This window comes from Achroia grisella, unplaced genomic scaffold (assembly GCF_030625045.1).
Source record: "Achroia grisella isolate CSIRO2021 unplaced genomic scaffold, CSIRO_AGI_Agris_v1 utg2156, whole genome shotgun sequence".
Classification (NCBI taxonomy): Eukaryota; Metazoa; Arthropoda; class Insecta; order Lepidoptera; family Pyralidae; genus Achroia; species Achroia grisella.
In genome coordinates, this window is record NW_026712714.1 from 1,966,609 (window position 1) to 2,082,301 (window position 115,693).

Sequence of the window (115,693 nt, forward strand, 5' to 3'; positions counted from 1 at the left end):
AATGTAATGTGTATATCTGTTTTTATTTTTGTTCTTATTATTACAGTGCCTTGTGTTTATGTACCTTTAACGTGAATAAAATTTTTATCTATCTATCTATCTATGTATCTATCTTTATCATATTTGCACCTCCAACAATTATTCTCTACACCACCTATGGTTGCCTGGTAGAAAATGCCGCATGGTGTTAAGTCCGCCAAATGTACTGTACTATACATTGTATTGTGTGTATTAAAATTAAATAAATAAAAAAATATAAGAGGTCATTCCCCCGGCCATTCCCCAAGTAATTTAATATATATAAATAAATAGATAGTCTACCTGTTAATTTATATCTTTTAAATTACACAACGGATTTTAATGCGGTTTTCAGCAATAGACAGATTTGTACCTACACTTGTAATATTTCTGCCAACACTCGAGACCCTTCCATTAGACCTCTCCAGGTAACATAGGCTTAAGTTGAGAATAAATAAACCAAACAAATAAACACTTCCAAATCATTTCACATACTCTGCTGAAGCGAGCGTAACCGCAAACGCAGAAGCTAAAAGTTACAAAAATATGCTCAATCAAAAAAAGGGTTAAGTTGAGTTTAAAGTCATTTCACGTCCCGACTCCGTGTCGGATGTACGCGTTACTAATAAGCATGTAACACACTACCAAATCACAGATAATATAATATTACATACCAAATAAACTTACTAATCTAAATATATATAACTCAAAAGTGACTGACGTAGTGATCTATCAACGCACAGCCCAAACCACTGGACGGATCGGGCTGAAATTTGGCATGCAGGTAGATGTTATGACGTAGGCATCCGCTAAGAAAGGATTTTGATTAATTTTACCCCCAAGGGGATAAAATAGAGGATGAAAGTTTGTATGAAACTTTGTCAATTTTAAACCGATCGGGCTGAGACTTTGCATGCATAAAGCTACTATGACGTAAGCATGCCCTAAGAAAGGACTTATAAATTCTACCCCTAAGGGGATAAAATTACGGGAGCGAAGCCGCGGGCAAAAGCTAGTGTACAATTATTACACGGGTATTACTAATTTTTATTTTGGGTGTATATTTACTCACTACCTACATATGATTTTTTTTATTATAATTGCACCTACTTCCTTTTATTATTTATTTCATGTTATTATTTACTTAAATGCGCCGCCCACTAATCTCTGTTTGCCCTATGGTCGACTGGGAGAAAATGCCTTATGGTGTTAAGTCCGCCATATGCACTTGTATTTTTTTGTATTTGTGCATTAAGTTTTTATAAATAAATAAAAATGACAATAAACAATATATTATGTAGTTATAACTTATCACATCATATGTACGTGCATATCGCTACAGTGGTGGGTGATAACCACGCGCTACAGTTTGATTCAAGGCGAAGGTTTATATATACAGAACAAGCCGAGGAAATCAAAGATTTGTGATAAATTCATGCGAAGTCGGGACGGTTCGTAGTATAAAATCTATGCATGTAAATAAAATTTCAGTGTCTGTTTGTAATATAGAAATAACCGTTTTTTACTACATGCATACGAATATAAATACGGTACGTACACTAAAATATTTTTTTTTACAATTTTGTCTGTCTGTTCGTCTGTTTGTTCCGGCTAATCTCTGAAATGGCTGGACCTATTTTGACGGGCATTTTTTTGACAGGTAGCTGATGTAATAAGGAGTAACTTAGGCTACTTTTATTTTAGAAAAATAAAGATAAAGTCGCGAGTACAGCTAGTATAAAATAAAATAGCAAATTCAATGATTAGAAGTTAGGGAGTAGTTGTTTATGTAATATAAACACACTCAGAGGGCAATGGAGAGGGCTATGTTAGGAGTTAATCTGCGTGATCGAATCAGAAATGAGGATATCTGCAGAAGAACCAGAATGACCGACATAGCCCGAAGAATTGCGACTCTGAAGTGGCAATGGGCAGGGCACATATCTCGTAGGACAGATGGCCGTTGGGCAGTAAAGTCCTCGACTGGCGACCGCGGACCGGAAGACGCAGCGTGGGAATGCTTCCAGCAAGGTGGACCGACGATCTGGTCAAGATCGCTGGAAGGCATTGGATGCGAGCAGCGCAGGACCGATCGTCGTGGATATCTTTGGGGGAGGCCTATGTCCAGCAGTGAACGTCTTCCGGGCTGCGATGATGATGATGATGATGATGATATAAACACACTATAAACATGTTTACAGCAATGTCCTCAGACCCGAGATGGCGCTCTAAATGTTCATCTCATTCCTCACTCCCACATGGATGCTGGGTGGGTGAAGACCTTCGATGAATACTACTATGGCAGTTAGTAATGTGTTTACGCTCACTTATGTTAGCTTCAATACATAAAGAACACTCAGTTGACTAATTTATTACTTACATTTCAAATTTAAAACCATTGCGAGGCATGTGATGTTGGTGGCGTCACGATTATTCCGCCACCAATAGGAATAGAGATAAAGAGGCCGGGAACAAGGAGAGAGCGGGCTGCTCTCTCCTTGTTCGAGGTGACTGAGACGACCAGACGTGAATGTACAGCGACGCAATTTATGTGGAGTGTAATTTGAAAAAGGAATAAAATAAAAGTACTGCTGCATCGACATATCATTTCTGAAACTTCCCGATACTTACGATTCTTGAGAATATAATGTCTACGCCCTCGATGGTCTAGTGGTTTAACACCGCTTTACTTCTAAGGCCGCGGGTTCGATTCGATTCGATTATATATTACTTAAAATATAATTTATAATCCAGTGATTTGTATAATATTATTTCGAGATATATCATTTAAGAACGTAACGATCGAAGTCGATATTTTATGTAGTATCAAAAAATATACTATTAATAACCTCTGGACAATTCACACAGCGCCATCTAGTCCCAAGCTAATCAACGTTTTCTTATGGGTCCTAGACAACTGATATAAATACCTACTTAAATATGTTTTTTTTGTACTGTATACATAATTTACATAGAAATCCTAGACCAATATAAACAATCATACTCATGAATACAAATGTTAGTTTGTAAATACTATGCGAGGAATCGAACCCGCGACCCTCGGATGATAAGCGATTTGCTAAGCCGCTAGACCACTAATTTCTGTAATATATATGTAATAATAGTACGTAATTGAAATTATTATTAACTATACCGATTTTTCACAGCTAAAACATCGATCAGTTCAGCAAATGTCCAGCTGATTTACCACTCTGTACTGTCTGAATTATTGCACGACAAACGACGGAAGTAAGCACCTTAATATTAAAATATAAAATAATATTAAAATAAAATATTGACAATTAATTAAATATAGATATAATGTTTAGACTTTATAATGCTTGGATTACAGAATTTATACGCTGGAAACAGCAGAACATGATGAAACATATATAATATATAATTACTACAATTGCACGTGCCAAATTCTGACAAATAAATATATTATTATTATTATAAAAAAATAATAAACTTTACAAATGCATATTTCACAAAAACAAGAGACTTAACGTCCAACGAGTATTAATACGAAACTGATAGTATTAGCATGCTTATTAATAAATATTAAGCATGCTAATACATCAAATGACATATATAATATAATCAGGATTTATTCAAAATTCAAAAATCATTTATTCATAATAGGAAATTTTAGCAGCTTATTAATGTCAAATATATATTGCTGCTATAGCTTACTATGACACTTGCAATATTTAAAATGCAATCCATCTGCAAAGGTAAACAAGCTGTGATGGATTTGACGATTTCTAGGTTCCGGGACAGCGGGTGTCCCGGATACATAGGATAGGTGAATTTATATATCTATAAATAACACTTTCCGATTTATATCTACTAATTATACATATTCTATTATATAAAGAAATAAAATATTTAGTAAATCAAGAAAGAAAATATAATGTCACTTTTACAATAATATTAGGAACGAACTATCAAAATTTATAATCTATAACTATTTAAATATAAAAAGTTAAACGAAAGAGGTTTCACAACACAAGCTATAAGGCCTGCTTAACAATACTAACAATCGCCTATGAACAAGACAGAAGACGACGGCCAATACAAAATGAATTTGTGATGAGTAAATTGTATAAAGTAAGATTCCAACCCAGCCTATCCATCCATCCATCATCCATCCATCCATCCCGACATCTCCAAGGTCATACCAACATCACTATCTCATATACTGACTGAACCTTGGGAGACGCATCTTTTTTAACTCCCTACAAATTATTTTTTTACGTTCTCCCTTATACACTCTCTCCGTTTTGGGGCAGTGGACACCGCAGCAACTGTATCAACAATGATAAGTAAGATTCAGATGAATCTCTTATTCATCTCCTCTCCATTCTGGGGTAGTAGACACCACAGCTACAGGAACTCCGCTGTCAGCACTGTAAGATTCAGATGAATCTTAAAGGAGAAGGGTTTTTTTATTTAATTAGTAATATGGATTAATAAATTAACACCATTGTTAGTAATGGACCATGTCAGATTAACTTAAATGTGGTTCCCTCTGGAAACCATATTAAATTTCTATTGAATTGGCCACGATGGACTAACTAACCTGACCTTATCTTCACCTTATCATCCTCCACTGGTGCTCCGCCAGCGTATACCGTTAGCGGAGGCCGGTGCGCCATTCCATTATCATCTATTATAAAATAAATATTAATAAGTTTCTTTTTCCAAGGTTCACCTTCTCAGAGACGTCGTATTTCTGGCGATGGTGGAAGGAACAACGGCCAATCACAAGAGCCACCTTCAGGACCCTGGTACAGGAAGGTAGGATTGAGTTTGCTGGAGGTGGATGGGTTCATAATGATGAAGCAACTGTAGATTATCTTCAAATTATTGACCAATACACTTGGGGATTAAGGTAAGGATCACAAAAAGTATAATACGTGTAATATATAGATACCTGTTTAAAATATAACAATAATAATAACTCAGGACAATTCAAATCGAGCGGTATTAAATATTATTTATTATTGATTTATCTAAATTGATACATATAAATAAAATTGGAGCGTCTGTTTGTAATATTGAAATAACCGTGTTTTCCTACATGCATATGAATATAAATACGGTACATACACCAAAATAACATTTTTAAACACTATTTATATGTCTGTCTGTCTGTCTGTTCCAGCTAATCTCTGAAATGGCTGAACCGATATTGATGGGACTTTTATTGGCAGGCAGCTGATGTAATAAGGAGTAACTTAGGCTACATTTATTTTAGAAAAATAAAGTTAAATTACATGCGGACGAAGTCGCGGGAATAGCTAGTATATAATATGTCATATATTTATAATAAATTCAAATAGAATTCAAATCCAAAATCAAAATCATTTATTTATGTAGAATATTTTAGCCGCTTATGAACGTCAAATTTTTACATTATAATTTTAATTTTTTCTCTACCTAAAAAAAATATTAATACTATATTCGTTTTATACGTATAATTAGTAAAAATCACGGGATTTTACCACGTTTTATATTTATTTGCTGAGTTCCCGATATTTCGGCAGTGTTTCAACCACCATGATCACGGGTAAACTCAGCAAATAAATATAAAACGTGGTAACATCCCGTGATTTTTACTCATTATACGTATAAATAATGACCGCGTCAAGTTTAAAACAGTATATTCGTTTTATTTTAATAAACGTATATAGAATATACATACGCTATTTGAATTGTAAATATGATTATTTCTAGGAAACTAAACGATACCTTAGGAATTTGTGGCAAACCAAAAGCAGCTTGGCAAATTGACGCATATGGACACACAAGAGAGCAGGCCTCGCTGTCAGCTCAGATGGGCTACGACGGATTATTTATAGGTAATTATTTCTTCCAGAAACCCATAATATAAAAGGATGATTCTCTCTCTCTCTGCCTAGCTTCTTGCCATTTCTTTTAGGGACGGCCCTACTAAATCTTTTTTTTTTATACAACTATGGTGGCAAACAGGGATACGGCCCATCTCATGAAACACCTGATGGTAAACTCGGTTACAGTAGCCGGGATCCCGGAATGGATCCCGTCTAAATTTAAAAAATGTTGAATTCAGATGACTGTAAAAGCTAATAACTGCTTGTTTGTGATAGTGAGGTTAACTAAAACAACATATTACTCGAAAGAAAATAAAAACCTTTATTCTTTAATCTTCTAAATAATAATCAGTTTGTGCGTAGGTAAATTAGGTAATCAAAACATATTTAGAGAGGATGAAAATTCTCTCTCTCTGCCTAAATCTTAATAACTTATCTACTTAAAAAGTCTTATCATTTCTTTTTGGTTCATCTCTACTAGTCATTATATTCTCTCTTAAATATGATGAAAATTATCTATTAACACAGAAAACTTGACTTACTGAAGTGATTATGTCCAACTTGAGTAAAAGATTTTTTGAATTTGATTTTGTATTCAAAATAATCAGATTTTTTTTAAATAGGACGTGTGGACCACCGAGAAAGAGAAGAATTTATATTATACTTCAAAATAATCAGGTATTTTTTAAATAGGACGAGTGGACCACAGAGAAAGAGAAGCAATGATAGACGAGGACAGACTAGAGTTTATGTGGAGAGGAAGTGACGTGCTTGGTAAATTTATTTCATACATACACCAGATTTGACATGTCCAATAATTTCTTCAGTACATTGAACAAACTCTATTTATTTCAGGTAAAATGTCTGACATCATGACACACACATTATACAACTTGTACAACGCACCAGAAGGCTTTTGTTTCGACTTCTTATGCAATGATGAACCAATCGTTGATGATCCCGACAGCAAAGTTTACAACGCCGATAAACGGGTAACTGTACTATACTCTCATCATCATCACCTTGCCTTCATCAAATTATTTATTATTTTATATATTTCAGGCAACTAGGCCTATATTATAAATAGCTTATAGACTAACATAAATATGAATTAATATTATAAAACTAACATATAGAAATTGTCTGTGTGGTCACGGCACTATCGACGGCAATCTGCCACGGCAGCGCCGATACACCACACCTTATAATACTTTTTTTTAAATACTACAAGTACAGTAGTATCTCAAGCACTGCTTAGTTTGGAACTAGATGGCGTTGTGTGAATTGTCAGGGTTATTATTATAGATACTAACGTTATCTTCCCGTTAATTGATATTTGAGCGACTATATTAACAAACTCTTCCATAATTATCAGTGGTGAAGCTGCGTGTGATGATGATGAAGCCACTACATTCCAGACCTACAGAGTTCACAAAATTCAACCATAAAAGAAAAAAGGGCCTCGATTATTTTATTTTGTTATCCTTTATTGTGTACATAGGTACATGTTATGCTCTTTGTATTTCTTTTGACAAAATTGCAATAGCATATACTGGCGGTCTGTCTATTCTCCCTAATTTGCAATTTAAAAATAAATCTGTACTTTTGCAAATATGTACATTTATAAAAGAACTAGCTTTGCCCTCGGTTTCACCCGTGTTACATTTCAATATATAAACTTTAATATAAAATATAGCCTATGTGTTACACTGCATAAGCTATATTATTGTAACGTTTCATCAAAATCCGTTCAGTAGTTTTTGCGTGAAAGAGTAACAAACTTCCATATTTACAAACTGTCGCGTATAAAAATAAGAGCTGAGTTTCTTTTCAGTTTTTCTTAGCTAGAATGCTCTCCGAACTGTGATGGTAGACTGTAGGTCTAAATAAAGATATTTTCATTTTTATTTTTATCTATAATATATAATAATAAAATATTTTTTTCATGTATACTTACTTGTATGTACCATATATTATACTTTTCTGGCAGGTGAATGATTTCATAAGCCATATAGAGAGGCAGGCGAAATACTACGAGCACGATAACATTGTGGTGACCATGGGAGGTGACTTCACATACCAGAGTGCCGCCAACTGGTTCATGAACATGGATAAACTCATCAAGTTCGTATTATTTTTAGTCATACTCGTGAACGGGTGCTGCTTGTGAGGACTAGTCTACTACTAGTTTGATATGGGTGATGAGACACTGCTTAGTTAGGAGGTTTAGATATTTGCTGACTTTTTTTTTTCGGACTACTCTCATGCTGTTGGCCGCAGCTGGCCTTTACAGCTTCACAGGACGTTAGGGGGCTAGTGCAGATGGCACTCCAAACCGGCGGAAGGACTTATGGAGCGGCTGAAGGCCAACTCCTGCCTGACGGATACGACTTTAGTCTGAGGGCACCACTAGGGGTTCGAACCTCGGCTCAGGCCGTCGTAATTCCGATCCCCGTTTGAATTGGACGGAGGATCGATCGGAGGGGGGGGCGGGTCGATAGGACGGGTATTAGCTGACTTTACAGGTACGCTCTCTCACGCGTAAAAGATTATGCAAGTAAATGTAGAGAAAGAGAACGAGAGAGATCGCGCGCTCCACCAGTGAGTACATTCCTGCGTCCTTAAATCGTGTGAGCTTTAATGCATTTTTATAAAATAAGACTTATGTTTAAAACTGTACATTTTCAGCCATGTCAACACGCATCCCGCCAATTTATCTGACATTAACATATTTTATTCGACGCCATCTTGTTATTTGAAAGCAATTTACCTCTATGGACGACGGGACAAAGCTCTATACACCGAAAGGGTAAGATTTTACCTTATTTATTTTAAGCTACATGGTATAGAGGCGTGACTTCTTTGTTACATCACTAAAGATACATACAATTCATTACAAACTAGCTAAACTAGCTGAACACAGACGTTGTCCTATCTTAAAAAAAACGCACTACTTTCTTGATTTTCGCTAACCTTCTCAATTTTTTCCTTCATAAGAACCTATATATGAGAATAATAAAAAAAAATGAATGAAATCGATCCAGTCGTTCACGCGCTATGTTATGACCAATGGAAATAGCGAATTATTTATATATAGATTTACATTCAGTAAAATAGGAATCATCAAAATCGATATGGAAATTTAATGAGTGGTTAACCACTGGACGTTCTATATCTGTAAGCATAGTTGTGTCTACATTGTAAGAGATTAGCGCGAAACTAAACAGAATATTTTGGAATTTAGTTAAAAATGGGATAAAACATCTTTTATTCAAATAAAGTTAATTTAGAACTATTGAGACCAGTTATAAAAACAGACGAATAAGATATTTCTATAAGCATAGTTGTGTCTACATTGTAAGAGATTAGCGCGAAACTCAACAGAATAATTGTGAAATTTAGTTAAGAATAGAATAGAAAATTCTTTATTCAAATAAACTTAATTTTAGCGCTTTTAAATAGTCATAATTATCCTTTCTGTAATTTACTGCTCATTCGGAAAGATTTCTCATCACAAGAAGAATGAGGAAGAAACATTGCGTGTTAAGAAATGTATATATTTTAGGAGGACCTGTTGCCATACGGCAGCGACCCGACCACCTACTGGACAGGGTTTTACACTTCCAGGCCCAGTCTGAAGTACATAGCGAGAAGATCACACACGTTCCTTCAGGTAATAATGGTGATGGTTCCTTCTTTTTATACAAACAGGTTGAAGGAACAGGGAATTTGCTTCAACAGCTTTACGGGAAGAAAATGAATGCGAGAGCAGAGGGAACTCCAACATTTAGAATGGACTTAGAGAGGATTATATTCTAATTAAATCCCCTAGTTCTGCTTTGCGTAATACTAGAAGCCTATGTTTGATCCCTGCTCACTTCTCCGCATATTATTCCATCGGATTCATCATATGTTTCTTCTGTGTACACAATAAAGAGTTTATTATTATGATTGATGTAACTACAGTGTGCGGGCACCTATAGAAATTCGAAGGGTAGGAATAGAACGGCCGTTATTTATATTTTATACTAGCGTACACGCAATTTCGTCCGCGTGGAATTTAACGTTATTTTTCTAAAATAAAAGTAACCTAAGTTACTCCTTATTACTCTGCTCTCCCTATGACTCTCTCTCTGGAACAAGGAACCTAAGTTACTACATTGCTGATGTAATAAGGAGTAATTTAGGTTACCTGCCAATAAAAGTACAGCAAGGAACCTAAGTTACTACATTGCTTATGTAATAAGGAGTAATTTAGGTTACCTGCCAATAAAAGTCCCGTCAAAATCGGTCCAACCATTTCAGAGATTAGCCGGAACAAACAGACAGACAGACAGACAAAAATTGTAAAAAAATATGTTTTGGTGTATGTACCGTATTTATATTCATATGCATGTAGTAAAAACGGTTATTTCAATGTTAAAAACAGACGCTACAATTGTATTATTTATATGTATATATTGATTTGTAATAATTTTTTTATGTAATTGGAATATACTACAGAACGACTTTCTGCACATTCTGTCTTATATATTTTAGTCAAGCAGTTTGATTTAGAAGCAAGCGGCTTGCTGCAAGTTTAATTAAGAGAATGAAAGATTAGTTTCTTGTATTAGGCCTCTGTCTCTTCCATCAGGTAATGAAGCAGCTATCAGTGATTGCACACATGGGAGACTCGTATGAGCTCCACCTCCTGAGACATGCTGTCAGCCTGGTACTCCATCACGACGGTATAACAGGTGATAAATACTTGTATTCATCTTTTTAACCCAATATTTTTAATATAGCACATCTTACCGTATGCTCGGAGTTTCTTTCCCTTTTTTTTTCTTGGGGAAAATCTTCATGGAGACACGCTCGCCCCGGGGGAGGTAGCTTCTTACCGACTGAAAACCCCAAGGTGTTCCTTCTCTTGACCTTTTGTCGGGGCTACGCGAATGATACTACAATTATTATTTTGTGTCCGTGGCGCTGTTTTTTTTTATAATAGTAATCTCAGGACAATTGATACAGCGCCATCTAGACACAAGCTAAAGCGTGTCTTATGGGTGCTAGACAACTATACATATTTTTTTTTTTGTAAATACATATTATACATAGAAAACATCCAGACCGATATATGTAATGTATGTATTTTGGATTTATAAAAAATATGGCAATGCAATTACAATTATAGAGGAAAGATCCGAGGCATGATGCCTCAAGAATGGAATATGGGAGTTACTACGGGATGTAATATTATATTATCTGTGCTATGAGTGTCTAATATTATTTTGTTGACAGATGACAGTTACCACATACCATCACGTTGGTCATCAGCTCTTGCCAGACTATTGATATTAAAAAAAAACCCATTACAGGCACAAGCCAGCAGCACGTTGCTAATGACTTCATGAGGATATTAAGCGAAGCCATCGACACATGTACCAAAAAGATATCGAATTTAATAAGGTAAATAGCAATATAAGTTATAAATACTAACATAACTTACTTAACAAAAACAAAATCATTGATAAAACTATTTTACATTGTCTATGGTTTACTTATTATGAACACGATCTTGACTCATCCGTTTCGTTCGCGGGCTGCTCGTATAATGCCTACTTTGTCCAAGTCACTGTTCATAGGTCGCCATCTTGTTCAATTCCGACTGCAAGACTTTGTAATGACCGTTACACACCTTTCTGTACTGTGGAATTGTATACTAGAGACAAATAATTTACATATTTCACGATCACTTAATAATCAACAATTTTTTTCTCTTATTTTTAATTTTAATATATCAGTATGTACAGTAGGGATTCAATAAAAAAATAGTAAATAGTATCTAAAACCTCATTAAAATTTTAAAGCATTTTAACACCAACGTGGGGCAACAGTAGACGCTCCAAACACAGTCAACAATTTGTCGTTTGCCACCAACTGAATATTAGCCAATGCCGGGTAAGTATGTACATCTATACATATAAATAAAATTGGATACAAACTCCAATTTTATTAGTAAGTATTGGTAAGTTGCTATATAAATTTCCTTTGATCAGAAATGAACTCACTATCTTTTATTTAAGTCTAAGTAATAACCCCCTAGGACGAGTCGCTATAAAAAAAAAATTACGTTCATAAGCAGCTAAAATGTCCTACCTTCATAAATGATTTTTGAATTCGAATTTGTTTTTGAACTATTTTAAACAGGTATTCGTAACTGAAGTATATAATTTATTATAGATTTTTATGCAACATGTATGTTTTTTTATACTACTACGGTGGCAAACAAGCATACGGCCCAACTGATGGTAATGGTTACCATAGCCTATGGACGCCTGAAACACCAGGGGTATCACGTGCTCGTAGTCTACTCTTAAGAAACCTTAATATACCCTTCTTGAAAAACTACATGCTATAGTCTCGAGAGAAAACCTCGGCAGGTAGTACATTCCACAATCTAAGTGTACGCGGGAGGAAGCTCCACTGTAGCTATGATGTAAACGTGTCTTCATTTTATACAGTTACTCGATTAAGTGTTGTTTGCAGTTCATAGAGACGCAAGAATCATATCTCCTGCTTGTATACAATCCTCTCAGTACTAAGACCTACCACCATATCAAGTTACCGGCCATCGCTCTCCACTACTCCATAAGGGATTTCAATGGTTCGTAATTATTAATATTTATATTTAAATATTATTGTGAATTGGCTCTAACCAGCGGCTTAGTCTAGATGTTAAAATCCGTTTACTTTTAAACTTACACGATACAAAAAATTGTATTCAAGAGTATGATCTACAAGCAGTATTGTTCTCATTCTTCTTATTATGAGACAGCTTTCCGAATGAGCGGTATATTAAAAGAAAGCTGACTATGACTATTCAATAGTGATTAAATTAAGTTTATTTGAATAAAGGTTCTATTCTATTCTATTGGTCTGGATGTTTTCTATATATATTATACATGTATTTACATAAAATATACATACTATATGTGTATTTATATCATCATCAGTCTAATACCACAACACAAGTAATGATTAGCTTGAGATTAAATAGAGCTGTGTTAATTGTCGTCGTCATCGTCGTCATCATCAACAACAACATCATCATCTTCAAATTGTCGATGATGATGATGTTGTTGATGCTGTGCTATTGTTGGTGCTGGTGACTTTATACAAAATCTATCTCGATATCTATTTAGATGAAGAAGTGGAATACCAGCTGGTTCCGTTGCCGAGTTCAGTAATCAACCTGCCGGGCCGTTCCTCCACCACTATACAGGAGCTGTGCTTCGAGGCAGAGAATATACCACCGCTGGGTTACTCGGCATACTATATAACACCAATTCGGGACCCGCTGGTAAATATTCCAAAAAATAGACCATATTAATACTGATTTTTATGAGTTGTATGAGTACTAGCTGACCCGGCAAACGTTGTTTTGCCATATAAATTAAAATAGCTATTAAAAAATAGGGGTTGGTGAAAGAAGGGTGAAAATTTAGGGTTGTATGTATTTTTAAATGCAACATTATAAAAAATAAAAAAATACAATAATTAACACAATAAAAACAATTTTACGAAAAAGTGAAAAAAAATTTTTGGGCTGAGACACTCTTAACTAAATATTCATTAGCAATACAATTTAAGGAACGTCTCTGAGTGCGGCCATAAACTTAAAGTCTGTCTGTTTATATATACCAATTTATTTTTAACATTGCCTTATCCTTTACAACATTTTTGTGGTTTTTTAATGAATATATTAATTAACCTGAATCAGGCATCACTTTTAAAAAAACATTTATTCATTCAATTCTTTATTCTACAATATTTGTTTCATATTTCACTTTGATACTTTTTATTTTTGTATAACTATATATTATATTCATTTCAGGAAGAAAATGCTTTTATGAATAAGAAAACACAAGTGAATCCTGATGCTGAACAAGACGTGATGCCACTTATTTCAAATGAGGTAAAGCGGCTCAATTAGACTTTATACAAGAACACTTTGAATAAAGTCTAATTGGTTTGGGTGCCTCTGTTTCACTTATTTCAGGCGCGAAACTGGAAAATAATTTTGAAGATTTACATAGGGTACGGAAGCCTGAGAACTTAATCCTTCGGAATGGATTGTTATCCGGATGTAGACTTAAGAAGCCCCTTTGCCAACGTACGTCGACACTCACCTTCACTGCTGGTGTTTGTCTCCCTGTCCAGCCAATTCTGGTAGGAGCCTGCTAGTGCAGCTTTAGATACACGTTCTGGTATATATCTTCCTGTAGTTCTAGACTAGGATAGAAGATTGTAGAGAGATTTCGCTAGTATATTTCTCACTCCTTCATCATCATATCATCATCATCAGCCTGTGTCTATCCACTGTTGGACATAGGCCTTTCCCAAAGACTTCCTCCATGTGCGCTCTTCCGCCTTCCGTATCCATTCACTCCCGGTCATCTTCGTTAACCTAACCACCTTTTTTAATGTGTGAAAATATAATGGTAAACTTACTTACGCTAACGGTGTACGCTAGCGGGGCACCAGTCGAGGATCATAGGATGATTATAAACAAGCCAAATCAGGTAACTGTAGTCTCTTCTCTTTTCTAGTTATCTTTTTTACCTAATTCCAGTACCTCAAAGTGACAGTGAACAAGGAGAGTGGTCTGCTGGAGTCCGTCCAACACATCGACGGCGCTACCATCCAGGTGTCGCAGAACTTCTTTTACTACAGCCAAAAGTCGCAAGGACTGCAGTCTGGGTCTTATAGCTTCAGGCCTAACACGGAAAGACCTTTGCCGGTATGTTTATTAAATACTAGCAGTGCCCGCAGTTTTATCCGCGTTGAATTTCAATATAAAATATAGCCTATGTGTTATTCTGATGCATAAGTTGTTTAAGCATTACTGTAAATGTTCAGTAAAATCCGTTCAGTAGTTTTTGCGTGAAAGAGTAACAAACATTCATACTTCCAAACTTTCACGTTTATAATATATTAAGATTATGATTAAAACAGTTTTAATACGTGAGATGATAATGGAATGGTGCAACCGCCTGTGCTAACGGATTACACTGGCGGGGCATCAGTGAAGTATGATAAGACGAGCATGAGGTCAGGTCATTCAGCATGAATTGAGCAGTATGGTTTCTAGGGGCAACTAAGTGGAGGTCAACCTGATATGATACGTTGCTAGCTATGGGGTTATTTATCCACATTACTAACAATCACTTCTCTCCCATACATCAATATTACGATGACTCGATTCAGTGCAGGTTAGCCCGACAATTGAGAGATCATCTGCACTTAGAAAACAGAATAGAACAGAACAGAATGGAACGAAACGGAAAGGAACAGAACAGAACAGAACAGAATAGAACATAATATAACAGAATAGAATAGAATAGAAAAACATTTATTCAAATATTGAAGCACTTTTGAATAGTGATCACATTTTTTTCAATCTACTTCTGTATTATAGGTAACAGATCGCGTGGTCTACCACGTGGTGAGGGGATCTCTGGTGAAGGAAATACGGCAGAAGTTCAGCGACTGGATCACGCAGACCATACGGCTGTACCGGGGCGAGGAGTTTGTGGAGATGGAGTGGATTGTTGGACCGGTTCCGATTGGGTAAATATGATAAGTAGACTGTAAAAAGACCTCTGTGTGTATTTGTACTATCCCTTAGTTCTGGTGTAAATAAAAGGAATTTTTGTACTATTGCAAAAGAATTTGTATTTTCCCTCCAATGAGTCAGTTAACGCTGTGTGATTTGTCCTGGGTTATTATTATTATTATTACTACACTAACATTAGAATTTTGTTTACTTTATTCAGCACCGACTTGGGGAAAGAGGTTGTCAGTGTGTTCACTACAAACATCACCAATAATGGTGAATTCTTTACCGACTCGAACGGCAGGCAGATGATGAAGAGGAGTTGTTGGAATGAGACGTCCAGTAAGTGGAAATGAAACTTTAAAAAAATACGAATTACAAAAACCTTCACAATTAACCTTCTCTTTAGTATATATCAGTATCAATGCCAGATACTTCCATTTGGCCGCATTCAGAACCGAGCAATCAGAATTATTAGTAATCAACGTCTTTGTGACAGACTCGATCTATTGGCTCTGCGGCGAGATATTGTTCATCTTCTCATCTTATGCATCTTTGTGCGTTTTGTACGACATACATTGCGGAGAGGAATTGTTCGGATTAATACTAGCCGCTTAATTTCACTACCAAGAAATTAATAATCCTTGCAGGTTTATCATCTTGATTATCTGGCAGAAGGGCGGTCGTCCATCATGCGTTTATCACAGAAGAATCTCTTTCTAGTAACGGTATTTCCGTTCTGATAGGATATTAAAATCTTCAAGAAAAGACCTTATTCCTTTATAAAAGACCAGTAAGGCACTTGCAATTGCCCTGGTGTTGTGGGTGCTTATTGGCGGCTGTAATGACTTAGTGTCAGGTGAGCCATTAGCGGAGATTAGCTCGAACATACAAATCTACCTCTTTATAGTATTTATTAGCACAGATATGTATTAGTAAGTAATAATAAACAATTCACACGGCAGTACCTAGGCTAAACTAAGCAGAGCTTGTGCTACACTATATCTTTACATACCCATAAAACACCTAAATCCATAAAACAGTAAAACTCATAAACACAAATATTTGTTTTGTGGGGTCGAACTCACGACCACCGGAAGGTGAGGTGAGGTAGTGTGTTAAACCTCAACAACTAAACTGACATTAATTGAAAGCATTTGCAGGTCAACAACAAAAGAAACCGCTCTCTGCGTGCTACTTCCCAGTGACCTCCAGGATTTGTATCCACTCTCTGAACTCGAGCATTGAGATATGTGTATTGAGTGACAGAGCCCAAGGCGGCACCTCTTACACTGAAGGGGAATTAGAATTAATGGTAAGTCAACCTTCTTAATTTATTTTGAAATGTATACAAAATGGCCGACAAGCTGACGCTATATCTAATGGTAAGTGGTATATACTTGAACAGCATCACGTGGGGGAAAGTGGTTTCTCAGTAATGTGGACTGTTGACGTCATTGCTATCAATGTATTGTACATTAACCTAGGTTAACCTTCACGTGGAACCCATTATGATAATTTCATGTTAAAGTCACGTTTGTGTCTTCCGTTGCATATAACGTCAGCGCGGGCAGGTGTACCATTTTATTGAGAAGAGGAAGAGCGGTTGTTGTTAATAATGAGGATAGTAGTTCCATAGCTAGCAATATACCATGTCAAGTAGACCGTGCTGCTCCTCGGAGAACTATATTGGTCGTCAATTTCAGGTAAATTAAATCATCCTTCAAAAAAATATTACTTTGCAGGTTCATAGGAGACTCTTAACAGATGATGGATTTGGTTTAGACGAGGCACTCAACGAGGAGGCGCATGGTGCAGGTCTGGTTGTTAAAGGCAAACACAGGATTCTGTTTGGTAACTTCAGACAAAATGGTCAGTATATAAAAATTGTAAGTTTCGATGTTGGTTACAATATCTAAAACTATTCATTCTGTTTCAAAAAATCAAAATTAAAAAAAAACCATACGGTTACAAAAGTAAAATGTAAATGTTTTCTGAACTGGAATGCTAACTACTCGTAGGTGAGCCGACAAAAAAGTTCGGCAGGAATGCTGATATTTTTAAATGGAGAATTGAATCAATATGTAAAAACAAAAAATTACATGAATTTTTATTTGAGACAATTAAGCTTTTTCTTTGACTTTTACTATTTTTTTACTAATAACAAAAATAGAGGACTTTAATGGTCCCAGGCAGGCAAAACCACTCATTCCTGGCGAATGTATATATGTAATAATAATATACCTTGACAGTTCACACAGTGCCATCTAGTCCCAAGCTAAGCAGAGCTTGTGTTATGGGTGCTAATTAACTTATATAAATACCTATATTTTGTTGAGATACATAAATATTATAAATATCAACACCCAGATCGAAACAAACAATCATACTCATGAATACAAATATGTGCATCCGTGTGAGGAATCGAACCCGCGAACATCGGAAGTAAAGCGGTGTGCTAAACCCCTAGACATGAGTAGGTTGTATAAAATAGCAATTTCGAGCATATATCACTTATTTCGTACAATTGTAAAGAAAAAAACGTATAAAATGTGTGCAGTGGATGACCAGAGTTTCTCGGAGCGAATATCCCAGTCGGCCAGGAAGTGGCTCATGGAGCCGTGGCTGTTCCTCGCATCGGGAGACAAATTGAATAGAAGAAAGTGGCAAAACATAAGGAATAGACGTGTAAGTTATTTTTATTTAATTGGAAGAAAAAAGTATGATTATTAAAAAGTGTTTAATATTAAGTTATAAGTTTATTTGAATAAAGAATTTTTTATTCTATTTAAAACCCACCTGATGGTAAATGGTAACAGTCAATATATACGAACAACCCTAACATCCTGTTATCATGTGATACCCGTGATACCAGACATGGGTTATCATTGTAGAGGACTAAGATACCATACTTCTTATCCTGTAATTTCAAATGGAGGTGGTTAGCAGTGACCTTGGTGGTGTAACAGTTTACCACACCACCTTTCTTCTGATGGTCGCGGGTTCAATTCCTCGCACGATAAGTATGATTGTTTATATAGATTTGTTTTCTATGTATCTCAAAAAAATATAGGTACTTATATGTGTGATTTCTCCTGATGTATTCTTATAATTATTTCACATTTCACAAAATATAGTTGGTAATTTTATTGTGATTATAAGGACAGACTTATATCATCAAGTTGCTAGTTTTCAGAATTGTATTTTTAATATTATTTAATGGAGTATTAAAAAAATTCATAACCATTATACACGCACGCGGGTTTCCTTAATTGCAGTTGATTTAATACAATTAATTTGGGATCACTAGTGGATGATACAATAAATATAATAGGGATAATGAAAACTGTATTTTGATGCAACATATCATTTATTTCTTAAATATTCTTTATTGCACTTAAATACATTTCTTAGATATATTAATTAGAACTAATATTAACAAAGGAGGACTTATCTCTAAAAGAGATCCCTTCCAGTTAACCCTATACAGCGTGGCATACGAAGTCTTGAGTGGGTCAAATTGTGCAAATAATATTTTAATATAAATCTCATAAATAATTATGATTTCTTCTGATAGAGGTACGTCTACTTCCTCTTATATATAAGTTCCTCCCGTGGACACTTAGATTGTGGAATGAACTTACTTCTTTCTTATCATTTTCTCGTGAGACTACAGCATGGGATTTTTCAAGGGTACATTAAAGTTACTAAAGGGTCGGCAAAGCGCAGCGCGCGCGATACCCCTGGTGTTTCAGGCGACCATAGGCTACGGTAACCGTTTACCATCAGATGGGCCGTATGCTTGCTTGTCACATACGTGGTATAAAAAAAGCATTTACTATTTGTATTATTATTGTTGGTCGGCAGTACTCGTCAGTTCGTCTCCACGGTCTACCTCAACATATCCACGTGCTAACATTAGAACCGTGGAAGGCTGGCACCGTGTTACTGAGGCTCGAAAACACATTAGAGAAGTCACACAGAGGTATTTTCTATTACTAACACATGTTTACTCTTAAACATATATTCTTAACAGAACAATGTTAAAGTTTTTAGGAAAGCACTTTTTCTACTTCCTTTTATGGAAATCGGTCGTTATTTTTACGACTAGTTATGCCAGCGTCATGTATCAGAGGAACGCACTGGAGTGTTGTTATATATACTCTGAATTTCTGAAAAATACACTTCTCAAAAGTAATCATAGTCCATTTGACAGGATATTTCCACTATCATTATAATCTAATAGTTCTATTTGATTTTGTTATTTATTTTCTTTTTAGTAGAAGAAAATAAATAACAAAATCAAATAGAACTATTAGATTAGTATCTATACTTTTAAAAAAGAATTACTAACAAAATGGACTGAAATAAAAAAAATAGAATGTATGTAGTCCTTTAAGATGTACGTACATATGTTTAATCAAATGCTGTTTTTTTAAAACAATACAAGAAAAATTATGAAATTGTACTTTGCCTACCTATTTACTAGCAATATAAAGGATTGCACAAGATTTTACCACGGAAGATTATCTATATCCAATAACCAAAAGAGGGCTTAAGGAACATTGAGGACCATGAAATTAAAGAAATATATATTTTATGTATAGGAAATTTAAGAGGAGATAAAGCAGAAGGCCCTGAAGGGTATGACATAAAGACCTCACACATAACGGTGGACCTTCGCAAAATCTTCCTACAGTTGCAAGTAAAGATGGTACGCGAGACCACGTTGGCCGCCAACCAATGGTTAGACGATGCAAGACAAATGGATTGGAGTACTAGGTAAAGATAATAAGCTTAAAAATACTATTAATTTAATATTTTTAAATAACTTTTATAATGTACACGTTAAATTAGGAAAAATCAAGGAATCTTAACATGTCTCATTTATTTTTACACGAGTAACCGCACATGGCTGCTTACTGTGCACTATCCAATTGCCGATACGTACAATTTCACTTAATTACATTTTTCTTGGAATAAAATCTGTGTTCGAGTAGCATTCAACAAATGCGGTTTTATTTAAGAAAACCCCTCAGCAACCAATCGCAATAATTATCACTTCTTTCTTTGATACTTCGAGCCGGATGTGCGATATTTCTCGATCAGTTCCCGATATTTAAACTTCTTACAAAGTCGGTGATACCAAGCATCATAATATTTAAGCTATATTCAGCTTTTAAAAATAAATTAATTTAGTCTAAACATATTTTTCAAATTTAGGTACGTTTACAATGGAGCTGACGATGGTATACTACCAGAAGACGTAGATTATGGCGATGATAAATCAGCAAAACATAGCGATAAGGATTCTGGTATGAAATCAGATACATTATATCTAATTTGACCAAATTACTCTTCTAATCTGATGGGATCTTTCATTAATAATTTAACAGATTATATTTACACTCACGGAATGAAATCATATAGGTCAATTTGAGTATGATTAATCAACTACATTAAAATGTTGTTAAAAGAACTTAAATTATAATAAAAATTAAATTAAATTAAGATTGAGGAAACATAGGTCCTAATACATCATTGACATTTTCTACCAAATCATAAATAGTGTAGATTGAATAATAATTCACTAAGATTAATATTTTCAGAATTTTATTTCGATGAAGAAATAGATTATACAAGAAAGAAAATAGAACCTAAAAGAAATATGAACAAAAGAGTCAAGAATAAAGCTCCAAATGCCAATTACGATTACAATAGAAAAAAACGATCCCTAAATATATCTGAGAATGTTATTGAAAACATAATCGTTAATGAAACGGATGATGACCGAAAAATGACAATTAATGATAATAAAACAAAATTTAATAACGATTGCATAAATATGCCTTATGCAGAAGAAATAACAATTAAAAATGAAACAGATGTGAATGGAAATTTACACAGTATAGATGTCAAGAAAAATCCAAAGACAATTAGTATTATCAAAAAGCATTTACCGCATTGGAAAACCGATACAGAATCTTACGAAGATGACATTTCGATGAGTTTAAAAAGGACTAAAAATAGAAATGGGTTTCGAAATTTGAAGAAAAACAAAGATACAGGTAATAATTATGGTATACTTTACGAAAAGTAGACATATATACATGTCTTTCGTACCTCGGTAATCACTAAAAACTATAATGCTAGGGTAAGAAAAATGTTAGAAAATGAAAAAGTACAATATGAAGTGACTTTATTATGCTATAGTACAGTGACTTTATTACGCTATTGTACTTGGAGATTGACTTTCAAAATCTTATTGAAATAGGACTGTGTAGTCTCAAATCTTGAAATTGACTTCCAGACTCTATTCTCGATGACTCTGACGACGGAATTACAAAATCAATTTACGACATGTATTACAAAAAGAAAACAACTAGAACTTACCCTTTCAAGCCCTTGTTGAGAAATTCGGAAGAGGAAACTAGAATAAGAAGAAGGAAGAAGAAGTCGGGAAGATACAATAGTGAGGAGGAATATGAAGATATTTCTGTAGACACAGGTATATTACTAAAAATGAGTGACCGCGTTTTTTTTTCAAAAACAATAATTTATACATATATTAATAATAACCTTCTGTTAAAGAATATACAACAAGAAACTCGAGAAAAGAAAGGAATAGAAAAAGAGGGAAGAAGACAAACGTTGATATGTCTTTCTTCTTAACTGATCGTAAGAGAAAGACTAGAAAAAATGATGCAGATATTATAAGGAGAGCGGAAGATACAGAGTCATTTGAGGATAACATGTCTCAAGGTATGATATCCTTATATTTTTATAATTATACTAAGTTAAATAAATGAGAGAAATAAATCCAAAAAGCCAAAAAAATTAATGATTGCTGACTACGTATCTACGGATACCAGTTGGCTTTCTAAATAACTGCTATTTTGTCATCTATACATTGGAGTACTATACAAAATTTGAGTGTCTGTTTGTAATATTGAAATAACCGTTTTTTACTACATGCATATGGATATAAATACGGTACATATACCAAAATAATATTTTTTACAATTTTTGTCTATCTGTCTGTTTGTTCCGGCTAATTTCTGAAATGACTGGATCGATTTTGACGGGACTTTTTTTGGCTGATGTAATAAGGAGTAACTTAGGCTACTTTTATTTTAGAAAAATACAGTTAAATTCCACGCGGACGAAGTCGCGGGTACAGATAGTCCTAAATATAATAGTTTATAAGAAGAATAACTAACTGTAATTACTTAAATTGGTGTCAATAAATATATTATTATTTATTTATTTATATCCTTCACATATGCAACTTGCAAAGCAAACTGCTTGGTAGCTGAAATATACAAAGTCTAGAATATTTATTATGTAATACGACATAATAATTGTATTAAAATAATTTACACGATTGTCTAATCAAATAATTGTTTCTATAAATCAGAACAATCAAGATTAAGAACAAAACATCGGAAAGGAACACAGTTCGACACAGAAGACTACGATGCAATGTCGCGCAGTGAAGAAGAAGTAGAGGATACAGAAGATGAAAGAAGAACAGAGAGAAGAAGGAATAAAAGGTATCAATATTGACAATTTTCGTAAATGCAGACGTAATCAATACCAATATTATAAAGTGACAGAAAACGAATTTAGATATGAGCTGTAGTAAAGTCCGGAACTAATGCATTAATTTCCGAAAGTTCTTTGTATTATTCTTTATTGCTTTATAACCACTTCGACAATTATGACAGTGGAAAGAATTTTTTAAGAAGAATTTTTTGTAAAATATGTTCTGATTTCAGTTATTTGAAGAGTACAATAAAAACATCCATTCACTACACATATAACATTTAATCTGAGAGAGCGCACCCGTATTTGTGATTCAGATACAGCAATTGTATTAGTGATTCACTTAACTACCTACATATGTTACATTTTTCTTTACAGGTCAATTTCTAAAGATGAAGGACTGGGATCGTCCAGCGGAGAAAATATAGACCGAAAAGAGGATTTAGAATATATAGTGACACTACGGCCCACACAAATACGTACCTTTGTAGTGTGGTTTGAAAGTAATAGAAAACACTATGTCATATGATGTTTTAATGTAATTTCTTTTTTATACGACTCTTCAAAATAAATGCTCAATAATTATTTTATATAAATTATTTATTATATAATTAATTTAAATCGAATAGTTTTATTTTTATTATATAATATGTGGAAATTAATAGATCATAGAGATCATAGAGTAAAAACTCGTCTGCGCGTGTACCTCAGTCTCACCTATATCAGCCGCCAAGCAGCTTGCTTTGTAAGCTCTTTCCATTGTAGGGTAAAGATTAGGCAGTGAAATTACAGGATAAGAGGCATGACATCTTAGTCTCTGGAATGACAACGTATGAGTGACATCACCTGCATCAGATGATAACGTGATGCCCTTATTGCTGTACCTGTATAAAGGTTACGGTTATTACTTACCATTAAATGGGCCGTCCATTGGGGTTTATAATCTAAATATATACAAAAAAAAAGTATTTGTTACTTAACAATTAGTTATTTACAATAAAATTTTAATATTTACACCAACTACGTTGTTTCTCTAATATGGTAGCAGAGCGGTAAAAAATAACTATTCAGACTAGAGAATCCTCTTCAAAATGACTGCTTTATCACTAACCATAGATAAATAGTCGGGAATGGCGAATTACGGCAATTGGATAGTCCAAAAGAAAATGATACTCAAGCTTGATTACCACTCTAATTACATAAAAAGAAAAGCAAGAAAAAAGTCACGGGTAAACGCTAGTCTTGAAATATTACCATCTACCATCGAGTTTCTTCAACAATTACGCAATCATATACATATCGGTTTCATACACCACAACCGCTGCTTTGAAAACGTTATTAGAAAAAATCATGGAAGAGCCACAACCAGCAACCCACCGAGGATCTTAACACTGGTAAATAGGTAGAACATTACATAAAATTAATATTTTCTACGAATGTGTTGTATACAGGCTGAGTTGTAAACATTTAGTAAGGTGGCACATCATCCAAGAATCAAACGGTGATTCTTACATCAAGTTACCGAAAGAAATAAAATCAATTAATAAAATAAATCAATAATATAAATAAAGTTATTTTACAGAAAATTGAACTATTAATACATATATATAATAACAAAACTAAATGTTCTCAGTTGACGATGTTTAAAATTACCTATCGTTAAATTTGTTTATGAATACAGCACAGTACTGTACATGTACCTACTGTGCCATCACGCTGGGAAGATCAAGCATGTGGTAAGTTTCGAACTACTTACGACCTGCCCCGGATCCGCACGAGTATTAGGCATAGTGGTTATGGAATAAAAAATACTAGGTTTGTTACTGGTGTGTAAATACACTTTATTCTTAAAAATTGGACTTTGAACGATCGGAATTTTTTTGAGTGGTGAATGATGAAGGCTCGAAGATTGATCTTAATTGAAATTTTGGTCTCGATCGGTGAAGCCGTTTCAGAGGAGTATACAAAGAGTCCAAATCTGATCTATGAGATCGCTCCGCACTTCGCATTCCGCTCGATTATCCATCACACTTAAAAGTAGCGATCTTGTTAGGTCTTACGTGCGACTGTGATGAAATCCTAATAAAATTATATTTACTACTATATATCCACCTAATAACTTCATCAACAAGTGCATTATTGAAAGGATCACTTTCAATAAAATAAAGGCCATATTACTCGATGATACCATTTTATTACTTACCGCCCCGGCTTCGAACGTATATTTACCAAAAATATATAAATTTGAGATTTATACACACTCACCTTCACTATACTTTTAGTTTCTCATTTATTTTCATTGTTTTTATTTAAATTGTATACAATGCTCTGGAGATGGGCGCAAATAACTGCAACACGGTTTTTTGTAAACTAATGTAGTTGTTTACGTTTGATATGTTATTGTTATAACTGTTTTTGGTTTAAATAAATTATTTAATTCTTTAAAATAATTCTTAATTCTTTTTCCCCAATCCCAACTAAATCCGGGATACATTCACTTTAATATCCAAAATACAACCGGCACGTTCTGTGCTCATCGACCGAATGTCGTGGCTTACAAAAACTCCCTCCTCTCACACAGACATGCGTGGGGGTTATACGTAAATAGTTTAACGATACCAAATAATAATTAAACAACCTTCTTTTAATATTTTAATATTGTCGTATTTTTCTCCAATATCAATGTAAACCCTAACATACGAGACAGTTACTTATACTTTAACATTCAGGCTTCAAACGTGTCTACAATGATCTACTCCAGCGGATGGGAAGACGTGTATGACGAGTCGATAAGGAAGATGGTGCAGTTCATGATAGCCAGGTGGCAGGTCACCATGGAGATTAAAGTGTATGTTAATAAAGTACATGTTTTTGTAAGTATTCGTCCTTTAATAGATCCAACTTAAAAGATTTAGTTGTCTGGGTTTGTCTAACCTATTTCAATAACCTCGGTGGTACAGCGGTTACTTGTAAAAGTAAGTAAGTAGTGCTAGACCACTACTTACTTCCGATGGTTGTGGGTTCGATTCCTCTCACGGTACAGACATTTGTATTCATGAGTATAATTGTTTGTATCGGTCTGGGTTATGTATATATATTATACATGTATTTTAAAAAATATAACACTTGTAGCCATAACACAAGCTCTGCTTAGCTTGGGACTAGATGGCGCTGTGTTAATTGTCCAGGGTTATTATTAATAGCTATGCAGCAATGTTTTTATTTATTTACTTCAGGCTATTAGGCTACTAACGGCTCACACTTTAAACTAGCTGTGCACACGGTTTCACCCGCGTGAAATGTATAGCCTGTTTTTTATTTATATTCTCATGTACAAGCTATATTACTGTAGTTTCATTAAAATCCGTTCAGTAGATTTTGTGTGAAAGAGTAACAAACATCCATCCATACTTATATACATTCACGTTTATAATATGATTAAAATTACTAAATAAATTTATTTTAAACTGAAGTTATTAGTTAGGTTGATGTAGGTTTTAGTTTTTACTAATAAAGCGATTTATCATTATTTCCAGATTATAAAAACAGCGTACTCAATGTTCACTCTGCTCAAAGCAGACTAAAAGCACTATTACAATATCAACCAGCACAATTACACATAATTTTGAGCACATTCGGCCAATTACAAGTCTTTTAAGATAAAGTACAATTTCAGTGTAAGTCTGTAATCGAGATGTTTCTGAGGACGCCAAGAGACTGATAAGTGTTGTAAAAGACACTTTGTGTGATTTACTAGAACTATTGTAGAAACGCGATTGTAATACTGTAAATGATAACAGCAGGCTTGCTTTTTTTTATAGCACATGGGACAAACGAAAAATAAGTATTTCACATAACATCTGTAACACATATTATCACATATTTCAAATAAAACAAAGTATGAATTTAAATAATATTTTATTTTTAAAAAATTATACAAACAATAAATTGCATCTAACCAAAACCCAAACAAAATGGGCTATACTGATCCATTGTAACCCATAGAATAAATTACCTAATATAAACACAAAAATAAGACACCCAAATCTTCAGGATGAAATACCGATACAAGTATTTGTAACAGATGGCACTCTGAGTATTTTAATGTATGTTTATTAGTTTTGAGAAACGTTATACTCGAGTATTATTTTCTCGTATACTTAATTAGTCATATGAGATATAGCAAGAAAAGTAAAGTGGGAATTGAAAACATATTCATAACTATGCAGTCGCTAAGCTACACAGGGCAAAATATACTCTCTACCAGAATAAATAAATCAGTAATTTCTAAATTAAACATGCTGTGACCAGTGTTGGCGCAGTATATAAAAATAGTCCGCAAATATATAAAATTTTTTATTTTTGTGGTTAAACACAGGATATAATGAAAATATGTAGAGGACCTGTTTTAAGCAGATTTTTTTCTATTTTTTCATATTGCTTGCCGTTGTCGAGTTATTTGAAAAAAAAAAGCGTTTTTCATCCCTTTTTTTTTAATTTTTCATCCCTTTCCCATTAACTTAAATCAAAATTTCTTTCTGATTATAATTAATAATTCATGTATTGCGCCAAAACTGGTCACATCATGTTTAATCTAAAATTTTACTGGACTAAAACCCTCAGAGCCATCCGTTACCTGCGTAAGTATTACAATAATATTACATTAATAATAATCAAGTGTCATCCACACACTGTGACTCCCGTAAATCTATTGATTTTGCCACAAAAATCAAATTTCATAATAAGAACAATAGACATAAATTACTTTTTTAATGTTTTAAAAACATTATTGCTTTGGATGACTTATTTTTGTAACCAATGATATATACCTATTTTACAAAAATTAATAGGTATGTATCACGAAAGAATTAATTTATATAATAATTATGAGAAATATGCCGTTTTGGTGAGCGTCTTATGTTGCTTCGTATTATATTTGTAAAAAACAAATATAACTATAATATTGTCTATCTACTTTGTTCTATCTACAAATTACACCGTATATCTAACTATAATAGTTGAGATGAATATGATTTTTTAAAAATCACCAAAACACATTTAATTCTTAAAAAAAATAAGTTTAAAAAGGGAATTTATTTTTTAAATAAAACAGCTCATTTAATTGTATCAAAATATATGAATTAATTTTGAAAAGATACATACATGTAATGTTTAATATAATAAATGTTAGCTGGTAGATATAGATATTTAACTGGAATAGCAAATCTAGCTTAATAGTCCATCTGACGGTAAACGGTAACCGTCGCGCTATATATGTATATGAACAGTTTCACAGACATCACGTTATCGGGTAACGTCCGTACAACCACTCATGTGTTGCCATTCCAGAATTAATTTAGAACTAAATCCATTTTTAGTGATATATTTTCAATAATGTTGTTTAATGACACAAAATATAAGCTTTACCTGTAAAAGCTTGTAGCTTACAACTGTTCCTCGATCCAAAAATTCATCAACGGATAGGAATTGTTATCCCCAAACCGATTAATAATAACCTACCACTAACGATCAGATCAATAAATATCCGAGATGTTATTGAGGACCGACAGATTAAAGATCACCTGACCAAAACGACAAATAAAACAATAACAAAGGTTAAATAAGAAAGTAACAAGTAAAAAAATAAATAGCCAGTTCAGGAATGTTCTAAGAGTTTGTACGTGTTGCCAGGATTAAAAATTACGCCTGAGTCGATCGCGAGCAACAGAATCATTATGAGTCGTTCACGTGACTCCTTTAATGAAATCATTTCATATCCCAGTCTTAAAGAATCAAATGACTCGATCATTTGAGCACCCGTTTCCAGCCGTGACAAAATTCAAAGAAAAATAAACTTTATGAGTTAACAAGTAATGTTAAAAATTAATTAGGTTCTTATGTGGTGAGTCTACGATTTATTTCTATGAAAATGAATTCTATGATTACCCGTTTGAGCCCATTTTAGTATGCGCCAATGCGAATGATCTAATTCTCTCATTCACTCATTCATTAGTGACCACTACTTAAATCATTCATCGATCGACACAGGAATATTAATTATACTCTAACGTGGTCCGAGAAAAAGCGAGTACTGCGCTATAACCCATAAAAAATGGAGGTAGCACCCAGATTGTTGGTAAGACGATTGGACCTAGAACGTGCTGCTAATGTAACGGTATGATACATTTCTGCCCATAAGGCTTAAATACATTCCCATTCATTTGAGTTGACGCTGGTATAAAGGGGCCTCGAGGCCCCCACCTGCACCCTGTTAGGTGAGTGCGGATGACTCGGTTTAGGTATAATGTATAATTATTGTGTTTTGCAAAATCTACCGCGTGCGTTACTAATGTACTCATATTTCCTTGCCTCACAACTACAACTACAAAAATTGCAAATTGATTGGCTACATTTCTAGTCTGGATTTCTCATGCCCAAAAATGCAAAAACGACGTTAAATGCGGATAAATAAAGTTCAATTTACATTGACAACTCCCAAATTTCTCGGACAACGTACGAAATTTTCTTTAAAATTATAAGAACGATAAATATGAACTTTAAAACTATCATAGTAAAAGCGAGTTAACCTGTTTTGGTACCTTATATAAGAACATAAACACCATATATTCGAGATATTCCTTTGATTCATCCACAATCATACATACCTAATAACCATACATGACATCCGTCTCACGACTACAGATAAAATATATCTTTACATAGTATATAATGAAGCAGCTTCCGCCGTCTGCTCGCTTAGATCTTTTAAACTACGCAACGGACTTTAATGCAGTTTTTAGCAATAGATAGTGATTCAAGAGGAAGATTTACAGGTATAATACATGTACACCCGTGCGAAGTCGGGGTAGGTAGTTAGTATTTAAAAAAAAATATATCCAATACTTGCCGGCGCCAACGATATATCCAAACATAGTAATATTGCACGATATCCCTATGTATAGATTGTATTAGATATGACTGTTACTCTATCGTGTTTATATAGATATCAATGAATGATTTATCGGCAACTAAACATCTAGTACGAGATATCAGTATCGCTCGATATTAGAGAGACATACTTTGTCAATGTATTGAAGATTCGTACAAGTATCGGTCCATATCAGCGACACATACTGAATTGAAATATATAGTTTAGTTACTCAAAACTCATACATAGATATTATATACAGACTAAAGGTAGTAATTAGTTCGTAAACAAACTCATTCTAGAGTATTTTTTATATATTACTAGCTGTACCCGCGACTTCGTCCGCGTAAATAATGAAAAAATATTTAACTCAATTAACACAATATAAGTCAAATAAATAAGTTTCATCATTTTAGCTTAAAAAATGATAAAAAATAAAAATAAATATTTAATCAATAGGCTAAAAAATAAATTTCAAGATTCTAGCTTTAAACATGACGATACATCTATATGACCTTGGATCTACCCTTTCAATCCTCTTGCAACCCTTTTTCACATTAAAAAGTAACCTATGTCCTTTCTCAGGATCTAGTCTATCTATGTCTGTTTAAGCGAGATAAACAGACAAAGTTACTTTCACATGTATAATATCAGTAGGGTATTTAATAAACTAACTCTAAAAAGACAAAGAAAAAAGTTTAATCGTTCTAGCTTCCACAACCACACAAACAGCAAATTTCCACAATAACTTTCATTCCCTATTTTATTTTACTACCCCCCCTCCCCCTAAGAGTAAAAATTTTACAAACATTGAAAGTCTAAAAATGAGTCTCAAACTTCTAGTTTTAAAAAATGACGATTCTTCCATACAGCGTACCATTGCAACCCCCTTACAATCCTTTTTTCACATTCAAAAGTACCCTATATTTTTTGTCCTGGTGTAAACTAACTGTGTTTAATTTTTTTAAATTTCATTTAAACTGACAGAAAGACAAACAGACTTACTTTCACAGTTATAACATTAGTGGGGTATTTAAAAATCTACCCCAAAAGAACCAATGAAAATAGTTTCATCGTTCTAGTTTCAAAAATTACGAATTTACATAATAACTATCATCCCCTATTTTATTTTGCCCCCTTAAGGGTAATTTTTTTACAAACAATGAATGTCATATGTATTTATATTTAATCAACAGTCTCAACAATAAGTTTAAGCTTCTAGCTTCAAAAATGACGAATTTATATAAAAACTTGCATCCCCTATTTTATTTTACCCCCTTAAGGGTAATTTTTTACAAACATTGAATGTCATTTTTATTTATATTTAATCAACAGTCTCAAAAATAAGTTTCAAGCTTCTAGCTTCAAAAATGAAGATTCTTCCATACAATCTTTCATCCCCCCTTTTAACCCCTTACAACCCTTTTTTCGCATTAAAAAGTAGCCTATGTCCGTTCTCAGGGTCTAGACTATCTGTATACTAAATTTCATTCAAATCGGTTCAGTAGTTTTGGCGTGAAAGCGAGACAGACAGACAGAGTTACTTTCACATTTATAATATTAGTTTTTGTCGCAGCACAAAAATATATTTTTATCGTTTCCGTACAAATAATAATTTTACAGTATTAATCTACAAACCAACATTTTGTTTCTTACAATCAGCTAAATAATTTAAATAGTTCCATAATATATGGCACAATGAAAAGGTCATTTATTTTATAAAAAAGACAGTTAGTTTTTATTTTAGTGAAAAATAAGAAAATTCTATTTTGATACAACAACCATATATTTATTAATACCTATACTTTATTAATTTTGTGTTAATGCTTTTTAAATAAACACCCACACATTATTTCTGTATAACCTACAAAAATGGGTAAATAATTTAATTTCGGATAGTGCCACACCACAACATTCTTTAAAAAATGTAAATAATAAAATTTGAAGAAATTGTGATTGTTATTAAGTTTTTTTTTATTTATTATTATTTAACATTGGACATTGACTTTAATTTTTGTAATTTATATTGTAAAACTTTAAGTTGGGCTAAACTGGGCTTGTATCCAGAGCCGTAAAACAAATTAATAAAAAAATCGCCAAATTTGTCTCGCAATCGGCCAATTTCAAGTTTAAAGAAAAAACACATACACACGATATACGATTTTATCATAAAAAAGTGTCAAAAAACAATATTTTCACTAAACGTCAACGTCATGTTTCCGGCAAGATCTTTCGTTTTACATTACGTTATCTGTGGGTTTGTTCTCTGTGATGGATACCTTATTGGCGCAAACGCACGCGATGAGTTGATTGGTTGTTAGCTAGTGAAATGAAAAGATGGCGAATGGCGCAAACGCACGCGATGTGTTGATTGGTTGTTAGCTAGTGAAATGAAAAGATGACGAATAAGGATTCAACCGCATAAAGATAACCTTGTATTTCCATTTTGAACCCCTTACAACCCTTTTTACGCATTAAAAAGTAGCCTATGTCCTTCCTCTGTGCCTAGACTATCTGCGTACTAAATTTCATTTAAATCGGTTCAGTAGTTTTGGCGTGAAAGCGAGACAGACAGACAGACAGACAGACAGACAGAGTTACTTTCGCATTTATAATATTAGTAAGGATTGATTAATTATTGTATCAGAATCTAAGAAATAAATATACGTTTGAAAGACATATAGATATAGACATGATCAAATAGCCGTTACTCCAATAACAAGAGCTTCATCAGCTTAAAGATGAATTATAAAAATAAATATATATATACTCACGATTGCAATTTATATACGGGGTAGTCAGAGTCATTGTCTACTGGCGATAGATAATTTTAAGTCCACTTTTCGACGAGACATTTCAATATAACATGGCTGTGGATATCCTACCACCTAACAAGTCTATCAAATACAAACAGCTTTATTAGGTGTTAAAAATCACAAGGACAGTTCAGAATTAAAATATACACATAGTTTTCTGATGTTAAGCAGATTTGAACTCATATCCTTCATGAGATGGGGTAACTATCCACAACGCCATGTAGGCAATGTATGTATACTTAGTCTATTCTAGTCTACGTGCAATAACCCGTACATCCGTACGTCAGGACGGACCCATATTCATGCAACTTTAGCAAAACAACAAGGCATTATTATGCACGTATAACAATTACACGCGCACTTATAAAATTTATAATTAATTTTGGATATTCAATATAAATATATAATTATATATTATAAAATAATATAATTTTAAGTATAATAAACTATATTATCTTAAATTACATTATATTGTTATTTATACTGATGATAAATATGATAATGCTTATAATTTAACTTGTAAAATTTATAATTTGTTTTTTTACAAATGTTTAATAAATATATGTTGTCTTATGAACTCTTATTATCAAGAGTCGACGAAATGCTATTCAAATAATATAAATAGGGAGAATGCGATTTTTTTGTGGATGTGGAGAGCAAACTCCGGAATAACTACACCTATTTAAAAAATGTTTTCACTAATCGAGAAATGCAATAATATTTTATTAAGATGTAGTAGATGTTTGTATATTTTATTATTCATAGATTTATTATTATAAAAAATACATTTAAATAAACAAAATATACAAAGTAATACAGAAAGTATATATACCATAATTTGATATATAAACATAAAAATACAGACGTATATCGATAAGAATAAATCGATACAGTTTATTCGATTAATAATCGAGTTTATGTTTACATTAATCACTATATTATTATTTTGAAATATAATGTTATAATTTGGTATTACCATACTGATAATATCTTCACGCCTGATCCTTTAAAGGGTAAGCAGCACGAAGCAAGCACTATTGATATCTACCGTCGCATGCAAATAATTCTTCATTCACTTTCATGACTCGTTTCACACATTCGGCCCTGTTCCAAAAACTTCCATACTTATTATTTCTTAAGAATATACTTCAAATTCATTAGTCTTATAGACACATTCGAGTGACAATTTCGAGATACCCTCATATTCGATAAATAAAAAAAAACATAAAAAAATATTCTGTCATGACAGAAATTATAGATTTCTAATTTTGAATACCTGAATCACAATTTTGGTACATTTTCCAAAAGCGATAAAGTCGATTATCGTTTGGTATGAAATTAATTATATACAACAATAATTCATCACCTGATATCAGATAAAATTGATTATAGAAAAACATCGATATATACATGTATCGATAAAACGTTCTTCACTTAAATAAATCGTATTGTACATATAAATATATTTATTGCTCCATTTCTAGTGAGGTTAATTTCCTTATGAACTCGGACCGTTGGGACGGGGTGAGTTCCTGAAATAAACACAATGTTATATAAATAATATATTGATAAAATATTTCTTACGTACCTGGATTTTAAATGTAAACGACGCTCTGTCGGTTACTATGAAAGATGTAGAAAATATCACTCTCTACCCCTGTACATGAGACGCAATAATAATGTTATCTGTTATCTTATGACTATTGCGAGTGGAAGAGTTGATTACTCGGAGCTGCTATAAAAATAAACCTAAGAACTCATAGCCTCGATGACGACCTCGGTGGTCTAGCGGTCTAGCATACCGCTTTACGACCGATGGTCGCGGGTTCGATTCCTCGCACGGCACAAACATTTGTATTTATGAGTATGATTGTTTGTACCGGTCTGGTTATTTTCTATGTATAATATGTATTTGTTTACAAAAAAAATCTATGTATAAAGTATCAGATATCTAGTATTCATAACACAAGCTTTAGCTAGCTTAACTTGGGTCTAGATCGCGCTGTGTGAATTGTCCTGAGATTATTATTATTATTATAGCCTAAGACTTAGACAAAGAGCCATTTTAAGTGTCCCTGCAGTCAGGACCAGATACAGAAAGAACACTTTTGTTTTGCATATAAAGCCTTTAACCAAGTACCTCATGATATTGACCTGTATTGTTCCAGCACTGCTTCAGTTAGAAAATTCATATGTAACCAATTCAATTTTACAATATTAGTAAGATGATATTACCATGACGAGGGAGTTGACGGCCTGCAGGACGGAATCCTGTTTGATGGCGCGCAGGTTCCGTTCCAGCACTGAATCATCATCGGCCGCCTGAGCCTCCAGCCACTTGCACACTGCTTCGTTGTTATGCTCCCATTGATGAGACTGAAAACGAGAGGTGTATTAATTACTAAAGAATAAATAAACTCAGATCAATTCACACAGCGCTATCTAGACCCCAGTTAAGCTAGCTAAAGCTTGCGTTGTGGATACTCGATAACTGATACAAATACATAGACATTTATTTTCGTAAATACATAGATATGTCTGTCAAATGTAAATTCTTAATAATATACAATAATAATCTCAGGACAATTCACACAGCGCTATCTAGTGCCAAGTTAAGCTAGCTGAAGCTTATGTTATGGGTACTAGATAATTGATACAAATACATTTTATTATCATATATTCATAGAAAACACCCAGGCCGATACAATTATACACATGAATACAAATATTTGTACCGTGCGGGGACTCGAACCTGCAACCATCGAAAGTACCGCGGTGCTAAACCGGTATACCACAGAGACCGTCAAAAACAAAAACAATATTCGTGGAATATACATAATAATAAGTGATTATTTTTTATGAATAGTCTGGATATCTTACCACTGTCTCCCCAAGGTCTTCCGTGAACCATCTCCTCAAGGTGGCTGCAGCTGGACCCTGGTCCATCGCCCCGGCTGAACTGACGGCGTCCTGCACCCTCAGCTCCTGCTCGTTCTGGCGGAGTAGCCTCTTCAGACGCCAGTAGAATTGGCGACGGGAATCCCGCCATGGAACTATATCCTAAAATATTCATAGATAGTGGTTAATTTGTTCGTTTATAGTTATAAAATTAAATAATAATTCAATAATTCCAGTAGGACATTTTAGTCGCTAAATAAAACCTTGAGTTTCAACATTTTTATATTAATTAACTAGCTGTGCTCGCGGATACACCTGTACGTGTGAAATTTACAGCCTATATGTTATTCTGATGTATAAACTATGTTAAATGTAGTTTCATTAAAATCAGTAGTTTCTGCGTGACAGTAACAAACACCCAACTTACAAACTTCCGCATTTATATAACATTAGTAAGATTTCTCTACAGTTCAGTCTATTTCATCCAAGTTCGGTGGTGTATACATTCCATAGATAAGAACAGGCAAGAATCTCAACATATTTTTTTTAAAGCATACTAATTTCGTCTTCTAAGTCTAACATTAAATAACATGAGTGACCAGCCCCTATATCGCCACGGTTTTATTTGGTCGCAGATGGCCTTTACAACTTCACTGAACGATAAGGGGCAAGTGCAGATGACACTACAAACTAAAGGAAGGACTTATGAACTATTGTAACTTACAAATATGCAGCCCTTCTCGAGCATCCGTTCAGCGGTGTCGTGCAGCTCTGCGAACTGAACCGCGATCTCGTGGTATATTGGGCTCAGTTCCTTCTCGCGGCTCTTCACGTTCTTCTCCAATGTGAACAACTCCGCTTCCAGTTCGCGTACTTTGTCCTCCGCTACGAGATTTTATTAATGTATTTAAAATTTGCAATCACTATTTTTTTTTTTTATTTCAGTAGCTGAATATAACCCACAAGAGAGACTTGTGAGCCTACTTTGGATGACACCAAAAAAAACTATATATATTTACAACTAACACTGTTGATAAAAACACCAATAACAACATAAATGTATCGAAGAGGAAAATATAATAATAGATTCAAATTATTATCATCATCGTCATATCAGCCGGGAAGACGTCCCGATGTAAGCTCAAAGTCAGGTTAGTTGACCCATCTTGACAAAGTTCCCCCTTGAAAACATCATGTTAAATCCTCCTGAATTAGCCACGATGGGTTAACTGACCTGACCTCATACTCAACTTATCAACCTCCACTGGCAGGGCCAGCGTATACTGGTAATGCAGACGTGTGCACCATTCTATTATCATCCATTAAAAAAATGCTCTTGAAGTGATATTATTAGAATTATTTATTTTTTTATTAATTTCAATATTCTAACACCATTACAGTATATCCAAATGAATTAAGGATGAGATACCTTGTCGGCCGGTGTCCGTCTTCACAAGGACATCGTCGATGGATCCTCGCCTGTCTAGATTCTTAGATATATCTTTGATTTGCTCCTTCAGTTCTGGAAAACAGAAGTAGATATTATTTATTTATTTATTAAAAGTTTTATGCACAAATACATAAATACCGGTGCACATGGCGGACTTAACACCTAGAGGCATTTTGTCCCAGTCAACCATTGACAAACAGAGATTCATGTGGGCGGTGCTTTATCTGAAATCTTATCTATTACTAGCTGTCCCGGCTCACGTTGTTTTGACTTAAAATAATAAAAAAATTTAGGGGTGGACTACCCCTAACATTTAGGAGGATGAAAAATAGATGTTGGCCGATTCTCAGACCTACTCAATACGCTCACAAAATTTCATGAGAATCGGTCAAGCCGTTTCGGAGGAGTATGGGAACGAAAACTGTGACACGAGAATTTTATATATAAGATTATTATCTTAAATTTGAAATGTGTATGTAAATGAAAGAAATATAACTTTAATGTGATTAAATGTAAATAAAATCAAAATACTGCTGGCTGCTTTTTACGTTTTATAGTTCACTGGATGATAGAGGGCGAATGCAGATGGCATTCCAAACCAGCGGACTTATGCAGCAGCTGAACTTTAGTCTGAGGGCAGCGTTAGGGTTTTTTTTTATGGATGATAATGGGATGGTAGTCACGCCTGCGCTAACGGTTTACGCGGCACGGCACGCGGGTTTACGGGGCACCAATGGAGGATGATAAGATGAGCATGAGGTCAGGTCAGTAGGTCAGTTAGCCCATCGTGATAAATTCACCATGAATTTATCATGATGGTTTCCAGGGGGCACCGCGTGGAGGTACATTACTAGTAATGGGTTCATGAGTCCTCATTACTAACAATCCCCTTCCGCCCCAGCGCTAGGGGTTCGTAATTTCGATCCCTATTTGAATTGGACGGGAATAGGTGACGTACCTGATACTCTAGCACCCAACCGCAGCAGCTCCGGGTCTAGTCGGTGCATGGTCTTCAATATATCCCGCTGCTTGAACTTCACCTCTACAATACCTTCCGCTTCTAGTACACCCCCTCTGTAATACAAAAATATGTGCACATTTTTAATAAAACCTTGACAACCTCGGTGATGTCGCTGTTTCGCACTATGCCTTATTTCGATGGTGGTGGGTTCGATTCCTCGCATGTGTAAGAAGCACTAATTATGACGGACGACTGAGGCTTTGAAGCCGGCTACCGCAAGGGAAACCCCAAGTAGCGCCTGTGACTTGTGACACGGGTGTAGGTTTAAAAGGCTCTTTTAGAATGCATTAACACTCACCTTCACTACTTGCAGGTTTCCCCCCAGGCCCAACTAAGACCGGGATAAACCCATTTCTAATACAATTCAATTTTGTATCCAAAACACAACTGGTACGCTCTGCGCTCGTCGACTGAATGCCGCGGCTCACGCAACGAAAGAGGATTATTCAACTACCGACCTCTGTATTTATAGACCAAAGTCAGTGTAGTTGGTTAGTCTATAAATACTAGATGGCGCTATTTACAATATTCGTAATAATCCTTACATTGGGTACTTCATTAGTACTAAAAACAAACTACCTTCTTTTAATATATTTTTAAAATATCGGATTTTTTCTACAATAATGATGTGAATTCTAACACATGGTACAAGCATTTGATCACCGTTAGAGAAGATCGTATAGTCGTTTCGGCCCTGATTTTTTTGTAATCTCACACATGCTAATTGTAGCGGAATTAAAATAATACAAATACGTTAAGTAGCACCTACAATTTATCACGGTAGTTTCCAGGGGAGACTTTACAAAACACGTCATTTATTCTATGACCTTTGTTACTTGTACTTGATAAATAAAGAATTATAATTGTGAGTAGCTTTGACGTGGTCTAGTGTTTTGAGTAGTCATGCTCACTAAAATGTCCAGACTTGTGACGGCGTGGTGGGCCGGGTCATTGGGCTCCCTAAAATATGGTCGAGCGCAGTGATGGCTGGCTCATCCGTCATACTCGTGAACGGGTGCTGCTTGTAGGGACTGGTCTGCTCTAATCACTATGACTGATTTCCTCTTATTAATTGTTTAACCAGTTGGTTATGTATTCAATATTTTTTCTTTTTGAGTATTTAATTGAATTAGTGCTAATTGGTGGTTTGTATTCACACACTTAAACTTAAAAATGTAAAGTAATAATAAAATTATTTAAAAGAGCAACACGCAAGTTAATGCTCGTTCTTCTTGTGACGAGACAGCTTTCGGAACGAGCGGTAGATTAAAAAAAATGTAATGACTATTCAAAAGTGCTTCAATGTAAGTTTATTTGAATAAATGATTTTCTATTCTATTCTATTCTATTCTATAATTAGCCGCCGGCCGTAGCTCTGTCAGTACCTGGCGTCGGGGTCGGCGTACATCTCCATGCGGCGACTGTTGACGCTGGGGTCGACGACTGCCCACGCTCCGCCGCGCAGCTCCCCGCCCGGCGGGATGTACACCAGCACGGGCGCACGAGATGCTCGTAACGCGCGTACTATCTCCGCGCCGAACTTCAGGATCTGCTCGTACATGTCTGTGAATATTGTCATATTATTTAATACCAAATAGCAGGCAACAATGCGAAACACTATCCCAAACTATGACCCCACCTATTGTCCTGTTCTTTGAGCCCATCATCAAACAAAGGAAGATCTAAAAAATACGACCAAATGCGCACAAGTCGTCGCAACATTCTGGGGTTTCTATTGCACTCTTCCTTTCGCCCAGTGAAGCTATAAAGGTCAGCTACGATCAACAGCATTAGAGTGGTTCGAAAATTGTATATATATTAAATTTTATATTATATATATATATATGTATTTTACTTTAACCGTCTTAGTGCCAAGGCGCGCGTTCATGCGTCTGCGCGTTTTATCTAAAAGTGCTATATGCGCGGTAGCGACTCACGTGTCAGTGTATTTTTGAGTTCCGGCCGCTATTTTGAAAATTATATTTCCAAAAGTTACACATTATTTTCTCTTACTCCAAAATTTCACAAAAAAAGAGGGTAATTATTCTTGGCATTTTTCACATACATTGCGAAAAAATGTATGGCACTAAGACGGTTAAATATATAAATGAGAAAAAAACGATGTTATTTCCACATTTATTATACACTGCCAACAACTTTTCAATTCACTATTGGTGATCAAATTCCAACCGTTACCAGTCTACACCTATATTGCGACACGAGTTTCGCCTTGAAACGAGGCATCATCGGGCATTAAATAGAGTTGGGATATAGCTTGTAACCCTGTGTTGAGAGCTTATTTTTAAACTTTCGCGTTTAGTACGAATTATTAATATAGTTAAAAGGTTTTAACAGGAATAACATTATTACATGCGTACACTTAATGTCTCGGATCTGATATTTCGTCAAACAATCTAATGACGGTAGTTGAAGAAACTGCTGGCACTATTAAAATTTGTATTCTCTGTTTCTCCAGTCAGCTCGTGACCACGGCTAGTGCAACCTAGTCGAAACGTCCTTTATAGGCAACAAAATTATTCGTGTAAAATCCCAGTTAACTATATTAATAACCATTGTGGACTGTCGGCGACCAAACTGCATGTAGCTCGTAATGCTTCCAATAGTAACGGTCAGATTTCCGCACTGAATATTTGTGGTCGCACATGCTAATAATATAAGGTAACGGTTACCTTTCTGTCCACCACTGAAGCCTCGCCAATTTGCGAAGATCATGATCGGCAGTCCTTCGCGAGAGAAGTCGTTGATGGCTTGAGACGTCTTGTATGCAGAGTCAGGGAACCACACCTGATGAAGAAACAATTCAAATCTGTACTTAACAACGCCTACATTAGCTGTTAACTAGCGACCCGCCTGGCTTTGTATGTATTCAATTATTATAGTATTTCTGGTCTTAGTTTTAAGCAAATAAAATACTGCCGATGAAAATATTTCTTCTTTATTAAAACACTAACTACCCACCCTGCTTCGCGTAGGTGTACATGTATTGTACATACAAACCTTGCTATGGGGTTTTTCGTTTTTCGTTCTCTTTGTCTACATTTACACACACACTCATTCCTGCGTGCTAGTGAGCAAGAAGACCCTTTTTTTTAATCGGACTACTATAATGTTGTTGGCCGCAGCTGGCCTTTACAGTTTCACCGGACGATAGGGGCGAGTAAAGATGACAAACTAAAGGGTCCTTCTTCCTTTGATTATGAAGCGGCCGAAGGCCCACTCCCGCCTGATGGATATGACTTTAATGTGAGCCCTCACACCGCTAGGGATTCGAACTTCGGTTCAAGCCGTCGTAAATTCGATCCCCTTTTAAATTGGACGCGGAATCGATCGGAGGAGGACAAGCAACTTGAGTGTTGCTCTTTTAAATAAAGACAAGTTTTTACTGTGTACCTGTGGTACAACTAGACAGTGGCAGGGTAGTGAGTGTACGCACCTGGCCCGCCTGCTGCAGGGTCTTGGCCTCGGAGTCGAGGTTGGCGGGGTCGGCGGGCAGCGTCAGCTCCACCGTGCGCGTCTCCACCGCCACCACCCCCACGGGGATGCCCCCCAGCCGCGCGCGACCTAACCCACATGACAAACTCAAGTTTAGACATAATACCAGGGCATCTGAGTGCACCATTCCATTATCATCCACAAACAATCTTATAATAATATTATAAAAGCGGGAGTTTGTGAATATGGATCCATCCAGTTGGATGTTTGTAATTGGTTATAATGAAACCTCACATTAATATAGCTTGTACCTCAGGGAGAATAAAGATAAGGAATAAAATCAAGGACTTTTCACTCTCATTCAAAACTATCGGTACCTGAATGGTTTTTAGATAGGGTCGGAGTTGTCACCTGTAATAACGGTCTGAGCCCAAGGCTTCATGATCTCGTCGAAGCTGCCGCGGTCGAAGAATCCAGGCCTTGCAGCATCCCCTGTCAGCAGCAGGCGAGGGTCGTGCGCCGCGCGAGGGGGCCGCCACTCCACCGGTCTGTCCACGGGGTCGCCACTACGCATCATGGGAACGATGCTCAGCTTATTCTGTTTACAATAAAAACATAACTAATTAGGTACATCCTATTCGAAATGACGTCATATGTAGCGATTACCAATTACTATTCATCTGGTTTTTTTATATCCGAGACAATTTGGCATTACCTATGTTGCCAGGTTAATGTGTTTCTAAAATAAATATAGATTTATTTCAATGACATATATTTCACTAAAACAAAGACTAACTTCTTCTGTTACAAAATAAACGTTCTTTGAATGATATGAAATTTCATAGAACATACACTTATATATTCAGCTGTTTGAAAGAAAAAAATGGATGATTTGTATTTTGATACCGTAAAAATTACTATATGTAGAGAAATCACTGTAGGACAGCCAGCGGACGGCGGTGGCGATGGCCTCCAGGTCGGAGGGTGGACTGCTGCGGGGGACGGTACCTTGGGCACGTAGGACAGCCAGCGGACGGCGGTGGCGATGGCCTCCAGGTCGGAGGGTGGACTGCTGCGGGGGACGGTACCTTGGGCACGTAGGACAGCCAGCGGACGGCGGTGGCGATGGCCCCCAGGTCGGAGGGTGGACTGCTGCGGGGGACGGTACCTTGGGCACGTAGGACAGCCAGCGGACGGCGGTGGCGATGGCCTCCAGGTCGGAGGGTGGACTGCTGCGGGGGACGGTACCTTGGGCACGTAGGACAGCCAGCGGACGGCGGTGGCGATGGCCTCCAGGTCGGAGGGTGGACTGCTGCGGGGGACGGTACCTTGGGCACGTAGGACAGCCAGCGGACGGCGGTGGCGATGGCCTCCAGGTCGGAGGGTGCGACTGCGTGTGAGACGCCGTTGTTGTGCATGATCTGTGCGCCGCCCAGCTGGTTGTTGGAGGCGTACACGGCGCGGCCCAGCACTTTGTTGAGGGCGGCGTACCCCGTCAGGATTATGTACGACGACTCCACCTGGATCACGCGGTGCCCCAGTCTGCGAACACACCGACCACGTTAACATAATCCAACAATGATATCATCTACACCAGAATACTTTTACCGCCGAGGTTCGAACCCCTAGCGGTGCCCTCAGATTACAGTAGTATCGCAATGAATTGGCCTTCAGCCTCTCCATAAGTCCTTCCTCAGGTTTTCTTATTCGGGCTTCCTGTAAAGGCCAGCTCAGGCCAACATTACAGTAATCCGAAAAATTAAAAACAAGCTGTCAGTTAGCTGTATTGCGAAAAAGGTTTGTGATGTTAGAATAGAATAGAAAGGCCAGCTGCGGCCATTAGAGTCCGAAAAAATAAAAAAAAACAGCGCGCAGCTGTACTGCGAAAAAGTTTTGTGAAGCTGCTAATAGAATAGATGTTTTTCATCATTGGTAGGAGTGATAGATACCGGTAGTGCGCCCTGACCTGACGACATAGGAGCCGATGCCGATGGCGCGGCAGGTGACCACGGAGATGGTGACGACGTCCTCGTAGGCCTGCGCCGTCTCGCCGGCGATCAGCCCCGCGTCGCGCAGGCACTCCACGCCCAGGCCGTCCTCCTTGCCTGAAGAATTAAACATACATTTACTAACATAGTAAGAGATCAGGTTCAGAATTTTGTATAGATCTAGACAGTCTTCTTTGTCCGAATGATTAAATACATAATAAATTATAGAAATTAGATTTACCATTTTATATAGCTCTGAATTCTAATCTAGCGCTAGCTGACTTGATTAAAATAATATAATTATAGATATCTTCCATTAAACACTGCTCCACAGTTCCGGGATCAGTTAGCTAGGGGTAGGCATAGAGGTTTAGCACACCGCTTTACTTCTGATAATATCTGCAGATATACTTCGTACCAAGTCTTCTCCGTTATGTAGCTTGCTCTGTAAGTCATATTTCAATTGAAGGGTGAGATGTGGCAATAATTATTATGGACAGGGTATGGACGCCTGATATCTTAGTCTGAATGGCAATGCATGCCCATGTATTGTCATTCAAAATCAAGATCAAAGTGGGTGTCACTTGATTATTTGGCGAACTGACCCGTGAACCCTTAATACTGTAAGCATTTCCCATTCCAATGCTATGAAAAAAAACCAAACTAACCAATAATATCGGTGATCTTATATCTGGACTCGCCCTCGTCGTCGATCAGCTCAGTCTTGACGGACCCCAGAGGTCCCAGCTTGGAGTAGGACTCCGGCGTGAGGTACAGGTACTTGAAGCCGCGTTCAGGTCTCTCCGCGTCCACCCACGCCACGTTGAACTCCGATTTGACCTCCTCAGCGACTCCGATGCGGGCGCCTGAGTTCACGCTTATGTATACCTACGAAGAGTTTACTTATAGATTAATTTTCTGCTTCTTCTTTCGTTTCAATGACAACTAACAGAATAGTGGCTAATTGTGATGAGACAGCTTCCCGAGTGAGCGGTGGATTAAAAGAATAATAACTATGACTATTCAAAAGCGCTTTAATGAAGTATTTGAATAAATGATATATTCTTGAACAAATCATGAAAATTGACTGTATTACGATATTTTATTATTTAACTATCTTTTATTATCTATCTATATACTTATTATCTATCTTTTATTTATTAACGGAAAACCAAGGCTATACACATATTGACTCAATAAAAGTACACTAAACCACTGACAGGCATTTACAAAGAACAACAGATTAATTGTTTTGTTAAATTCGACATCACATATAAAGAAAATACAAATCGAGATTATAAAATTAGAATAATTACAAGAGTACAATAACAAGTAATAAATCTATATATATGTAACTCAAAGGTGACTGACATAGTGATCTATTAACGCACAGCCCAAACCACTGGACGGATAGGGCTGCAATTTAGCATGCTGGTAGATGTTATGACGTAGGCATCTGCTAAGAATTTGATTAATTCTACCCCCAAATAAATAGGGCGGATAAAATAGGGGATGAAAGTTTGTATGAAACTTTGTAAATTTTAAACCGATCGGGCTGAGACTTTGCATGCTAAAGCTACTAAAACGTAGGCATCCCCTAAGGAAGGATTTTGATAAATTTCACCCCTAAGGGGATAAAATAGGGGATGAAAGTACTGTAAAGCCGCAAAAACTATACATCATTAATAATAATACTTCTTAACGCGAGCGAAACCGTGGGCAAAAGCTAGTCTAAGATAAGATCAGATCTGAGGACATGCAAGTTTGTGTAGATAGAGTCGCGGATAACAGCGGTTATGGTTATTATAGTTTTATTTTATGTGTATATAGGAAAAAAGACTTAGAATACAGAGACATATATTAGGAACGATTATCAAGACATTGAAGTATAAACAAGGATGTAGAATAAATGAACTAAGAACTAGAAATTTTAATACAAATTTAGAATAAGAAATACATTTCTGATTAGTCAGTACAGTATACAATGATGCTTATAATTCAGGCATAGTATATATAAGTATATTCAAATAGGACTTACCCTTGGTATCCTGAGTTCTCTCGCATACTGCGACGCCTTGTAGTAGACCAGATCCTCTTGAGGGCCAAACGACCCCATGTAGTATGTGAGATCGTTCGCTATGAGGATGATGTCACGACCGTCGGGGCACTCCGGCGTGAATAGGGTCAAACGCCACGCTACCATGCCCACCTGTTCAAAAATCAGATTTGTTTTATTGCTCAGGTACGTTTTACATAATGATATCTGTATGGGTATCTATTAAGCGGCCAAGAAGTATGTGTGAAGTAAGTTTGAGATGACAATAGCTACATTTACAGGTACACTCTCACGCTCGAATCGGCTTTCAAACAAAAGTGTGCATGTAAAGAGAACAAGACGAAAAAGGACGCGCGTGATACGCCCGCTCGTGGAATCCCGCGTACTCCAATCGTGCGTGCTTGCACGCGTTTTTGCATAATTATCTCTGCAAAATAGTGGATATGAGGATATCTAATTACAGATTTGTTAATAATTTATAAATCTTAGACATGTCTACTGAAAATAAAATCAAATAAAACAATGCATAAACGATACGGACGATATCGCGCACGAAATAGTGAACGTAAAAAAAACTGAAAGAGTTATGTATGGAAGTGTCGTCATTTTTGAGGATGAAACGATGAAACTTTTTCATTTAGCTTTTATTGGGTTAGGTCATTAAATATTTTTTTCATTATTTGGTCAAGGCCACTATTTTCGCGGACGAAGTCGCGGGTACAGCTAGTACAAAATAAATAAATCACAATATAAACTCACGGTATTCTGTCCAGGTAGTCGGGTCACCTCGACCACCCGTCTCTCCCCGTCTGGTTCTATCACTAACTCCACTGATGACATCACGTTATCAGGCTGTGGACCTGTACATGGTTAAAAACAATCATTATATTATTAATATTAAAATGTAAGGGTACTATTTAAAGGTTGTCTGGAAGAGATTGCAAAGCGATAAGACCGCCTTTTATACCTTATGATTCCTGAAGAGTCACTAAGATTTAAACAATACCTTGATCTTATTCCAACGGTTCATGTGTCCGTTGGTCCGTCGTGATGTTTGTCACAATATTATCTTCTAGAAACTTATACTATATATAATATAACTTATACAATATATACTTAATATTATGGATTTAAAATTTTCAATAGTCTTAGATTCTGTTGGGCCAATCATATTGGAATTAAAATATATATACACGTCTATATTTTCTTTGTATGGGGTCATAAAATTTAAATTAGTCCTACTAGTTTTAATAGAGTATAATTTGGTTAGTTCCAAACCGATTTTCTTACTCTCATTCGTATTAACTAATCAACGGAAATTAAAAAAAATCATTAAAGTTTGAGATCTATTATTTCCGCAGTATGTGAAGAAAATTCTCAAATACTTAATTGTAATAAATAATAATAATAATAGTAACTGTATAAGATGGTAGTTACCGTCGATGCTGCCATCCTCGATGCAGTCCCGCCAGCGTCGCTCCACCGTCTGCCGGAACATATCCGGGATATCGTACACGTATGTGGTTCCTTGTGACGTAGCCTATGTACAAAACAAAATCAAATCAAATCAAAACAGAACAGTGCTTATAGTTTATCAATATTGGAATCATTTCGCAAAAACAGAAGAAATAAAATGTTGGACTTTGACGGCTTCCGTTATCTAGCGGTTGAGCAACCTACCTAAGCTATTGATTCATCGCACGGTACTAATATATGTATTCCTGAGTATGATTGTTTGTATTGATCTGGGTATTTTCTATGTATACAGTTGTCTAGAACCCATAACACAAACTCTGCTTAGCTTTGGACTAGATGATGATGCTGTGTGAGTTCTATTCGGTATTTAAATATATATATATAAATATATATTTATTTATTTATTTATTTATTTTAGGTAATCAACAGCTTATACAATTTATAGACAATATATAGTATTACTTAGTTAGTAAAGCCAATAACAGATACCTCATGAATTTATCTTTAATATTAAAGTTATATTTAAATTGGTTATATAAAACAATACAGTTACACACTTAAACATTTAAACAGGTCAGAACCAATATAAATATATATATATATATATGCCAAGCATCGACCATCAGCTTGGATGACTGACTGTAGTAATATAGAAATGTTAGACTTACCAAAAATCTCTTCTGTTGCAAGTAATCTTTGGTGACATACGGCGTTGATATCGGCAGTCCATGCATAGGACCCTGCCGCGGACCGTACGAATGGAACATTATCTGCAAAATACAATAATAATAATAATAATAATACACAGTAAAAACCCAGCAAAAGCTGCGAAAACAAAATATATCACAAGTATTTAGTACAAAGTGTCACTTATTATTACTTACCACTCCGGTGTTGGGATCTGATACCTCTTCGTAAGTATACACGTCGAGCGAGTACCCAGAACCGTTAGACAGGCACAGCCGTACATTCTTCGTCGGCGCTCCGGGGCCTACATACAAAAAGTAAAACTTACATACATATCAAACAAATATATAGCATACCATAAAAACTTGTCTCGTTTGATTTATCTAAGACTAGGCTAGACTATGGGTCTCGCTTCGTATGCGTGTACATTTCTAGACCGCCATCTATGGACGGTGATCAAACGCAATACTAAATAAAACATCGAAATAATTGTCTATTATTTGATTAAATAATCCCACTAAAATACTGCAAACAAATGCACCTCATCTTTTATCACTATTCCTATCGTGCGTTCGTTCGTTCATTATGAATTAACTTACAGTAACTACTTGTAGGTGGTAATTCTTTTTTACGTAATACAAACAGACATTACGATTTTATTATAGGTAAAGATATATGCTAAAACTGTCAAAGAAAGAAAAGTATATTCCCTTAACAAGAACATTCTCTTCATGACATTTCTTTCGGACTACTCTAATGCTGTTGGCCGCAGCAGACTTTACAGCTTTGGATGATAGGGGGCGAATGCAGATGGCACTCCAAACCCGCAGAAGGACTTAAGGAGCGCCTGAAGGCAAAGTCCCGCCTGGCGGATACGACTTCAGTCTGAGAGCACCCCGCCAGGGGTTCGAACCTCGGCTCAGGCCGTAATTTCGAATCCCGTTTCGTTCGGACGGAGGATCGATCGGAAAAATGTACAATGTGTTAAAACATATAGAGCCATCGCGTTGTAGAATTCAAACATAAACGTGTTAGCGACATCTAGTTTACTTTTAAGAACTATTATGTACTACGAACTAAATATTAACGTAAACAGTGAGAAACTCACCAATCCTGAGTGTGAATCGTATCTCGGCCTGCAGCACCCTCAGTTTCCAGAGGCGAGGTCCGTACCTCATCACCATACCGAGAACAGACTCTTCAATCTGCGAATATAAAGGAAAAATATTACAAAATTAAAAAAAACTGGATTACTCAAACAAAAAATCTTTATTCTAATTGTTTTTTGTTTGAATGCGCTAATTCCAGGAACTGCTAATTTGAGTTAAAATTCTTTAGTATTAATGATAGATTATGAAAAATAATCCTTTTGAGAACTTCCTTTCAATAATGTAATGCAGACAAAGTTCCACGGTTGAGCTAGTGATAACAAATTAGAAAGTACTACTTTTAGCCTAATTAATGTAGACAAAGTCACAGGTTATAGGAAGTAGGCGTTAGAAGTGTGTACTTACTTTAGAGGGGTCCATGATGACCGTGGGTCCGAAGTTGAGGAATATATGGTTGCAATCTGTACGCTTCGCTAGCGGATGGGAGAATGCCACTTCGAGTTCGTCCATAGCTTCCAACAGTACCCTGCAACATTAATCAAAACATAGCAACTACATAATCACGATAATAAAAACAAAAAACAAACTTATCCCATAGGTTAAGCATGTTTTTTTTCTATACCACGTAGGTGGCAAAAAAGCATACGGCCCATCTGTTGGTAAACAGTTACTGTAGCCTATAGACGCCTGAAACACTAGGAGTGTCACGTGCACGTTGCCGACCCTTAAGAAACCTTAATACACCCTTCTTGAAAAACACCATGCTGTAGTCTCATTCAATCTAACGCAGGTAGTTCATTCCACAATATAATCTTATGTTTCATATTTCATTTCCCTAACTAATATTAAAGGGAGGAAATATTTATGATATTTTGAACTTAATATAGACAGCTATTTAGTAATATTCATATGTGAAGCAAAACATTATACATTAGTTTGATTAATATTAAATAAATTTTGATTAATAAAATTTACGGGCTTTCTGTAAAGAGAGCATATAATTAAATCTACATAAAGCTGCAAACAGAAAACTCCTTAACATTAGTTTATTAAATAAAATGACTTATCTCATACAAGTGATATGACTGACCTTTCCCCTTCGTTTTGAAGATATTCAAAACTGGCCTCCTTGGTAATAAGGTCTTGGTGTCTGATGATGGATCGGATGAAGAAGCGGTAGTCTGTAACTTCTTGGCCTTTCTTCACCTAAATATTTAAAAAAAAATGATTAGAATAGAATAGAAAATCATTTATTCAAATAAACTTACATTGAAGCACTTTTGAATAGTCATTACATTTTTTAATCTACCGCTCGTTCGGAAAGCTGTCTCATCACAAGAAGAACGAGCAAGAAACTTGCGTGTTATGTTATCAATGTTTCAATATGTCAATGTTATCAATGGATCAATATCTTCAAGATATAAAACCATTTATTAGATAAAAACCCATTTGCATTTTACATTGGGTATATATTATTTTGTTTAATTCGGCTACAATTAGCATATGATCACAAATACTCACTGCGGAAACTTGACTACAGTTACGACTTTTTATGATCAAATGCTGACATTATTCAAATTCAAAATATCTTTATTCATGTAGGTCTATTACAGACTCTTATGATATGTCAGATGTACATATCATAAGTCTGTAATAGACCTACCTACCTATATCTCGTATTTTTTAATAATTAATGTCTGCACTAACATTGCGACACTTGTTTCGCCTCTGAACGAAGCATCATTAGGCATTGAATGGAGTTCGAATATAGCTTAGAAGCATAGTGTTGACTGTACTGCGAAAAACTATAACGCGAAGTCAAACAGTCAAGACTAGACTTTTAAGCTATATCCGAAATCTTTTTTCTCTGAGGATGTAAATTCTATCTATCTATCTGACCCGTCATTACCTGAAAAAGAAAGTATCTTACCTTCGCTTTCCCCAAATACAAATGCATCTTCTGGTTGCTGGTCGGCAACGCTTCCAGGTCATAACTCCTCATCCTGTACAGCTCCAGCTGGAATGCGGACGCCGGTTCTAGATGTCGGTAGATGGTGTCCTCTGTGAAGTCGTTACGTGCCCGGTATGTGAAGAACTTGGGGAATTGTCGCCTGCAATATATTTCATTCATATATCTTTCTAATATTATAAACGCGAAAGTTTGTGAGTATGGATGGATGAATGTTTGTTACGCTTTCACGGAACGGATTTTGATGAAACTTTATAGTATAGTTTATAGCTTATATATCAGAATAACACACGTTGTAAACTTCGCTAACGCGAATAAAACCAATTTATATTAACTAACAAATTACAATTCTTTGTTTCTACATTCGATCGCTACGTATGTATAATTTATTTTTCCTAGGGTAACTGACTGTAATCTTCAAATATCATAGACAAAATTTGTGCATTTGAGATTGTATTGTAAAAGGGCCAAATAAAGGGCAAAATTAAAACATTGGAGGCCAAAAGTCGTAATGTTGTTCGTGTAGTTACTGTAGAACGTGAACTAACTTGATGAGCGATATGACAGTAATCCTTTATATCCGCTTGAATTCTGGCAGAATTTTCCGGAGCGGCGGAACGCCGTACCGTCGTCACTCTCAGTGAGAGTGGCGTGTACCAGGGAGAGAGTGAGAGTGAGAGAGCGGGCGTGTACTGACTTGATGAGCGACATGAAGGTGATCCTGCGGATCCGCTTGTGGTGCAGCTCGTGGCGGTGCGCGCGGCAGAAGTTGCCGAAGCGGCGGGACACCGCGCCGTCGTCGCTCTCCCCGCTGTCTCGTACGCCGATCATCAGGATGTGGATCGGCTCCAGCGGCTGACATACACACATACAACAATAATATCCTCGGATAATTCACACAACGTCATACAGCGCCAAGCTAAGCAGAGCTTGTATTATGGCTACTATACATATTACTAATATTATAAACGCGAAAGTTTGTGTGTATGGATGGATCTTTGTTACTCTTTCACGCAAAAACTTTTCTTTTATTGTGTCATTGATAATCAAATAGAGATACTGCCTGTACCATCGATATACGTTGGAATAAAATAAACAATCAATAAAATAGTTGAAACCATAGTTGATAATTCTATTTAGAATTAAGCACGTCCATATCCAATACTTATTTCTGCCCAACAAGATATAGCAACGGGTACAATGGAAATAAAATAATTTTTAACAATCTCTATATATTTTCTCCGTGCCGTTATATACTCACAACATCATCAGCGTCAGGGATCTTGTAGTCGTGGCCCATATTGATGCTCGTGCTGTCCCGACTCTCGCTGCCCTCCTGTAGTACTTGCAAGTCCTAGAAAAAAAGATGGATTACTTAAAGGGCCAAATGATGGACAGTAAGTTAGCTAGATGGAAAGATGGGTAGGAAGTTGCAGAAGTAGGTAATAATTTGTTCTAACTAACAATGCAACGAAAACTACTACCTTTAAAAAGTTGAATCATACGCATCTACGTCTCTATCATCAAAACATTTTTAACAATTTCTTCTTAATGACACCATGCAAAGCCACGGCAAAGTCACAATAATACTTGACTGATTTTAAAAAATCCTTTCACTCATAGCTTACATTATCAAAGAATAACTAATAAAAATAGCTGTTCTTAAAAGGTAGAGATCCCTAATTGGTTAATAGAACGGTTACATACTTCTCTTCTGACCGAAGCAGAGCTGGCGAAGTCGTGAACGAGATCCAACAGTTCGTCGGCGTACTGCACGAACTGATCAAACGATGTGAACGCTGCCAGCGCCCCAGTTCGATGATGACACTTCCTCATTGCCGCTGTACAAAGCTCCGCCGGTATACCCTCCTGGTCCTGTGCCGCGGACAGCTCGATTTCCGACTGGCTGATTGGAATCCTGATAACGGAAATATATTTCGATTCAATGAGCGAAAGAACGAATGAAGAGTAACAAATTGGATGAGTCAATTATTCGTTCACTAATTCAATCACACAGTGAACGAATGACTTCTTTTATAGATGAGGCAATACTTAAGTGAAAGAATAGGTTTATTACTTTATGAAGGAAATAGTTATTAAATTGTTATACTTGCGGTAACATACTAATGAAAGCAATATTTACATACTAAAATAGTTACTTATTAAACACAAATAACAAGAATGCACAGACTAGTTAGAAATTACAAAATTTTATATAAAGTAAAAAGGTACTTTATATAAAATTTTAAGGTAGGTATATTACCGAATGTGACCTTAGTTTGAGTTAGAATTTCCAGCACATTGTTTCATGACTTTTAAATAAAATTAGCAAGCAGACAGTAACATAAGTTATCTGGAATACTAAAGTGTTAGATTTACCTGTTGGGGTGTCCGGTGGGTAGCACGAACTGGAAGTGAACGACGCCCAGCTCCCCAGACAACGCCAGGTGTTGAAGGCAAGCAATGTCGTAAGACGTGTACGCGCGACGCACGTATACCTCCAGAGCCGCATTGCATACCTGAGTAACATCACTTAGATATATAATTTTGTAGAAATAATGTGATTAGAATATTTTTAGGATTCAACTTAATAGCGTTCAATTATATAATTGAACACTATTAAGTATTAAAAATATATAATATATTTGTATTATTTCGTTACCACTTACCGCAGCATTTGTGTGATAAAAGAAATCGTGAAGTATATCAAATATGGACGTTTCAGATAGTATTAACTTCTGCAAGTTCTCCGGATGGAAATCGTGGCCGTACATGTCCACTGCCGACAAGAATATCGACTCCATTTGATTGTGACGGAGTTCATACGCGGGCTGATGGGCGGCGATTAGGACCTGTCAAGAGAACATATTCAATTAAATGAACAATTACTACTTTATATACAAGAGATTAGCTGCCTTTACAAGTACGCTCTTTCACGCGCAAATCGGATATTTTATAGGAAAGGTTGTGCATATAAATGTAGATAAATAGAATGAGAAAGAGAGCGCGAGAGTTCTTCAATCGTGCGTGCTTTAGCGCCTTTTATTAATTATCACTTCAAAATGGCGGACCTCTGACTCTGCAGCAAAGATATAATTACAGAGTTATGGCAAAAAAGTATTTTTGGAAAATAATATTTATAATTCATTCATTCATTCATTCATAATTTAAGAGCTACGCTCTTGTCGGTGGAGCTCTTGCCAATATTTATAATAGAATACTTGAAATTACAATTTTAAAAGTAAATAAAATGACATGAAACGTGAAGAATGAAGTGAAAACAGAATATAGTAAAATGCAGTCACGTTTGCGCGTGCTAGCCTTAATGCGCTAAATCACGTGCACTTCTGATCGCGCGTGAAAACGTGTAAAGGCAGGTTTTTTAATTGAAGAAGTCAAGTCGTCAAGTTCACATTACGTATCGAGAGAATCTACTAGAATACTTGTTGCAAAATAATGTTGCGTTTCATATATATGTTTTAAGAATCATTCTAATCATCATTAAATTCTTCTAATAATACTCATTTTAACATTTCCACATAAAACAATTAAAATAGAAGATAACAGAAAATCCTTTATTCAAATAAACTTAATTTAAGCACTTTTGAATAGTCATAGTTATAATTTTTTCTAATCTACGGCTCATTCGGAAAACTCTCTCAACATAAAGAAGAATGAGCAAGAAACTTGCGTATTGCTCTTTTAAATAATCGTTAACTTTATATTTTTATGTCGAAACGTGTTTATACAAAACAAAACTAGCAATTTTATTACGGTTAAATATTATATTAAATACACAATAAAGTTAAATCAGTCGTAGTGATTAGAGCAGACCAGTTCCTACAAGCAGAGTTTGTCTTCCGTAATGTTTCTCGTCGCTCAAATACTAACATACCTGTCTCGCTCTAAGCGCGACCCTGCTGTGCTCGGCTCTGTGTAGCGACGTAAGCTCGTTGAGGGTGGTAGCCAGCTCGTCGGTCAGTCCAGGCTCGTTGGACCATAGGTGATCGATCAGGAGCGTCACCTGAAGAGAAAATGTACGTGTTATTGGACTTCATGTACTGTAGCTATCTTTTGACTATCAAACCGTACTATTTTAACAAGTAAAGTAAATTATAATTAGTAATTAAACCTTATACTTCACAAGTAAAGTAGAATTAGTAATTAAACCATAATAATTTTGGCATAGGGTTTTATTTTGAGTGTAGCTTTTGATATTCGGGATTTGTTCCCTTAGTCGGTTCTTACGGCATCCTGGTTTATGGAAATTATTCAATAAATAGCAAATGATTTTACGATTGAGTTTATGTAATACTGTATGCTTTTTTTTATCAATCTATCTTCACGTAAAATTTCATTAATATCTGTTTAGACATTTAGTATGTCAAACTAACAGACGTTCGAATTTATAATATACATACGGTTTATGATAATCACATAGTCGTTAATTCTGATCCAAATAGACATTTTACTAGTCGCTTAAAATTCGCAGAGTTATTGCTTCTAACATGTCAGAGATAATTAATATTATATACTTTTTAAAGAGCGTTGTAAATGAGAAAATTAAATAGTTATTTATACAAACCAGTAAATTCTTCTTGGAGACTTGATTGTGGGAGAATATAATATTGGCAACCGCTTGCATATCGTCCTTGTAGCGGTCGCGGAGCGCCACCACGCATTTGTCGTATGACCCTGAATATAACGATTACTATAATAATAATACCTCTATGCCATAGACAAATGAAAAAGAAAAAAAATCCTGAACAATACACACAACGTCATCTAGTCCCAACGTAAGCAGAGCTTGAGTTATTGGTACTAGACAACTGATATAAATACTTAGATATTTTTTTCGTAAATATATACCTAGTACAAACAATCATACTCATGAATACAAATGCTTGTATGGTGCGAGGCATCAAATGCGTGTCCATCGGATATAAAGTTGTGTATATATTATGTATCTATTTTTAAAAACTAAACATAAGATCTATGTATTTATATCAGTTGTCTAGTGCCCACAACACAAACTCTGCTTAGCTTGGGACTAGGTGACGCTGTTGAATTGTCCTGAGTTATTTGTTAATTTATTTTTTACCTTGTCTATCTGGGATTAGTTATTTTTAAACTATATTACTCTCGACGTTTCGACTAGGTTGCATTGCTCATGCCTAGTCGAAACGTCGGCAGAGGTACATTAAATTAAATAGCTTTATTTACCCTAAAATTATTCGTCTTACAACCCGGTTGACAATACATATAATGTATCTGCGATCAGTCAATTAGTTTTTATCAAATTTCATTGCGATATTTATTTCTTTACATCATATTAAGTAAGCTTAACAGTTTCCAAATATGCCCACTTATGAAGATATATACATACACATCATTACATAGTATAAAACAAAGTCGCTGCCGCTGTCTGTCCGTCCCCATGTATGCTTAAATCTTTAAAACTACGCAACAGATTTTGAAACGGTTTTTTTAATAGATAGAGTCATTCAAGAGGAAGGTTCATATATATATATTATATGTACACCCGTGCGAAGCTAGGCGAGACGTCTATATATAATACACTAATTACAAAGAAAACAATCTTAATTTTACATACTACACAATTAATTATATAAAAAAATACTCACCCAGCTGGAAGTGACTTTCGACCAGATAATACTGCTTAAGTAGATCGTGCACAGCTGCCTTCATACGACCTCGTATGCCATTCCTAAGGGTATGAGCAAGTAAGTTTTAGGGTTAATATATTTTAAATATATCACACACTAGTTATTACCCGTGACTTTATACGCTTTGTCTTAAATAAAAAATATATGCCATATCCGTCCTGGTGAAACGTTCAATTAACGGCTCCATGAATCTAGCGGTTTAATACACCGCTTTACTTCCGACAGTCGCGGGTTCGATTGCTCAAACGATACAAATACGTGTATTCACGAGTATGATTGTATCAGTTTGGGATTTTTCTATGTATATTATGTATTTACAAAGAAATATATGTATGTATTTATACCAGTTGTTCAGTATCCATGTCAGAAGTTCTGCTTTGCTTGGAACTAGATGGCGTTGTGTGAATTGTCCTGAGATATAGTATATTAACTATATTACGTGATTTCTGTATTTTTTTAGTAAAAGATAGCGTATATCTGTCATCATGATGAAGATCCACAACATATGAGCACATCATATAATTTTTTTATTACAATCCGTTCAGTTTGAAAAGGTAACAAAGAAACAGAAAGACAAAAACACTTACAATAGAAAAATGAATTTAAACTGTTTTAAATTTCTTACCTGTATCTCTGGACTAATACGACAAGCGCCTGCGTACTCATAAAGAACACGTCCCTGTCAGCACGTTTAGCGAGCGACGCCGCGTGGCTGCAACAAGTATTATCTTCGTTACTTACATATAATTCAAATTAAAAAAAAATTTCGTTACTTACATATAATTCAAATTAAAAAAAAATCAAAAATATCATTTATTCATGTAGGACATTTTAGCCGCTTATGAACGTAATTTTTTTTTTATATTATAATTGTTTTCCCTACCGTCCAATTAAGTGTGTATCCAATTGGTAAGAACTGGCAAGAAACTCAATTGTATATTTTTTTAAAAGCCAATTATTTACAATGTACATTCATATAAGTTGATATACTCATATAGGTATCTATGTCTAACATTAAATGAAAATCCCTTGCATGAACAACTATTGCCATGCACGCTCGTCATCAATCAATTCACCAGAGACACATTCATAGATCCAATGTACTCACTGATCAATAACACTAGCAATCTGTTGACTCGGGAACTGCGCCAGAACACTGGTGATGTTCCTCTCGTACAGCGCCATCAGTTTGCGCACCTTCTTCTCCACAGCTATTGGTATACGACCGGACGTGGACGACAAGACCTGGTGGAGAACTTGGACATATGAAGTCTATCCTATACTAGTATAATAAACCGACTGATTTTGATATGAGCAAAATAAACTTTGGCACCAACGTGGCAGAATGAAAGAACGATCCTACCCCAGTCTTTCAAATTATTTTTTGGTTTGATATCTTCACCAAGAAGTTGATTATTTTTGACCCAGGCAAATTTGTACTCACGACCCTTGGGTTTAAATCAGGGTAGTAACCCAAAGTAGGTCACACAGCTCTATTGCATTCGCTATTATTATTTTACAAATACAAAAGGTATATTTGAACTCACAGCCTCGGCGGATATCAGGGTAATAAACCACTAGATTACAGCGTTTAGTTATATCAACTTATAAATACAAAACTGACAACTTCATGAGCATCAGTAAGAAACCGCTAGTTCCTTGAAAATTATTGTACAGGGGTAGTGGCCCAGTATGTAGTTAGTGTTTAATAATAATATTAAAAGAAATTCTTTCGTCTTCACTTTTATCATCATAACATAACTCATCCACGCTTGGCTAAGGCTCACGTGTTTGTATTACCCTTGTAAAAAGGGAGATATATAGAACATACATAAAAGAGTAATCATAATAGTAATCATTCAGCATACCATAATACAGAGTTTAACAGAGTAAAAATATAATAAAAACTTAAAAGCTCATCGCGCTATGAACTGAAACGGCCTCCAGCTTGTGCCGCAGCGTGTCATTGCAGCGCTGATTTTTCTTAGTTTATAATTTACAAAAAAAACAATCATTGTATCCAACGAGGGACATCGAGCCAGTGTAGCCAAAATATTAATAATGCAGTGTTGCTTCTTAGAATAGCCTTACCTTCTGGGCAAAGTAGCTACCAGCTTTCAAGTCACAAGTAACCTCGATGAGCCGCACTGAAATAGATGTGTTTAGTTTAACGTATCAACCAAACATACCTCTTGTAGTTCTAACAGCGGCAAGGACGGGTCCCGCAGACTCTGCATGAATTTTTCCACCACCTCCCGCAGTCTGGGCGTGTTGTATGGCTCGGGTAAGCAGTAACCTAAATATTAATTGAAAAATTATGATACTAATTAACTATCGGCCTCGGTGGTCTAGCGATGTAGCACGCCGCTTTACTTCCGATGGTCGCGGGTTCGATTCCTCGCACGGTACGGACTTGTATTCATAAGTATGATTGTTTGTATCGGTCAAAGTGTTTTTTATGTAAATATATTAATTGATTTATTAATTTTCAAAAATAAATAAATATTTATATCACTTGTCTAGTAGCCATAACACAAGCTCTGCTTACAGTGGGACTAGATGGCACTGTGTTAATTGTCCAGAAATATTTATTATTATTACTATTATTATTATTATTATTATATCTTTCTGCTGTGTAATTTAACTGCCATATCTCACACTTCAACCGGCGCCTACAAAGATTGCCAGAAATATATGCGACTGAGGTCCAAGTAAACATCTTTGTACAGTCGTCCTCAACATCAAATATATATTTACCTGCTAGTGTATTTTCCAATATAGCCCTATATTTGTTGTGGGCGTGGTTGAGTTTCTCTGACACCTGCGGGTTGTCCTCCAGAGGGAATTGCAACTTGTAGGGCTGCGCTGTCGTCACTAGTGACGGATCGTCCAGTTCTAAGACATACAATAATCTAATATATAAAATTCTTGTGTCACAGATTTCGTGTTTATACTCATCCGAAACGACTCTCCGATTATTATAAAATTTTATACGTATATTCATTAGGTTTGAGAATAGGTTTATACCACTAAGTGATAAAAAAATTATGTATGTGTATGTGTGTATAACCAACTAACAAAGTTGCTGGGACTGACAGGGAAAAGGCGAGTAAGTCGACAGAGAAAAAGATGGTCTGATGGCATTAAAGAAGTGGCCGGGGAAAACTGGATGAGCGTGGCTATGAAGAGATGAAAATGGAACAAATTGGAGGATGCTTTTACCCACATGGGACCATATACATACAGAAAATAAATTAGTCCTAACTTAAAATATTAATTTAATATATATATATACATATAATTAATTTAATTGTAATATATGGACAATAAAGCTTAAATAAATAAATGTGTGTATAAAGACACTATCATGTGTTTATACATACATACACATACATACATTTTTATAATATAGTCTTATATAGTTTATAGCACAGTCTTTGATAATAGAACCTTAATAATGTTCAAACATGAAATTAAAATTTATATATGGTCAAATTTCAACTAAGTCCTCAAGTAATATGAATACCAAAATAATGTAGTGTTAATAAATAAAATGTTATAATTACCCAAAGTTCCAATAAGTGAGCCCATATCAAGAACGGCACCTGGCCTCAAGGTCCATGTTACCTTGCCGGATTCTGGCGCTGACAGCGTCATCACCATTTTCATCACCTGATAAAAGAATCATCACCACAACCTTTAGATCACTTGTAGTTAAGAAATGTCATGTTTTTAGTTGTATTATGTTGTAATAAGCGTATAATATACAGATACGTTCATAAACTGAGGTAGGCAGAAACACCAGAAACTCCGAACCATACGGCCTCTGCACATATTCTACTTTGTACTCTGTAACTATTGTTCTTTGTATTAGTACGGGTTCTATGTATACTATATATATGTATATACAATCAAACGATCATACTCATGTATAAAAATGCCCGCATCGTACGAGGAATCGAACCCGCGACCATTTAACTACAATTAGTTATCACAATTACGTACCTCAATCTCGGCGTACGGCTGTCCCTTATCAACGTGTCCGCCATCATCGACCAACGTGTTGATCAATTTGCCGGCAGATGGCGCTCTAAGTTTGGACGGGTCCTTCTCCTTCTCGAAGACCACAGTTTGGTTCCCGATCACTATACGGTACTTATCCACCTCATCTTTGAAATATGTGGTGTATGAGGCGCCGTCAATGGAGAGCAGTATACCTGAAAGATTAAGTGGAAAAGGCAACTTAAAAATTATATATTCATATAGGAATTTATTTAGCTAACTTATCTAGACACGCGGCAGCGTGTCAAGCCGAGTTTCAAGTAAACTGGCTTGCAGCACCGTGTGTATATTTACACGAACCATTTGGAGCCACTTTTGACCCCCTCATAACTCAAAAACTCTATCACACAAACCTGTCAAATTTGGTTCATATATTGAGACTTGCGAGATAAATATGTGTTCCAAATTTCATAAACATATCTCAAACGGTTATTTAGATATTAATGTCCAAAAATCGTCATTTTTATCACTGATCAACTATAGATCAAAATTATAACCCACTTCCAGATGACCTAGGAAGTTCAAATTTGGCATGCAGATAGGTAATTAGGTGAATATAAAGGAAAAAACTGGTAAATTGTTATCATTTTACTACAATTTTTCACTTTAATTGATTATATTTCAACTTATACTGGACGAATACTAAAATTCTATGAAAACGTTGATAGCCACCAATTGACATTGATCCCTGGCGAAAAATTTCATCTTGTACTGGACGGAAAGTAATATTGTATGAAAACGTCGATCATTACCAATTTACGTTGACCCCTTCACATCAGTGTCGATAACTAGCAAACTTCAAATATTGCATTGAGCGATAAACACTAGTTGCTATAATTTAGATTCTGTCTAAAATATACTCGTACTTATAACTAGGAGTATAGTCGAATTTCGTATTTATTATGTTATTAACTGAGATTTGGTATTCATTATTATTTCAATATTTAGCGCACATCGATAGTGTAAAATCATTATTTTTATAAATAATTATTAAATAATAGACATTTCGGTATAGAGCGCCGCGGCGGCGCCGTGTGGGAGCGGTGCGATAAAACGTTGACGCGAACCTGTCCGAGCGAATGGCAGCCGCCCTCATATGTCTCAATGTTCTGTTTCTCGATATCTAACCTATAAGGTTACGATTTATGCTACGAAATTTATAGCTTTCTTAAATTATACTTATATATTTGTGGTTATATTATTATTACATTATTTTAGTAAATACGTATGGTATAGGCAATAGTTTAAACCAAAAATTAATAACAATTTTAGTATAGTTATAAGTAGGAATGTATAGTTAACTCGAGAATGAGAACTCATTGATAACAAATTGTTTTCTTGAGAATTCAATAGATAAAAGTCAATTTGTTACATAATCGTCTTTACGAACTATAACGTGTCAATACGAAGTTTCAGATATTAAATAATGTATATGTTGAAAGAGAACAATTCCGTATTTGCTTAACATATGCTATTACTATCCACAAATCACAAGGCCTTAGTTTTGGCAGTCCTCTTCTCAACATAGGCTCCTCCATATTTAATAAAGGGCAGGTTTACGTTGGACTCTCCAGAGTTAAAACCTTAGATGGGGTACGTCTTAACAATTTAGATCCAAGTCACGAGAGCTCTATTGTAGAGTACAACCATCTGTGGACGTTATACCGCCCCGATTTGCCCAAAAATTCCTGATACTGAATTGGCTTTGGACTTCAACATTTAAAAGTTACAAGAAAATATAGAAAATAACACAAAAAAAAAGACAATTATACCCCGTAAATATACGAAAATACAGTAATTTATCAAAAATAATTTGGTATTAATTTAGTTATAAATATGTACCTAGTATAATTTATGTACAAAAAGTAATGATATCCCATCAAAAACATAAATGTGAAATGATAGCCGAGTTTAATATTATGATATATGCCTTGATTGTTGACTTCTACGACAAAAGAGATGAGATCTAAATGGGTGCCAAGTTCAATGGTCTGTCCTGAAATGTATTTATAACAATATAAAATATCATTTCTTCTTATAACTTAGGATAATATACTGTAGCCTAAGGTCTAACTTGGCTAGTATTCATATACGAAATATACTGTAGCATTCGCAAGTTCTAAACATGTTACTTGTCGGTTCCTATTTTAATATTAATAGTAACTAGCAATCGAAAGTAATAATTGGTATATGAGAACTGGCCAAGTTAGACCTTAGGCTACAGTATATTATCCTAATTTATAAGAAGAAATGATATTTTATATTGTTATAAATACATTTCAGGACAGACCATTGAACTTGGCACCCATTTAGATCTCATCTCTTTTGTCGTAGAAGTCAACAATCAAGGCATATATCATAATATTAAACTCGGCTATCATTTCACATTTATGTTTTTGATGGGATTTGGTATGACTGTATTTAATTCTAAGATCTTAATGCACCTAAAGAAACAGAAATAATCTTAATTCATATTCAAAAATGATTTATTCATGTAGGACATTTTAGCCGCTTATGAACGTATTTTTTTATATTATACTTTTTTTCCCTAACATTCTATTCAAATAAACTTAATATAAACATATTAGAATAGTCATACTCATTCGGATCGCAAACTCATCACAAGAAACTTGCGTGTTACTCTTTTAAATTTGGCTTACTACTAAATAGTCCCAGGTCTACAGGTACAACGGCCCAAATGTGAGTTTAAATGCGGTAAAAATAGAGTCAGTTTTCCATGGACATCATTTATAGTGAAAACAATTACTACCTATTATCGCCTACTTGCCCAAATGTGCACCTAATCGCAGTAACAATAGAGTCCTTTTTCCTTGGATATAATTTACTTACCGCCATCAGTCAGCTTATGCACCTCCATCTCCTTGAAACTGCCGTTCATGGCCAGGAAATAGGAGGTGGGGCCCGACTTGGTAGCTTGCACCTTATATTTAGAACCGCTGTGTATCAACTCCACATCTACGCAGTTGGATAACTGGCTCGACCCTTGGATTTGTCCCCTGGGTAATACATTGGCTTTTGTTATTTATTTTTCACACTAATTTGATATCAAAAATATCATAAGTCAAAGTGCATTATTGCTTGATAGTTTACCTGCCTTTACACGATACGTTCTTTGACGCTCGATCACGACCGCGCGCTAGACAGTGCGTAAAAGCCAGGGTGCGTAATTATGAGTGATTGCATTTAACTATTTTCTTTCTTGTTTTGCGAATGACTATGTTTCATTTCACTTTCATTTCAAATTTTATTTTTTAATCCCTTGATTTTATTTTCCAAAGATATGGTTAAAATATACGAATTATCAATTATGAATTTCCTCCATACTCATATGGCCTCCATTTTGTAATGATAATTCATTATTACAAAGGCGCTAAAACATGCACGAATGAAGGACGCAGAAATGCGCTCACTGGCGGCAAGTAAGACGTAAAATGTTCGTCTTCAGGGAAAACTATCGCATATTGTACAAATAAAAATATACAGTTAATTGAGAATCTTCTCCTTTTTTAAGTAGGTGACAAACTATGAATAATTCGTAAAGCTTACTTCTCTAGCGCGCTCTTGAACTCCAGAAGGTGTGCGGTGATGATGCTATCAGCTATAAGTATACCCCCGCACAGCACGCCCAGCATTATGTCCGGCTTCTCTGCTTGAACCTAGTGGAAAAAGAAACTCAAAGTTAACAATTACATCTTAACCTTTATATGCATATAAAATTACAAGCTGGGCTAAGCTTGTAGTTTTATACCTATGAAATTTTGATTAATGTAATATGTTTATAAATTTTAAACAATAATATACCATACTCGTGAACCGGTGTTGTTTGTGTCTGTTCGAGCTACGGACACTGATTAGACTATTTCCTTTTGAATAAATAGAAATAGCATATGCTGATGATAAATCTATTCTCCCTAATATGAATTTTAAAATTATTGTATATTTTTGAAACAGTACTAGTTCATTTGAAAAGAATAAGAGCTGAGTTTCTAGGCAGTTCTTCTTAGCTCGATAGCACTTCGTAGATTTGATATCATAAGAGTCTGTAATAGACCTACATGAATAAACATGACCTTTATTTGTAATAATTTTATATTTTAAATATCTTGTAATATATAAATACTAATATATACCTTTTCGATTTTGTTTAATTTTTAGATAATTATATTATTTCAATTTTGTTCTTATTTATTATTAAAAAATACATACAACGGGTCAGCTAGTTATATATATAATATATCTAAATAGTAGTTTTTTTTTTCCAACTTACCCTCTCGGCAATAAGAGCATCGAGCCAGCTGGTGTCAATATTGTTCTCTTGGAAGGCGGGAGTCTCCAACAAGGTGATCAGGTACTCCACCGTGGTACGGAAGTCTCCGCGGATGCTCAACTCCTTCAAAGCTATGACCAGGTTCCTAAAATAGAATAGAAAAGTCTATACTCAAATAAACTACTAAAGGGATTTTGATGAAACTTTATAGTAATATAGCATAATATTGTAAAGTTTCAAGAAAATCCCGTACATGCAACCGCAGGTACCGGTAGTTATACGCAGTTATATATTTTTTTTTTTTGTTTTAAACGTTTAATTTTATTATAAAAGTATTATAATTAATCAATACTTTTGGTTCTCATGTTAAGTAAATTTTACGTAAACCTACATTTGGTCTTCAATTTACGAGTTTGCGATGGCTTTTATAAAATAGTTCTGTATTCTTAATTCCAGATCAGTCTGTGATGGTCTACTGACATCTATTGAAGTCTACTGCAGTCTACTATGGTCTACTGCTAAACAACTTACTCTCGAGCCTGCTCCCTCGTCTCTCCCCATGAGAAACAGTGACCGAACTGCGAATCTGCGAACTCGTGCAACCCACCAGAGGCCGCTACACTGAAATATCCCCACACATTCTTCGAAGACCTGAAATTCAGCTCCTGGACTGTGCCGGAAGATGGCTTGAAACCTGGCGAGAAAGGAATTAATTTTTATTGTTGGTCTATGGTCTATATTTTTAGTTTTTGTAAATATGTGTTCTTATTGTACGTACACACGTAGATTCTCACAATATTTTATAATATGGCAATTGCACCTGCTATCAAAATGACAGTGTCTATATTTGGTGACAGTTCACGCGTTCCTTACACGACATAACAATGTCTGTCGGATCGTCTAGTCTAGTCAATTATAGAAAGTAAAAAATACAACAATGGTTCGATGATATAACATAATATCAAATCAAAGTATCTTTATTCATGTAAGTCTATTACAGACTCTTATGATATGTAATCTAGATATTTTAATACATAGAAATTCTGTTGAAATTCCCAAAATAAATTAATCCGTTTCAATGCATCATTAAAGGAAGGTAATATATTTTACGAGGAACCTATGTATGCATATAGTTTAAACCATTCCTTATCAACAACAACCTGATAAGACTATATTGTTTTTATTTAATTTTAAATTGTTTACCTTCATCAGGGTTCTCCGAGGTGATCCTGGCTGCTATCACGTGTCCCCATGGGGAAGGTCGCTGTTTGGGCTCATCAAAGTCCAGCTGGGTCATTCCCCATGGTGACTCCCCGTATAACAGGCGTATGTCCTTGATATGATACAGTGGAAGACCCATAGCAATCTGGAGATATTAATATTTATTTACATTATAACTAGGGATCCGTCCCTGCTTCGCACGGTTGCAGAATAAATCTTCACATTTCTCTGCTTGTATATGCATGTATAACACACATGTACTACACATATAATCCTTCCTTTTGAATCTATCTATTGCCGAAAACTGCATTAAAATCCATTGCATAATTAAAAAGATCTAGCAGACAGCAGTGGCGACTTTGTTTTATACTATAATAATAATCTCAAGACAATTCACACCGTCCCAAGTCAAGATATCTGTGTTATGGGAACTGATATAAATACATAGATTTTTTTACATAAATAAATACAAAATACACATAGTAAACACCCCGACCGATACAAACAATCATACTCATAAATACAAATGTTTGTGCCGTGCGAGGAATCGAACCCACGACGGTCGGAAGTAAGCTGATATGCTAAACCACTAGACCACCGAGACCATCATACTATGTAAAGATTCTATCACTTATTATATCTTTTAGGGATAATGTCTACATGATATAGTAACTGTAGTACAACTGAGCTATAGTAGGCTAACAGCCTTATCATATGGAGAGAAATCTGTATCTCTCAGTGAATGAGTATCACAATCAGTCCAATCTGGCTTAATATGGCAATATAATGAACTATCTGTCTATGAAAATTAATTCAAATCCGTCCAGCAGTTTTTGTTGGAACACTAACAAATATCCATACATATCTATCCAACCACACAAACTTTATAAACAATATTAATGACATAAAAACATAACTGTATTATATGCATTATATTTGCACCACCAACAATTATTCTCAGGACTAGCTATAGTTGACTGATAGAAAATACCGCATGGTGTCAACTCCGCCTGTGTCCAAATGTGCTATTACGTATTGTATCGTGTGCATTAAAGTTATATAAATAAACTAGCTATTCGCCCCGGCTTCGCACGGGTGTATATGTATTATACATATAAACCTTCCTCCAGAATTACTCTATCTATTAAAAAAACCGCTTCAAAATCCGTTGCGTAGTTTAAAGATTTAAGCATACATAGGGATGGACAGACAGCGACAGCGACTTTGTTTTATACTATGTAACTAGCTACTCGCTCGGCTTCGCCCGGGTGTATATGTATTATACATATAAACCTTCCTCCAGAATTACTCTATCTATTAAAAAAACCGCTTCAAAATCCGTTGCGTAGTTTAAAGATTTAAGCATACATAGGGATGGACAGACAGCGACAGCGACTTTGTTTTATACTATGTAACTAGCTACTCGCTCGGCTTCGCCCGGGTGTACATGTATTATACATATAAACCTTCCTCCAGAATTACTCTATCTATTAAAAAAACCGCTTCAAAATCCGTTGCGTAGTTTTAAACATTTAAGCATACATAGGTACGGACAGACAGCGACAGCGACTTTGTTTTATACTATGTAACTAGCTACTCGCCCGGCTTCGCCCGGGTGTACATGTATTATACATATAAACCTTCCTCTTGAATCGCTCTATCAATTAAAAAACCGCTTCAAAATCCGTTGCGTAGTTTAAAGATTTAAGCATACATAAGTACGGACAGACAGCGACAGCGACTTTGTTTTATACTACGTAACTAGCTACTCGCCCGGCTTCACCCGGGTGTACATGTATTATACATATAAACCTTCCTCCAGAATTACTCTATCAATTAAAAAACCGCTTCAAAACCGTTGCGTAGTTTTAAAGATTTAAGCATACATAGGGATGGACAGACAGCGACAGCGACTTTGTTTTATACTATGTAACTAGCTACTCGTCCCGGCTTCGCACGGGTGTACATGTATTATACATATAAACCGTCCTCTTGAATCGCTCTATCTATTAAAAAACCGCATCAAAATCAGTTGCGTAGTTTAAAGATTTAAGCATACATAGGGATGGACAGACAGCGACTTTGTTTTATACTATGTAACTAGCTACTCGCCCGGCTTCGCCCGGGTGTACATGTATTATACATATAAACCTTCCTCCAGAATTACTCTATCTATTAAAAAAACCGCTTCAAAATCCGTTGCGTAGTTTTAAAGATTTAAGCATACATAGGGATGGACAGACGGCGACAGCAACTGTGTTTTATACTATGTATGAAATACATATATATATATGATAAATAAATGACTGACCTGTAATTGTGCAGCAGGCAAGTTGACATCTGCTACCATCTCAGTGCACGGATGCTCGACTTGGAGTCGCGGGTTCAGTTCCAGGAAGTAGTACGACCCGGTGGCCGGATCGTAGAGGTACTCAACGGTGCCTGCACTCACGTACCCCACCATTTTCGCTAGACGGACTGCAGCCTAGTGACAAATAAAAGATAAAAATGTATTATTATTGTAGTAACAAAATTAATAGAATAGAATATAATATAAAATTATTTATTCAAATAAACCTACATTGAAGTACTTTTGAACAGTTATGAGTTTTCTTTTTAACTTAACACACAAGTTTCTTGCTCAATCTTCTTGTGATGAGTCTGCATTTCGAATGAGCGGCAGAAAAAAATTTGACTATTCAAAAGTGCTTATATTAAGTTTATTTGAATAAAGATTATTTCTATTTCTTACTGCTCATTCGGAAAGCTGTCTCATCACAAGAAGAACCAGCAAAAAATTTGCGTGTTACTCTATTAAATAATTGTTGTAATAGTAAAAGTTGTAACTTTAAGTTGAGTGACATTTTTAGTTTAAAAAAAAAACCACTTACATAACCTAAGCTCAAGGTGAAAGAAACTTTATTTAATTATTAACTAGTGCAAATTTAGATACATATTCTGATATAGAACTTACTGTTTCAGTTCTCGACAGGGCAAGATCTTTTAGAATATTTTGCGAACTTTGCTCGTATATCTCTCACTGCCACTTCGAACGTATATAAATTAAATAATTACTTTATTTTATTAAGCCGTACCTTTTCCATCTCAATAAAAACGTCAGGCTTGGCAATAGCCGCCGGCGCCTCCTCTATGATCTTCTGGTGGCGACGTTGGATCGAACAGTCACGACCGAACAGAGATATCGCGTTGCCTGCAACGTAACATTACATTATACAACATTAATCGAAAAAAGCCTTTGTAAATAATAAAATTGTGTTAAATAATTGCAGTATTTTCTAAAATAATTAAAGACATTATTATAAATAATAGCTTGGTCTTAATATTAAAATAATGGATGTTTGTTACTCTTTCACCCAAAAACAACTGAACGGATTTTGATGAAACTTTACAGTAATATAGCTTATGTATCAGAATGACACATAGGCTATTTTTTATATTGAAATTTAACGCGGATAAACCGCGGCACAGCTAGCTTATAAAATGTCATGTTTGGAAACTTACCGTACTGGTCAGCCAAGAGTTGAACTTCCAGATGTCTGGCTGACTTAGCCAACTTCATGACAAATATTGGTGATCCCGGAACTTCTGCTTGCACCTATTATAATCATAATAATAATAATATGTGTGGAAAAAACCAGCAAAAACTGAGCTAAAATTTGAGCGCGTTTGACCGCAATCCACCTGATGTTAAGTGATGATGTGGTCTAAGCTGTTACACGCAAGCTCAAATAATACCTATTCATTCTTGACTTCAAAGGCCCAATGTTGTAAGAAGCAGGAAAAATAGACGATATGTGATTACCGTATATTCACAGTTAATATTGCCAAATATGGTTCAACATATAGGTATTCGTAAAGTACAAGGGATATATTAGTATTTGTTAATAAATTTTAAATATGTCATTGATATTTAATTTATTAATAGGAAAAGGTTTTAGAAAGCCGCCTAAGGTGGTACGGTCATGTCATGCGGCGACCATCAGACCACATAACAAGAACAGTACTTGACATGAGTACCTAGCCCAGAACACGCGGCAGACTCCATCTCATATGGATGTCTGTTATTGAGAGGGATTTAAAAAACGCCGAAATAACACCCCAGACGAGCTAGGACAAACCGTCCTGGCTAAAACTGACCAGACGAGTCAAACGAAGACGAAAAAGAATAATAAAATAATATATCCGAGTTATACATATTTGTAGATAAAGTCACGGCACCACTTAGTACTAGAATATATACAAACAAATCTATCTTAACTGTTAGACCTACAATGAGTCACTGGCAGTTTTATATATTCTTTTATCCATATTCAAAATATGATGTTCTTTTTACACATTTTGTTTTATAACAGTTCTGTCACTACGCTCTACTATAATAAACGTCTATATAAGCATCTATATTATTTTCATTCAATTTACTTTAATAAAAAAAATCTTAGAAATAATTAAAACAAACCTGTCGGAACATGTTGTTAAAATCATCAGGGTTCTCCACCTTCCTGATACCTTTGCCACCGCCCCCTTCTGACGCCTTGATCATCACGGGAAAGCCTGATAATATAAAATAGTTATTTAACAATGATTCCTTGATACTGTATCACTGTTAATTATTTATTTAGATACAGGATGTCCTAAAAGTCAACTATAAATAGGAAGCTTTCCGCTACGTTATTTTTGCTGTATATTAATGATAGGCTTAAACACTCATTTCGGCGAATTTCACAATTTCATTCCTTCAGTACCGTTCTAACATCGTATAACATATTTTAACTAGTACTACTACTACTAAGAACTATAATAATACTGTCTAGTGCAAATAACTTGTGTCTAGATTTTTTGTCTGTGCATATAGCTACGGTTTTATCTAATATATTGTCATAAACATCACCTAAAGTTTTATCCTAATCAACTTTAGGTGAAGTTTGTGGACCAAACAAAAATTTATAAGAGTACGATGTCGCAGTCTCAGTTTGTGCTCATATTTAAATAAAGATTCAATGTTTGAACTTACCAATTTTGTGAGCGGCCTGTAGCCCCTGTTCAGGGGAAGTGACACAACCCTTGGCGAACAGTTCAGATGATATTTTGATTTTCTTTGTATTGTACTCTGCTTTCAATTCTACAATTCAAATCAAAATAAAATTAATCTATACATATAAATAAAATTGGACTGTCTGTTTGTAAAATTGAAATAACCGTTTTTTACTACATGCATATGAATATAAATGCGGTACATATACCAAAATAACATTTTTTACAATTTTTGACTGACTGTTTGTTCCGGCTAATCTCTAAAATGGCTGGACCGATTTTGACGGGACTTAGGAAGGAGTAACTTGGCTACTTTTGTTTTAGAAAAATACAAGTTAAATTCCACACGAAAGAAGTCGCGTGTACAGCTAGTTTTAAATAAAAATAAAGTATATATTAGAATGATTATAATCTCAGACGGGGTAATAATATGCTACCATATATAAATGTGAAACTATGACTGTCTGTTACCTTTTGACAACTGAATAGCTGCCTTTATACGACATGTTCTTTCACGCGCGATCTGGTGCGCGAGGGAAAAGCAGCACGACCAATCGTGTTATTTTTTTTTTTGTTCATCTTTCGCTCTTAATAGCGCATACGTTCTGTTCACTTTATTTCATATTGCATATGTATTATTTTCCAAAGACCCGTGTAAGATTAATAAATTAAAAATAACTGTATAATTGTCTTTGCTCTACAGTCTATTTTGCAATGATAATAATAATTAATTGTGATTGCAAAATGGCGGCTAAGTACGCTAAGGCGCCAAAGCACGCACGATTTACGGACGCGGGAATACGCGAATTGGCGGCGTGTGCGGTCTCTCTCTACATTTAGATGCGTATTTTTTCGCGCGTGAAAGAACCTACGCGTAAAGGTATCTAATGACTTAACAGATGGGTTATATCATGAGGAGAGTATATGGGCTATCTTTTATCTAAAAAAAAGCATACTAAGTTGCGAATAAAAACTTATAATAGAAAAGCGGGGATACGCGACCTGGCGGACCACGGGATCTTTCTCGTTTTCTTGCTCTACTACTATTTAATTGCGCGCGTGAACGAGCGTACGTGTAAAGGTATCTAATGAAGTAACAGATAGGTGGTATCATGAGGAGAGTACATGGGCTATCTCATCTTAATATTATTACAAATGCGAAAGTTTGTAAAGATGGATGTTTGTTACTCTTTCACGCAAAACTACTGAATACATTTTGATGAAACTTTACAGTAATATATCTTATTCATCAGAATAACACATAGACTATATTTTGTATTGAATTTATATACTGAAATTTAACACGGATGAAACCACGTGTACAGCTAGCGTAAAATAAAGCATAGTAAGTTGCAAGTAAAAGCTTTTAGTAAAACAAATTTATCAACCAACCACTTCCACTCCACGGCAGCGTGGGTATGTTTGCCGTCTGTGCGACAATGGAAGAAGCTATTTTGTCTCCGAGGGCCCACATGGCCTTCTCTGGGGGTCCGATGAATACGACTCCGGCGCGGTGCAGTAGCTCGGGCAACTTCGGGTTCTCTGACGCGTGACCCCAGCCCGCCCACACCGCCTGTATTATTAAATTTAAAGTTAGTATTTTTTTTTTAATAAAATCCCTAATCGAATAACATGTTAGTCTACTTATAAACTACTGTAGTTCTTCCCATTACTTAATATTTGAGTAACAAATTCAAATTATTCAACAAATATCAGTGTCTCGTCATAATAATAACCTAAACTCAGCAGACCTTATGTTTGGGTACTAAATAGGCAACTGATACAAATACTCAAGATACACTTCTTTACATACATACAAAATAGAAAACACCCAGATCAGTACAAACAATCATAATCATGAATACAAAAGTTTACATCGTGAGAGGGATCGAAGCAGCGATAATCGGAAGTAAAGAAGTGTGTTAAACCGCTAGACCATCAAGGCCGTCAAATATAATATAATATTATTATTATTATATATATATATATATATATATATAAATAAATATCTCAGAACAATACACACAGCGCCATCTAGTCCCAAGTCAAGGAAAGCTTATGTTGTACTAACAACTCATTTCAATACATTATTTTAAATAGATACAATTTATGCATAAAAATATAATGTGTTATAATCTCTAGAGCTGCCTCTAGTATTTGAAAACTTCTTTCACTGTTTAATATATTTATTTATTGTTTTTCTAATTAATAAAATAAGTGCATACCTGCACTTGTGTACGTATAGCAATGTCGACAATGAGCTCCACGTTGGCGTAATTGTTGTTGTTGGAGCCGCCGGGTACCGGCACGTAATGATCCGCCATCTTTATATACTCCGCATTGGCTTTCAAGTCCTCTGGAGTCACCTGCCAATGACAATTTATAAACATTAGAATTTTTTTTATTTATGTAACTGGAAGGCAAGCTATCGGTCCACCCGATAGTAAGTGGTAAACGTAGCCTATATACATGAACAGTACTACGGACATCACGTTATCATGTGACGCTCGTGACTCCACTCATGCGTTGTCATTCCAGAGGACAAAGATATTATATCTCCTCTATCGTTTATCCTGTAATTTCACTGGTAATCTATTTAAATATATATATTTGGTTGCCGTTGAAACGAAGCAGAAGACTGGTAATCTACGCCCTAGAACCCAAACCGCTTAAATTAGTCAAATTTTGGTGACAAAAAAAAAATTTTTTATCACACATACATAGGTTCGTATAATATTGTCAAATCTGTGACGGATTGCAATCGTGACATTACTATAAATAAAGACTGAAGCAAAATCTATTAATTGCAAAAATAATCATTAAAATGCTTTCATAACAACATAATATCTAGTGTATACAGACAAAAAATGATATCAAATTGAGAGTCTGTTCGAAAATGATTATAATTTATTATATTCTAATTTTATATTAAATTTCAAGCATTTATTTACTAAACACAGTAAGACAGTTACTTTTTTGCATGTTTAATTGTCACACCAGTGGCAGTGTTTCTTTCGACACAATGTTTTACCAATAAATTTACCAAATGAAATAATATGCACCCTGGGAAGGTATGTGACATCTGAGATACAGTATAATTTTATACTAGTTCAGATGGCACAATTACACTTGTATGTTAAAATTATTGACTCTTATGTACAACTTAATTATGTAACACAACCTTTAACTGCAATAAATATTATTATTATTATTATTATTATTAATATTTCCATAATTTAATATATAATTCATTAAATTTCTTGGTATATAACTTACCATCACAACAAACCTGACAGCTCTCTCGTTCTTGAACATCTCGTAGGACCATCTTCTGATTGATCTCATGCATTTTACAGCACCAATACCATTATTTGCAATCAACACCTGCAAAATAACTAATAATATAGAACAAACAGAACAAACACATCACATATTTAAGACTAACAGTAATGTGAGGGAAAGGAAATGAAATTTGATTTGTCACAAGCTGTACTCGCGACTTCGTCTGAAAGGAATTTAAATTTATTTTACCAAATATTTCTAAAATAAAAGTTGCCTAAGTTACTCCTTATTACATCAGCTACCTGCCAAAAAAAAGTCCCGTCAAAATCGGTCCAGCCATTTCAGAGATTAGCCGGAACAAATAGACAGACAAAAATTCAAAATAAATTAAAATTACCGTATTAGTACCATATTTATATTCATATACATGTAGTAAAAAATGGTTATTTCAATATTACAAACATACACTCCAATTTTATTTATATGTATAGATGTATAAATAAAAGTAGTACATAATAGATGGTATGGTCATTTATGTTATATAGCTCTCACTTTTAGTCTTTACAAACATACAAACACATAGTTGAAGTAATCCATTATTATTCTTTATATAATTTAATAAAACTTACATATTATAAATTTATTATTATTAAAAATTTTATTTAGATATTTATAAAACTGTCATATATTCAATTCAAATGTTAAAATTATGTAAAGTTTAAAATGTCCCATTTTAAAAGTAAGAACTCACCTTATTAATGGGTTTAGTGCCCTGAAACCGCCGTACAAACTCCTCCGGGGTGGCAACTGTGAAGTCTTTCTCTTGAAACCGTTGACTGTGAACCACTGTCCCCTGGGACATAGACGGCCTGCAAAATTAAATTTATAATTTTCATCAACTATGTTTTTCTATTATTTTAAGCTCCAGCAGTCAACTATTTGAAAAGAATTAATGTTATTTTCCAATTACTATAGTCAAACAACTAAATAAATTACAAGTAAAATAAATGTAAGCTGTATATTATTTATTTGGGTTTTATCCATTAAAAATGCATACCAATAATAAACACTTATCTAAATTTACATGCTCCATATGTACTTGAAAATTAAACTATGTATACTATGAACACATTTATATCTATAACAAATAGAACAAACCTATTTGAATTAAATAAATAATGTACAGCTTAATATTTACACATAAAAAATGTGTGTACAATTAGATTATCAAAATAGTATGATAAAACATTCAAAATTTCCGTTTTGTTATTATATATATAGAATTGAGACTTAATATACCTTTATTTATCACTAAATCTCCATACCCATTCATTTCAGTATAGTGCAGAATAGCATTTACAAAAATGTATCCTAAATAACCTGATAATAAAGTCCGTAATTGCATGCCTATGAGACATGATGATTGGTAAGTTCAATATAATAATTACTCATGTAAATATCTGTTTAGATGAGGCCATATAATTAATTTGACCTCTGATTTCAATAAAACACAAGTCACATTAATATAAACAAATTGTTATTATTATTGTTTGTTTATAGTTTTTTATGACGAGATAACAAAAACTTATCAGCTTTGTACCTTTCTCTATTTATAATTTGAGGTGAAATAAACCAAGGAAAGATTGAAAGACTTTATATTCATAACACCACCTTTTTTACACTTTTCAGGTTACTTTTTTGTTTATCTGTGCATTAATAAGTTATTATGATTGACCTAAAGTGACAAACGGGATTCTTCAATATTTACTAACTTACCACATTATTTTATTTCACAAATCACAAAATTTTTTAAATAGATTTACTATTTGGTATTACTACTGTTTAACAATAAGAAAATCATTTGCATAGAATGTTGTTTATGTAAATTATTTGTAATACTATAATAACAAGTAACATTGTACAGAAATCACCTGCAACATGTCCCTAGTAAGAACATTTTAGATAATTATTATGTACTAGAACAGAAAGATACAAAGTAAACACAGAATATTTAAATTGTAATAGGTAATTATACAATTTATTAAATATTTCATTACACTTATTATATACTACACATATGAAAAATACAGCTGAACAAATAACTACAATTAAGCAATACATGAATTAATTAGAAATTGTACAACCTTCCAGTAAGTGAAACTTAGTGAAATCAGTTTGGCAGTTTGGCACACATTCTTACTCCCTTTGCATGCCGTGCAATTAAATGACAATTAAAAAAATATATACTTTTTTAAATTATTGTTGATTATTCACATCAATTAATTGAATCGATTTTTAAAATCGCACCGTGCAAATTAATATCAATAAAATAACAATTATAACCTGTATGGACTTTCTGAATATAATCCGTTCATACTGGGGTACATTTTCACAATTATAATACGTAGTTGCATACAATTTATAATATTATATTATTCAGAAACTTTATTATATCAATAAAATTATAATTCAACAACATTTCAGCGCCGAAAGTTAAAAATCGGTTTTTGTTTTCGTACTACGAGTTTGACACTTTGACACATGAATCGCCAATGAAACATGAATGACGGATCATACGATCGCGTTGTCTCACTCACACTGACCAATTAACATGTGAGTGAAAGAAGCAAATAATCAATTATTCAATGTTGCCTGTCTGGAATATTATTGACGGAATATTATTTTGTATACAATAAACATGATTTTGTGTAATAATATATGAGGAAGTCTAGAAATAGTCATGTTTCAGATTAACGTAATCTGTTTTTATCACAAATAAAATAAAAACATTGTAGTGTTAAACTACATACATTATGATGATAGACATTTATCATTTAAATCCCACAATCCGAGCTATTGGTTAGTGATTACTTTAAATTTGAAACTAGCTATTTATACATTAAATAACAATCTAAAAATAAAATTTACCTAGAGATGTTTCAGTGTTATTAATTTGCTTCATAGTTAAATTAAATCATTTGCATAATTTCAATATGGTTTTTGTCAATTGCTAAAATATTTTTTTAATAAATTAAGAAACAATTGCAATTAAACTCTTGTGTGGGTATCTCTCTCTCTATGTACATGATAGTAAAAAAGTTTGTAATAAGGAGATGGCGTACCTACTATGAGCTAAACTGCAAGTGCAAGGAAACACCATACCAAAACGAAAGAAATAGAAATAATCTTTATTCAAATAAACTTAATATAAACACTTTTGAATAGTCAAGTTTATTATAGTACTGCTTATTCGAAATGCAGATTCATCACAAGAATAAGCAAGAAACTTGTGTGTTGCTCTTTTAAATAAACATTGATTTAAGTATATTATTATTAACAGCAAGGATTAGGCATGCGACAATCAACATAGAAACCGCTACGCACTTAATCTCTGTTCAATCAGATAACATTGTCATTGAAAAGCAAATAATCCGAGAGAGAGGCGGTAGGCCCGGTCTATACTACGTTGGATTCAGTATACAAGTTGTCAATTGACAATGCCTGCCTCTGGCTACCCGATCCGGGATAACAGTCGTGAAAGTATGCATGTGTGTGGTTCATACATGATCTCAAAACAGTGTGGCAGAATGATTTTAGAACTTTGCCTTGCGTGAGACCTACAAACTAAATTACACATACTTACTGTTATATAAGATTTAATTTACCAATTGTTAGTGTCACTTGATCCTTGTTCAGACCTGAAGAGCGTTGTTAAAAATATTATATAAGTAAAATACATTTTCTGTTAATATTACTGTAATACCTAACATACCTACGTATACAGATAAAGAGTACGAGGTACCTACACGATATACCAAGCCAAAATCCACATATAGTATTGATACAAAACAAGTTTTTAAAAATGGAAAACATAATTTGTACTACTAGATATATTAAATATTACGACAATTTAAAAATTTCTATTCAAATATGTACATAATCACTTTTTTTGGTGGATAAATACGTTTCGGTTTTATAAACTGTTTTGTAACAGCCTATATTAAAATATTATAACACATGAACATAAATGCAATAGAGCCGTCCTTACAGGCAGCACTGGTCATGCAGCCGTCTCCGATCAATCCCCCGTCCAATTCTAACGGGGATCGATATTACGACGGCCTGAGCCGAGGTTCGAACCCCTAGCGGTGCCCTCCGACTAAAGTCGTATCCGTCAAGCGGGAGTTGTCTCCTTAAGTCCTTCCGCGAGTTTGGAGTGCCATCTGCACTCGCCCCCTATCGTCCGGTGAAGCTGTAAAGGCCAGCTGCGGCCAACAGCATTAGAGTAGTGCGAAAAAAAAAATCGTCATGCAGTATAACGGATGAGCCAGCCTTCACTGCGCTCGACTATGTATAGGAAGTCCAATAACCCGGCCCACCACGCGTCACGCCGCCAACATATAATAACACCCAGGTTATGTGTTGCCATTTCTAAGACTGCTCTGTACTGTACTGTAATTTCCTTAACTATATAACTACCTATAATAAAATGTATAGTTAATATGACCATTTATTTTTTCACTCAAGATGGGACATTGCCTTATTTATGTCAATTATTAGACAGTCAATGGAAAAAAAGAATTTCTTAAAGCTTTGTTCAAAAAAAGTTAGCTTAAAAGTTGAGGATAAACAAATTTGCTTTAATATAGCTAGTGAAGTTTTTAAGTAAGACCACAGATAAGATACACATTATTATATAGTAAGACATAGTCTTGGCACGTTTTTTTTATACCTATTCACCTTAATTATCAACAATAATCAACATCACAACCGGCCCGCTTGACCACACAATTTTCGCGGGGTTTCCAAAAACGGGACAATTTTGCGTTCCTGAGTCCATTTTGGGGACACCGGGCCTCGTAATTTTAAAAAGGGTCAGTATAGTTGACATTACAAATTAATATAGATATTACAAGAAACCACGATTGCATGAGTTAACTAGCTAACACTTACACAGTACCAAAACAAACATTTATGTATACCTACGTAAGTATGTATTAAATTATATTATTTGCATACAAACTTGGAATTGTAGGAAAATGACGTCATGTTTACACAAAACACATATGTTGTTACATGTTTTTGAACAACTTTGTAATGTAAACGACATGGTCTATGCTGTGTGTTATTGGGTTCAGTACGTGTAGATAAATAGCGAATTTGTTTTTTTTTCGGACTATTCTAAAGCTGTTGGCCGCAGCTGGCCTTTACATCGTCACCGGACGATAGGGGGCGAGTGCAGATGGCACTTCAAACTCGCGGAAGGAGTTATGGAGCGGCTGAAGGCCAACTCCCGCCTGACGGATACGACTTTAGTCTGAGGGCACCGCTAGGATTTCGAACCTCGGCTAAGGCCATCGTAATTCGATCCCCGTTTGAATTGGATGGGGGATCGATCGGAGAGAACGAAAACGGAACGTTCCCATGCCTAAATATACGCCTGTGTGTATAATTGTATATCCTTATACATATGTAGGTTAATATGTATTTTTACATAATATAAAATGAAGTCACCGCAGTTGTCTGTTCACTTATATCTTTTAAATTAGGCAACGAATTGTAATGCAGCTTTCAGCAATTAGATAGAGTGATTCAGGAGGAAGGTTTATTCATGATTATTGTAGTATAGAATTAGTCTAGAAATTCAAAGTTATGTAATGCATCCGTACGTATCGCTAGTATCAATATATGTAGAATAATTAACTTCATAAAGAAACATAAAATTAAAGCTTTAAATATTTTAGCGGATTTCAGAAGTAATTCAGAGAATTTTCAATTGGCTCCTATTTTTTTATTTTATGTATACGTATTGTGACATCTTTAAGTTTTTTAGGTATGCAATAACATTACAATAACGTCACGCCCACACACACACACACACACACACACTTTGTGTCATTCTGTCACACTTGTCTATGATTGTAGTTGGCAGAAACAATGGGACGCAATGCTCTATTCAAATTAATATTTCCAATAATTTTAATATAATATCTTTAATTTAAATTTAATATAATCGGAATTAATAATTAGTCTGACTAAATAGTAATGAGTGTTATAAAACAATTTTTAATAATTATAGGTATTATTATAAGTTAATTGTAAGTTAATTATAAGTTAATTGTAAGACACAAATTTTATATTCTATTATCTTGGGTTACTATTTATTTATTTATTTCAGGCTACTAGGCCCATGTTATAAATACCTTATGGACTAACATAGATATGAAATAATATAAAATTAAGATATTGAAACTGTCTGTGTGATCACGGCACTGACGGCGGCGATCAATTCATAAAAAAATTGATAACAAGGGATATTGTAAAAAACTAAAATGTTAATCATGTAATAACATTCTTTATCAAAATAATTCTCAGTGTATTTATTATACGATTTATATTTTTATTCGCGACAAGTGCACTTCTTTAGAAATATTATTCAATTGTTATTGAAAATTGACAGAATACTGCAGACGTCACAAATTATAATTATTCCTAGTTACTAACGTTGTGTATGGAAATTTGTTTATTCACTTACTGCAATGTTCCAATGTGTGGGGGCCTCAAAAGCCTCCCTGAGGTATCAACCGGAGTTCTGTCACCATCGTCATCTTCTTTATCTGGCTCCGTGTCCAAGGTCATCTGGAACTTCTGCAGCAAGGAAGTCGGTATAACTTCCGTGGCTCCATCATCATCATCGAATGATGGCTGCGCCTCGTCCGTGTCCCCCAACACAAAACGCTTTGAAGTCCTTCTTTTCATCATCTTAATGACGTGCCACACGAAATTAGCTATTGTCACCACAAATTGCTTCAACTAATCACTCATCACTTTTTAAACCGATGATAAATATATTCCCGGAATATATTTATATATCACACTATTTGTTACCACTATCAATGACTAGAAATAATTTAGTCAGGATCAGTTCTTTGAAAAATAAATTAGTTAATTTACAAAATAAATTTAGTTGGGATTATTACATATTTATATTAAGACTGTACTAAATTACATTAGTTTTAGTTGAGGTCAAATAATTATCACATATTAATATAGTTAACATTATCACAACATTCCGATTAGATATTCGTAAAATCATTAATATTAAATCGATATTATCAAATCATCGATATTATATCGATTCAATTGCTGTTCCCGCAACTGTAAAGTGAATGATAATAACGTTATTGCGTTACTTGTTGACATTTGACTTCCGATAGCACAATAACATGAATGATCACTATCAATAATCAATCGCAATTGTTGATCAATTATCATTTATTAATTCGATCAATCACCACACAACAAGCGGCTTCACACAACGACCGAGTATAGCAGAACTGACTGCTTGTGGTTATTTAAATATTCTAGACTTTTTTCCATTCTGTTTCATTATGATCTTATATATACCTATACATATATAATTTATACGTAAACTGTTATTATATTTTATATATGAATGTAATATTATGTGACAACCCTGATGTTTCAGGCATCTATAAGCTACGGTAAGCATTTACCATCAGATGGGCCGTATGCTTAATTACCTCCTTCGTAATATAAAAAATTAACGCCAAATCCTAAACGGGGTAGGCAGAGAGCACCGAGCGCCATATATTTCTATCTTTACACACTTGTTTTCATTCACATCCACTCGTCTCATACATGCACGCCTGTTACTTTTCAATTGTATATCAGACTATACACGGTTTATCTGATACTGATAGGTTAGACTGAATCCCCAGTTCTTTAGATCCTTCCACTTTCGAATCTTGAAATTTCAACATATATATTTCATACATGCACGCCTATTACTCTTCAATTGTATATCAGACAATACACGGTTTATCTGATACTGATAGGTTAGCCTGAGTCGCCAGTTCCTTGGATCCATCCACTTCCAAATCTTGAAATTTCAAATGTACCTACTTATAATCATCCACATTCGTAAAGAACACCTTTTTTACCAAAATATTCTCTACATTTACGCATTACATGCCCATACCTAGACAGACGATTACTCTTCTACTTCTCCGACACTGATGCTATTTTCATAGGTACTTCATATCGAATTTATAGGAAGAGTTATCTCTAGAGGGAATTCAGATATTTGAACTTTATATTTTTATCAGATTTTAAAGATTAAAATTAATATTTTCAAATATGTAGGCCATTTAAAATCGAACAACGACTCGCTATACGCATATATATATATAATCACGTACTGTATAATATAAGAACATTATATCACGTTTAGATCACTACTATCACTGAATTGTTACGTGCGAATGTAATCAGTAATAATAATGAATGAAAGAAACCAGATGTAGTAATATTATCATATCTAATGCCAATGTACGAGGAGTGGAATGGATTGTTTTTGACGGGTTCTATTACGCCTATTACTAGCATTATAATAATAATAATATTCACGGGATCATCCAATCCAAAACTAAGAACAGATGATAATGGAAAGGTGCACCCGTCGATACGGTTTATTAGAGGAACACCAATGGGGGATGATAACATGAGTATGAGGGGGGAAAGGGGATTGTTAGTAATGTCTGGACTGATGGTTCTATAGCTACCATGTCAGGTTGGCCTCCACGCGGTTCCCCCTGGAAACCATGATAAATTCTTGGTGAATTTGTTACGATGGGCTAACTGGCCTGACCTCATACTCATCTTATCATCCTCTACTGATGCCCCATCAGCGTAAACCGTTAGCGCAGGCGGGTGCACCATACCATTATCATCCATAAGACCTCGTCTAGTATAACTATACCAAACAAAAAGTTATATTAATTATATAACCTCCATTTTGGAATTATTTGATAAGCATTTATTTATTTACATACTTGTATAACTGGTTAATAATTAATATTGAAAATGTTAACAGTTGCCAAGGTGTCAAAACACGCACTAGCTGACCTAGCCCACCCCATAAAATCTTGAATATACAAAAGAGGCTAAGGTTAATAACATATAAAGAGCAGCGAAGGTGATCATCTGCCGACTATAGGTGATTATTAAAAGTGAAATTCAGAAAATTGCGAATGCGAAATGTCAAAACAATATATTACTCATCGACGCTTAATTGGTAATAAACGCAACGAATTTAAGTCTTTCACCTTATAGATATAAAACATATATTATGATGAACCAATATAGGATGACTCGGGTTGGTGAGCTTATTTTTTTTTATTAAGGAATTTCGAGTCGGGTTCATACCTGTAGCACTGCAACTTGCATAGATCTAGTCTGTTCGCCCTTTCTCAAAGTTCGCTACTTAGACACGTCAGGGACAAGAATTGAAGGATGTTAGTATATATTCGTAAGTAATATTAGTTATTAATTCGAGATAAGAAGAAGTGCAAAATCTTTTCATAATAAAAAAAAATCCGGAGGTCTAAGATGTCATGCCGCATATCACGTAATTTCAGAGCCCTTCATACATGACATGACATACTCGTTACATTACATAGGAAGCTCCTTAGCCTTTGAACATGTGAATGGTGTTTGTAGTTGAAAGTTGGCAACTAGGATAACTTCACAGACCATGTTTTACAAAGTCCACCTCGTAAATGAGCATACTAAATATTGTTTATGTACAATTTTATTACTGAATTTTCCTCGACCTCAAATATATGACGAACCGGTACTAAATAGCTAAACTAACAAGACGTTCGATTAGAACCTAGTTCGGTAAACAGGTCAATTAGTAATTAATTACCGTTTAAAACTTCTCTCTGCCTAATGTATAGTAAATTGTTAAAATTATTATTGCTTTATGATTTACGTGAATGCCGAAAAACATTAATGTTATTCAAGAATACAATGTATGAATGTACATCCGGATATGCCTATCCGTATCTTTGGCACAACGTGCAGTGTTAGCATATTAGGGAGAGATTAGGACTTACTTAGTAATGTGAATTAATAGTTGCATTGCAAACAAAGTAAGCTCTGAAATCTCTAGCGAAGTTAAAAAAGGGAGAGCACAATAGATTTACACAGGTTGTAATGATACAGGTCATTTAACAACGAGTAACATCCCAAAGACTTTAATAAAATAAATACTATGAAGCAAGTGCAAACTTCCAGAATATTTTCGAACTATTCTTGTGCTGTAGGCTGCAACTAGCCTTCACCGAAAGAAAATAGGGCGAGTGTAGAGGGTAAAAAATACGCGGAGGGAAGGCCAACTCTGCCTAACGATTTGTGACACCCCTGGTGTTTCAGGCGTCCATAGGCTACGGTAACCGTTTACCATCAGATGGGCCGTATGCGTGTTTGCCACCTAAGTGGTATAAAAAAAAATTTACTCTCTCACTCGAACTTAATCGTCTCCGTTGGTTACACATCAGCTAATAGAAGAGAAGGAGATGTAACACAAAATAGATAAAAGAGAATATTGAAAATTAAAATATTCTATCAAGAGATCGGATATAGCTACGAGTTAGAATAGTACAAGAGAGCTAGAAAATAATATATCCTGCAATTATTTTTTCTTCAATGATATATATCCGCGTAGTTACAAAAAACATGTTTATTTATCCTAAGACCTTCATTACGTGTACTTCACAAATAAAGAATTTGAATATGAATATTATGAATGAAATTTGAAAAGTAGAAAGGTATAAGGGTACTCTTCTAGATCATTCTCCCCGATCTAATTCAATCTTTACGCTTGTTTTAGGGCTGTGTAAAAAGATTGAAGCGTTCAATAATTAGGTATTTAAATATAATTGACCCTCGAACCCGTGTATCGTCAGGTACTTTTGTATCGTCAGCATGTACAACATACAACATAGCGCCACTTGTTTTCACGTAACAAAAACCGGTCGCTCAGGGTTAGAGTCACAAAATCCGTTTGCGTCAATGTCAATTTATGTACAAAGTTTAAAACTATAAATCCAATATGTACTTATATATATATAAGACTGAAGCGTACGTTTGTTTGTCTTACTATGCACTAATCTCTGAAACTAGCGTATAGGAATAATCTATATTAATATTTGGATATTTAGGGTAATCTCCGGTGATACTGATCAGATTTTGATAATTCTTTTAATGTCTGATAGCTGATTTTTTTAAGAAGGCTGTAGGCCATAAAACCTCGGCTAATAAGAGCGGAGCTGAAATGAAAAATGTTACAAATACCGAAAAATGGAAACTCATGTGAATTTGCGGCGGCGGTCAGATAGTATTTCTTATATTTATATCGTTTATTTGTTTGTTACTAATCACACACAACATGTTCCTAAGAATAGACAAGACATACAACATAAAATTTATAAAATTGTGTTATTATGTGTGATCTGTAGCAATACAAAAAGATCGAAGCTCAGCGTGGAGCATTGTTCAAGGAACAAAACACAGATTTTTTATATTTCATTTAATGCTTTATGAAGGTGCATAATATCGCGCTACCAACTTTAGGAGCTGAGTAAAAAGAGAAGTAATACTGAGAAAAGTAAAATGGGATATAATAATAATACCTTATCTTAAATAAATAAATAATAATAGCACTGGACAATCCTCATAATGCCATCTAATCGCAGGTTAAGCAAATCTTGTATGAAGTTTTTAACATGATATATAGTATATAAAAGATTGTACAAAAATATATTTCATATACATATTACATAAATACGACATATATGAAACACCCAGATACAAATAATACAAAGAATCATACACATGAATACAAATGTCTGCACCGTCCGAGGAATCGAACCCAAATCCATCGGAAGAAAAGTGGTGCGCTAAACCGCTAGACCACCGAGCCCGTCAATGCGATGGTGGAAGGACTAAGAGTGGGTTCCGTTTCTTTTAAATTAGACTGTAGTGCAACCGAGGTTCGTAACTAGTATAATACAAGCTGTCATTGAGTAGGACCCTGAAGATATTAATTAGGGCTTTGAATAGTAATTGCCCAGATAAGGCACTAAGAACGGTAATTATGTCATTGAAATTATAAAAAATAAAGTTAAACATTTGTATGTACGCATTTTGGCCTAGCGGTTTACTACTCCATTCAAACCTATTAAATATCAATAATATAGTTAAACATTTATATGCATTGTCGCCTAGTGGTTTATTACTCCACTCAGACCCTTAAGGTCGTGAATTCAAATATATATCATTAAAATATCTATTAAATACCAATTATATAGTTAAACATTTATATGCATTGTTAAGTGGTTTACTACTCCACTCAAACCCGTAAGGTCGTGAATTCAAATATGTCATTAAAATATCGATATGTTTAAATATCTATTAAATACCAATAATATAGTTAAACATTTATATGCATTGTCGCCTAGTGGTTTATTACTCCACTCAGACCCTTAAGGTCGTGAATTCAAATTTATATCATTAAAATATCTATTAAATACCAATTATATAGTTAAACATTTATATGCATTGTTGCCTAGTGGTTTATTACTCCACTCAGACCCGTAAGGTCGTGAATTCAAAATTTATGTCATTAAAATATCAATATGTTTAAATATCTATTAAATACCAATAATATAGTTAAACATTTATATGCATTGTTGCCTAGTGGTTTATTACTCCACTCAGACCCGTAAGGTCGTGAATTCAAATTTATGTCATTAACATATCGATATGTTTAAATATCTATTAAATACCAACAATATAGTTAAACATTTGTATGCATTGTAGCCTAGTGGTTTACTACTCAGATCCCAAGGTTCGTGAGTTCAAATCTGGCAATCACTAAAAACTTTCGTGTAAGTTTATAATTCTTATTAACAGTCTGGTAACGGAAAATCCGTAACAAACCAAATTAATTAAAGTGGTAAAGTAACCAGTAACCACAATTTCCAACATTTAAATTATAATTCTGATAAACGATTATTTAATAAGCTTTGGAAAACCGAAACATTAAAAATCCTATAAGATTTTAATTTACCAATCAACAACTAATTGGTTTCCGATGGTAAATTTTTTAGATTCTAAATTAAACTTATTTAGTATCGCCTTATGTTCCATTTAAACTGATTCTGATGACTTTTTATTTGAAAACTGATACTGATATATATTTAAGTAAATACTGTACAGTTTCGCAGTTATAATAAAATAATCAAACAAACATACAATCTGACTTGCACGTAAGTCAGATTTGAGTATCGGATATTATTTTTGCAATAGGTATCCTTGCATTTTATGTACTAAATATATATGAGTTTACTACATTGTTAAGGTAGTAAAATAACAGTACAACAGTAATAATAGTACAGTATTACATATGATGTCGTTGTAGTCCACTCATGCATAAACGAAATATCTTCTATCTTCTTTGGAAAGTATAATCTATCCTGAGGAGATAGAAACAATCGCTCCAATGAAATCGAACCTAGGTTGCGAACTTTGATAAGAGGCAAGCACAACATGCAATGCATGTCGCAGTGCTACAAGTCTAAAGCACCTGTCATTAGTCAAACCCATCAATATAAAAATACTATTGTGATATGACAAATGCAAAATGACGACTAAATAGCTGTAGATTGTAATGCCAGGACTGCTGGCTACATACGTCTTTGCTTTGCGTTCTAATATACGTATCTAATCTGTGATCTCAAAGCAAACAAAGCCATAGGTAAACGCTAGTACGTAACTATGCAAAACATACCCCAGCTTCATAAATCTGTTTGTGATCATCGTCAGGCCTTCATTTAGTTCATTTTCCTCGTACAATTATAATCACATTTTCAACGTTAACAGTCCATTTTTCTCGTACTTGCACATTTAACTGTGCCATTTTGTATTACAAACCGATTTCCTTATTTGTTGCCTGACCGATAATCATTTTTTTATCACACCTTCAGTAAGACCTCAGTCACATGAACGTTTGCTGTATTAGAAAGAGATGGAGCGATATAAGATTTTATTTCATAACAAGATCGAAACTATTCGTGGGAATGATTGCATGGCACTAGCACGGGAAAAACCCCATCGATTGCAACAGAGTCATTAATATAAATTCTGAATTGGCGTGAATGTCGCATGCGTGGTTCGTAAAACAAATGCAGCATAGAACTTTGTTCTTTTTATATTAAGTTGAAAATCAATATTTGCAAATTTATTAAGTTAACGGTATTATAAATTCCTGAACATAACTATAATTAATGTAATATAATTAATATGAAATCAAAATTTTCTCGACATCTAATTATTATATTATTATTAGCAATAAAATTATATAATGTTTATTTTTATTTGAGATATGTAAAGATGAGTAAATATAGACATTTATTTATATATATAAATAAATAAATGTCTTATATTGCTAAGGTTCTTAATAAAATATTGCGACTATAAATTAAGATGTAAGCTTTCCTACCTTTCAAGTTGGATCAAATTGCACACAATGTGCAAATCAAATTTGCAATCAGTTCAATAGTTTAGGAGTCCATCGAGGACAAACAACGTGACACGTAATTTTTATATATATAGATATGTATACAGAAATAGACTGCCATGTGCGAATATCTAATTCAAAGAAGAAATATTTCCATACAAACTTTCATCCCCTATTTTATTTTACCCTCTTAGGGGTAAAATTTTACGATTTTTGAATGTCATATTTATATATACTTAATCAACATCCTAAAAATAAGGTCCAGCTTCTAGGTTTAAATATGACGTTACTTCCATACGTCCTGTCATGTCCCCTTTTAACCTCTTCAACCTTTTCGCCTTAAGGTATACATAGATATATACCAAATTTCATTTAAACCGGTTCAGTAGTTCTAGCATGAAAGCCCGACAGACAGACAAATAGAGTTACTTTCGCATTTGTAATATTAGTAAGGAAATGAAGGTTTAATGTTATCAGGTATTTATCGTCGGATAGACCAATTATTTATTTTTAAATATTAGTGCATTTTATACCTAAGTAAAACAACTTCGGTATGAATGTGCGCTTAGTGTCGATTTATCGAGATTATTATCGTTTCGATAACGAAATATTTATTTATATAACTTATGTAATATTACGCAGGTATGTGATAATATGCGATGTAACTAGGTTGTTGCTATTTTAAGTATAATATAATGTGAATAGTTGTAATGATAATACTTAATCTGACAATTAAGCGAGGATATAGTATAACATCGATAAAATTGTCTAAGGTCTATCTCTGTTATGTACACACTGACAAAGTATGCTTTGAAGTTAGTTACGCGTGATCTCCTGGAATATCTTAGAACTATTCTAGTGCAAACCGCAGCTAAGGCTAGCTACGGCTTACAGCTTCACGAAAGAAAATACAGTTTAGAATAGAAAGAATAGAAAATCATTTATTGATATAAACTTAATTTAAGCACTTTTGAATAGTCATAGTTATCATTCTTTTAATCTACCGCTCTTTCGGAAAGCTGTCTCATCGGAAGAAGAACGTGCAAGAAACTTGCATGTTGCTCTTTTAAACGATCATTGTAGCTTTACATTTCCATATCGAAACGTGCATACAGACCACCAACTAGCACAAATTTATTAGGGTCAGATATTAAGTACACATTAGAAATAAAACAGTCGTAGTGATTAGGGCAGACCAGTCTCTACAAGCAGCATTCGTTCACGAGTATATCGTATGAGTAGTGAGTAGTAGTAGTAGTAATATCACTGCGCTCGACCATATTTTAGGGAGCCCAATGAGCTGGACTATCACACTGCCAAATATCTAGGCAAAAAATTCTAGATTCTGGTTAGTATGATTTTCGTTATTTATTTTAAAACAATTTAAAAATACCTTATGCTTATCAATCCTATGATCGATAGAAAAATAATAAAGAGTCTATAAGTTTGTTAATTTTTGACACTCTATTCTTTTTGGAAATAGACAAATTCGCATATCTAGTACAATACTGGTAATTAGGAAATTTGAAATTTTTGAAATTAGAATTTGATCCCACATTTATATAGTGGACTTTCCAAAATTTGTAATTTTAGAGTTAAGCCAGTATTTTAATAAGTGTGCGAATATACATACCTATTTACGATTGTTAATATTCTCCTTCAGCTTTTGTTTTTTTTTCATCATCATCATCATTTCAGCCCGGAAAATGTCCACTGCCGAACATAGGCCTTCCCCAAAGATCTGTTTGTTTTTTTTTTATTAAAAGCAAATTTAAGAGGAAGCTTCATATGAACTCCACCTTATCGGCTATTTCGATACAATTAATTGTGCTAATTATTACTTATTTAATTATTAATTATAATTAATTAATCAATTACTATTAATTGCACGATTTAAACATTGAAAATTTCTTCGAACTAATAATTAAGGGTCTATGATATTAGCTATGTATTATCTAACTAATATCATATTTTGATGATTTTATAAAAAAACCCTTAGCATAGTAGTTTTATAACATATCCTTGAATAATTCTCGTTATCTGACTTTTCTCGTTTCTCAGTATTACCGTTAAAAACTGGTCTAATTACGATAAAAATTTTACAGTACCTATGTTAAGCTTTTAATTGTTATTTTTATTAAAGTCTAGTATATGTATATGTATATGAACATATAGACGTGTAGAGCAGTTGACTTTACTTGTAAAAAATATTTTAGACTTAGATGGCTTTCCATTTATTGTTAACTAGCTACATGCCCCGGCGTCACACGTGTGTACATGTAATATATATATATACAAAACTTCTTCTTGAATCACTCTATATAATAAAAAAAACGCTTCAAAATCTGTTGCGTAATTTTAAAGATTTAGGCATACATAAGGATGGACAGACAGCGACAGTGACTTTATTTTATACTATGTAATGATTTATGAGACCAATTGATAACGATAAAAATGATTTTTATGTAAAATCTATAGATATATATATATGATATGTAAAAAGAATACTTATTCCTACTGGCCACGCCATTTTACTTCAGAATCAGTTTTGGAATTAAAATGGCTTAGTCGATTGTAATTCGATTTTTTATTTCTTTTCTAAAACGATCTAGAAGGATCTTACGGAAGGAAAAATAAAAAAATAGAAAATTCGCAATGTCTATCGGATCAGTTAGTTAATTGTAAATGACAAATGAATCATTTTATATTTATATTAGAGCATTTAATAAATCGAATTATACAAAAATTATAATAGTCTTATTAAATTACTTAATATTTAACTCGAGTACATAATTACAAAATTATTACAGGTAATAAAATATAATATAGGTAGTGTTTAACTTTCTTTTATATTTTAATTAAAAAAATAAATGTAAAATCATATAATTTTTTAAGTACTCGAAAGTATCTACTCGAGTTAAATATTACGTAGCTTAATAAGTTTATTATTATTTTTGTATGAAGAAGAATAATATTAATAATAATAATAACTCTTTATTGCGCACAGACAAACAAAGAACAATAAAATATGATAAAAAGTTATACAGAAGGCGTGTATGTGTGTATGTGTACAAAGAATGTGTATTGTATTTATTCCTCTACCTTTTTTTTCCTTCTTCTGGCTCTGGCGATACTATTATTAGTACAAAAGTACATGTGTCATATATCTACATGCATCATCATTTCCACTATTCATTGTCCGTAATTATTATAAAAGATTATATATCCTCTTTTGTAATTTATTATAATTGTACCTATAAAATAATGTAGCTATAAAATATGAATGACAATTAATAATAGACCAGCACAATTAACACAGCGCCATCTTATTGCATACTAAGCAAAACTTGTACCAAATAAGTTATAGAAATATTTAAATATTTATTTTATTGCAATTATATACATATATAAATCTACGCAGAATAAACAACTGTACTCGAACAGCATCAAACCTACGACCATCGAAGTTAGGCACTGTATTAAACAGATACCTACATTGCCGAGACAGCATTATTAGAATTCAATAAATACGTGTTTATTCATTCTTACCACTAACAAATTAAGTAAACAACTTTACTACCACTAAATCAAAATATAAACAATCCCAACTAAATATAAAAAGAAAAAAACACACACAATTAATTCTTTAAAAAAACACCACTCAATAAATCACAATTTTATCACTCCGCTTACCGTAGACCGCGATCGTGTTCTTTTTTTAAATTTTATCGAAAAAAATATCGATACGATATAATTTTATAATCTGTATCACGCACGTGTTGAAACCGCGAAGGTTAGTTATCTACTGGTTTTGCCGCCAATTCTGCCATTGAGCCACAGATACAACTCGGAGCTAGGGTTACCAATCGCGGATGTCATAACTTGTAAAACAATATAAAAATATGTACCATTGTTTTTCGCAATTAGATATTAATAGTTGTAATTTATATTAGATTATATTGCAATTATGCTAATAATATCTAGTAATACTTACGGTTGCTAGAAATAATAAATACCTAGTAGTCATTACCCGTACTTCGTATTCTTTTTGTGAGATAGTAGATAGACTATATTTCTCATCTCGATATAATCTATATTATATATTCACGTCAAACATTAAAATCTGTTTAGCCTTTTAGTCGTTATAAAGCTAACACACGTATAAACAAATTTGTATTGATAATATTAGCAACTTTACCGAAACATCCTGTGACTTCGTCGGCACAAACTTTTATCCCCTATTTCACTCCATTCTAGAATATTTTATGATATACAAGATAATCTATGCCCATCCTTCATATTATCATCTATCCTCACATATAATTCAATCAAGTTCTGTTCAGCGGTTTAGTCGTGAAAATGTAACAAACACACAGACTTTTGCATTTACAATATTAGTATCACAGATAACATAATATTGATTAATATACATACATTTGTTTGCAGTGTCATAATTAACTAACTATATACAAATTAATGAAAATGCGCAATAATGAAGAATTCATGTAATTGTAAAAAAAAAAATAGGAGTATATGGTGGTGCCCAACTTAACATAATGTTGGAGTGGATGTGCACTTTTTAACAATTTTAGTGAGATTTACCAAAGTACGTTTCTAATACATGATTGAAATTTGGGTAATTATCACACATTAAGTTAGTGTAAAAAAAACTATAATAAGTTACTTACAGGTTTGTTATAAGTAAATTACGTAACATAGGAGAGTTTTACATAACATAATATATGTAGGCAAACGAAAACATACGATAGGCTACATAGGGTACTAGAAATTTTATATTTGTAAATAAATTTGTCGTCAACACATTACTTAAAGGTAACTTAACTCTGTAACAATATATTACTTAAACCTAACTTAACAAAAACTGTAAAAACATGCATTCAAAGTATTTTTACAAGTAAGTAGGTACCTCCTTCCACGTTGCAGTGCCTAAAAGGTGCATGTTATGTGTATGAATTATTTAATTGTGTAAAGCAACATGAATAATAATAAATAATAAATACCTCTAAGTAATATATTGACAGCACATTTAAATATAAAAATAAAAACGAGATGTATCTGCATAAATGTGGGTGACCCTAGTGGTCTATGGTTCAATGTTTCGACTTGCACTCAAATAGTCGTAGGTTGAAAATGTTGCCGACACAAAAAAACTTAATGTGTCAATTAGTAATTTAGTCTGAGTCTCCTATGAAAAAAACAAATCAAACCAAAAATTAATCTGAGAAATGGTGATATGTTCACCAGCATTTACCGTTAAAACTGTAAAGTGCACTGAATCATCTTCACATAAAACGTAAAAACAGTCGCCGCCGGCCGCTTTAAGCTCACTTATATATTTTACATTACGAAACGGATTTTTCTACATTCAGCAATATATATAATGATTCAAGGTTTATATATATAACTAGCTACTCACCCCGGCTTCGCACGGGTATACATGTATTATATATATAAACCTTCCTCTTGAATCACTCTATCTATTAAAAAAACTGCTTCAAAATACGTTGCGTAGTTTTAAAGATTTAAGTATACATAGGGACGGACAGACAGCGACAGCGACTTTGTTTTATACTATATAATGATGATACATGTATTATAGTATAGAACAAGCCGAAAAATTGAAAGAATTGTGCGTAGACGGGACAAGTCGTTAGTTATTATAAACGAGATTCCATAATCTAGATAGGTGAACCTATTATAAAAAAAGACTTAAGTTTATAGTGTGTAAATAGATATATTTGCACCCAGATAACCACCGCACTAGTAATTAATAAAAAAAGTAGTAATTAAAATTGCAATCTGCTTATAAATAGTTACTGATTATGACAGCCCTATAAAATACCAGTTAAAACTGCTACGTCATACTACTGGCCATGTTTGATGTTACATAGTATTCAACTTGTATCCATGACCATAATATATACCTATCACACGAATGATAGTTACATAATAAACCATTGCCCTATAAATTGTTACATCACATTTAAAATACAATGCATATTGCAGTGCCGCTTTCCTTCGACAAAAACATTAATATATCCAAAAGTTATGTGACTGCAAAATGGTAAAGAAAAGTTTTAACTTTTCTTACTTAGCTTACTTTAGTAAGCCTTCTAAAAGCGGTTTTGGTGATCTAGGAGTTTTGCACAGCATTTTACTTCTGATTTTACGGTAACCCTTTAAGATCTGGTGGGCCGTATGGTTAATTGTGATTTAAAAAAGCTAGATACAAGTACATACTACTACTATAAACGAGAAAGTGTTCGCTCCGTTTTTCGTAATCGGTTGAAAATCGAATTCAATATGCCGTTCCAATAGAACTTACAGAAATGGTAAACAAACATGTTTAGTAAAATATCTCATAAGCACTAAATTGAAATAAATAGTAACACCTTTATCCGACTTTTGAGAGTTTTAACTATATATATCACCACTTTTAATAATAGATTTTTTTTACTTTCAGAATTGTATTTCAAATATATCATTCGAAAACTGTGAGAAAAATGCTTAAGTACTTTTATGGTAAACTACATTTCCGTAGGTTTGTACCTATGTGACAAAAATCTATCATGCATTCCATACAAATCATCAAGCCAGTTACCTCCTTTGTTTACGAAGTAAACGTTACAAATGATACCAAAATATATACTGGAATTATCTTTAAATAAATTTAAAACATCAGTTAAATCATATTTGCTGAGCAAAATTTATTCACTCACTAAACGATTACTTAAATGACAAACGTAATTTTAGCCATAGACACCTGTATTCGTGCTCCATTTACTTTACTCCACTACACAGGGTAAAAGAAAAAAGACAAATATTGAACACCATAGAAAATAGACGAGGAAAAATGTTAGGGCACTTGATACGGCACGATGATTTCATGAAAATTATTATTGAGGGGAAAATAGAAGGAAAGAGGGGGAGGGGAAGACCAAGGAATAGCTACATAAAAAAATTGAGGTCAAAATGGGAGTCGTGTCGTATCAAGAATTAAAGAGCATGATGGAAGATCGCGGAAAGTGGCAAGAGCTCCACCGACAAGAGAGATGAATGAACACCTGTATAAGCACACAATACAAATAAAATAGCTTTTGAAAAAAAATCAGTTATTTTTTTTCCTATTCTTCCGAATTGAACCTGTATACAGAACTGGGCGGTAGAGGAAAATATGAATACAGAAATCTTAAGTTAATAAACGATTTTTTAATCAAACCAAATCACTGATTTGATTAGAATATCAGTATAGATAAAGTTTGTAAGTTTTACTTACCGTAGCTTGCTCCTCTTCTCAGCTAGAGCCAATTGTTGGGCGGGAGTCAACACGCGGCGGATGTTGGGCGGCGGGGCGTTCGGGAACGTGTCTCTACCCTCGTGCGCTGGTCCTTCATCCCGGTCGTTCTCAGCATCCGGTTCCGCTTCATCCCCAACAAGAAAGTTCACCTATAAAACGTACATCCTTCTTAACGAAATGTAAAGAGACGGAGAGAAAGAATGAGGCTGTATTTTAAACAATTCAAACCCATTTTTTTTATAGTAGGTACAGGGGATAAACGAGCTTGCGGCTCACCTGATGGTAAGTGTTTACCGCCGCCCATGAGCATCCGCAACACCAGGGGAATTGCAAGTGCATTTCCGACGTTTTAAGAAGGAATAAAAATATCTTTATTCATGTAGGTTTATTACAGACTCTTATAATATGTCAAATCTACCGTCAGTTCTATACAAATGAGCTTGAGCATGATAACAAAAATATAGATTAATCGATAGATATATAAAATTTTTATTTTCGAAGATCAGAAACATAAATGGAATAGCAAACGAGTTGATGAACCACCTCATAATATGGGGTAATCGTTATTTATATTTATTATCATCTACACGAACAGCCTTACTATGGATTCAGTTATAAAACTGTTAAAAGTTAGAAAAGGAAACTTTTATATGAAATATTTTCTTATTTAAAAAAAAATAGTGGCCAGTACAGCGAGTACGAGTAGATTGCATGAGATTTAATTAAGGAGCCTACTTTAAAACTTGACGGCCTCGGTGGTCTAGCGATTTAGCACATCGCCTTACTGCAGGTTTGATTCCTCGCACGGCACAAACATTCACGAGTATGATTCTTTGTATATGGGTCTATTCTATGTTTAATATGTATCTATGTTATATCAGTAATCTAGTACCCATAACACAACCTTTAGCTAGCTTAACTTGGGACTAGATGGCGCTGTGTGAATTGTCCTGAGATTATTATTAAAAAAAGAATGAGTGCATAGCGGTTTTATGTTGATTATCGCTTGCTCCTACTTCTTAATGTGTATTTACTTAAAACAACATTTATTCAAAAGTACAAATCGTAAAATTCTACTGATTCTTCTTGAGATGAGTCTGCTTTCTGAATGAGTGCTAGAATAAAACAGTATTCAAAAGTAATTATATTAAGTTTATATGCAAATAAGCTTAATGTGCTTTACATTTGAATAGTTATATTTTTTATTCTACCACTCATTCGGAATGCATTCACAAGAATATCACAAGAAGAAACTTGTGTGTTGCTCTTTTGAATAGATTTATATAAATAATTACAAAATTCTATTCTATTCTAAACTGTATAACTAACTTGATCTCCGTTTTGGATGTCTTCAGATTCCACCTTCTCGAAGTTGTCGCTCTCGCTGGAGGAGCAGCGACCCTCCTCTTGTTGCGGCGACTCGTCAGACATGTTGATTACTGGAACAAAGGCAATTTTTTTTATATAATTTGAATGGTAAACAAGCCGACTGATGGTAAGCTGTCTTCTGCAGCGGAAGCATTTCAGTTTTGTACTATGTAAATATTTAGATTATTACGAGTAATTTATTTATACTTCATATATATTAGCGATTAAAGTGTTATAAATAGATGTAAAACTTGAATCGCAATGTTTGTCCAAAATTATCTCCGAAATTATATAGCCAATATTTATTATATTCGTCTCTATGTATGGACTATTTTAAAAGATAGGATAGTTCTTATTGATACTATGTTATCTGTGTTGATACCAATATCAAAATACGGCAAAATGACTCTAAATAATATTGGCAGTATATAGCCAAGTCAGTTATTTATGAATAAAATGACCAAATATAAAAAGAAAAAATGACTGGAGAAAATAGAACGAAATCTTTCACAAAATGTGTTGTTCTTTAACAGGATCGAGCATATATTACGTGTTCTACGAATTGTTATAATGCAGTTGGTCGCAACTGGCCTTTATAGCCTTATCGAACGACAGGGGCGACTGCAGCGAGCACTCCAAACCTGCGGAAGGACTTATGAAGCGACTAAAGGCCAATTGTATGACCGATATGACTTTAGTCTGAGGACATGGCTATACTCAGAGGGGGAAGTAATATTAAAGGATTCTTAGTAATGTGGATAGATGATGTTATCGCTAACAATGTACCATGTCAGGTTGACCTTCATGCGGTATCCCCTGGAAACCACCATGACAAATTCCTGGTGAATTTGTCATGATGGGCTAACTGACCTGACCTTATTTCATCTCATCATCCTCCACTGGTGCGTCGCCAGCGTAAACCGTTAGTGCAGACGGGTGAATCATTCCATCAAAAAAAACCTTCGAGAAGAGCGTCGTAATTTCGATCGATGTTTGAATTGGACAGGGAATCGATCGGATTATGTATCCATCCGGCTTTGCGAGACGCATCGTCAGCAGTCTGTAGTGCTTACACACAATTCATAGAAGACAGCATTCCGGATTCCATTATCAAATCATTTGTTACTTTACTCTAATCGTAATGTTGTGTTATGTTAATCAATGTGCATATATTTTTAAACTTTAAAATAAAAATTGGAATAAAATGTTATATTTTCAAAAGAAAAGCACCCATACATACTATAGTTCGCGCATTTAGATATATAATTTAGTTTAGTTATGTCAAATTTATAATTTAGTTATGTCAAAAGCAAAATAAAGGACAAAAATAATTTATTCATGTAGGACATTTTAGCCGCTTATGAATGTTAAGTTTTTTTTTAATATTATTTTTTCCCTATCGTCCAGGTCAGTATACAGTTACAATTGAGAAGAACTGGCAAGACTGACTTTTTTTTTTAAAGACAGTTTATTATAGTTTGTCTTGTTCAAAAAATATTTTTATCTGTTCTGCATTAAACCATCATGGTTTCATTAATTAATAATAAATTCGTTGCGATAGACTAACTTACCTGACCTCATCCTCCACTGGTGCCCCGCCAGTGTATACCGGTAAGACTGGCGATTGCACTACTATATAATATCCATATATAATACTAATATCCATAAAAACAACGAGCGGTCCTTCAATCCTATCCTATTAATAACATAAACGCGAAAGTTTATAATAACAGATGTATCTCTCTCTATCAGGCAGTATCGAACCACTTGTCTGAGGCTTCTCATAGCTTTGTGTGTTCTACCGAATATACAACGAACTGTATTTTTATTACGGGGATTAACAAGCTTGCGGCTCACCTGATAGTAAGCGATTACCGCCGCCCATAACCACCCGCAATACCAAGGGAATTGCAAATGCGTTGCCGGCCTTTTAAAAAGGAATAAGCTCTTTTCTTGAAGGTTGAAATCTACTGTACCCGTTCGCAAATACCATTGCTGGAAGGTGATTCCACAATGTGCTATGACTACACTATATCATTACACGGCACGCCATCCACAGGAAATTCATGACTATTCAAAAGCTTATATTAAGTTTATTAGAATATAAATTATTTCTATTTCTATTTCAATACTACTATAACATAAGCGGCAAAATATAAACTTACATTATATGTCCGGAACCCTCGTGAAGCGGGGGTGACTCTCGATTTACCGGTTTATTACTTTATATCTGATTATCTCTGTGCGTTATCTTCAGAAATGTGAAGATTATCGTAGAATCTAATAGTGATACTGATCGAGAACTAGGTATTACCTAAGTATGTACATATAGATACGCACTTCGCAAGTTCCCAAACAATATCCCGAGATTTTTGGGCTAAATGCCAACTATCGCACGTCTACAATAATGTTGTAAAGAGAGAAGGGAGCGAATTGTTTTTAATGGGATTAATGGCCTCATTGATAGCGATAACAGTCAGGTCGACCTCCACATGGTGGCGCTGGTAACCATAGTTTTTGAAGAGGTCTAATTGGCTGTATATGATTTTTATTTCTATCCTTTTCCAGTGGTACCTGATTAGAGTTCACCTCCCTCTAGCGTAGACGGGAACAGCATTGCAACAGCAACATTTATACTACGTAATGTATATATATAATAATCTATATATAATATTATATAGACTAAAATTTTGATTTGTGAAAGGATAAACCCAAAAATAACCATTTTACCAATGTAAAAAAATCTTTTACCTGTACACTGTGAGTGTACCTACGTGATTGTTATATAATAGGGCGTATTTTACAAGATGATTTAACTTTTTTATACCACAACGTTGATAAATATCATAAATATCTTATGTATTATTCTGATGTATAAGCTTTATTAGTGAAAAGTTTGAACAAAATCTGTTCAGTAGTTTTTGCGTGAAAGTGTAACAAATATCCATACTCAGAAATTTTCGCGTTTATAATATTATATTAAGATATGTTACTTATTTATTACTATATTTTTTCAATTAATTATATTAATAAAATACATTAACATACTTGATTGAGAGTACTTAACACTACTTATAAATTTGACTAAGGAAGATAAATAAATATATTATGTTAATCAGTGCCTCTCAATAACGCCTGATGATATTTAATAGCAAAGTCGTGTTAATGCGTCCATCAGTAGTAATTAGTAATTGCGTAAAAATTAAATATTGTGCTTATATGGCTCCCCGATAGAAACAAATTGTTATTGGACATATTACAAACTAGTAGTTTTTTGCATTTTCGCTGCAATATATCCAGTTGACATATACCCAATATATCAACCATTAAAATTTATGCAATTTTTTCAACTTTTTTACTATTATTAGATTCCCAATATGACAATATCCATGCAAAACCGGGACGTTTAATAAAATGAGGTGTCCTCGTGGAATGCCTCATAAACCGAGCGCCCTGAAGGTATTTCCAGCGGGATGGAATTCCTTAATGAGAATCTATTGAATTTGCACCGCCATATTGCATCGGCTGAAGATTGTTAGCTGGGTGTAAATATGTCTATTTATACACTGTAAACAGTTTTTTGTGATAATAGGTTATCACTTACTATCTGTTTTATGGATTCGCGTTTTATCAAATAACTAGTGACCCGCCCCGGCTTCGCACGGATCCATTATATATCTCGGCTAGCAACACAACCTGCATAAATACTTTTTTTTGTAAATGCATAATATACCTACATAAAATAAAAACTTACAATACATTTAATATCTAAGGAAATACAGAGCGCATTTCCTTGGATATTAAATGTATTATATAAATATATTATACATATATGTATAATATGTCTATGACATAACTTTTTAATTATTATTAATATTTTCTTTATATAATTGTCGTTTTTTCCATTGTAATGTAACGATGACAATTCACGTATATTAAATATATAATCTAAAATAATTCATTTTTATTATTTATATTGTGTGATACATATAAAATAGTGTACACACAAAGTTGTGTTACAAACAACATACAAATGTGGTAGCACACTATATTTTGTGCAACAAAATGAATATATTCCTATTGGGCAATCGATTACAAAAAAAAATATATACACATTAGTTAATATAATAAACGCAAAAATGGATGAAAAATCGTCAAATGGAAGACTTCAATTCGGTCGAAAAATGCATTTAGATTCACATAAATTAATCAAATAATTACCACTGATAACGATGTTATAAAAACAAACAGCTATCTGTCAATGGCAGGTTGAAAAATCAACCGTGGCCGTGAAGTTAAAGCATACTCAACGTGACCACACATCCAGCTTCGGACAGGACAATCCAGAGGTCACACTGCATATACCCAGTTTCCATCCAGAGCAAAAAGTTCCTACTTTTGCAAACCGACAAGTGATATCTTATTATACCTATTACTTACACAATATAAGTTTTTTTTATAGCATAGACGATAAACGAGCTTGCGACTTAACTAATGGTTAGCTTAACTAGTGATTACCGCCGCCCGTGAACACCCGTAACACCAGGAAATTGCAAGTACGTTTCCGGCCTTTTAAGAAGGAATACCTAAGCTATTTTCTTGGAAGTTACAACATCGTATCGATTCGAAAATACCATTGCTGGAAGGTGCTACCACAATGTGGTTCTGCATAGGAAAAGGTTTCTAGAAAACCGCGCTGTAGAGGACCGCCATTCATCCAAACGGTCAGGATGGTATTTAAATTTCTGGCGGGTGGTACGATGGTGAAACTCAGCAGCTAATGACAATTGACAATGAGCCCCACTTGTCGCCATTACGAGTAACCCCCGTCCCCCTATTTCGATTGGGTATAAAGTACGAACAAACAAACAGAGATCCAAGAATTTATATTTACATACAAGTGATGCCCGCGACTTCGTATGTGTGTACATTTATACATCCTCATTTCTTATAATAGAATAGAAAAGAGTAGAAGGTAATACCAACAGCGTCGTCTAGTCCCAAGCAAAGCAGAGCTTGTATGATGGGTACTGAACGACTAATAGAAATATTATTTTTGTAAACACATAATATATAGAAAACACTAATAAAACTAATAATAATAAACTGGATGAATGGCGGTCTTCCACAGTGCGGTTTTCTAGAAACTTTTTGCCACGCACAACCACATTGTGGAATCACCTTCCAGCAATGGTATTTCCGAACCGATATGATATTGAAACCTTCAAGAATAGAGCTTATTCCTTTTTAAAATGCCGACAACGTACTTGCAATTACCCTGGTGTTGCGGGTGCTCATGGGCGGCGGTAACTTACCATCAAGTGAGCCGCATGCTCGTTTGTCCACTTTGTTGTGTTGTTGTATAAAAAAAAAAAACAACCATAATCATGAATACAAATATCTACCGTGCGATGAATCGAACCCGCGAGCAACCCAAATAAGGCGGTGCTAAACCGCGAAAACACCGTGATCGGCAGTATATTTATCAATGAATATCAAATTAGTGAAGTATATATTATATATAAATAGCACGTTGATAGCACATAAATAGACATATAATAGTTATCATGCCATATCACATGGTTTATGAAAAAGTCATCTAAAAGACCAAATAGCTGTCATTTACCATTGTTAGTCAATTCTATGTAATACATTGTTAACCAATTGTCGTCATGACCTCAGTAATCTACATATTATAATCCATGTACATAGGAAACACTTATCTATTTACTACACAGTATGGTACATAATATATGAACCAATTTATATAATGTAATGTAACTACTCGTATTTGCTTGCTATATTTTTTTTAAACGAACAGAACTTTGTTATTTTGTTTTTAAATGAATGTACATGGAATACCCAATGGTCTAAACTGGCGGGGCACCAGTGGAAGATTATAATATGAAAATTAAGTTAGGTCAATCAACACTTCATGGTGAATTCACCAAGAACTGCATGTCTCATGCAATATTTAAAAACGACTGACGTCTAATTATCTTTCTTTGCAGTTTATATATATATATTTTGTTTTTTATCATTTTTTATTATCTATTTTTCTTTTAACCCTTCCAATATGTAATATATATGCATGTATATGTGTAAGTTTATATATTTGTATATATATGTATATTATTATCACTACCATACATAGTGTAGAACAAAGTAGGTAGCTGTCGCTGTCTGTCCGTCCCTATGTATGCTTAAATCTTTAAAACTACGCAATGGATTTTGTAGCATTTTTAATAGATATAGTGATTTAAGAGGAAGGTTTATAAGTATAATAAAACCCGTGAGAAGCCGGGGTGGGTAGTATATCTATATATATCAATTTCGGTCTGCTTTTAATTTCTCCACCTTTTGCAATATTTTTCATTGCAGCTCTGCTCCTATTGGTCGTAGCATAATGTTATACAGCTTAAAGCCTTACTCAACATTTGGACTATACGACACAAAAAGAATGTTTCAATTCGAACCTTTTTCAAGTAGTTCCTGAGATTAGCGCATTAACAAATTCTTCAACTGTATAATATTAGTATAGATTACAGTCTTTTGTGTGTACCATCTATCTTAGATCAGATACTGTGTTCATTGTACATTGGTGTATATTGGTCCTATTTTCCAGGTTGTCTGTAAAAAAATACTTGTAGCGATAAGACCGCTTTTATATATTAATTTTCTACTTATTGTTTTTCTTAGAAATAATGTGCTCAAAAAAGTATTTATTATTATTATTACAGTGGTCCAGATAGAGATACATCTAGTCTTAGATACGTCTACGATGACGTGGTGAGTACATTATTTGGTGGACATTTGTAAATCGTCATTTATTGATGGCTAGCTGTTCCCGCGACTTCGTCCGCGTGGAATTTAACTTTACTTTTCTAATTTTTTTTTTCTGAAATAAAAGTAGCCTAAGTTACTCCTTATTACATCAGCTACCTGGCTAAAAAAGTCCCGTCAACATCGGTCCAGCCATTTCAGAGATTAGCCGGAACAAACAGACAGACAGACAAAAATTGTAATAAATGTTACTTTGGTGTATGTATCGTATTTATATACACATGCATGTAGTAAAAAACGGATATTTCAATATTACAAACAGACACTACAATTTTATTTATATGTATATATATAAAGATATAAGTTAATGCTCGACACGGGCGAAGTCGAAACAAGCCTACAATAACCTAATAATTAAAAAAAACTAAAAAAACTGATAACCCAATATTTAGGTAGTCGTTGATTATTTTTAAGATTCTCTTGGATTGACATTATAACCTTATCAGGTTATGATAATGTTAATAGTTGACGATTATTTTAATAGTATTTACTTCATGTATTATTTATATGTGTCATTTTGTCCTCTATTTCGCTTCCTACCATATCACTCGTCTTGTTTAACCTCCGACTTACAGTCATGCACTGTGCATAATGTGACCATTTATTGTTTCTGCGTAATCGAGATCAATTTAGTAAAGTATATATATGTGTATATAATACTAGCTGTACCCGCAACTTCGTCCGCGGAGAATTAAACTTTATATTCTTAAAATAAAAGTAAAGTTATTAAGTTACTACTTATTACATCAGATACCTGCTAAAAAAATAATAGTTTTTAAAATAAATAAAAGACCCGACAAAATCGGTGCAGCCATTTCAGAAATTAGCCGGAACAAACAGACAGACAGACAGATAAAAATTGAAATAAATGTTATTTGGGTGTATGTACCGTAAATACGTATTTATTCATATGCATGTTGTAAAAACCGGTTATTTCAATATTACAAACAGACACTCCAATTTAATTTATATGTATATATGTCAAAATATTAATACTAGATTTAAAGACAAACTTGCTGTCCCCAAGTATCAAAATCGTCATTTTGATCGATCCTCCGTACGGGAACCTCCAGCCTGTTCACCTGCACTGCTTACAGTGTTCCAAACTCGGCTCAGGAGGTGGGAAGGTGATTGGTAGTAATGTGGATTCATGACCCCATTACTAGCAATGTACCATGTCAGGTTGACCTCCACGCGGTTCCCCCTGGAAACCATCGTGATGAATTCCTGGTGAATTTGTTACGATGGGCTAACTGACCTGACATCATGTTCATCCTATCATCCTCCACTGGTGCCCCGCCAGAGTAAACCATCATTCCATTGTCTACCCTCAAAAAAAAAACCTAGTAATTTAGATCTATACAGGCCCTCAAACTAAAGTCGTACCCATCAGGCAGGAGCGTGCCTTAAGTCCATAATTCCTTCTGCGAGTTTGGAGTGCCATCTGCACTATCTCTTGCTTGCAACTATAAAGGTCAAATGGGGCCAGCATTAGAAAAGTTAAAAAAACTGCGTGCATTGTCAGATTTTGATAAGAAATTTATAATAGTTTATAGAATTTCTCCTTGAAGCAATATTAACTAAAAAATGTAAAATTATAGAGAGAGATTATTGAAATAAACTTTTGAATAATCATATTATAACATTTTTTTTACTATACCGCTCATTCGGAATGCAGACCCATCACGAGAAGAACGAACGAGAAACTTGCGTGTTGCCTTTTTAAATAAATAGAAATAGAAATAATCTTTATTCAAATAAACTCATTACAAGCACTTTTGAATAGTCATATTGTGATTCTATCAGTCATTCGGTCAGTCAAAGCAGATGCACAAGAAGATTGAGCAAGAAACTTGTGTGTTGCTCTTTTTAACAGATGTTTTTTTTATATATATAATTACAGTACAACAAGTAAGAGGCATGCGATAATCAATATAGAAATCGCTACGCACTCATTATTAGTGTAATCAGATAATATTATCAGTGCTATGGATTTGAAGTTTTTCTATAAAACATTATTATCGTTAACGAATTCTTCAATTTTATAGTAAACTTTTTTGCAAAGGAACTGTTTTATTTGACATTTAAATCTTTTTCTGGCAGATTTATAACAGACTGGTATTTTATTGTAAAACCTTACGCAATTGCCATAAAACGAATTACTAACTCTAGCCAAACGACATTTAGGTAAAATCAGTTTGTTATATATTTTAAAATGTTGTTCAGTATTACCACATGCATCACAGATAACGTATTACACAAAGACTTGGTTTGAAATAACAAACTGTCAAATAACAAGATTAACGAAAGTAAATAAATAAAATAACTACTTGAGTAACAAAATAAATCAGTCATAGTTATCTGAAAGCATACAGACAGCAGACAAGCTGAGCAGTTTTGCAACTTGATGTTTATATTTTATTTCTGTATAAATTTGTATCTAAATAAATAAAAAAAAAACATACTTATAACTATATCCCTGCGATGCCGAGATATAAATAAAGAATATAAGCAATGGACCACACACATTAGGCTGCTTTATCACCAAAAATGATCTCTTCCAGGCAACCTTTGGATCCAGACGAATTAAACGGAGGTACGATAAGTAAATGTTATTGCCAAACAATAATAACAATAACAAAGTTCAAAATGTAATTGCAAACTGACAAAGTTCGTATATCATTGATTGTACTTTAATCATTGAGCTTTGACATGACAACAACTAGATTAAAAAATTAAACTGACGATAAAGGAAACTAGGGAGTGGTAGTAAAAATAATATTTATAGTTTTTTTAGATAAATGACCTCGTAGATCATGTCCGCTTCGATGTACGATTTACCTTTACAACAAAAACATCTATTAACTATTTTAATCTTGAAAAGGTAATACTCTAACTGTGCACTAATAATAGAGTTTGTACAATGGTACACAACTAATAAATAAAATTTATTAATGATACTCGAATGATCCATACTCCTGCGCTGCTTTATTATGCTACTCGGCACCAGTGGAGAATGATAAGATGAGCATGAGGTCAGGTCAGGTGGTCCACTGTGAAAAATTTACTAAGAACTTGTCACGATGATTTTATCATCAGTCATCAGTCCACATTTCTAACAATCCCATTCTCCCCAGAACCCATATTTCGCAGCCCATCCCTGAAATATCTTTATTTGAAAATTTACTACCGCCTATGTTGATCAGGGATAATGTAAAATTCTAATGGTAAAAGAATGTTTCAAATCAGTTCGTTAGTTTCGGAGCCTAATTAATATATGCAAATAAACAAACAATCGTATCTTTAAAAATCAAGTCAAATCTTAAAAAAAATTTAAACATTTTTTAAAATTAATGTGTATTTTTGTAATGTTGCTTGTACATAAAGCTCAAGTGAAAAGAAAAAGAGCTAAGTTTCTTCATAAATTCATCATAAAATTAATGTCACCTAACTAACGGATAGCCCCTAAGACTAGCATAAAATGCACATTATGGCAAAGTGACAAGGAACTAACCACGACGGTTTTGAGCAATCGCGTCAAGATTGATCTAACCTATCTTCCTGCCGAGTACACTTAAATTGTGGATTGAACTACCTGCCGTTTTCTCAAGAGACTACACGGTTGCTTAAGGTTCGGCAATGCGCAAGTAATATCCTTGGTGTTTCAGGTGTCCATAGGCTACCGTATCGTTTATCATCAGATAGGCCGCATGCTTGTTTGTCACCACCGAAGTCACCAAGTAGAGCTATAAATCCCAAGTAGTAATAAGTTCTTTAAGGTTTCTTCAGGGGACACCCCTGGTGTTTCAGGCGTCCATAGGCTACGGTAGCTGTTCACCATCAGATGGGCCTTAAGCTTGTTTTTCACCATTGTAGTCACCAGTTGGGGCCCCAAGTCCCAACTATTAATAAGGTTCCTTAAGATTTCTTAAGGAGACACCCCTGGTGTTTCAGGCGTCCATAGGCTACGGTAACCGTTTACAACCAGATGGATCGTATACTTGTCTGCCACCATCGTAGTCACCAGGTAGAGCCATAAATCCCAACTATTAATAAGGTTTCTTGACACCCCTGGTGTTTCAGGCATCCATAGGCTACGGTAACCATTTACAACCAGATGGGACGTATGCTTGTTTCTCACCAATTGAGGCCACAAGTCCCAACTATTAACTCTTACCTCAACCACGCAGCTCATTCCACATTTACGTTTGCAAGCGCTTTATGCTTTCTGGCTTTTCAACGTGGATATTATTTTAAAATCGAGGTCAAGTTTGGTTACGATCCGATAACAGAGATAAAGTAATAAAAAGAGGAAAACAAAGATAAAGAAATGTACCGAAAACAATAACATAAGTAACAAACGCAAAATATAAACCGAATAACTACATACTAATTACTAATATTGTAAATGACAAAATCTGTCTGTCTATTTGTTCCCTTTTTTCGACTAAACGGCTCAACGGATTTTTTTTAATCGATGATAATGGGATGGTGCTATAGCGTACTCTAACGTTTTACGCTGATAGGCTCCAGTGGAGGATGTTAAGATGAGTCAGGTCAGGTCAGTTAGTAACGAATTCACCTGAAATATATCGATGGTTTCCAACGAGAAAAACACGTGGTCATAAGTACATTACAGAAAATCCCCTCCGGTCCTCTACACCAGTATTTGAAGCATGATTTTTTTAATGCGATTTGCGAGTATTTACTGTGTAGCCCCAAATAATAATGTATTGTAAGTACCTACAGGAACACATACATAAATTACTGATACACTATAGTGAAACATTACGTATGCACAATTGAATGTAAATTTGTTTGTACTATGACATTCATTCGCGTTGTAGTTAGAATAAAATATTTTGTGTTCGGAAATATTTTATACATGTAATGACTATTTTGTTTGGTGTATTTTATTTAAGTATATAAATAAAATTATCAACTAGAAAGTGCGTTCGCTTATAATCGCGGTTCCCCTGGAAACCAGCCCCGGATCTAGGGGGTAAAGATATGGGGCCCATGCCTCAGACGGCAAGTTCTGGGGGCGGCAAATTCGAACTTGACAGATGAATACACAATTCACATCATTTTTGGCGCACTAGGACCAAGTATCAAATATCAGTAGTGATTCTTTATCCAAGTTGGCGCACCTTTGACAACTTGACCACTGACGTGGGAAGGGGATTGTTAGCAATGTGGAGTCATGACCCCATTAGTTAGCAATGCACCATGTCAGATTGACCTCCATGCCGTTCTCCCTGGAAACCATCGTGATAAATTCCTGGTGAATTTGTAACGATGTAACCCATCTAAATCATATAAATGAGACCAATCTGAAAGTATATCGTTTTTTCGAATAGGTTTATAAATGACGAAGTAACAAACATTGAAAATAATACAGCCAATTGAGACATTCTTCTTTTTTAGAGTTGTTTAAAAAAAAGAGACTGTCCAGGGATTGAAAACACGGACAAATCATATTAAACAGATATATTCATATATATTCTTTCATTCCTTCTTTCTTTCTTTCTAAACCGAGAGACGACGTTAGACTCGCCCTTATTCTACTACATTATTTTTATGGACGATAATGCAATGATGCCCGTCCTGCGCTGCGGATTACGCTGACGGGGCACCAGTGGAGAATGATAAAAACACCATGACGTCAGGTCAGTTAGCACAGGAATATATCACGTTTCCAGCACACCCGGATCTTCATTATTTTCGACTTGAAGCAAACATTTAATAATGCCGCCCGCCTAACATTTCCTCGCCCTCCCCCTCAGGCCAACACTTTTCAATATGTCAATATTAACATACAATTTATCCCACCCCCTCCAGTTAGTATTGCTGTACATTATTGCGGCTTTTGTAACAGTTATATCTTCATTTTCAAATGCATTGAGCACAATTAATTTACATAACGTCCATATGTCAGTGGTCAAGTTTATTTTCTACGGATGATAATCGAATAGTGCACTGCCTGCGCTGTTTACGCTGGCGGGGCACCAGCGGCGGTTGATAAGATGAGCATGAGGTCAGGTCAGTTAGCCCATCGTGATAAGTTTATCAAGAATTTATCACCATGCTTTCCGGGGGAACCGCGTGGAAGTCAACCTGACGTCGTTGCTAGCAATAAGATCATTACTAACAATCGGCTTTCCCCCCACCTTTTTTCGTTCGATGAGTAAAGTCCAGTTACGGTCAACAGTAGAATAGTTAAAAAAAATAAGGTAAAAACGATCTTACTCATCCTTAGAACCAAAGGATATCAAAATCATATCAGTCATTGACACATTCATATAATACTAAAATGATTAAAATATATTATTAAAAGTGGTCCCTTTAGGCAACGTTCCGAAGATACTGGCAGCGTTCCCTCTTTGAATAGCTAGACTAATTCTTTGTCCAAGGTAGCTGCCAGCTCTTCGGTCTTCTATGATGTCGTCTAACCTTTTCGTTATTACTTTGAAGTCTTATAGCGCTAGGACCCCACGGACCGAGGGTCTCGACAGCGAATGTTGCTACTAAATACTACACAAATACTAAAATTGTTGTTATCTGTCGCGTTATTTATTAGACACTAAATCGTTCGGTATACAAAAAAAAATACATAATATAAAACAAAGTCGCTGTCTGTCCGTCCCTATGCTATTAAAACAACGCAACGGATTTTGCAGCGGTTTTTTTTTAATAAATAAAGTGATTTAAGAGGACGGGTTATATGTATAATACATGTACACGCGGTCGAAGCCGGTGCGAGTATATAATAAAATACTTAATAGAAAGTATAGTGTAAATATGAACTATAAAACTATATGGCCAGTACGTCAGCATCAAAAATATTTATATGTTTTAATACAAATGTATCATTTTATACAAACCCATGAACAACAATAGTTATGAACTGATATAAATACTATTAAAATGACAAAATATATCAGTTTTTATCAAAAGATAATATGTTTTTAAAATATTTGTGTAATTTTTTCATAATTATAATAATAATAATTCTAAGTGTTAAAAAATGACAACACTAATGCAAATACTAAAACATTGTAAACTAGTTTAGAAAAACAGTCATAAGTTCTAAAAAAATTGCTTTAGTAAAATTCGCACTGCGTATTAGACCTTATACAGTAGTAGGTACTTTCTAATATATACGAACAAGATAAGAACTGTCTTAAGCTGGATTGAATAATTATAATTTTTAAATTTTAATAATAGACAATTTAATTTAATTTTAAAAATTATATGCAATATAATTGTCTATCGTTAAAATTTACAAATACTACTTACTAATCTCTTAAAAAATTAGAAGTATATTTAGATTAAACTAAATATTAATTACTATATAGTAACAATAAAATATTTCTACCTAAACGTAATTAAATATGGACGTAGAAAGTTATATGTATAGGTATATTTTTATTTGTAAATGTCTATTAAAAAAAACTTACCCTTTAGAGCTTTTTCGCCTTCTAGTCCCCTAATAAAAAGTTTATAAAAATAACTAATAACGACTACTCCGACAAATAAAGCAATTATGAACATATACTTAAAGGCACATCACCACAACACTAAAAATCACAACCCTAGTTTTATAAAAAAAAATATTAAAAACGTATAAAAGGCCGTCTTCGCGCCAAACGTTTGACAACGACTGTCATACCCGATGATCGATGCAAATAAATCATTCAATTTTAAAATTAGAGTTCGCTTCGGTTCAGTTAGCGGTAGCCGTAATCGCACTATCACTTCGCGATTACAATTACAGTTCAAAATATCACAATCTCATTGCAATAAATACCTATTCACTTTATTTATGGCTTATAAAAACGCATAATATGACTTATTTGATTCAACAATGCACATACGTAAATAAAAATAAACAAAAACAGTGAAAATTGGTATTTTTTTCTATAACTCGCGAATTTGTCCTTGCATTGAATTCAGGCGTAATAATGCGACGACAATAGCGTGAGTGCTTTATTTAGCACCACGCGCTAAATGAAGCGCTTTTTGTTAAGTTGTACGGGTTATCGTACGACTGATCCCTGTGAACTTGCTTTTCGATAAAATCTATATTATATCACGCGTGAACTATAGTGAGACCACAGTTTATGAGTCAATATATAGAGTGAATGTGAATATTTCGTTGCTATGATGGATACGATTCATAACTGATATTACAATTTAACATACAAGTGTCAGGTATCATTCACGCATCATGCCATCTAATGATGCGGGTAGATAAATAATTAATGTATAATGATTAATTATATCGGTCATAATAATATTTATATGATTAAACTGTCAAATTATTCAATAATATTTCTAACACATTCAAAGAGGTTACAAGGTATGAAGGTTTATATTGGCTGATGATTACCATTTGAGGATGATAGGATGAATACGAGTTCAGGTCTCTTAGCCCATCATGACGAATTCACCTTCCTAACCTAACCACGATGGTGTCCAGGGGTGACCGCTTGGAGGTCGACCTAACATGGTAAATGATTAGCAATGGGGTTACTATTCCCCATTACTAATAATCTCTCCCCCCCTGTACAGTTTACGTGTAACCTAGCAGTCTTACCTATTTCAGTAAGTAGTTTCGGTTATACGCTGAGAAAAGACAGTGAAATCCCAGAATGCATGACATCTTAGTTCTCCGATATTGCAACGCATTAGCAGTAATATGTAATACTAGCTTTTGCCCGCGGTTTCGCTCGCGTTAATTTATCCTCTTAGAGGTGGAATTTATCAAAGTCTCAGCTCGATCGGTTTAAAATTGACAAAGTTTCATACAATCTTTCATCCCCTATTTTATCCCCTTGGGGGTAGAATTAATCAAAATCCTTTCTTAGCGGACGCCTACGTCATAACATCTACCTGCATGCCAAATTTCAGCCCGATCCGTCCAGTGGTTTGAGCTGTGCGTTGATAGATCACTATATCCCATGATGAACGGGGTACCAGTGGAGGATGATAAGATGATCACGAGTTCAGGACAGTAAGTCCATCGTCACAAATTCACCAGGAACTTATCACAACGGTTTCCAGGGGGACCGTGTAAAGGCTAACCTGAATCTACTGGCGGTTCAGCAGAGAATTATATTTACGAAGTCAATTAGTACATCATCGTAGCAAATTAACTTCTAATTACAAATAGTAGATCTCTTGGGCTAGGACTTTTTTAAATAATAATACCTATTCCCGGATATTAAATTCCAAACTCGTTACCCTAATTACTTATTCTTATTTACTACGGACTACAAGAGTACTTTATAACACTAATGGCACTAATTTTATCTTAGTTTCTTAAGGGTCGGCAACGCGCACGTGACACCCCTGATGTCTCAGGCGTACTTACATAGGCTACGGTACCATCAGAGTAGCCGTATGCTTGTTTGCTACCCTCGTATTATATAAAAAAAGCACACATTTATTCATTTACTTGTAAATATTATCTGTTAAAAATCATCACATTAATAAATAAACACTATTTATATTTATTTAAGGTAAAGAGAAAAGTATATAACATGTGTATTCTACCATGTTTACTATACGGATGTCAAACCTGGGCGTTGACAGAAAAATTATCAAATAAGATAAAAATTTGTCAAAATAATATGGAGAGAAGTATAATAGGGGTAAAAAGAAAAGACAGCATAAAACTAAAAACAATTAAACATAAAACAAATTTCAAAAATGCATATAAAACTTATAAACAGCTAAAGTGGAGATGGATAGGTCACATGATAAGAGAAAAGGAAGAGAAATGGACAAGAATAACAACAGAATGGTATCCACGAGACGGTAAAAGAAATAGAGGTAGACAGAAAGTAAGATGGGAAGATGATATCAGGAAAATAGCCGGTCCAATATGGACTCGTAAAGCAAAGGACAGGACAGAATGGAAATCTTTAGAGGAGGCCTATGTCGGAAGACAAGCTGTACCGTTTAACGATAATAATATTAACCAAATGTAAAAATATTAGTATAGCAATAAAGGCTTTTTATTTTATTTATTTATATTTATTTATTTTCCGAAAAAACTAAGAAAACTTTAAAAAAAATTATATTAGGTAACTATACCTAATATAATTGTAACAAAAAAAACAAACATTTATATTAATGTCGTTTGTTGATTTGTATAATATTCTGTACTGTAGGTATATTCTTTTGTAAGGAAGGTGGAGGTGAAAGAAACAGTCAACAATCAACATATCTACAAGTAAATTGTAAGAATATTTACAGATACGGCTGTGTGAATTCATAACATAATTGTGATACAAAACAAAATTAAAATAGCAGTAAAGAAAGTATTCAACCTGCAATTACATCCTTGTTGAATCTTGAGTATTTATTTTTCTCCTCCTCCTCCATCTTTGGCTTTGCCTTCGCATTTAGCCAATATCAAAGTCAGGGAAATATACACAGAAATATACGGAATAGAACGGAATTTTGTAGGATAAAGGATTGGTCAGGTTTATGATGTTTACAATGTATATATATTATATATATGAATCTTGAGTATTATATACTTTGATGAGTAGTATGCTCCTCGATTGTAAGAATAAAATTATACCCGGCAACGGTGTTGCCACGCGCTATCAGTAGATTTGCCACATATCTCGCGAACGACCTTTATCCGACATTTCTAAACAATTATCTCATACGATGAGATTTCAAATCACAAAAGACCGTCTTTTCGCGGTTCACAATTTTATGTAAATAAAATATTATTTTTGATGTACATGTGAGGTATACTTTATACAGAGTAGTTTGCAGATACCTTTGTCGTAGGCATTTCATTTCATACAAATCTATAACCGAATCGCAACTTATAAAGCAAGCTGATTGGTGGCTGAAATTGGTGACACTGATTTACCCCACACAGACAATATATAAAATCGACTTCTGCTGAATTTGCGGTTTGACTATTAAGATTTGGAATTGATTTTAGGAACTTAACGCAAACTCCTATATTATGTTGATAAGGTAATAGTAATTTGTAAAAATAAAACCCAAAAATATTGCTAATTTATTGAATATCGCTGGGAGGTCGTAATTATGACATCATTATCAAAAGGATTGTTATTTTATATGAAACATTTGAAAATTCAAGTGTCAGGTTAAGTTATACCGTTTGCAATTCAAAATGCGATAAGTACTAAGTATGAAATCGGAAGTATAAAATCCAGTTATCGGTTTGAAGAAGAGATATGCCAGTAAAATTATAGGTTACTGAGTTATTACAATTTAGTCCTCCGGAATTTTATATGTATATTGCAATATCATTATGGT

General features: G+C 34.4%; 2 protein-coding genes across 2 annotated transcripts; one reads left to right on the forward strand and one right to left on the reverse strand.

Annotated features, from left to right (window-relative positions):
* The first annotated feature begins 2,258 nt into the window (after nucleotides 1–2,258).
* Nucleotides 2,259–23,593, forward strand: LOC131842319 (lysosomal alpha-mannosidase-like). The gene is given in 30 exon segments (XM_059190858.1): nucleotides 2,259–2,322; nucleotides 3,186–3,267; nucleotides 4,730–4,915; nucleotides 5,761–5,885; nucleotides 6,570–6,650; nucleotides 6,732–6,868; nucleotides 7,867–8,000; nucleotides 8,565–8,685; nucleotides 9,442–9,549; nucleotides 10,513–10,615; nucleotides 11,237–11,327; nucleotides 11,729–11,819; nucleotides 12,408–12,525; nucleotides 13,064–13,221; nucleotides 13,756–13,836; nucleotides 14,494–14,661; nucleotides 15,340–15,491; nucleotides 15,698–15,819; nucleotides 16,641–16,792; nucleotides 17,223–17,349; nucleotides 18,038–18,165; nucleotides 19,345–19,451; nucleotides 19,869–19,879; nucleotides 20,085–20,259; nucleotides 20,701–20,792; nucleotides 21,087–21,545; nucleotides 21,788–21,985; nucleotides 22,069–22,239; nucleotides 22,895–23,030; nucleotides 23,401–23,593. Coding segments are annotated over 30 exon segments (4,011 nt in total). The 5' UTR covers nucleotides 2,259–2,276; the 3' UTR covers nucleotides 23,552–23,593.
* Nucleotides 23,594–33,358: 9,765 nt separating this feature from the next.
* Nucleotides 33,359–96,242, reverse strand: LOC131842263 (acetyl-CoA carboxylase). Its single transcript, XM_059190800.1, has 51 exons — nucleotides 96,149–96,242; nucleotides 75,217–75,334; nucleotides 74,460–74,567; nucleotides 73,409–73,549; nucleotides 72,576–72,756; nucleotides 71,164–71,271; nucleotides 70,609–70,703; nucleotides 69,654–69,747; nucleotides 69,227–69,342; nucleotides 68,443–68,616; nucleotides 66,114–66,276; nucleotides 65,442–65,604; nucleotides 64,911–65,055; nucleotides 64,190–64,299; nucleotides 63,473–63,639; nucleotides 60,566–60,777; nucleotides 60,127–60,232; nucleotides 59,318–59,455; nucleotides 58,750–58,856; nucleotides 57,669–57,805; nucleotides 57,186–57,272; nucleotides 56,519–56,601; nucleotides 55,459–55,568; nucleotides 54,769–54,897; nucleotides 53,543–53,725; nucleotides 53,253–53,392; nucleotides 52,581–52,791; nucleotides 52,135–52,227; nucleotides 51,571–51,728; nucleotides 50,835–51,015; nucleotides 49,995–50,110; nucleotides 49,310–49,430; nucleotides 48,904–49,000; nucleotides 47,993–48,099; nucleotides 47,777–47,878; nucleotides 47,070–47,172; nucleotides 46,392–46,492; nucleotides 45,615–45,785; nucleotides 44,245–44,464; nucleotides 43,555–43,693; nucleotides 42,917–43,130; nucleotides 42,000–42,186; nucleotides 41,590–41,717; nucleotides 40,826–40,940; nucleotides 39,521–39,698; nucleotides 38,073–38,188; nucleotides 37,094–37,186; nucleotides 36,389–36,549; nucleotides 35,647–35,826; nucleotides 35,002–35,142; nucleotides 33,359–34,298 (listed from the first exon to the last, which is right to left on the reverse strand). The coding sequence occupies exons 2-51, from the start codon at nucleotides 75,325–75,327 to the stop codon at nucleotides 34,233–34,235; spliced, it is 6,807 nt and encodes a 2,268-aa protein (XP_059046783.1). The 5' UTR covers nucleotides 75,328–75,334; nucleotides 96,149–96,242; the 3' UTR covers nucleotides 33,359–34,232.
* Between the last annotated feature and the right edge of the window lie 19,451 nt (nucleotides 96,243–115,693).

Bases quoted from the DNA above. Each gene is read 5' to 3' on its own strand.
- LOC131842263 (XM_059190800.1), bottom strand. From the start codon at position 75,327: ATGTCCCAGGGGACAGTGGTTCACAGTCAACGGTTTCAAGAGAAAGAC. The intron at 55,569-56,518 runs GTGAGTATTTTT...CGTTATATTCAG, and splicing joins CGAAAGTCACTTCCAGCTGG to GGTCATACGACAAATGCGTG. The intron at 45,786-46,391 runs GTGAGTTTATAT...ATTTTTGAACAG, and splicing joins GACTACCTGGACAGAATACC to GTGGGCATGGTAGCGTGGCG.